This window comes from Chiroxiphia lanceolata, chromosome 9, assembly GCF_009829145.1.
Source record: "Chiroxiphia lanceolata isolate bChiLan1 chromosome 9, bChiLan1.pri, whole genome shotgun sequence".
NCBI lineage: Eukaryota > Metazoa > Chordata > Aves > Passeriformes > Pipridae > Chiroxiphia > Chiroxiphia lanceolata.
The window spans coordinates 5,437,227-5,555,663 of record NC_045645.1 but is presented as its reverse complement, the minus strand read 5'-3'; the positions used below and the strand labels follow the sequence as shown (position 1 = coordinate 5,555,663).

The 118,437-nt window shown below is 48.1% G+C and overlaps 7 protein-coding genes across 9 annotated transcripts; 4 read left to right on the top strand and 3 right to left on the bottom strand.

Moving 5' to 3' along the window:
* The first annotated feature begins 25,546 nt into the window (after positions 1-25,546).
* LOC116791167 (fatty-acid amide hydrolase 1-like) lies at positions 25,547-34,302 on the top strand. The gene is made up of 15 exons (XM_032696910.1): positions 25,547-25,775; positions 26,895-27,008; positions 27,714-27,857; positions 28,187-28,320; positions 29,324-29,530; positions 29,944-29,984; positions 30,556-30,680; positions 30,865-30,990; positions 31,259-31,356; positions 31,736-31,835; positions 32,122-32,162; positions 32,732-32,771; positions 33,298-33,406; positions 33,727-33,872; positions 33,964-34,302. The coding sequence occupies exons 1-15, from the start codon at positions 25,608-25,610 to the stop codon at positions 34,090-34,092; spliced, it is 1,722 nt and encodes a 573-aa protein (XP_032552801.1). The 5' UTR covers positions 25,547-25,607; the 3' UTR covers positions 34,093-34,302.
* A 2,634-nt stretch (positions 34,303-36,936) lies between these two features.
* LOC116790690 (vitamin D3 hydroxylase-associated protein) lies at positions 36,937-47,725 on the top strand. Of its 2 annotated transcripts, XM_032695888.1 has the most exons (15): positions 36,937-37,271; positions 38,259-38,372; positions 38,689-38,832; positions 39,174-39,307; positions 39,627-39,833; positions 40,350-40,390; positions 40,999-41,123; positions 41,489-41,614; positions 42,325-42,422; positions 42,883-42,982; positions 43,212-43,255; positions 43,852-43,891; positions 46,019-46,127; positions 47,023-47,168; positions 47,463-47,725. In XM_032695888.1, exons 1-15 carry the CDS (start codon positions 37,062-37,064, stop codon positions 47,589-47,591), a joined length of 1,767 nt encoding a protein of 588 aa, XP_032551779.1. In that variant the 5' UTR covers positions 36,937-37,061; the 3' UTR covers positions 47,592-47,725. The 2 variants fall into 2 exon arrangements, with proteins under 2 accessions (XP_032551779.1, XP_032551780.1); XM_032695889.1 differs by lacking the exon at positions 47,023-47,168 and having other exon boundaries at positions 37,062-37,271.
* Positions 47,726-50,693: 2,968 nt separating this feature from the next.
* Positions 50,694-62,657, top strand: LOC116791024 (fatty-acid amide hydrolase 1-like). Its single transcript, XM_032696667.1, is given in 9 exon segments — positions 50,694-50,827; positions 51,699-51,848; positions 51,940-53,912; positions 54,776-54,855; positions 55,571-55,696; positions 56,754-56,825; positions 57,300-57,408; positions 57,663-57,808; positions 57,993-62,657. Coding segments are annotated over 7 exon segments (906 nt in total). The 5' UTR covers positions 50,694-50,827; positions 51,699-51,848; positions 51,940-53,665; the 3' UTR covers positions 58,119-62,657.
* On the bottom strand, positions 59,108-62,929 carry NSUN4 (NOP2/Sun RNA methyltransferase 4). Its single transcript, XM_032695890.1, has 6 exons — positions 62,813-62,929; positions 61,674-62,077; positions 61,362-61,525; positions 61,059-61,213; positions 60,306-60,430; positions 59,108-59,534 (listed from the first exon to the last, which is right to left on the bottom strand). Exons 1-6 carry the CDS (start codon positions 62,912-62,914, stop codon positions 59,261-59,263), a joined length of 1,224 nt encoding a protein of 407 aa, XP_032551781.1. The 5' UTR covers positions 62,915-62,929; the 3' UTR covers positions 59,108-59,260.
* A 925-nt stretch (positions 62,930-63,854) lies between these two features.
* On the bottom strand, positions 63,855-65,167 carry LOC116790692 (cytochrome b-c1 complex subunit 6, mitochondrial). Its single transcript, XM_032695891.1, has 4 exons — positions 65,042-65,167; positions 64,928-64,948; positions 64,575-64,736; positions 63,855-64,107 (listed from the first exon to the last, which is right to left on the bottom strand). Exons 1-4 carry the CDS (start codon positions 65,063-65,065, stop codon positions 64,075-64,077), a joined length of 240 nt encoding a protein of 79 aa, XP_032551782.1. The 5' UTR covers positions 65,066-65,167; the 3' UTR covers positions 63,855-64,074.
* Positions 65,135-73,770, top strand: LRRC41 (leucine rich repeat containing 41). Of its 2 annotated transcripts, XM_032695884.1 has the most exons (10): positions 65,135-65,507; positions 65,587-65,673; positions 66,155-66,225; positions 66,996-68,127; positions 68,538-68,783; positions 69,591-69,755; positions 69,972-70,070; positions 70,559-70,681; positions 71,534-71,609; positions 72,813-73,770. In XM_032695884.1, exons 1-10 carry the CDS (start codon positions 65,381-65,383, stop codon positions 73,045-73,047), a joined length of 2,361 nt encoding a protein of 786 aa, XP_032551775.1. In that variant the 5' UTR covers positions 65,135-65,380; the 3' UTR covers positions 73,048-73,770. The 2 variants fall into 2 exon arrangements, with proteins under 2 accessions (XP_032551775.1, XP_032551776.1); XM_032695885.1 differs by lacking the exons at positions 65,135-65,507; positions 65,587-65,673 and adding an exon at positions 65,775-66,082.
* RAD54L (RAD54 like) lies at positions 73,647-93,097 on the bottom strand. Its single transcript, XM_032695886.1, has 18 exons — positions 93,015-93,097; positions 92,810-92,896; positions 91,549-91,668; positions 90,740-90,800; positions 89,016-89,151; positions 88,160-88,229; positions 85,781-86,069; positions 85,200-85,324; positions 83,236-83,386; positions 81,200-81,326; positions 79,114-79,188; positions 78,572-78,702; positions 78,354-78,464; positions 78,087-78,210; positions 77,705-77,783; positions 77,420-77,599; positions 75,833-75,996; positions 73,647-74,647 (listed from the first exon to the last, which is right to left on the bottom strand). The coding sequence occupies exons 1-18, from the start codon at positions 93,015-93,017 to the stop codon at positions 74,446-74,448; spliced, it is 2,235 nt and encodes a 744-aa protein (XP_032551777.1). The 5' UTR covers positions 93,018-93,097; the 3' UTR covers positions 73,647-74,445.
* Between the last annotated feature and the right edge of the window lie 25,340 nt (positions 93,098-118,437).

Sequence of the window (118,437 nt, the reverse complement as noted above, 5' to 3'; positions counted from 1 at the left end):
TCTGTGTTTGTGTGTCAAACCCATCTTGCAAAGGAACAAAGGCTTTTAAAGAACACAAAGGAAATCAAAGTAATATACTGTACAGATCGCTGTAAAATTGAGCTGTAGTGTAAGACCTTGTGCTTTAGAATTCACTACTGAGAAACTCAAATGTGTATCATATTTATTTATTCTGGTAGGTAAAAGAAGAAGAAGAAGGAAAAAAAAAAAAGAGTTTATATCCATTTCTGAAAAGCTGCAGCATGATGCTATGTACCAATTGTGCCCGTCTTGCTTTCTGTAAAATTATTGCCTGTTTTCATACTCCGCTAATAAAAAAGAAAAAAAAAATCAAGGAAAATTTATTTTGCGAATCAGTCATTAAACACCACCTGAGGCTGGGACCTCATGGAAAAGGCTGCATGAAAAGGTGCAGAGTAACAGCTTCTTGCTCCTGGGGTCGATGTCTCCAGCTGCAGTGGCAGCTGAAAAGTCCCCCTTGGCCACAAGACACTAAAGCAGTGGCTGCAGCACCTTGTGCAAGGCAAGCACAGGGGCTCTACTCTCCCATCACCTTCCAGCACAAGCCAGGAAAAAAATTCATGCGTGATGAGGTGATGATGGGAAAGACCTGACCAGAGAGTGCATCTTTAAACAGTGGTGCAGGATAAATTTGACCATTCTCAAATGACTGGGACTTCCCTGTGATTTTGAGGATGTTTCTGTTCTTTAGATGGAAGACTTGTCCCCTTTTTGTAGGTCTAGCCATGGTGGGCTGTGCTGCAGAAGACAGCAGAGAAGCTTCTACAAAACTTGTTCCTCTACCTTGCTGTTTCCTCAGAGTTAGTTTGAACGTCTCCTGGAAGGTGAAACTGCTGCTTGGGCAAGAAGTTTCTAGCAATGTCAAGGGCTTTTCATCTTGGGCCCAATCTGATGCCTGATGAAGCTGATGGAAAAAAAAATTTCTGAGTTTATCAATATTTTCCTGAAGTCATAGGATAATGAAGCTCTTGAAAAAAAAAAGTCAAATTATTCTATTTCAGAATATAATCCCACATCAGTATGATTCCCTAATTTCTTTTCCCAACTGTAGAAACATCATAGAGGAAAAAACAGAAGGGAAAAAAATCATCTGGAAGGAAATGCAAGTGCATTTGTAACAATGATTAATAACTTTTCAGGCATTCTCAATAAAAGTGACTTTTTCCGAAACCAGGCAGAGAACCAGAACAGTGGGAACGTGGGCAGAGACTGGGAACACCCCTGCCTGCAAGAATTTTGGTGCTAATGTGTTTGACCCGGTTCCATCAGTGTCTTTGAAGACTGTTTGATCACATGCACCCAAAATATCATCCAGCCATTTGTCCTAGACTGCAACCACTGCTGTTTTCTTTCCGCAATAAGGGGAATATTAATCATTAGATCTCCTTTTTCACTGCAGCTACAGGTCTGCTTTGAATATAAAAAACCATGTGGGTAAGGAGTGTCTGTGACCTTCAAGGCCACCAAACAGCTCAGTAAATTCCTGCCTTCACAAAGAGGGAAACAAATGGATGAGCTGTGATCATGTCCCTGCATGTGCTCATTTTCAATTAATAAATCAAATTTCCCCTTACACAAGGTTGATGAGGTAAAGTCAGCCACCTGCTAAAACTGGAACCCAAACCTGCAGGAAGTTTAAGGTGGTGTTTTGGCCTCGAAGACCATGTCCTAAAGTTATCAGGAGGTTTGTTCCAGAAAAATACAATGTGAGGGGAAAAATAAGATTTGAAAGAGCTCCAGAGCTCAGTATTAACTGCACATGTGGCATTTTGATCCATTTCCATAAAGCATAACATAATATTTGCTAAAGAAGGAGGAGGAGGAAGGGGAAAAAAAAGGCCACAGTTAATATTCTCCTTCAGATTCCCCATTTGCTGATTACTCTGCAAGCTGTGTAATTGGGTGTCTCTGGCAATATGATGAAATGTGCCACAAACATCAAAAAACGGTGCTATATTAAATCTGCTTTTCATAATCTCTTCTCATTTCCCAGACCTGAGACATTTTATTCAATTTTTCCTGACTAAGTTGATATGTAAAGCCATATAAACATATCAATGCAAATAAATACATATATATTTTTCAAACGCTCATCGAAATGCACTCATTACAAAGATTTGCATCAAGGCTCTCTCACATGACTGGTAGCCAAAGAAACCAATTTTTTCTTAACATTGCATTATTTTTAAGAATAGTTTATGAAGCTACAGGCTACTTCTTTTTATCTCATTAACAAACCGAACTCTATCTATCATGTTTCAGCCTTATCTTACCTGATTAGAAAATCATTTCCCTATTTGCATTAAGGGCAAAAATCTATGCAAAGTCACCATAATGTTATTCAAGCCCCACAGCAGCGGTGAAGATCCTATTATACACTGGGGCTGCCTCTGTTTTCAGGAACTGCAAGTCCAGCAGGGACCATGCTGGTCTTTTATTTTAACCTGCTGCAAGGCACATGTCAAAGAAACCTATCTGTTAATAGTGCCTAAGTGACTTAAATACCTGCAGCTTCTGCCTGTATGTCACTCGTGGCTTTTGCACACATTTTACTTGGTGTCTTCATGATTTGTAGCCCCTTTCATGATTTTGTAGCCAGCTAAAAGCTGGCTTTTAGCTCAGCCCTGGGAAATTCTTCAGCATCCTTCCTCTAGTCTCTCCCACTGCCAGGGACTGTCAGACCAGCATCCCCAGGTGAGTGTGATTCCCAGTGGGATGAATCCCAGCCTCCCCACCGTCAGACTGCAGTCTGTCCTTTGCCTTTTGCAGATGATGAAGGAGAATATTTTCATTCCTGTGGTGGCAGGATAGAAACGGTAGGATTGCATCTCACTTGCACTAGGCTCACCAGATTAGACACAGAGCCTGCAAGGTGTTTGATTGTCTGACTTGTACTGAAATCAACAGATGTCAGGGAAACAGTTTTCTCCAAGCCCTGATTTACCAAAGACTCATCCAGGCAGCTCAGCCAAGACCAGGCAGTGCCAGACTCACATCCATGTTGCAGGACTAGGAGCAGGGTGACTGCATTGCACCTTGCAGCTCTAATCCTGCTTCTCTTTCACAAACCTGCATCCCAGTTGTTTTCCTCCTGGGAGCAGGGCAGTGCTGGGACAAGCCAAGTCCATTTCAGCTGTGCTTTTCTGGAAGCCACGAGGCCAGAGACCATGCTCACTGACTTTGAGCTTCCAGCAGCATCCACTCCCCACGGTTTTCCAAATCACTTTCCTGACAGGTGCCGAGCAGGGAATGCAGTGGCCTAAAGCGAGGTTAGTTCGCTCACACACAGAGGCAAAAAGCATATCCAGTCCACCAGCAAGGTACAGATTTCCTTCAGCTTGGCTTTCTTTCAAACACATTCTCTCTGCATTAGTAAGGCAAAATATCAGCGTTGGACTGCACCGTATCCACAAGAAAACACATGGACAAACTGATACACAGCAGTGAGAGGTTATTTCAACATAACTAAAGCTCCAATAAAAGGTGGTGTTGGTAGGACTTCTCATCTCCCTGGAGATCAAACTTCCTGCTTATGTTTTTTTTAATAGGCTTTGCAGTGGAAAAACATATCTCATAATGACGGGTCCACTGTAGGACTGGACTGAGGAACCTGGGTAGGGTTATAACAGCCAGCCTAAAATGGTGTAAACTGACCTAAAGTGCTCCATGTTGGTGACACTGTCTGTGCAGCACTGTTTTCCACTCCAACACACACTGTGACTGTCCAGCTCCCAGCACTGCCCATATGAGGTTTGCAAAGCCCCCCAAACCACGGGGCTGTTCCTCTTGCAATGGGGAGAACAAGGGCACTGAATGAACAAACCCAAGGTCACATCACCACCTGCAAAACAAACCAGGGAGGTCTCATTTACAGAAGGCATCTTTAGGTGGGAGAACTCCTTGCTACAGGACACTGGGAGGCTGCAAGTTACATAGTATTGGGCATGGGGATGGAATCTGATGGGGATGGAGCTCTTCCATATGGGAAGATGCCCAAGGGGGCACACCACCATCAAGAAACTTGGTTGAGGCACCTGCTATTTCCAGACTGACTTTTTAGCTCTCATTGTTGTACAGTAAACTACACCATCCCTGACTGCAAAGGCAGCTGCAAGCACAGTTTAATCTGATGTGCAATATTTCTGTTAATTTCCTCACTGTTTCTTTCTTATGGAGTCAATTAATAGGTCACGAGCATCACAAAGGCTCTGTGAGTTAAGCCAAGTGTCCATCTCAGTGGTTTGGTGGCCATGGCCGGAGTGGCTGTTGGGGACAGGAGACCATCTCTCCAACGACACCACGAAAAGAAGCAGAGAAACACAAAGCAGTTTCAAAGCCGGCTTAAAATCTCCATGCAGGTCCCCACAGCTGCCCTGGGAAACATATGAGAAAAACTGAAATCCACTGTGTTACCCTGGAAAAACCTTTGCTGATGGATTTTCATGTGTACAGTCTCGTTCTTTAGTTAAAAAATGAACTTTTCTGTAACAAGATAAATCACTCGCCTGGTGGAAGCAGCTCAGCTCCCTTCAGCTTGGGCTTGTTGAAAGGAAAAAAATACTCCAAAGTTGTGCCAGCTTCAGTTTTTCTTCACGTCACCAAAATAAAATCTCATCTGATATCTTAAGAAGTCCAGCCTCCCCTCTTCTCCAGGTAGAACTGGGAACCATCTAGTAAAAACTTCTTGTGGTTGCCCAGTGGAGACCACCAAAGATGAAATTCTGCCCCCAGGAGATTATCTGCAGCAGAGAGACCTGCATGTGGAATTAAGGACATATGTATTGCTGTGTCAAGAGAAGAGAGAAGCATCACAGCCTCCTGAAGATCAGCCCTCCTCCACCCCAGCCCTCCCACCCCAGCTAAGCTATCCAACATATTTCCCTCACCTCCCCACAAGAGGTACCTTAAAGGAGAAAAAAATAGGCCTTCTGATCCAGTCTGAAACATGAGATATCTCTCAAACCCTCAATAACATCTTAATTTCCTCTCCTTGCTCTCTGTGCTGGAGACAATTACTCAGGCAGGAATGTTTCTCAAGTAGGACAAAAAAAAATTACATTAGTGGGGAACAATGGAGGGGAGACCTGATGGAGCAGAAGAAGTGAATTAGTTTTGCCTTTGGAGACACCCACGGAGAAAAGGAAGGTGTCTGAGTTGCCTCAAAGTAATTCCTCTTTGCACAGAGCTCCTCTAAACAGCTTAAACAAAGAGAGATGAGAGATGGGCTTTTGAGTTCAGCCCCGTTTCCCCAATTTTGTTTGTTTGCTTTGCTTCCACCTGCGTTTTTAAGTCCCTCCACCTCCCAGGACGTTTGCAGGGCTGTGTTACCTGCAGGAATGTGTCATGTCTCCCCCAGGTCTCAGCACCAGTCAGGGATGGGAGGGGGCTTCACATCTGCCCGTGTTCCTGAAGCTTTCCACAAGGATAATGGGAAGGGAGGGAAAGGAAAGCATCAACTGAGATGGAACTGTTGTGTTTTCCAAATCAAAAATTTAAGGACAAATTGGCCTGGGGCACCCAAAAGAAGCAGAGGCGGCTGCAGGGTAGAAAACAGGAAAGCAAGGAAAGAAGAGTTTTTCACGTAGGGAGTCTGAAAGGGCTGAAATTCCAAATAGAATTTTATTTAAGTGCTCTTTAGGTCCAAGCAGATGATCACATATTTTTCCTCATTTCACTTCATTTTTAACTGAAAAAGCATATATTTCTTCTTGGCACTAAACAGAATATTGCTAATAGACCAATCTTTTTTCTTTTCATTTCCCACAAATACCTGAAAAAAATCTCTGAGGGAAAAAAAACAACAACAACAAAACAAAAAAAAAAACCCAAAACAAACAAACGAACAAAAAACAAAAACAAAACAAAAAAAAATTGCTTTTCACTCATCTTTACTTGAAAAACTGTTGACGTTAAGACCTCAAAGCTTGAATCAGGACCTCAGCTCGGCCCTTCCAATTGGCCTTTAAAACACCTCTTTTTGGCACATCTCTGGGGGCACGGGGGGCTCCCATGTCTGAACTTACAGACTGTCAGGCCAAACAAAAGTGAGTGGGGCTCTCTTTTTCTTGGGGATGAAGTGGAACACACACCAGCCAGGAGTCCTGGTACATTGAAAAATTCCTGTGCTGTCACGCTTAACTAATAAATCGTTGAGCTATGTAAACAGGGCTGGGGATGCTCTTTATTTATTTATTTGTTTAAAAGGGAGGAAAAAAAAGCAGCTTGTCCATAGGTTGCTTGCCAAATGCGTGTCAAGCGGTGGGGGAAGGAAAAATCAACAACAAAGGAGTTTAAAGACAAAATATTAAGAACCCCAAATTGGATGAAAATTGCTTTCTGACAGATATCACCTATTGCAAATGAGACAGAAATACAAGTAATCTTGTAAAATGAAAGCCAAGGACAGACTTGTACCTGCCTTAGATGAATAAGTATCCCATTATCTTGAAGAATGAGGGCCCCAGGCTGTGATTATGCCACTATTGTATTCTAAACAGCGTGGTTTGTCAAATGGAATAAATCCTAGCAAAATCAAATAAAAAAAAAAAGGGGGATCCAATTTGAAGCCCAGCACACGATTTATTATTTTGTTTAATGTCGCCCTCTCGACGTTACTGATTATCGGGCAGATAGCGCCGTGTTTAAGCATGTGTTTAGAGTCGCCCGTCCCCCCCGTGGGCTCCCAGCTGTCCCCCCGGCTGTCACCCAGTGCCAGTGAGCCATTTGCAGCTGCTGACTGCCACCACCAAGCTCGACAGCCTCAGCGTGGCTTTAGGTGGCCGTGGTACAGGCCGGCGTTGTGGGGAAAGAAGCTCAGTATTTGGGTTTCTGCTTGGAGGAGTCTGGTGGTGACGCTGAGCTGATGTGATGAGGAGCACTTTGCACCGTGCTGGCAGTGGCAAAACAAACAGGGGCTAAGGGCACACAGCTGCATCATAAATTTATGAGGTAGAAGCAAATCGTCCAGCGACTTCCTTTTCTTTTATGGATTTGGGGTAACAGTCCGTTTCCCGGTGATTCCTGTAAATGTTCCTCCCCTTTCAAGGGTGCCATCTCTTGTTTTATGATGTCTTAAGCTTGATTAAACAAAAGACAGGAGATTAGAAGGGCCAAAGAGATGATACAGGTTATTAGATGTTACATGAAATTCTTGATTTTGCTTTATCTGCTCGTGTCACAAGGTAGGACTGGACATGAAGGTGCCTTTGCACGGGGTGGAGGCACTACAGTAAAACTGGAATTATGAGTATTAAGGAGCCAGATCTAGAATCATAGAATCATTTGGGTTGGAAAAGACCCTTTAAGATCATTGAGTCCAACCATTAACCTAATATTATCAAGTCTAGCCCTGGTTTATACTCAGTTGACTTCCAAAAGTTGGAAAAAGTTTCCAAAGTTTGGAAAACTCCTCAGAAAGCTGACCCTGATGTCTCCCACTTGCACTCAGAAGAGGATGTTCAGGAGAAGCTGGTACAACCATAGACAAATGCAAAATGGATGGAAGGAGCGGGCTCGCTGCTCTTGGAATGTGCCTGGGGAGCAGTTTGAGGAAGGAGCATTCCTGGATCACCTCAGTGGAATTACTGCAATTTCTTGACATTTATTTGATGGTGTTCTGAGTTCCTCAGCTGTGAGAAGAAGCTAATAATACTGTTTTTAACTGGCCTAATCTATTCATGGTATAAATCTTTGAGTTACATAAAAAACACTGACCCAGGAGCAGAATGGGAGGAAGAATATGTAAGTGATAAAAATGGACATTGACCACAGAGCACCTTTTTTGCCTCAACAGCCCTTGTGATGGCCCCTCCTCCTCCCATAACCCCATCTCCTTCCATTTGCCATGAATGAGGAGCGGTTGCTCATATTCCGGTACTTTGAATGACTAAAGATTATTGGAAGCATAAGTTTTAAGTGCAAAAACACAGCAGCTTGTCAGGTCCTTGGGGCAGGAGCTCTTACAGCATGCAAGTAGATTGCCCTCACACAACAAGGGCTGATTGTAGCAGCGAGTGAGCTGACAAAGTCTAGGAGTAATAGCAAGGAATGATGGATTTAAAGAGTCAAAAAAAAAAGCGGGTACATTTTATTTAGGCAAAGTTACAATTGAAATCAATAAGAACTACAGAATGTAGCCTTGTAATTTCGCTTGAAAGCATTATTTGTTAAGGACTGTGAAAAACGGAGGAATTTTAAAAATCTAATTTATTTTACATTAATTTTTTTGTGGGCTATTTAACTTTCCTGAACCTCGTTGCTTTTGGACATGGTAACGGCACTCAGTCCCTGTGTCACTCAAGTGTCATAGTATTGCCAACCATTAGCATAAAGAAAGTTTCTCTCGAGTTTCTAAAATAATTAATGAGATTTTGTCATGTAGATAATGGACAACTTGACTTCAGTAGTTGGCTGTCAAAAACCACAAGGGAGAAACTAATTTAAAAGCAGAGATGCTTTCATACTCTCAGATCTCTGGGAGATGGATTTTAACCCCTCTGGCTTTCACCACCCTCAGTCCCAAAACAGTGCAAATTCTGGGCAAACAGTTCCTCTTGCTGCTGGATTTCTGCAGCTTCTGCAAAGTTCTTATTCATCAATGGATCTCTTGACAAAATTTTCCCAGTGCTTTAAATCAGGTAAGGGCTAGAGAAAAATGCAACCCCTCACTACAGAATAGCTACTGGTAGACATTATCCAGAAAAGCTAATTTGTTCCTTTCCCCAGCTATTCTGAGCAGCCCAGAAATGACATTACCTGCAGGACTTCCTTTTCCAACACAAACCAGAAATTATGGCAAGGTTTCTGTTTGCTTTGTGCAGAACAAGTGAAAAACATTCCACACCCACATAGTCAAACGAAACCCAGATTTTCCTAAAGGAATCTGAATATTTTACCAGAAACGCCTCTTTTCTGGTGAAACGTACACATCCAAGAGGTCTCACATGGGTCCATCTGTCGTGTTTCAGGCTGGGAAAGGTGAGGACACTGGCCCCTTCAAAATCTCTCTCATAAGGTGCTAATCTGTAAAAAGACAAAAGCATCTTACAGGTGGAAACATCAAAAGCCTGCATGACCTTAGCTTTCTGAAATGAGCACACAGGGGAATTTAATACTACTTGATTCCACTGCCCAGGCAAGCTCAGTGTGTTTGTGTTTTTGTTTTATATGAAAGTAGCTTCAGAAGTTTCCAAAATTTTTTCTCTTTCGCAACTGTTTTTGCCTCTTGGTTTTCAAAACACACTTTTGGTTTTCAAAATACACTTTCTGTTTATTTCAAAATTCCTTATTTCAAAAGTCTTCTGCTTTTCTGGAACTTCTCTTTCCTATCATCTGGAACGTTCAGAAGCAAGCCCCAAATATTTCCAATTAAATTCCCACCAGGATTCCAATCCCACCTTAAGAAAAGAGAGAGAAAAAGAAAAAACAGCAACTCATATGCCCAGTGAAAGCCATGAAATCCCATGTGAAAAAAAAAAAAAAAAAGAAAAGAAACTGAGCTTGAGACTTTCAAAGGGGAATACTCTTCCCTTAATATAGAGATTTGCACCTAAAAATCTTCCAGCCATTTCAGCACCGCTTTTATTGTAATTATTACTATTTTTCCCAAGCTAACCGTGCTGCCTGCCCGCGACACCCTCAGCAATCCCCTGATCCCCTCTCCTGGCTTCTGAGCCGTGTGGAGAAGCTCTCAAGAGCCCACCTCCCCATTCAGGGCCACGATTATGCTTTCCCCACTGCGCTGAAAGCCCTGTGCAGAGGGGAGGGAAAAGAGGGGAGAAGAATCCAAAGGCATTCTGGCACCCTGGCCCGATAAGAAACTCTAGCCCTATTCAGCGACTGACAACCGCTTGTAGAATATGATCTTAATCCTGTTTCTAACATTCTTTCGCCCTTCGGCCGCCCTATTCCAGGCTGTATTCTTCCAACCGCCGCTTTAGCAAATCCCCCCAAAGAGAATTACTGGGGGGAGATAAACATCAAAGGGAAATTCAAGAAATCTACAGTAGGTTCACACAGTGGGGGAAAGAGGGGCAGGTGGGGGCCGGTGGAGAGGGCTGTCTCTGCCCTTGCCCTGGTTGCATTCCTCAGGGCTGCCTCGCTGGCTTTCTGAAGAGCAGCCCCCCCCAAACCTGCTCAGCAGAGTGCTATTTTTAGGATTTATTTTTTTATCCTGCTTGAGGCTTTTTTTTTTTCCCTTGGGAGTATGAGAGCCCGGCGATGCAAAGCTCCGTACAGAGCCATTGTGTGTAAAAAAACCCCAACCTTTCCCCAGAGAGGTGCATCACCTAAACAGAGAAGATGGAGGTGGGAGAAGAAGAGGATATTTTCCTGGTAGGAGGCAGAAATTGGGAGACACCAAGGGACTTGCCCATCAGCACATGAGAAGGCTGCTGTAGAAAAGAAATGAGTGAACATCATTTGGGAGTTCCCAGCAATTCCCATCAGAAGCAGGAACCTTCAGCGCTCAGAGACACAGTCCCGTAGTCTTTCCATGAGGAGCTTCCAACACAGGTTATCGTCTCCGGCCTGGAAGGAGCCTCCATCTGAGCCCATGAAAAACATTCATGTCTGGCACAAAACTGTGAGTCTCCTCTGAAGTGTAATTAAAGCAGAACCAATAAGCTACCCCTCCAGCACTAAGGAACAGGTGGGATTCTGAGGACAATGCCAGTCTTTTGATCTTGTCTCACCACAGTCTTCTAGAAACCAGTGACTTACTTTCTGCTTAACGTGCAGCTGATGGAGAAGGATGAGCTCCTACCAACCCCAAGTTCACATGCTGTCCAACATGACCAAGGTGACATATGGACCAGAGATCCTCCAAAGGCCCCTTCTAACCCAAATTACTGCTGTAAACACTGTGATTCAAGAGGAACTGACTTACAACAAGGCACAGAAAAATCAGGTCATTAAAGAGAGTGCAGAAAATTGAGAGACCTAAGTTACCCTCAGCACTGCAAAAGCTTCCCCCTACTAATTCTCCCACAATCACCATCTTTCCTGCTTGCCTTAGTTCACAGATGTGTTCACAGTAACTCCATCAGCACTTCTTTCCCAGCCCTTTCTAGCTGGGAAGCTTGAGTAAACATAGCTTGACTTGGTGCTGGCAACAGCCTTGATCCAGACAGGAGGTTGGTCTGAAGAGCTCAGAGGTGCCCTAATACCACCCAAGCATGCTCCTCAGTTCCCAAATGTTTAAAAAGCAGTTTTATTCTGAAAAAAAAAAAAAAAAAAAAAAGAAAAAAAAAAAGCTGTTGCAAGATGAGCACTATGAGCCTGTGTAGCAGCTTCCAGGAGGTAAAAATCTGATCAGCTAAACAAGAATACAGAGACCTAAAAATAGAGCTCCCACCACCCACGCTGAATTATTAACTTTCAGTTGGGAAACAGGACAGCCTTGACCTTGAGCAAGTCAAAGATGCCTGTCTCACTGCCACTGTCTCTGCTGCACCATTACGTGTGGTTTGGAGAAAGAGCTTCACATTCTTGTTTCTGGTTTTCCTGTTTGTCAAAGGAGCCTGAATATCCTCGAGCATTCATTGATGCTCTAGTTTCACAGGTCATCAGATTCACCCCAAATAATACTCCAGGACCCAGCTGAATCAACAAGGATCATCACCTGTTATCAGGGTATAAGCTATGGTGGAGCCCTTCCAGCTCTTTTTTCTTGCAATTATGCATCCAAACTTGTTTTATTTGATGCAGAAAACCTTTGAATATAGCACACTGATGCAGAGGTTAACCTTACAACAGTTATTTTTCTTTCTTTTACCTCATTTTTTAGTTTTAGCATCTAACCCATGCAGAGAAAACTGGGGGGGGATGGGATGGGATGAGACATATTCCACCTTTCCGTCACATTCAACAAGAAAGAAAAATCACAAAAGAGCGTTCCATTTTCAACCTACACAACTGCTGTCACAGATTTTTGGTGTAACCTCTTGATTAAAGCCATGCAACACCCATGAGGTACTTTTACAACCATGGAGAACCCTGATAGAGGCCATAAGATGCAATTTCTCTCTACTCATCTCTGGTTACACCTGAGATAGAAAAACATGTCTGGTTTTGAACCAGTTCAAGAAAGATGTGTATTAGCTGGAGAGAGTCTAGAGAAAAACAATAACTGGAAAACAGCATTCATAAAGAAAAATTAAGACTATTGATGTTTTTTAACCTGAAGAGAGAAAGCAAAAGGAGTTTCAGACACATGTGTGCTGTAATTATGTAAAGGGCTGTTATAGAGCAGGGACTAGTCCTTTCACTATGTCCTCAAAAACAGGGCAAGACCCAGGCTTGGAAATACAATCTTTGAATTTTGCTAATCAGAGTATATTTAGGGCTTTCTGCCCTTTTAGCACTTCCTAGGTCTCATATCTCTTTGGGACTCTCTCTCTCCAACATCATTCGATATGTTGGGAATAGTTATTCACTTCTCACAGTATGTGTGGCCTGAGGACTCAGCTACTGCTAGACTGGTCCCAAAACCTCTCTTTCAGCTTCATAATCTAGTCTGTCACTCCGCACATCACAAGCCAAAGGACTTTGGTGAATTGACTCCCCCTTGAAGCAGGGAATCCATCCTCCAGTCTAAAGCCTGCCAACAAGGAGGTACCCCCCACCTCACCTTCAGCAAATAATTACTGTGGTTAATTACCCTCACAGCCCATGTTAATCTCACTATGAGATCCTGTCTCATCCTAAGGCTCCTACCTCCTTCTCGGGTTGCTTGGGATTTCACCCCTGATTGCTGATGGCATCCTTGGTCCTGATGGTTATGAAAAGCTCAGTGAGATCAGTTGCACAGAGAGGCTTAAGTGTTTCCAAGACCATAATGAAAATTCCTTTCTGTCGAAACTGTGACCCAGACATGAAACCCAACCCTCACTGGGAGACTTCTGGTTTCATAGGAGACAAAGCCAAGCACACTAAAAAAATTGTCACTCTGTTGGAGAATGAGAATTTATCATTCAGGTGCAAAGTGCTCCATCAGCCTCCACTGGTTTATTTAGGGATGTTTTTCTTGGGATTTATTTTAAATCAACAGAATGAGTTTGGGAATACTTTGTGTCTGCCAGGTCGGACAACAGGACAACCAAAACACTGGGAGGTTTTCAGCATCCAAGACACCTTTATTGTATCATCCTGAAAGTGTTTATTTGGACTTGAGGGCTAGTTTGTTGAAGATTTGGAAAATGGAGTGGTGACTACACATCACTCATCTGTATGGTTCCACTAGGCAGAGAAAAAAAAGAGGGGGAAGCTCATCCTATCCATAGGGATGGGGTATTCAGCCACCCCAACCATTAACTCCATGTATTGTTTGTCTGTTGGTAACTGCATTTACCAGAGTCTGCTCTGTATGTCCAAGATGCATGTCCACACCTGGCTTGATGTCAGGATCTATGAGCCCAGAACCAAAACTTCCATCACATGGAAAAAAGTAAAGATATCTGGGCATCCACTGTTATTTGATTTCACTCATGACAATGTTAGCTCTGACTTACATTTAAGTAGGAAAATATTCCCACAAAGCCTGTGCCTAAGATAAAAAGAGCCCATAGAAATCCTCATCTCCACCCCAATGGGTTGCTAGAATTTTGACAGAGAGCAGGAGAAAACAGTGAAGGGGAATGGTGGTGCTGCCCCATATTGATACTGCAGCTTTGAGTTTTAGAGTCCCAATTCACTTCTTTTCCTTGAATTTGCCTAGTGACATCTCTGCTTAAGTGGGGTAAGCAAGAATGTGTCCATGTTCAAAGTGTTGGGTTACAAATTCGGGCTTTCCCGATGTCCAACAAAAGAGATGCTTTTGTATGGCCAAGCTCAGGGCTGATCCTGCATGTTCACACTCAGTATGTTCAGGCCAGATGAGTCCCAGGATTCTACCATATTCCCACTCCCCTTTCCCAGGGTAAACAGTTGAAGAGGAGAGCTGGAGGAGCAGGATTTGTGGGCTGCAAAGCTCCCACGTGCCAAACAATGTGATCACAGCCACAAGGATGTCCTCGTGCCAGGGAGGCTCTCGCTCTTCCTCCATACCAGCTCATTGCAAAATCATCTTCTGGGAGGATTCTACTTCTCATTTATTTCTCCTGGGTCTGTCCATGCTTTCCCCCTTTAGCTTTGCCAAATTTTAGCTCATTCTGAAAACAGTTCCAATTAAATGGCTTTTCAATCAGTTTGATCACAAGTGTTCCTGCCAGAAGTGCGGGACGTCCATGAAATCAGGAATTTCCTGCAGGACAGCTACTTTCTGAAAAAAAAATATTTGGATTTTTTTCTTGGAAAATGATTAGTTCAAAAACTATTTGGCCCTGTAGCCAACATTTTTCTTTTTATTTCTTCCAGAATGTGGAGTATATTCTCCCCCTCCCCCTAAAATTTTGTTCTCAACAAAATATTTCATGGATAAAAAGCAAACCAAAAGTACTCTGTACTGGCTTGGAGTTCAAACAGGCGGGAATTTTCACACAGCCCAGACCTGGGGCTTGGAAATACTCTGGCTTCTTGACAAAGCCCATTTAGTAAAGTAGCTCAGTGCCCATGTTTGTCCAAGGCACACCTCCAACCAGTTTAACACCGGGGAGGCAAACCCAGTTTGAATAATTTCTAATATAGATCTGCTGAGGCTTTCCTTGCCAGCAAATATTTATTTTTGTTAGCAGCAACTATGCGAGAGACATACTTTTGGGGTTGGCTCTCTTCCCCTTTCTCAGCTTCTTGAGGACCAAGTCATGATTTTATGTACATCATGGGTTTTTTTTTTCCCCTCGTTCCACACTCACCAGTCCGGAGGATCACTGTGATTTATTCAAGCAACAAGGGTGCACCCCGTGGTTATTCACCGGACCAGACTGATGCGAGATAGAAGAGCCAGGCTGTGCTCCCCCCTGCTCCTGATGCAGAGAGATTAGATGAGGAAGCCTGATAGCCTGGCTCTGGAAGCGAGCAAATGAGCAACCCTAAATACCTTCCTAGACCCGGTGACCGTAAGTCCTTGGCGGTGACTGGTCCTTGTGGGATAATGCCAGGAATAGGCATATTAAGCACATGAATGTCAAGTCCTAATTCATCTCTCTAATGTTGTACAGTAGCAGGACTGTACCCCCCTGCTGTGGTGTAATTTCACGCTGAGGAGTCTGATGGGGCTTCCTGCAGACTGATCCTTTATGGATCAGAAAACTCACTTTCTCTTTGTGTTAGAGGGTCCGGAGATTATCTTATTAACCACCTCCGTGCCAGAACAGATTAAACACCAGGCTCTGCCTCTTCTGAGGGCTCCTTTCTGTGCAGCTTTTCCCTTCCCGTGGGCTCACATCGCAGAGGTGAAGATCATTAAACACCCAAGCCTCTACCAGCGGGTTTCACACTTGCGTGAGCAGATGGACTGTTTTGCTCAGATTTTCTTGGTTCAGATGTGACACTGACCTGGCTTGAACCCTACATCAGTTTAGGGAGCTTGGTGCATCCACATTAGGGCTCCTCTATCCCCTTTCCAGGTTCTTTTCTCCTCTCCTTTCCTCAAGAGGAGCAATGTTTAAACAACTTCAGGGCGATGCCCTGCAGGCACCACCTCCCCCAGAGCAGGTAGTTTGACTGCAGGAACGGGTCCACCTTGAGTGCTACACTCTGTGGGACCTGGCCACCTGGAGGAAGGACTTCTTTTCCACCATCTCAGTCCACCAGACTGCCACTCCTGTACTGACTCCACAAACATCTCCAGACCACACCATGGGGACAGCAAAGTGTGGCAGTGACCATTTAGGATGTTCTTGGGGCCTCTAAAGGTGTCAGGCACTGCACATGGGTCAGGAAAGGCTGCAGGAGGGAAGGAAGAACGGCATATATTCTCAGACACTCCTCAGGATGTGGGCTTTTCCAATCTGAGGAGACAAAAGCCTTCTACTTTCAACACTAGACCACGGCTGCCTCCCTGAATGATGCCAGAGGGCCACCCTGTAGCCACATCCCAGCGTGTAACAAGGGATGATAGTTTATAATCTCATTTTCTAGGCTGGCTGCCCTTCTGGTGCCCCTCATGCTCCATGTAAATCATCTGGAGTCTGATTTCCTTGGCTCGCAGGGCTGTTCTTTCCTCGTCTGCTTCTAACAGGCTTCTGGCTGGGCAGGGACCTTGTCAGTGAAGAAAATACCAGGACAGCCCCACCAAAACCAACTTCAATTCAGTCTTGATTGAACAAAATACTGCAGTCAGAGCCAGGCTCCCATCTACATGCAGTTTCAGCAGATTGGGAGCATGTTCACATCTCCTGTTCAATGCATATGTACTTCCCAATCCATCAGCACCATCTCTTGAATTAGGGTTATCCTATTCCTTTATTCCTTCACCTGATGCACTTTAAAAAGGCAGTTCAACGCAGCCCTCAGTGGATTTCAGTTATTTTTAGGATATTGCTCCTATCTGCTCATGTTGTGTCTAGCTACAGACCTGGTGGCAGGTTTCACCACCGCCAACAGGCTTTTTGCAGCTAATGAAAAATAACCTGCTTTTTATCTGCAGAAAATAGCATTGCCTGGGTCTTACCATGGCAAATTATTTAATAGCCCTCCAAGCATTAAATAGTCCTCCCCTGTCTATAAGGCTGTGTAAATCTCTTCCCAGCTGTTATCTTGTTGCATTGCTGAGCACCCCAACTTGCTGAGCAGAGCCACAAATTACAGCCATAGCTGTCCTGTCTCCTTCTAGGCATGGTGACAGAGTTCTACGTGTTTGCAGAGGAGGGAAAGACACTGATCCCATCCCAGCACCTTGCACACAGCCACAGCACCCACAGGAGAGCCCAGAGCAGGATCCCAGCCTTCAGCTGCCTTGCCCTCTGCCATGAGCAGTGCTCTGGTGTCATGGTCAGGAAAAAGGGATCTATCAGAGGGAAATTGCGATGTTTTAATAATTTGATCATTAATGGAGTGGTTGGGTTTTCTTTTCTAATGCAGGGAAATTAATGAAGGTTTTGTTGTTTTAATTGTAAATTCTTCTTGTTCTTATTTTATTTTCCCATGAGGGAAGAAACAAACCCCTCTGTTCTACCCCAGCTTCCCTTTATAGCAATATGACAAATGGACAGCAACGAGAAATATCTTCTCAAATTCCTCAGGAGGAACTGAACTATTCCTTTTTTTTGCAAACAACCTACTCAAGAAACACCTTGGAGAAATGTGTTACTTGAATCCTTCCTTTATTTTTGCAGTTAGAATCTGACAACTCTCTCTGCCCACGTGATCTGGGTCAGGTTTGGCTTAGGCTTGGGGCATTTAGGTTCTTTCCAGCCAAGCCTATGAAGGAGATGGCGAAAAACTTGGGAAGGTGATGGGAGAAGGTTTATTAACGTGATAGAGAGAGGTGTTTGAGGCTGTGCATGTCCTGAGATCCCACGGGGTGTGGGAAGCAGCTGGCAGCTAGAAGGAAGGTCTCCAGCCACAGAAGCAGAGCTGAAGCCATGACTGGCAGAGATCACTGTAGGTCACGGGTGAAGCAAGGCAGAAGGCAGCCCCCCAAAGGACATGTCAGAGTGACCCAGTGTAGGCAGAGCTGCTCACTTGCTGTGGGGCTGGAACAAAAGCCATGGAAGAGCTTTTGCCTTCCTGCACGGCAGGAGCAGAGCTGCAGGTCCCTGGGCTGCCTCTGCCCACACAGCTGCGGGCAGAGTTAAGGGGACAAGTGGGGATGGCAGCATCCCTGTGGCACAAACAGAGGACTGCCTTCATCCTGCGAAGGAGAAGATTTTCAGCCTGAATAAATGCAAAGCCCCCTATTCTGCCTGGCACAGTGGGTTTCCCTGAGACTCAGCCCATGCCTTACCGAAGGACCTTTTCCAATCCGCGAGCTGTCAGATCCCAGAGCAGAAGGGAGGACTGTTTGTTTAGACCTATGTGGGTTAGGCAGCTCAGACTTTATTCTTGCACTTTGATAGGTTCCTAAATGAAAATCCAGTAATATTTTAAGCAGAACGAGTTTCCCATGAAAGTCATTTCTAAATCACCCGGCTCATCCTACCTGTCGGTTGGATTCTCCATCCTCACTGGCCTAAGCCCGGTGTAACATCACTGGTCCCAGTGCTGTTACTCCAGGAGCTGAGTCTGGCCCTGCCACAGAGAGCATCGCTGCTGCCTGCCTTTAATGAACATGTAAATAGACAGGAGGCTTCGGAGCAGAGTAACCCTGCAGTCAGGAAGTTCTCCAAAGCGGCTCGGGGGAAATAATACTTTATTCCTGGCGGTGCAAATAACTGATAGGGACTGGCTAAGAAGGGTTCATGCAAATACTCCTGAATTAAGCTCCGTCTGAAGTTAGAAAGGAAAGATGATAAACACACCCGGCTTTAAAACTGCAAAATATGCTTTGCAGGCATGAAACCGGGGGAGTAACAAAACTATCTGACATCATATTAAACAGCAAAGCATTTCTTATTCTCAGGGATGCAGTTACCTAAACCAGAGTCCCATTAAAGAGTCCTAACTATTATTTACATTTCTAAATCTTAAAACCATTAACAAAAGCCACTTAATTCAATTACTTTCCCTGAGCACCGATGTTATTACATTGTTGTCACGAAGCCGAGTTTTGGCTCTGGGTTTCTCTTTTTTTCTTTCTTTAAATTCATTCCTCTTTTCTCCACACCGAGTGCCTCCCTCCCACCTCCCTGTCTTCCTCTCTCCCGATGTCATTGTGTAGAACTAATGGGGTAAACTGAAATGGTATCTGTCCTCATTGACAGGTTTATGAGAATTTAATAAAGCGTGGCGCGGATAAAATGAGATATTACAAGGCCACACAAAGCTGATTGACTTCTCCACGTCAGCATTTTTATTTGGTTATTTATTTATTTATTTATTTTCAACATAGGGGTGATCTCACCAGTCCTTTGGTGGTGCTGGCCCAGGAGGGATGAGAGGGGAAGGCAAGACGTGGGCAGTGGGAGGGACTGATCAATCGATTGATTCGTTTGCTGTGAGCGCGGGCCACAGTGCTTTGTGGCTTTCCAATAACTCTTGGAAGACGACATGGCAGGAGTCAGGAAGGATCTTCCTGCCACTGCCTGTGCATGTCCTTGCCTCTTGAACCTCCACAGTGCCCGGTGATCTCACCAATAACTGTTTGGCATGAGTGTGGGTCCCCACTTTTCCATCATGGAGGTTTGAACCAGGGACCAGCTGCTGGTTGTACAGGACATTGCAGAGACACTCAGCATGGACGGAGCAGGGGGTGCCTCAGTGTTGGGCATGATGTGTCCCTATAGAGGTGACAGCTGTGGTAATGCTGAAATGGATCCCTATAGACCACCTGAGGACCCACCTGAGACACAGGGATGTTTACACAGATTAACACAGACCAATCACAGCCTGCAGCAGGGCCCAGGAGGTCACCAAGAAGAAGGATGTCACCCATCGGATCCCTCAAGGCATGGTCCTGCTCCGTGCCTCAGTTCCCCCTTCTGCCTGACGCCCACCCTGCTTGTGTAAACGTAAATTGAAGGTAACCCGGGGGGCTGCACAGATCAAATCTCCCCCTGGGAAAATCAACATGTATGCCTACACTGTGTTAGCTTCCATCCCACAGCAAACAGGGCTAGCTGGAAATCTGGGCTGTGCAGTAACTGGCTGGCTGTCTCCCTCTCCTGGCCTGTTCAGAAAGCAGAGATCTCAGAAAAAAAAAAGGGGAAGGGGAAGGGAAAGGAGAAAAGGAAGGGGAAGAGGAAGGGGAAGGGAAAGGTGAGACAAGGAAAGGCAAGGAAAGAACTCAGTGTTTGTGTACTTTTTTTTTCCAGGCAAGGAAAACCACAGTGCCAGTGGCCAAGGAGGTTTGGATTCAGCCCGGTCACACTCAGACACGTACAAGGGCTCAGGACCCTGCTATGACTCAGGACCCTGCTTAAATCTTGACCCCACCCTATGGAATAACATCACTTCGGGAGAAGACTGTCAGGATTAAAGTTGGGGCTGCCCCTGTTAGCCTCAAAGCTTGGACTGTGGGGCTCCAAACACAAATAATATTAACTGTTTCCCTTTCTCTGCAATGTGCATCCAGAGAGGGTGGAGATGCCCTGGCCCATTCAGTCTATTCCAATGTCAAGCACTGGAACAGGCTGCCCAGGGAAGTGGCTGAGTCACAAAACCTGGAGGTATTTAAAAGATGTGTAGATGCGGCACTTCAGGACACGGTTCAGTGGTGCACTTGGCAGTGCTGGGTTAAGGCTTGGAGTCAGTGGCATCAGAGGTCCTTTCCAACCCCAATGATTCTATGATTCTACTCGAAGGCTCAGGCAGCCTGCCAGACTTGAGGCACAGTCCTGGTCACGGCAACAAACCCTGGTAGCAGCAGAGCTGCAGGTCTCTTGAGCACTAACAGGTCAGAGGATCAAGCCCTGCTGGGATGTCCTCCTTAGCAAAAACAATCTGGCCCAAATGGACCAACAGCAGAACTCCCAGCATCTTAAGACAGCAAAAAACCCACCTGAAATCAAGGCACTGCTCCCCACAAAAGCTTGGTCCATCACCCAAGGGCCCGAAAAGGGCTATTTACATCGTACAACATTCCTTGTAAGTTCAGAGCTTACAGAGCAGGGGTTTAGGATGCAAAAGCTTTCGAGCAGGAGATTCCTGTAAGGACAGCAGCTCAATCCTGCTCTCTGGTGGCTACAGTCGAAAGGCGGAACGCATCCAGCAGCCTCTCTCCGCGGTGCAGCAAGAAACGCTCACCTGGTGCTCCCTTCGGGCTGAAAAGGCTCTTTGGTCTTTATTTATTGATTTAGCTCAAGGTTCAGCTCAGAAGGCAGCTGTGCACAAGGAGATGGAGATCACAGAAGGTTTTAGGTTCCCCACTTGAGCAGAGCATGGGGCCATCACTGGAGGGGACCCATGGGCTCCATAAAGGGGTTGCAACCCACCACCCTTCCTTTAAAAGCCCCTCCAAATCCTTGGTATCATGGCAAGCATCCTGCTACTCTGTACAGAGCGCTCACAATCCCTGCAACAGCCTTTCCTGCCATGTCTCAGTCTGTAAGCATCCCCCCCAGCGTTATGTGTCCTTTGAAGGGCCACAAGGTGGGGAGCAAGCTGGGGAGCATTTCTTCTACATTTCCTCATCCCTTCCCTGCTGAGATGCACCCATGTTCCCAGCCCCACTGATGAGGCAGCACGACAGGCTCTCCCAAAGCACGTGGCATGAGCAGATGTGCCTTGGGAACACCATCTCTACCACTCCCACCACCACCATCAGTCTCCCAGGTCTGGGCAATGACTGCCTGCAACCCCAGGGTTGGTTTTATCGGTTCACCACACCGTGAGGCAGCATCCTATGAAGACTGGACTCACCCCTTGATATTCTGAGGAGCGTTTAACCATCTTCTCCATGCTGGCTTCGCCCTGTAAAGTTTTAAACACAGAAATCACCCTCGTTCTTCTCTCTGTGATGCACGACAAAGGAAAAGAAGGGGTGAAACTTGTCCCCCCATTCACCTGCTTTGCTGTTCTAGCTCTGCTTCCCCCTGCTCGAGCACCAGAGCTGCTCAGTGTGTATGTAAATCTGTGTCAGTACCCACAACAGCCCCCATCTCCTGCTCTCTTCCTCTGAGCAGACAGAGTAATTACAGTGTAGCAGTGCCAGCACAAGGCGTTTCTGCTGATGAATGCACTCAATCTAAGCACAGTTTTATGTATCATTAATTCCTTTAGCGTTCAAAAAAATAACTTTTTTGATGGCAGATAATACTGTAATCACTCACAATTGCCAATAAAATTATCTTCATTCAGCTGTGTAAAACAACTACATGAGTAATTTTACTCACTTAGAATTTCTTTTTTTTTTAATTTATTTTTTAATGCAAAACTGTTTAGATTCAGATTGTTTTAACACAGACTACTAGAAATAAGTTCCCGCTCCCCCATTTATATAGAAAGGAGGTTTTCAAAAGCTGAAACCAGTTGCTTAAGGTGTCTTGAGCAATCTTAGGGATCTCCCAAAGGGTCCCTTCCATCCTAGGGACCCCACTGCTACGATTTCTTCAGCTTTTCTGTACTCTCCATCAAGCTACCATGCAACAGCTGCCAGGTGCTACAAGTAGCAAGAGAGTTTGTGCAAGTGCAAGTTGCACATGTAAGTCATGGTCCTAGGTCAACTCCTCCTCCACTCTGCTGGAAAACACGTGAGCAATCCCTAATCTGCTTCAGAACAGAGTCCACAAAGCTGGCACAAACCATGTGTTCAAACTGACTGTGGTACCTCAGACACTCCAGCTTGAGGCAGATTTGGAGCTGTCAGCCCTCCCACTGACAGACCTCTGTAGCACAGGCAGCAAGGAGGACAAGAACCTTCCACAGGCAGAAGTGACTACAAAGTGAGCAACAGAAGTGTCAAGGAGTGAACAACTTGGTTGAAACATGCAATTTTCTTGCAGGGGCAAAAGGAATCACTGCCACGTAATGCTACCTCTTGCCCAAGCTGCTGAGCAACCTTCTCACAGGGGTTAAACTCCAGCTCTGAGAGGAGTTGCTTCACCTTTTTGCAGATCATGTTGACTAATCCCACTCCAGAGTCAGGAACCTACTAGGAGAGGAGAAATTAAGGAAGAGGGACTATTGGCTGTTGTAAGTGTAGCTTGGATCTTCTCCCAGAGGGCTAGATCCTGGGAAGTGGGTGACTGGCAGCTGGTGGCAGGAGCAGGTTGTTAATCTCTGGGAAACAGTCCAAAAGCAGTAGGGTGAAATGGAAAAACAGAAGTGTAAAATTCCTGGGTGAACAGTTTCTGATTTCCTCTTTGAAAATAAGGGGAGTAAATGAAATTAGCTGTGGGAGGCCAACAGGAGATGTTACTTCCCTCTAGGACACAGATAAACTGTGGATCTCCCTACTGCAGGAGGCTGTGAGTGTCGGAATTGTGTTGCATCACACAAGAAATATGTGTGTGAGCACACAGCTATTAGTCACTCTAACCTAACCTCTGGCTTGAGAGGCCACAGCATTCCGGACACCAGGAGACAGTGCTAAGGAAAACACCACCGTGTGTTTGCTGTGCTCTTGCCACTGCTCTGGTGTCAGGTGAACAGGAACCAGCTGATCCTTCAGCCTGAGCCGGTCTGGCTGACTGTGTGTGTGATTTGTCACAGATAGAAGATGACGCCTTTCTGCCCCTCCTTTGGTAACTGCAGGGTTACAGCATCTCTGGGGTGTGGTGTCCCAGTCACAGCTCTATGAACGCAGGGGGGTGTGTGGGCAATGGGGAAAGATGTTTTCATGGATCCAGCTGATCCTTTCATCTTCCCTTAGCCACAGGTTGCAGCCCTGCCAGGCAGTGAAGGAGGAGCAGGGGTAGGATCAATCTTCAGTTCCAGCACCCCAATCTTTGGTTTCTTTTTGCAGCAGCATATGGGCAGCCCTGTGGACATAACAGCAGAAAAGTTCACTTGCTTATCTGGCAAGGACACACCAGTGTCCCAGAGGGACATCAGGGTATCACTTTCCCCACAAGCCAGCAGTTGGCCCCCACCCCAGCCCACAAGGAGCAAGATCAGATCCCTTTAACCTCTCTTAGACATTCCCAGGCACATCCTCCTGGACAGAACATTCCCAGCTGCCACCTGCATACGCTGGAGCCCCCCATCCTCTGCTCTGTGTCATCCCCTGGCCCTTCTCTGCTGGCAGCTGGGTCATAGCACAGACCTACTGTGGTTTTTGGATTTCCCATGCTCTGATTTAACTTCCTGGGGCTGGCCAGCCCCAGCAGAGACCCAAGCTTTACCACTGTCCTGCCTGATGCCTCAACCCCACTTATTTACCCCCATACACTTTGCCAGGAAAGGGGAGAAAGAGAGTCTCTGGCAGCAGCTCCTGGTATAACACTCCTGTTTCGTTTTCTTCTCTTTCACAAGATGAACTGCAGAAATTGAAAATTGTTCCTGCATGAAAGGTTTCAAACCGGGTTTAAACTAGGGGGAAGAGGGTTGGAGAAGTAATATTGTCTTCCACGAGAACTAGTTTTAACTTCTGTTTCTCCAAAGTTCCCCACCTTTCTTGTTCTCATGTTAAAACACCTCAGGTGCACATGGCTTTACAGCCTGCAAGGGATCAGCCCTGTTTTGGCACTGTGCTACCACGGGGTGAGATCAGTGCAGCTGAGGGTGAGATCAGTGCAGGAGCCTGAAGCCTCAGGGGCGAGAAAGAAGGAAAGATTGAGATAGGCATGACAGACAACATCTGCTCTCACCAACCTTGAGCTGATTACATGCTCCTGACTCAGTTCAAGGGCACTCCCACCAACCCAATCCCCTCACAGTTCCTTGTGAGTAGTCTGCAAGCATGGGACTGCAGCGTCCTTGGGAGTTTGCATTACTGTGTAACCCTCTGAGTTCCATGGTCTGAAAAGGGAGGGGAAGGGGAAGGAAAAAAAAAAAAAAGAAGAAAAAACCCCAACTCAGCAGGGAAAGCCGCCATTCTTGCATGTAATTTCCTTGACCCAGATAACAGGCAGCTGCTTATCCTCAGAACAAGAAGGCCACAAGTTCAGGGAGGGCTGAGTATTTCTGAGGCTTCCACAGTGTTCAGCAAAGAGCCCCAGGACATGGTGTACATACAGTGCAGCAGTTCCTTCTGAGGCAGCCAGGCGCTGGCACAAGTGGCTCGAGTGCTGCCAGAGCAGCCCTGAGATCCTGAAGACTGAAGTAAAAAAAGCCAGTGGCCTGAGCAATAACGCCAGGAAAATAATCAAGTCTGGATGCATATAACTCCATCATATTTTCTAGCTCAGCATCTGCCTGCAGGTGGGTTGGGAGCAGCTCGTCCTGCTGGGAGGCAGAGAAAGTGAGAAAATATCCCAGATCCTTCCCAACAGGTTTTTCACAACTCTATGGGCAGTATTAAAGCGGATAGCTTGAAATATTTGCTGACTAACTTTTGGGAGTGGTGAAGTTTTTTTTAAGGACAAGACCCCATGTCGGGCTGGTGGCCAAAGAAATTATTCTGGACTTCCCCTCTAAACGAAGCGCAAGGCCGCGGAGAGCAGGGATGCCAGAGTTCTTTTGTTGGAAGCCGCGGTACTCAGCATAGCGCAGGCACACCCATGACTCTGCCCGTGACAAGTAAACTCCGCTGGCCACCTCCTGGGACATTTACTGTTTCTTTTTCCCACAGAGTTGCTTCGCTCTAAGAAATGCAAAGGAGTCAGGTATCTTTGGGACTCCCCTCGCTGCTGCTTTGATGCTCCAAGCCAGGACTGCCCGCAGAGGGACGGAAAAATTACGAGGAGATCAAAGCCTCGCTCCGGGAACGGAAAAGCGAATAAACCTCATCAGATAGAGACCACCCAGCACAGGGAGGGGCGAGCTGTCACCCAGGAACTCTTCCTGCTGCCGAACCTCCCCCTCCCTGCCCGCGCCGCGCCCGCACAGCGGCAAACGGGTGAAATCCCTCTCCGGCTCGGAATCCTGCCCAGGTTTTGCCTCGCTCTCCGCACCGGCGGGCGGGTGCCCTTGGCCGGGCCGTGCGGGCGGCGCCGGGCGCGGGCGGAGCGGGCGGTGGTGCCGAGCGGGGCGGTCCCCGCCGGGCCGGGGGTCCCCGCTGCAGCCCCGCCATGCGGGTCCCGCTGCCCGCCCTGCTCGGCGGCTCGGCCGCCCTCCTGCTGCTGCTGCTGCGATGGCGGCGGCGGCGGGGGCTCTGGAGGAAGGTGGCGGAGGCGCAGCAGCGGCAGGAGCGCAGCCTGGTGCAGATGGAGACGGCAGCGCAGCGCTTTCGGGAGCAGGTGAGCGCCGGGAGCCGCAGTCCTCGCTCCCACACCCAGGCGGGTGGGCGAGCCGAGCCACCTCTGCCCGGCGGGGGCTCCGCACCTGGGCGCTTTTCCCGTCGCACAACCCCCCCTGTGCCGCCTTTCCTGAGAGGCGCGGCTGCTCCCGCAGGGCTGTCCGGGCTGCCAAGCGGTATCCCGGCTCCTTCATATGGACCCGCGGGGATTCGTTGTTGTTATTTTCCTTTTCTGAGCCAACGTGTGCATGTACCCGTCGGCATCGCAGCGATCGCCGCTGTCGTGGGGATGAGGAGGAAGCGCTACCTGGGGCAGCGGGGGATAACGGGATAAACAGTCACTGGCTGCGAGGAAAGGAAAATCCCTGTCTGAAAGCTTTCCGGCACCTTCGCCGTGGTGGGAGGCTCGGGCTGGTTGAGGGGGCAGCTGGAAGAGGCGAGAGGCGATGTGTTATCAGCAGAGGCCAAAGAGCAGCCGCAGCTGCAGGGGGAGATGCGTTTGTGCGCCGCAATCCCGTTAGGCAACCCGGCCTCAGGCTGGAGCAGAGCCATTCGGGTTCAGAGTCCAGCTTGAGGGGAGAGTTTTGACACGTTTTTCATGGTATTTAGTAGATGGTGAGGAAATTTCTGCTGACCCAAAAAAGACCTGACTGCTGCCAGCCAAGGGGCTCCCTGATTTTTGCGCTTCCCTGTAGGATATCTTGGTGGTGCCAGGAGAAGAGCTGGCTCCAGGTCCGGGTTTGTTCCTTGGCGTAACAATGTCTATAATCATGATGCCAGCTCCCACTCTGTAATTCAGCAGAGAGCATTGCACTAAGATGTTCCCCCAGGCCTGTCAGAACAAAGCTGTGTGAAAGGCTGTATTTTAATCAGCACGTGCTTGATGAGGCTGCTCTAGCTAGGAAGCAAGCCTGCGAAAGCCTGGGCTAGTACTGGCCCTGCAGGTTTCACACCATGCTCGCTGGTATCAGGTAGAGCAGGATGTGGTCTTGAGGCAGATTCTACATTTAGCTGCTAAATTGAAGATATTTTTTTGTGTGGGTTACAAAGGGGACCAAGGAGAAAGCAACCCACCAGCTGAAGCAGAGGTGTAACATTGCCTGTTCAACCTTTCCCATAGAATCCTTCTGTGAATGTAGTCTCCATCCTCTCTCTGCCTTTGCCGGAGCTGTCCAAGAAACTCCGTGATGGCTCCCTCCCTCTGGACCACGTCTTCTATGCCTATGTGGGCAAGGTGAGGAGCAGGGGTGGCGGGGCAGCATCTTACCCACAGTGGGACTGGCTTTTTTTTTGAGAAGCCCAGCACAAGGTTCAAACCTGTTTTAAATGCTGCCACTGCTCACTGGTTAGTGAGCCCTTCTGTGCTTTTCTGTGAGTGAGGAGAGAGCTGGGCTTTTGACTGCCATAGTTCTCAGCTTGGTTTGGAACAAAAAGTAGCAGCAAACTCAGCATCTGGAGAGCCCATACCTTCCTAGGTGAGTCCACACCTTCTCTGGGCAGGTATACCTGTAGGGAAGTCACAGAGTGCTGCTGTTGTCTTCCCTCTATCTCCAAATGGGTTGGTAAACCTCAAAAAGTCAGTGTTCATGTTCATTCTCTACTTTTGCCATAATGTCCCGATCACCTCCTAGGTTCTCTCTTTGGGATTATCATTTTTGCCACCCCAGAAGCTCAGTCAAGTCCACGGTATTCATCTGGGCTGAGTGCTTCCCTCATCATGCACCAGCTGGTGCTATGGCCCACCCTGTGTCCAGAAATAATTTTGAAGTTTGGCATGAAAATGTCTTGAAAAGGAGCAGAAAGGGCTGCCCTGATACCGACTGCTCAGATGGGGAGATGGAAAAGGGGGAAGAGGGAGGTATTCCTTTGCAGAACAGAAGGCCACTGTGCAGTGCTGCAGGCTGTGTTTTACCTGTGGGCTTTGCCTGCTTTCCCCAAGGCCCTCCAAATCGCCACAGAAACCAACTGCATCACGGAGTATCTGCAGGAGAGCGAGACCCAGCTCCGGAAGGCGAAGCTGACGGGGAAGCAAGGTTTGCTCTACGGGGTGCCAGTCAGCATCAAAGACTCCATCGACTGCCAGGTACTGCCAACGTGATTTTGTGCGTATCCTGAGATCCACGTGGTTTGAAGTTTGGTGGCAAGGGGAGGTTTGGCCTCAGCATGTGGCTTGACTTTGTCGCAGCTGATGTGGGATGGCCTGCCCTGTCAGGTGAGGGGGTTTGCTGCCTCGTCTCCTGTATAAGCCAACAGGGAAGACTGGTCAGATTTACTGTCAATGCACTAAGAAATGTGTGTGTGGTGGATGGGTTGTTGGAGGTGTGTGTATATGCTTAAATATATAAATAAAAATACAGGGGCAGGGGGAATTGCACTCCTCCATTTGGAAACCTCGTTGTCCTGTGTTCCCAGGGTCACGATTCCACCATGGGTTTTATAAAGAACCTCAATAAACCCGCAGCAGAGGACAGTGTGGTGGTGCAGGTGCTCAGGAGACAGGGGGCAATTCCATTTGTCAAAACCAATGTTCCCCAGTCCCTCATCAGGTAGGTGGGTGCTCCATTCCCTCAGCATAGTGTTGGTACTCCCTTCCTCATCTCAGGGGAGGGTTTCTACCCAGTCTCATTCTCATTTCCCTCCTCTTTTTATATAACACCTGGTCCCCATCCCTTATGTCTTTAAGTTTCACTTAAAAAAAGCAAACACATTTACACTGAGGATGAAAATTAGTTCCAAATGAAATGAAGAAGCAAAAGAGGACAAGGAGAGAAATTGTTGCTCTTCTTTCCTGTCCTGGGTGGTTTTAAATCACTTTTTTCTTTTTTTAAATTAACCTCTCAGAGATGATCCTACAGTGCAAACACATATTCATGGAAGGGGAAGCTAGTTTAGCTAACAACCTCAAATTATCCTGCTCCCAAACATCCTGCTGTATCTGGCAAGACCACTCTTGGTGTCATTGATATGGGGTGAGCTCAGGTGTGCTCTGCTGGACAGTGTCCCTGCATCCTGCCAAGTGAGCTCTGACAAAGCTCCTCTGTGGGTGACTATTGCCCAAGTCCTATGAAATGCCTTCCTTAAGGTGATGTGGCAATGGCTGACCATGTTTCAAAAAAGCCACCCAGACAGGTTGCCTCGGGAATTATCAGATTTTGCACCAGTTCCTGGGGAAGTCCAATGTCAAATATCGCTGCAGTTGGCATTTGGCCTGTTCTCAAGCAGGGGCTCAGCTTTGGGTGTCCTGTGGCACTTGGGACTAGCTGAACAAGGAGACTTTCCAGAAGGCTTACTGTATTTGTGCTGCCAGAGGTTCTCTCTGAGGAAGGCTTAGTGACACTGAAATTAGCTGTCAGTGAATCCAGGTCCTGTGACTACCAGGAAAAGCCTGGTGGTCTTCATGGGATCTTTAAGAAGCTCCGTCAGACTAAGTGATGTCAATGTAACAACTAATGAATTACCTGATTACCTTCTCAGGGTCTTTTTGTAGTGACTGGGCTCCACAGCAGCAGATACCCGCATTCCTCATTTGCAATCTCTCTCTCTGTTTAGCTATGACTGCAAGAACATAATCTTTGGTCAGACGCGCAACCCTCTGCTCTACACCAGAACTCCCGGAGGCTCCTCTGGTGGAGAAGGGGCACTTGTAGGAGGTGGTGGCTCCATCTTGGGCATTGGGACGGATGTAGGAGGGAGCCTACGTTTTCCTGCTGCCTTCTGTGGGGTCTGTGCACTCAAACCCACCGGGAACAGACTCAGGTACTGTGAGAAATGCAGCGATGTCTGTAGGTGGGACCGGCCCTACCAACTGCTGTGCTGGGATGATCCTACTCCTGTGGGCAAGGGGAAACTTGGGAGGAACTGGGAAGGGCTTGTTTATCACTTCTGCCTGGGCATTTTCTGGAGCTATATGGAAGGAAGCATCAGTTCTCCCAGAATGGAGATGGGGAAACTTCTCCATCCAGATGCTAAGGGGGTGGTTGTTCCTGACTGACAGGACACTTGGGCCTAGGCTAGAGTCTCTCTCGGATTTCCCCTTGGCTCTTCCTTGGCTCTTCCTTCTGCCAACCTTTGCATCTGCAATTTTAATTAATACTTGCTACTACTTAAAGCCTTTCCCTTCAACAAAAAATACTCAGCTGCTGTACTGTGTGTGTCTCTTCTCTTTGCAGTAAAAGAGGAGTACTGTCTGGAGTCGTTGGGCAGAAGGCAGGTAGGAATTGACGGCTGTCCCCCAGGGAGGGCAGCAGGGCAGGGAAGAGAAGGACCCTCAGATGGTTATGGGGGACTTTCTCCAAGACCTGTATATACAAGCAGGTTCCCTTTCGGGGACTTTTTTCAGAGAGCCACCTCCACATACCATGATTTCTGAGAAACTGAAATATGCATGAGTCCAGTAGAGCAGTTTGGGTAACACATAAACACATAAACAACACACACAGGTTGCTGCCGTGTCTGCCACTGCTTTGTGGGAGGTGGGATTAGCAGTCAAAGGGGGTGTTTAGTGTTGTCCTTGTGTCATGACTGACAAAGCTTTTTGTTTATTTGTTTTGTAAATCGTGAAATGGAGACGCCAGGGCACATATTGATGGATAACAGCTCTGGGTCCATAATGATGGACCTGGTGGTGGGAAGACACTTGCAGGCATCCCCAGCCCAATTCTTAAAGAGGAACTGTTACCAACATTACACTAAAGACAAAATGATTCCAAAAGGTCCTGCTTTTGCAGAACATGCCCCTGAAAGATGCCCAGCCATGAATGTTCTCTTCTGGTCTCTTCCAGTGGCTGCAGCAGTGGGGCCATTGGCAAAAGACGTGGAGAGCCTGGCGCTGTGCCTGCGGGCGCTGCTGTGCGAGGACATGTTCAGCCTGGACAGCACAGTGCCACCCCTTCCCTTCAATGAAGAGGTACAGGACCTCAGAGGGGCTGGAAGTCTCTGGGAAGAGCTGCCATCACTCAGGGTGAAAACACCTGACCTGTGGGTGGGCACGTGGGCGAGAGAAGTGCTGCTTTCCAGACCTGCCCTGTGTCACAGGTGTACTGCTGGCTGCCCTGGTATCCTTCCAGCTGGCACTCTCCCTTGCTCTGCAGGTGTATTCCAGCACGCAGCCCCTCCGCATAGGGTACTATGAGACCGATTTCTTCACCATGCCGAGCCCTGCCATGAGACGTGCCGTCCGGGAGATGAAGCAGCTCTTGGAGGAGGCCGGCCACACGGTAGGAGCCGTGGGCTGCTTGGACATCAAGGGGCCAAGCCCATTCTGTATCTTTTGAGTCGTCAGTTGTTGCTTAAAGGGAAAACATAATTTTCAGGGAAGGATGGGTGAGGTGGGGAGGACGTGGTGACCTCAGATGCTAGAGGCTTTCCTGAGGGCTTGTCAGAAACTCCTCAACCCAGCTCGGCTCATTTTAAACCCTCGATAGCTTCTCCCACATGATTTCCTTGTGCCTCTGCCACTGATTACTTCCTCTCTTGTCCTTCCAGCTGGTGCCCTTCGAACTCACAAATGTGGACTACATGATCTTTAACTTCTGCGTCAGGGGAATGTTTGCAGATGGAGGCACTTCCTTTATCAAGAAATTGTAAGTAATGCCTGGAGCAGTTTGGTAGGATTGGTGCCTGTCTATAAAAATCCTTCCTAGGGTCTGGCTATCACATGGATGCAGGTAGCAGATCTATCAGATGTAGGTAGCAGCTTATAGGCACTGGGATTTACTGGGGAGCTTAGCATCAAGTAATTCAGCTGAACCTTGGTTCTCTTTTGGATTGTTACTAGCCTTGATAGACAGAAGAAGACTGAGAGCTGACATCCTGTAAATACTGTGAGAATCAGAATTGCCCAGTGGAATGGAGCAAACCTCTGTCACTTAGATATGCTGTTCAGAGGGGTTGGCTTGAGAAAGCTGATCTGCTGTGATTGCTTCCTACCACTGCTCAGCTAAACACTCCTTTCCCTTTCAGCAATGGGGAACTTGAAAAAGTCGGCACAGAGCTGCTCTTCTGGTTGGCAAAGTCACCACGCTGGTTGAAAACTCTCCTCTCCTGGATTGCCAAACCTTTCGTAAGCTCCATTTCTTTCTAGCATAGACAGAATTAAGCAGTATGTGGTGAATAACTTGTATCCCATTGCAATAAGGCTTTCTCAAAGAGAAGTCTCTAGGCATTGCTTCCTGGCTGTGCTCAGACACATCTCCAAACTGGAGTGATGCTATTTCTGTTCCTTCTCTCCCCACTTTGGGGAAAATCCACAAGTCCTGCCTGACCACTGAATAAACACCTTATATTTCTGACTGAGCTGTCTCAGGACACATCAATTATTTGCCTTTTTTTTACTTTCTCCTTCTCAGGTACCTCGATTTTCAAGTATCATAGCAAATATGAGAGCAAAGTGAGTAAATCTGAGCCTAACCAAGGGTGTGAAGATTTGGGTTTCTCTTCTGGGGAGCAGTGTTTGCTACATTAGGGACACTGCCCCAGCTGCACGTGCCTGAGGAAATGCAAGGCAGAAAACACAAGGGTGGGAGCAAACTGAGAGCAGTTTGTGTCAATGCCATAACCCTGCTGGGTTTGGGAAACTGTTCTAGTGTTGAGGTGGGAATGAGAGCAGGGGCTCACAGCCTCTTAGGAAGTGGATGAAGCCTGTGGGAATGAAATACGGTGTTTGCTTCAGCACTGGTTAATGCATCCATCATGCCACAGGGTAGGGACCCCATAAGGCAGAAAAAAGGTGTATGCACAGGGAAGGAGGCTTGCTCTGCAATGTCAGTGTTGGGCAGCTAGAGATAAAAAAGAACTCAAATTGTATAGCAGAGAGGGTATGCTAAAGTTCATTCTTCCTTTGGCTCCAGGGGCAGAGCTAACCTGTGCCCATCTGCTTTTTGCTGCTCTTCCCTACCTCTCAAGATTCTCTTTGCAACACCTTTTGATGCCTTTCATTGGTTTTGCTTCCTTTTTCAGCACAGTGGATGAAGTCTGGAGTCTTCATCACGAAATCGAGGTAAAGTATTGCATTTTGGGGTTAGACAGTTTTTGTTTGATTTCTCTTTGGGAAGAGGCAGATTCAGTGCCCACCAAGGTTAGGAGATGATCAGTGATGTAAGGTAGGAACATGTCACTCCTCAACTGATCTCACTTGGACATGCGAGTCCTCAGCACATTTAAAGATTAGGACAACATGTAGACAAGTTCATGATTCTGAATCAGGCCTGTATTTTTTACACCTACACTTTGAAAACGTAGGTCATCACCTGCAGCAGGTGACCTTGTCCCAGGTCACCATGTGCCCCTGCACTCAGTCATTTCCCACCTCCAGTTTACCAGGGAGAGGGTGCTTTGTATGCTGAGCGGGCTGCTGGCCAGGCAGCAAAAGGTTGCTGGATTTTAGCAGAACCAGGCCTGATGTAGCCTGTTGGCTGGTCCCAGAGAAGAGCTGAGAACGTGGCTGGATGCCCAAGGAGAGCCTCGACCAGCAGCCATGGGATGGCACATCCACCCCACTGACCACCAGCACATTTCCTTCTCAGGACTTTTGTCACCAGTTCATTGCCCAGTGGAAAAAGCTGAATCTGGATGTCATGCTCTGTCCCATGCTGGGCCCAGCCCTCAGCATCGGCTACCCTGGGAAGCTCTCAGGTAGGACTGCCTCCAGCACGGCCCTGCTGTGGCACTCCACCAGTATCCATGAGAAGTGTTCCTCCTCCCCTCACATCCCCAGGGCACTGGCTGGCCAGCACTGGGAAGAGCTCGTCCCTTGGGACAGCTGCAGTCCCAGCCCATGGGGTACTCCTGGGACAACCCCCCTGGTACATGTGGGAGCCCAGGGGCCGGTTTCTGCCCCTCAGCCCTTGAGTTCCCAGTGCAAGTGCCCTGTTTGGTGGAAGCTCACGAACACCAAGGAGGGTGAAGGCTTTCCCTGTGTCAGGCTGGCACTGCAAGCTCACCCTCTCCCCCAGTGGCAGTCAGCTACACCATGCTCTACAATGTCTTGGACTTCCCCGCTGGCGTGGTCCCTGTCACGATGGTGACGGATGAGGATGAGGAGGAGCTGAAGGACTACAAGGGCTACTATCGGGATTGGTGGGACCGGACCCTGGCAAAGGTGAGTGGTGCCAGGTTCCCCAGGGGCACGGGCACCCCCATCCCTTCGCCTGGACATCCTCATGCCCTCTCCCACTCTGTCTGTGCCTCAGGCCTTTGGTGGCAGCGTGGGGATGCCCGTGGCCGTGCAGTGCGTGGCCTTGCCGTGGCAGGAGGAGCTGTGCCTGCGGTTCATGAAGGAGGTGGAGAGACTCGCTCTGAAGAAGAACAGTTTCTTCTGAGACCCACGTGCTCGCCTGGAGCAGGATCCCAGCTCACATCAGCGTGGGTCATCCTTCGGTCTGACCCACAGGACTCATGTTCCCCTCAGTGAGGATGTGGTGATGACTGGGATTGCTGCTGGCTTTGGGGTACAAGGGGAAGGCAAGGTGAGCTCTGCAGTGGTGGAGTTCTCCAGTCATTGTCCTAATACAGTACCTTTTGTTATCTGAGTCTGTTATTTCAGGTCTGTTTGTGTGTGGGGTTGGGGTGGATTTTAATAGCCCTCTCAACACCCCCCAGGGAAACAAAAGAACACAATCTTTCTCATACAAATGGGGAAACTGAGGCATGGGGACTGGTTTTGTCTGAGATGCTTGGGCTCCTACTTGGAGTGCTGTAGGAACAGGGATTTTCCCCTCTGTTCTCAGCTCCCTGAGGATGAAATCTGGTGTTTTCCCTAGCACTCACCAGCAACCTGAAGTGAAAGCAGACTCTGGCAAGCAAGGAGGGAGCTGGCCCACTTCCCACAGCACTGTGCTGCTGGCACCCTGCACACCGTGAAGGAGAAATCAATAGAAACACAGAATGGTTTGGGTTGGAGGGGACCTTAGAGATCATCTAGTTCCACCCCCCCTTCCACAGGCAGGGACACCTTCCACTAGACCAGGTTGCTCAGAGCCCCATCCTACCTTGCCTTGAACACTTCAAGGTATGAGACATTCACAGATCTGGGTGCTCTATTCCAGTGTCTCATAACCCTCACAGTAAAGAATTTCTTCTTACATCTTATCTAAATCCACCCCTTTTCAGTTTGAAACCTGTATTGAGCAGCGTGCCAGGGTTGGATGCATGGCAGAGAGCCTGCCCTGCACACCTTCTCCTCCCCTTTGGCCCATACCAGCTTTTCCAGGAGGGTTTTCCAGCCACTGGCAGCCGCTGGCACTGGGATTGGCAGGACTGGCTGCTCCCAGCAAGTTTCCAAGAGTGTTCCAGAAAGGAATACCAGAATGCAAAAGTGTTTCCTCAATGTGGGAATGTCAAAAGCAGATGGTAACAAAGCTCTGGCAGGATTATTGTTTGGGGTTTTAGTGTATTGTTGTTTAAACCAGAGCTGTGCAAAAGCATGGAGTCTTTTCAAAGGCTGGGAGAGTGTTTATCACAGCCAAGGAGAAAGCAGCCCCCAGGACCCCCATTCTTTATCAGCAGGCTTTGAAAACAGGAGGGAGGGAGCTTCAGGCATTCCATGACTGAACGCTATGTAAAGCAAAGCCTCAAAAGAGTCTGGGTGGGGTTTTCCACCAGTCACAGGTGCTCTCTGCCCACACAGAAGATGCTGGATGGGGTTATCTGTTTGTATTTTAAAATTCAAGCCTGGAGGAGCTCGTGCCAGGAAAGGCAATGCCACCAGCACTCCTGCTCCCAGAGAGCCAAGCACTGTTGGTTTACTGCTCTCTCCCTGGCATGGAGGTGGGCAGGGTGCAGGAGTCCAAACCACGGAGCCACCAGTGAACCTGAGCCTGTAATTATTCCTCACTGGAAACCCTGAGTGAAGACCTCCAGGGAGCCACAACCACGGGACAGTGCACCAGGCAGGGCCAAAGCTGCTGGGAGGCTCTGGGGATTTAAGGCTGCCAAAAGGGCCAGCTGCAGGCTGCTCCCAGCACTCAGCGGGGAGAGGTTGGTGACATACACCCCGAGTTGTTTGCCTCGTTCTTCAGCCTTCCCTGTCCGAACAGGAGTGATCCTCCTCACCTTTCCAGTCAGCAAACAATTTACGAGGTCTCACTTCTCGCCCAAACTCCCTCCCCTGCTGCCACAGGAATAATCCCACCGGGCGCGTCTCTAACAGGCAAGAAGGTAACAGGGTAGCAGCACAATCACTCGCTTCGGTCCCCAAAGCAGACCTCTCCACCAGAGAGCAATGGTTATCCTGGATGCAGTCCCCTAACAAGTTCTGCTACCCTGCTGCCTGGAGCAGGGCCAGCATCTCCTCAGGTACACCTGGGTTGCCTTGCATCTTGGCAATGAGCTCTTGGAGGCATGCCCTATTTCCTTCCCTGTGGGCTTGCAGATACCTGAGGATCAAGAGAAGCTTAATTTTTTCAGCCCCTCCTTTCCACACTAAGCCATGGGACAGTCCTGGGCAGGGGGAGCACCCATGGCAAGGGGCAGTTCCTGGGGTTGGTAAGACTATACGGTCCAGCTCCTTTGCACCCTGCTGGCTGGAGGATTGCTTGGAAACTGGAGAGCAGATAGGACTCTGCATCCCCCAGAGGGGATTTCCCAGAAGTGCTCACCTTCTGATCCAGGTTGCCAAAAGGCTTTTCAAAGGGGCTTGGCTTGAAAATGATACAGAGGAGTCATACTCCTTGAAGGCATGTTCAGATGGCTCCTTCCACGCTGCATTTCCAGAGTCACCTGCATTCTCTTCATTCTCCTGAGCTCCCACCTCTCCACAGGTGCATTTTCACTCCCTGCATGAGGTTCCCCAGAACAAGCAGAGCTAAGTTTTCCCAGGCTCAAAGGGCTGCAGGTGATGCTGCCTGAGGGACAGGGATGATGGCCAAGCACCTCTAGTTAATGAGTGTAAATGTTAATTAATTAATAGATGTGGGTATGGTAGCGATAGCCCAGATCTGGGCTTTGCAGGCACTCAGCTTTGTGTGCAGCCAGGGACAGCAGCAGACAGTGGTTTAGGGAGACATACAGCTGGGGGACACCCCAGCCTTGGGGAAGCTCCCCCAAACTGAGTAAGCTGAGCACATGGCTTTGCAGCCTGACTCACAGCACTGCTCCAGCAGGCAGACCCTTTCAAAGTCCATGGTCTAGAAAGTCCATTCCTGGACTTTGTTAAAGCAACTCTGCTTCAGAGCTGATCCTGCACAGCAGGGCAGTCACAAAGTCTGCATTTATCTGCCCTCCTGAGGAGAAGGTGGGAGACTCAGGTGTCTGCAGCTGGACTCGAACCAAAAGGACGGGGAGAGAAATCATGACCCAAGAGCGACTGTGGCAGGTCCTGGACCCATCGTGGGGGGACCCTCGTGCCCTCTCAGCTCTGCTCTGCAGTTCAGCTGCAGCTGTCGTGCTCCTGAAATGGCTGGGACGCAGGCAGGTCCAGCAGAAGATGCATGAGGCGAGGAGGTCTCGGGATCTGGCCCTGGAAAGGATGGAAAAGGCAGCTCGCAGGTTTAAGCAAGAGGTAAATTTGGGGGAAAGTGTGTGTGGGAGGAAAAAGTTATATTTTGGATAACCAAAGAAATGGGGGAGCTCTGATCAATCCCTCTCTGAATGGTGGTTAGGGTACATGCATGTTTTCCAGCGTCACCAATCCGATGTTTTTTAAGTGTCATGGCCCTCCATTGTCATGAAAACCCCTCCCATAACAGACAGTGTAAAGGAAGTATTTCTTAAAACAGACCTGTTGAGAGAATTCTGAGTATGAATTGGAGCTTGGGACCTTCTCAATCAGATCACCACCCCAGACCTCTCTATGCCCTTTCTCCTCATCAATCCCCACTGCCAAGCCTTTCCTCTCCCATCCTCCTTACCTCTTCCCCTCCGTGGGGACCTGACTGCCCCATCACCCTCAAAGTACAAGGGGGCTTCACATCCTTCCAACATCTGCACATTAGTGACCAAAAGCCATTTCCTCCTGCCCATGCCCAGGTAAAGAAGCACCTGGATTTTAGGAGGTCAGGTACTTGGGATTTGTCTTAGACCCATAATAAACACCTACTGCTGTTCTTCTCTTGGAGGGGAGGTTGCAAACAGCCCACACACTTTTTTTTCCCATGTTAATGATAAATTTTGTAAAACTTTAGCTGGTTGAACTGCTATTCAGTGAGTTAGAGTTAGAAGAGCGGTGAAGGCCTGTAGGAGAGTAAACAGAGACAGGTCAAACCGCTCTTACAGGTTCACACAACTCTCCAGTGTAGGAGCAGTTTTCTCCCTGTTTTGATCCTGGTTTTATGAACTAAGACTCAGCAAATTTCCCCGTCAGCAAATTCCCTGCCCCAGCACATGCAGTGCTCTGTGGGAGGTCTGCATTTCTGCAGGGCATTTCTTCTAAAATTTTCCGTTCAAGGTGATTGCTGGGCAGATGTTAGAACTGGGTATTTGGAGCCTCAACACCAGCCTTTTCTTTTGTTTTTTTTTCCCTCTGCACCCAATTTCCTACTCTTTTTAGAACCCAGGCACCCAGACCACACATATCCTCTCGCTGACAATGATGGAGCTGGCAGAGAAGCTGAAGGAGGGGTCCCTGTCCCCAGAAAGTGTCCTCTACTCCTACATGGACAAAGTGAGTGATGCTTTCAGCATGGAGGACAGTGGGACTTTCAAATTAAAAACCAGCTCATTTTCTGAGAGAAGCAGCAATGCTGGGGATTACAATTTGTCAGTACTGGGATGTCTGAAGAGTGGCTTACAGGCAAGTAAGTAGGACAGAGATCCAGGGCAGAAAATTATCCCAGAAAGAAACACCTGAAGTTTATAGATAAGATCTGAAAAATAAATGCTGAAGGTTTGAGATTGAATTTTCAGCTTGAAAACTAAATATAAGTAATGTCTCCTTCCACCCATTCTTCTGTCTTGCTGCTCCTCTCTGTTCTGGAGAGGCTTTGGAGGTGAATCGGGAGGTGAACTGTGTGACAGACTTCATTCATGGCTGTGAGGATCAGCTCCAGAAACTGAAGAAGCAGAAGGAGAAGGGGCTGCTCTATGGCATTCCCATCAGCATCAAGGACCACATTAACTGCAAGGTACACCCCTGATTCCCCTGCCTCTTGGTTTGGAGCTGGAAACAGGCCAGGATGTCTCATCCTCACCTCAGAACTGGCTAAGAGTTCTCTGAGACAAGAATCTGGATCAAATATTGTGGGACCAGCAAACCTGCCTTTCTTCTGATGAAATCTTGTTTTCTTCAGAAATTTCTAACCCGCTCTGATCGGGTTTTCCCTGAGGTAGTCAGGTCCTGTTCTGCCTCTGAGAAAACTTAGGTGGGAACTTTGGAACTGTAACAATAACAGACATAAATCATGATGCCTCCTGTGGCAAACAGGATTTCTCCTGTACGTAAAGAGCTTTGTTTCCCATCCCCAAGGGCCACATCTCCTCTGGAGGGATGGTGAAGTTTCTGGGCCAAGTGAAGGAAGAAGACAGTGTCATCGTCCATGTTCTAAAGCACCAGGGGGCAATCCCCTTTGTGAAAACCAACATCCCACAGACGATGATAAAGTAATTGCACGTTTGCCTTCATGAAAACACTATGATACATGACTCTTGCTATCACAGAGAGTGTGGGCAAGCTCCCCCCTTGTCCAAGCTAATCATGCACATTGAGTTAATTGCCTCCTTATTTCAACCTGAACTGATTTCTCTCGTACTTGATGCCTCTTTCTCCTTGAATTCAGCTGCGCCAACAAATCTACTTCATGCTGATTCTACCTGCTGGGATTAATTCCACTCTCATCCCTGTACAGATCCTCTGTGCCCTGTATTTATGGTTTGCAGAGACAGAAGTACCTCACTCACCTGGTGATCTTCTTCTCCCCAGCTACGACTGCAGCAACCTCATCTTTGGCCAGACACTGAACCCTCTAAACCACCAGAAGAGCCCCGGGGGCTCCTCGGGAGGGGAGGGAGCTCTGATCGCAGGGGGCGGCTCCATCCTGGGCATAGGCTCAGATGTAGCTGGCAGCATCCGCCTGCCCTCCAGCTTCTGTGGGCTCTGTGGGCTCAAACCCACAGGCAACAGGATCAGGTACATCCCAACTTCTGTCCTCTTCTTCCACCCAGTGTGGAGACTGCAAGGTGTCCCCCAAAGTGCATCAAACTTTGCAATAGTGTCCATGGTTTCCTCCAGGCTTAAGTTAGCAGCTAACCTGCCCTCGTGCCAGCTTGGGCTAAAGGCTCTGTTAATGACACAAGGTGACTTCTACCTGTTAGCACAACAAAGACTTATTCAGTTTTTAATAGCCCTGACCAAGAAGCTGAAAGCAAATGCTACAGGGTCACCTCCTTTTCAGGTATTTTCCAGCCCTTGCTTTGCTTGTAAGAGTTTTCTGTTTACCAGAGGTGATTTGTCCATAGATGAGGAATTAGATGCACCAGGGAAAGGAGATGATTAGCCCCTAGCAGCTTACAGACCATGGAAGTTTTTCTAGCCTAGGAAGTGCAGGACCTTTTGCCCTACTAGATGTTGACTGAGGGCAAATGGGAAGTTTGCAGCTCAGTGTGGTGACCTGCTGCTAATCTGCTTCTCCCATTATGTTCCCAGCAAACAGGGTGTCGTTTCTCCTCTCGTAGGAATGCAATCAGGTAAGTCCATCCTGATGACATGTCACTACTGTCAAACCTTTGCTTCTTACATCTCCTACAACTGAAAGGCCAGCAAGGGTGCTTGCTATGTGTCTCACGGCCAGTCAAACCAGTGACCTATGAGACCTGCCATGTGTTACTACCTTTTTACACCACTTACTCTCTTCTGGATGGTGGCAGGTGTTTGCTGAATCTGAGCAGAAATGAATCAACACCTGTCCAGGCAATGCAACCTGTAGCAGGAGAGGTGTGAGATGCACATCCCAAAGGCCTGGGATATTTCACTGGAGATGTGCCAGGAGACTCTGCCAGCTTCAGCTGCTGCTGGGCAGCATTGCTGTTGGCAAGAAAGCTGCAGCCCTCCCTCCTTGTGCCTGCAGAAGCCTGGCCCAGAAGGTCAGCCTTAGTAGGCTGCCCCTGCTCTGAGACCGACAGGTTATCCCTGCTGGACTTCCTTGTACGCTACACTCATTCCTCATTCCTCTCCCCCGGCCTGACTGAAACTCTTCCCTGCTGGACCCCTACCAGTAACATGGGACAGCACCAGCCCACCTGACTGCAGTGACAGGACCTTTGTCCCTGCAGTGACAGGACCTTTGTCCCTGCAGTGACAGCGATGCTGGGGCCGATGGCGAGGGACGTGGACAGCCTGGCCCTGTGCATGAGGGCGCTGCTCTGCGAGGAGATGTTCCAGCTGGACCCCACCGTGCCCCCCATCCCCTTCGATGAGGAGGTAATCCCATGTCTCTATGTTCCCAGCAACAAAGTGAGACCTCAGGAGGTTCCTATCTGGTTTCATGTCCCAAGATAGCAAAGGATCCAGGGAAATACGTGTTCATATGGACAGAGGACACCCAGCATGAGTGACTGAAAGAAGCAGCCACACGGCAGGGTTGGCAGGCAGGAGGTGGTGTCAGAAAGACCATGCCAAGGACCACTGGTGCAGACCTGTGTTCTGGACAACACTGCTTTTCCCCAGCCCTATTGTTCCTATCATTCCCCCAGCCCAGGAGAGCTCAGCTGGTGCCTCCCTGAGCCCTGGGAATGGTCCAGTCCTGCATGTGTCATGTGTGTAAATCGTGGCTCCTCCTCTCACAGGTTTACACCAGTTCAAATCCTCTTTGCATTGGGTATTATGAAGGAGATGGTTACTTCCAGCCCTCACCCAGCATGAAACGGGCCATCCAGCAGACAAGAAAGCTCCTCCAGGATGCAGGGCACACGGTGGGTTTCCATGCCTGTGGTTGCTTGGAGCTGTTACCCTGCTCCTTACAAAGTTTGGACAAATCACTTTCCATCTCCACTTTTCCTGCCTGTAATAGAGGAAGGCAAATGCAACGGTTTATTTCCCAAACTGAAGTGATCTTGTTTATATTTCTGGCCTAGCAGACATGATAATTATTTTAAGATATCTCCAAGTCACCCCAAGCACTGGTTTTTTTCCATCATGTTTGCTGTTCCCATAAATATCAAAATCACAGCAGTTTCCATGATCCCTCATCTACTAAACACAGCTTACAGACTTCTTGGTGGGTAAGTGGGAAGCGAGGTGGAGCAGTTAAACCCCCAGGGACTTCTTTTAGCCTAAATTATTCTGCAGTTCTACCAGTGGGGATTTCTCTATGGGAGCTGTTCCAATGATGCAAATTAATTTTAAAAAAATTGATGTTTTGAAGGCTCTAATAATTTTTCTCTAACATGTGGAGGAGTGGAGTCTGTGCCAGGTCACAGTAAGTGTTTATGCCTTGGAAAGGACAGCAGGCAGATACTGCTAACCCAGCTCCCTTTGAAAATGGGGTCTTGCTGTCCTACAGCAGCAAGCTTCCCACTACTTTGCTTCCCAGGCATCTCACTGGTGAGGCAGGGAGGCTCACAGAGGGCTCTTTGAATCATTCATCTTTGCTGCCTCTTGGACAGGGATGGTTTCCTTGCAGCTTGTTCCCTTTGCACCGCCCAAGATTGACTACATGGTAGATGAGCTGTTCACCAGAGGGATTTTCTCGGATGGTGCTGCTCACCTGGTGGACTGCTTGTGAGTAAAACCCCTGTTTTGGTGTGAGCTGTGAGACTTGGCAATATATACTATAGCCAGTGGCTGCATCCAGAGTGTTTATATTCTTGTGGGTGCAAACTGATACAGGAGCAGGAGAGGAGCAGTCTCTGGAAGGATGAATTTAGTGTGGCCAGCAGCCAGTTCACATGCATGGATAACATGGTAGATACCCAGCCAGCCACTTGCTCACTTCAGGGTGAAGCAGGCCCCACTGCAAAGCTCTCCAGAACTTTTAGAGCACTGATGATACAGGCAGTGAAGTACTGATTTATCTGTAACATTTGCTGTGAGCATCTATTGTTCAGTGTTTTCCTTAGAAACAGGCAGATTTTGTCTTTTAGCGAGTCCCTTCCAAGACAAACTCTGCCTTGGAAGCAGTACTGCTATTGCTGTAGCTCTGGCACAATGAATTGTCCTTTTTCACTCTCTGCCCTTCCAGCAAAGGAGACATCGTGGATCCCAACCTGAAATCCCAGTTCAATACTTACAGGCTTCCTGCTCTGGTGAAAAGGATCTTGGCTTTCATTTTGAAACCCATAGTAAGTGTGTGGACGTGTCTCATTTGTGTTATAGGAAATCAGCAAGGTGGGAAGGTTTCCATGTGCAGAGAGGTAGGGGAGTAAAACCACTTCACTGGAAACCCTACCAGTTCTTCAGAGCCAATTCTGCTAGGACAAGAAGCGTTCCCAAAATGGAGTCACATGGTAGCCAGCTATTTCAGCCGTGTTGTTGTTGACTAACCCCAAGTTTTTCTCTTCTCTCCAAAAGTACCCACGAATTGCTCGAGATCTCAGTGCTCTCTGTGGAGTGGGGTAAGACACACTGAAGTAGGTCTAGAGAAAGTTGATGTGCTTGGATGTCCCCACCCATACGTGCAGGTAGATGCCAGGGCTGTGTGGCACAGGCTGAGCCAGATGAATATGGGCTTCCTCTGCACCACCTGGTCTCAGCACTGTGTTATCCAGGGCTGTTCAGCCAGGGGTTATTTTAAGAGCTTAAGGATCTTTTTAGTGACAGAAATCAGCACAGGGAGATACGGGAATCCACCATCAGGTGGATTCTGGTGCCCAGAGCATCACGTGCCAAGTTAATGCAGAGGTCCCTGCATGCACATGCACTGTGGTGTGAGCTACCTGCACCTCCAAAAGAAGGAGAGACACACCAAACTGGGAGCAAGCGAATTTAGGAGACTGCCATGATTTCTGTCTAGGTGTCCTGGCATGGTTTAACATAAGCTCTTTTGATGCACCTGTAAGCACATGTGAACCCAGCTGAATCAGCTGGATGATGCCGTAGCTTTTTCCCAGAATGGTCATGCAGTTTTCATAAAAATGGGCTGTCTAAGCATTTTCCTAATTCTTTTCTGTTGCCACAGTCACAAAGCTGATTAATTCTGTCACTTTTCCAGATCTGCCAAAGACCTCTGGGATCAGCACGGAGCAGTGGCGGTAACGTGACTCTTATTTCCCTTTTTCCTTACTGAATGTTGTGAGAGATCTCTAAAGTTTCTAAGCAATTGCTTCACACTCAGCAAAGCATTTGGGGTTGGAAACGAATCATCATCCTTTGCCCTGCATTGTCTAAGCAAAAATAGCATAAGAAAAGTCATTAAAAATGAGACTTCATTTTTTTTTCTTCTTTCTGTCTCTCGGTGCAAATTCCTTATTTCAGACATTAGGTGATACTGTCACGAGCTAAGGCCATGCTTGAACGATCAAGCAGAGACAAAGCAGGAGTTAAAAATTGTGGTTGTGAACTCTGTAGAATCTAGGACAGGAAGCTTTCTCCTGGGCAGCTGTGTCCAGTGCTGCCCACAAACTGATCGGGTTCCTCTTTTAAACCGTTTGAGTTTTATGCTTGCGTTTGATTTTATGGACTGGTTCCTCTCCTCCCTGCTCTGATGGTTGGAAACTTTCATATTTCCCGTGCTCTTTATTCCCTTCCAGTTTATCCTTATTTTATTTCTGTCCTTGAGTGTAAATAGCACCTCTCCTCTCTGGTATTTTCCTCTGCCTCACTCCTATGTCTATTTATAGAGAGCAATTGTATCCTCTCTCAGCTGGTGTTTTACAAGGCTGAAGAGGCTGAGCTGTTTTAGTGTCCACCCTCAGGGCAGGATCTGTTTGCTGGGACACCCTCACAATCCTCCCTGAGGAGAAACATGCCCCCAGCCTGCACCACCCAGCCTCTATCAGTGCCAGTCACTTGATGGATGAGCAGGCTGCTCTGACAAATTAGAGGGCAGAGGAAAAACTCTTACAAAGCTGCCTGGTCACTCCCACACACTGGTGGGAGTGTTTGGAAGGAAATGGATTAGGGGTTTTTTTAAGGTGAAAACAGATTCCTCTCCCACTCCCCCAAAAAAAAACCACAAAAAAACAAAACCAGCACAAAAATACACACAAAAATACACATGGAAAACCCAAAGAAACAAACAAAAAAAAAAACCACCAAACAAACAAACAAAACAAAGGAACACCCTCTCTCCCAAAAAAAAAAAAAAAAAAAAAAAAGAAAACTCTTTAGAAGGTTTGATGGCTTCAAAGATATTTTCAGTTGCTTTTGTTCAGTGAAAAAATATTCACGTGTTTTCATCTAGTGCAAACAAGAGCCAATTCAAAACTTTTGGCTAGTGACCAGCTTTTTTCTCAGAAAAAAAGAAAAAATAGGGTAGCTACACTGCCAGTATTTCTTGGAAACCCATCTCATTTGTTGAACTTTCATCAGGAAGAATCTCAGACTGCAGGTGGAAATTGAGTTCAGGCTGAAAAACAGCCCCAAGGCCAGGGCTTTTGTGAGAGATGTGGAAGGCTCTTGTACAGAAAACTTGGAGTGAGACAGTTGTGCACAACAGGGACAGGACCATGGGACATGTGTCTGTATGTAACCAGATTATGGCTGCAGGAACAACTGTACTGTGGTCCCTCCACGTCTGTTTGCTAAGACAAAGTGGAACAGCTCTTTGAGGATGGATTAATTTGTTGCCTGATGTTCAGCAAAGCTGTAGTAAACCAAACTACAAACCTAGGTCTCTCTTGGATCTGCAGGACAATCCTGAAGCTGTGCCTCCTGCGTTGTGGGGGGATGTCCTGAGGCTTGCCTTGCTGTCTCCTGCTGCCTCTTTTCCTTACCTGTATCCCCTCGCAGCATGAGAGAAGTATTTGTGAAAATATTTTGGATTCATGTCTTTTAGAACCTTCTATCGAAATAACCAAATCTTTTAGGAAATGTGATTTTTAGTCAGCCAGACCTAATTCTTCAAACTGCTGTTGATCTCCATTCAATACAATTCAAAAACAAAACTGTTCATGGGAAGGATTGGGTTAATGCTTGACGAAATCAAGTGAGAAATGCACACCTAGCATTAATGTCTAGGTCTGGGCAGCACATGGTATTCTGACAGGAAACCTAAAGGAGGAAGAACAAAGGCCCTTTCAAAGCACAGCTCAGATTTTATCTTATTTTTTTAGTTGTATCCAGGAAGGTTTTTTCCCCTCCTTTTCCTATGTGTCAGCACTGACCTGCCACTGCTGTCCAACAGACACTTTTGTCATCTCCTCTATCTTTCCTCCCAGGTTTACCGCACGGAATTCATTGCCAAATGGAGGAAGCTGAGGCTGGATGTGATCCTTTGTCCTGCCCTGGGGCCAGCCTTTAACCACGGCTATGCTGGGAAGCTCTTTGGTAAATCTCCACTGAGGTGTCTCTGGGTGCATCCCTGGCCGTGTTTGTGGGCAGAGCTGGAGCAAGATATTTTGGTCTCTTGGACATTCCCCAAACCCTGTACATTGCTCAGTTTCCCTCTGTGGAAGAAAGCAAGGGAGAGGTCACCTCAGTGGGTCTTCTCATTCCCCCACCTCATCTGAGCTGCTGGTGTTGGATTATTATGGGGCAGCCATTAGTGACACATCTGTCCCCAGTTGTACATCAGTGAGTTTCCCCTCGTTGTCTGTCCTGTAGAAAGCCCAAGAGCTACTCTTGCAGCAGAGAGTGGCAGTGAGGAGTGGCTGTCAGAGGGGTGATAGACTTTGGTACAGGGCCAGGCTCTTCTGAATGCAGCTGTCTCACATTTCCCAAGACTTCGCAAAAAGCAGAAAGGCCCATTGCATGTGACTGGCAGAAAAAAGGCATTTTTCTGTAGCTTCCAGCAAACAGTCAGGGTCCTCCATCTCCCTAGCAATGACCTTTTGGGATCCAAAATCCCCAAGACGATGTTAATATAACTGGACAACAGGAATATCTTGAAAAGATAGCTGAGACTTTTCCCCAGGGAGTAGGAGATATAGATGCAGACTGTGAATCGGATCAAATACCCATGTCTGTCCCTCCCAGAGCAGATCTGATCTCCACATGACTGACAGGTGAAGGTGTGCGTCTCTCTCTGGTCTCAGCAGCCATGTGGCCCTCAAACCTCTCCATCAAAAAAGTCCCTTTGAGGCAGCATGTTTTCAGGGTCTCTTCAGGTCCAGCCACTCCAGATTACAATTCCTGCAGCCCAAATTATCATCTGAAAGTCACTGCTGGCCCCGCACACTGAATTTTGCCATTTTGCATTGCTCTCATGTGTGATCTTTTCCAGCTGCGACCTCCTACACCAATTTATACAACGTGCTGAACTTCCCTGCTGGGGTGGTGCCGGTCAGCACGGTCACGAGAGCCGACGAAGAGGAACTGAAGCATTACCAAGGGCACTACAGAGACCCTTGGGATAAGAGGCTGAAAGAGGTCAGAGGGGAAAAGGCTTAAATCATAGAAGAAGGTTATGACTGGCACAGTGACACCTCTGGGACATTGTCCCGATGCTCGTCTACATCTCCTGATGAGAGTGGGAGCTGGTTTAGCCATGCAGTTGGCATTCTCTGTGTTACTACCCTGTGTGTGGCGCTGCTGCAAGGCTGGTGTACGTCAGCCTGACAGCTGTCCCCTTGCTTGTCTTCCTCTGCCTTCTCTTCCCATAATGTCTTGTGCCTCCCCGGGTCCTCTGGTGCTCTGACTCAGCACTGCCCTTAACTTTTGCAGGCTGTGGCAGGAGCTGTGGGGTTGCCAGTGGCTGTCCAGTGCGTGGCTCTGCCGTGGCAGGAGGAGCTGTGCCTTCGCTTCATGAAGGAGGTGGAGATGCTTGCCCACAACACAAAGAGAAATGTGTGATTTCTGGGAGCCAGCCTTCACTGTGATGACTTTTCATTGCCTGCCCTTCACTCCAGCCACCTGATACAAAAGTAGATAGCAAGGCTCTGAACTAATATTTCAATAAACTGGCACAAAATGCTGTTTAAAAATAGAAAAAATCTCACCCCTGTCTAAGTTGTCCTTCATTGTTAAACTGAATCAAAAAAGCAAAAGGAAGCAATGAGAGTTAATGCTGTAACAAAGGAACCCCATGACAATAGAGAAAAAATATCTGTTGTATGATGTGAGACCAAACAGCTGTTTATTGCAATATTTTACTTCCAGCAGTGGAAAGGAGCAGATGATTGTGGGAGAATATAACCTGGTAAGTGCAGAATTCCCTCTCTGGCTGTGCCATTGGTTGGCTAAGAGACTTTTTGGCAAAGACTTGCAGTCAGCCCATCGGTTTAAATAGCTGCCAGGAGAGCTCTCCTCCACAAACTTGTTGGTCCCCTTCCTGAACTCATTTGCTCCCTTGATCTCCACATCATCCAGCAGTTTAATTGTTCAGGGAGTAGTGGAAAGCTTAATATTCTGTGAGAAATGGTAACTGATCTGTCTTCACTCCTATTCCTCATCATTTCTTCCAGTTAAACAACGGGAAAAGATGCGGTTTTATTGCCTATAAACACTTCAGGGAAAACTGAGAAAGCATTTCTGTGTCTACACTTAGGCCACTCACACTGTTTGGTGTTTCCAAAAACACCGTGACAACTGTGTGCTGTTTCTTGACCCATCTTTTGCTCTCAAGGTGAATGAAGACACTGGAGGGAAAGGCGGGAGTGATGAAGCAGATGCCTGGAATAAGCAAGTGTGTGTTGAAACAAGGCGTGTGTTGAAGCAACGCATGATCATTAGCAATGATCATTAGCAATGATTCCTTCTCCAAGCCTTCATATTTCTCCAGGCACCAGGGCTGGAGGCAGTATTTTCCCAACAGGAGGACAGAGCCAAGGGGTGACAGTGCCCTTGTTATTCACCTGCCTCCCTGGGGCAGCGCAGGGATGCTGCAGTCATCCAGCCACCTCCCATGGCCACAGGGAGGTCTGAGTCACACAGTGAGCGTGACACAGTCACGCAGCCTGACTCACCATCCTCTGATCCCCACACAGCCAGGAGAAGATCCATGGCACAGCCCTGCTCCAAGGAGATGCCCTGACTCTGCAGGACTGCTGCTGGGGGCACCACCCATGGAGATCCTGCTGCATGACCTATCTCAGGCCAGGAGCAAAGGTTTTTAGCTACCCTCTCATAGGGAGGATGGGACCTCACCATTAAACAGGTAACCTGCCCAGGTAGTATTCCTGGATAGATCTGAGCATGCACAGACCTTGTTTTTCAAGGAAAGGATAATGTCCTTTGCTTGTCTATCCCTCTGTACCTGTGCAAGGCTGAAAGAGTCCTATTTCTAAAAGGAATTTCCCCATGCATCCTTGCACTCTACATTCCAGCCGCTCCTTGTGGATGGCTCTAGAAGGGATTTACTGTTCCTCCCACTTTCCTTTCTCCTGCCTCCAGCCAGTCACTAGATCTCAGGATCCCAGAGCACTAGATCCGAGGACCCAGCACCCAAAGGGAATTTCTCACTGTGATCCAGCAGATGACTGAAGCAGAGTGCCTGGATGCTCTCAGCCCTGGTCTCAGCTCAGCTAAAGCTCTCCTGGCACTGAAGTGAATGAGGTGGAGAAGACGTGTCCAGAAGAAGATGGACAAGGTGTGAGGGAAACAAGTTTGGACCTGATTTAGGGGTCTGGTCAGGAACTTAAAGGGCAGGTAAGTGCCTCAGCTGGACAGAGAGCAAAGCACATTCCTGAGTAAAACTCGGGGCCCTTCTCAAGTCAGGTGGTCCACGATATCAGTTGTCACTGCTGCATAAATGTGGGGGGAAAGTAGGGAGGGTGATGCTGAGAGCAGTCTGGTGAGCTCAGGTGTTGAAACACAAGGAGAGAGAGGCCTGTAGTAGGGCAAAAAGTCAGGTTTTCAGGACAGTTCTTCTTCCAGACCTCCTCCGCTCTGGAGTAGGAATGTCAGCCCCTTCCCACACCTACCAGCAAAGTGTTATTGTGTTTCCAAGCCTTCTGCAGCTCCTCACCATGAGCTGTTGGCTCAGGCTGTGCAGCCCTCCCAGACCTGCACTGTGTGTTTGCAGAGTGCTTGTTCAGCTGCCTGGCACTGACCAAAGTCCATGCTTTGGTCTGTCTCAGAGAATTATGTACAAATGCTGCTTGGGCCAAAAGAGCTTTGTTTTTACTAGTTTCTTTCATCTCCAGCACAACAGTCTGGCTGTGGTCTTTGCTTTGATTATTTTTCCTCCTCCCTCTTGATTTTGATAAAAATTTAGATCTGCCTTCCTCAACCCATATTTCATTCTATGACTAGATAAATAAACAAGCAAGGTTGAGAGATTGAATCATCAGGCAATCCAACTTTTTTATTTAGTTTTACTTTACTTTGCAGGATTTTTTCTTTATTTAGCATATCACAATGTTACATAGTCACAGCATCAGGAGCAAATAAGACTCTCTAGAAAACTGATACCAGCAGAGCATGAGTTGTTAGAACAGGTCAGTTGTCCCCTTACAGTATCTGAAGCACACAGAGAGCTCTGTGATGTAGCAGGCAGTGACACAGGACATTAGGGACACAAACATTTTCAGGATCCCAGACATTCACTTCAAACAAGTTTCAAGGTGGTAGTTGAAGTAGCTAAAAGGACATGTTTAAAAGGGAGGTGAAGTGAAACATCTGAACATAGGAAAGCTCACCCTTGAAACACAAAAAAAAAAAAAAAAAAGAAAAAAAAAAATTGGGATTGGTACGTCCTTCAGTCTGAAACAGCTGTTTGCTGCACAAATCCTCATCTCACCAAGCACAGTCAGTCTCATTTTGTTTGTTTGTTTGTTTGTTTTTTCCTGCCACTGTTCTCCTTTTCACTCAAATCACCCAGCTTCCCTGCTGCCCTGCTTGCCCATAGGAGACCAGTGAAAAGCCCAGCTTCCTGCTGTCAGCTTTGTGCCCAGTCATGGAGCAGCTGGGAACATCCCAGTCCCTCATCATCAGAGTGCTGAAGGCTCTGCTGTCACTCAGTGGGAACAGACCCGTGCAAGACACCAGACATGATGGAAGAAGTAGGAATGCTCCTGGACTTCTGATGAAGAGCTAACAGCTCTCTACAGCATCGTTGCTGATCACGTCTCTACCTTGCTGGAGAAGTTGTAAGTAGGATCCATACAACCCACTTGGCTATGGAAAGGCTCAAGGAAAATAGTGCAATACTCACAAAAGTGGGAAAGATGTAGAGATGATTAGGAGAGAGAGCAGACCCTGCTGTCAGAGGTGTCATGGTTGGTATGGGAGGCCTCTCTTCCCATCCTATTGCAGTTTATTCAGGGAAAGCCAACAGGGTCCTGGCTGAGCAACATGGAAGAGCATTGATAGAGACAAACCCTCACCTCTCAACTGATGTTCTTGATTGTTGGAAAGGTGAAGATTTGGTAGTGGCAAGTTTCTTACCAGCTGTTATGTTCTGTGAGTGCTGGTGGAGTTGGACTGAAATTGAGGAGAGTCTTATGCTCCAAATAGATATTCCAGGCTGAAATGAGTCAGAAACTGGAGAGTCCCCAGAAAACATTTATTCAGCCCTCTGAGCCAACTGCAACAAGTTCTCCAGAGGGGACCAGCCCAAATCACTATGATTTCAGTATTTTGTGAAATGTCTTTAATATTCTTTCAGAGCAGCATAGTTAACATGCCTCATTTTGTAAATCATTTTGAAAAAGAGCACCAGAGTGTTTGGTTACAAATACATGAACACAAGATGCAGCTGTAAGGATTTATTCTTCATAATTTTAATCAAAATGGAGTCAAAGCTGACTTAAAAATATTTATTACCAATTTAGAGGGAAGACAGCTTAGTTATAAATAATTTCTGTCAAAACCCATTCTGATTAAGACCTGAAGGTGTTAATGGAGCGTGATGACAGTAAGTCAGTGTAGTTTTTGCTCTTGCAAGCAAAGATGGTGCAGCCTTTCCTGGGCACAGGAATAGTCTGTCTGACTTTGTCTGACTGCCTTTTTCTGGGATAGTCCACAGTGAAGATGTCATGGGTGCCACAATGAAATCCCAGCTGCTATGAGTTGACTCTTCTTGTGAAAAGTGTCGTGCATGGCTTTCATCTAAACACCACTGATGGGTTTGACCTGGATCAATTCAAATGACAAAAACACTGTGGACAAGTGAGTGTTGACCTGTAAGCCAGGTAGGTCTATCTCCCCTGCTATGGACTTGAGATTTAACTTTGGATATCCCTTTGCTTCCTTGCTTTAGGTTCCCTTGGATGTGTGGCCTTGTGGTGGCAGGAAGAGCCCTGGTTCACAAAGGATGCAGAGATGCTCACACATTGATGGGAAAAGGGGTTTCCTCAGCAGCATCCGGCCATCTGGAAATGCAGCTCTGCCTGCTGAAAATCTGCCCTTTGAAATGCCAAGTCAGTCTGGACACAGCTGTCCCTGCCTCTGTTAAACATTTGCTAAGTGTCTAAAGGGCAGGATCAGAGCACAGGTACCAATGTGCAAGTGGATGTGGGAGGCCAATGCCCTGACACTTCCCAGCACAGGGAAAAACCCCTCCCACATCTGCTCAGTCCATCACAGAGGTTCTGGTGCTGTCACACAGGCAAAGAGCCCACCTCTGTCTCAGGAAGCGCTTGCGTGGGTTCCTGGAGGCTGGAGAGGGCTCGGTACTGTCGCAGTGCTGACTCTGTTCACGTGTGCCTTCCAGAGGCACCTGCTGCAGCCAGCACCGTGGAGCAGGAGCTGGAGGGGCTGCAGGCATGTCCCCGTGCAGTGCCACAGCTGAGGAGGCATCCTCCAAGGAAGGTGCCACTGGAAGGGACACAGTAAAAGGCCGGCTTAATTTGTTACCACGCCGCTAACTCCCGTCAGCTCCAGACTGTTTCTGCAAGGACGCCAAAGACAATTTTGTTCAGAGTCCATAAATTTCCCTAGTTAAGAACTAAGCTAAGAACATTCCCTACTGACACAAATTGTGACAGAAAACAACAGTGAACTCTTATAACTGCTAAGAATGAACATGACAATGAAAAATTGAGCACTAGAGGACTACCTAGCCCTGAAGGGAGAGGCTCTTCAGCTTCCATTCCGTATCCAGTTCCACACTCCACTAGAATCTTGCAAAGTTTTGTAATGCACAATCCATAGCTGCCTAAATACTTTTTCAAAGGGAGAACCTGTAGGGAGCACCCACCATCCAAAACCAACAGAGAAGACTGCAGACAGACCATGGCTGATGTTGGCTGGGTTGTTGCCTTCAGCTAAGTGTGTGGCTCTTAGTGCTTGTAGTGAGAGTCATCTCTGCTGGAAAGATGTCAGACACCAGCTATTCCAATGTCTGGTGGAAATAGTTTGCTTCTGGCCTGCAAGCCTGTGGAATTTTCCACTCCTGAAGCAATACCAGCGTCATGGAGTGGAACGGCCTCTCCCGGTGCATGCAGACATCACGGCAATGCTGAGCACGGACCTCCTGCAGCAACCTCTGGCCACCATGGGAGCAGCATAAGGGATTTGGTGAGCTGAGGGTACCCCACAGCTGTGCATCCCCTCGGCATACATTCCCCATCCCTGTGCAAGGAAGTCTTGCAAGTTCAAGCTGTTTTTTCCCCTTTTCCCATTGTCCTCTCAGGCTACACAGGAAACAGGAGAACGGCTATTTCCTTGTTTCTTTTGTTCAGTTGATCCCTTATCCATTCCCAGTGGAGAGCTTCCCACAGCCCAGAAAGCCCCTATAAACCTAACACCCCAAGATTCACTGACCAAACGTCACCTTTTCCCTTTCCTGGTTAATCATTCTCCCTTGCACGCTCCACAGATGGCAGCTTTGCAGGGGTCAGCTTCAGACTGAACTATTTGAACTATTTGCTGACCCAAGACAGTGGTGCTGAGAGGAGGGACGGGTCTGGGGAGGCAGGAAAGGTCTTCCGCTCCTGCCTTGCTTTTCTTTCTCACTCCATCCCTGGAGACCCGAAGGCCACATCATGATCCAGCAGCAGCTGAGGCAGCTCCTGCCAGAGAGGAAGGTGGATACTTCTGCTGCCCTCACGCTGCTTGGCAGGTCAGTGGCAGCTGTGGTGGTCTGGAAATGGCTGGGCAAAAAGATGATCCAGAAGAAAATGGAAGAAGCTCGGAAAACCCGGGATGAGGGTCTGAAGAAAATGGCAAAGGCTGTCCAGCAGTTCAGGGAGCAGGTAACCCGTCCTTCTGCGGGATCTGAGTCCCACTGGGGTGTCTGCTGACGTTGGCCTTCAGCTCCTCCTTCCAGCTCATGCCCCCATAGCTTTTACAACAAGGAGATGTGCCAGCAGCCCCCAACAAGAGGAAAGTCTGCCTTGAGAGAAGGGGAGATCACAGCTCTCCTCGGGCTGGAGGAGATGAGGCGGGAGTCTAAAGCCAGGGGGATGTGAATTACTCACTAGGAAGAGGTTTTGGAGAACACAGATGATGAAGCACTGGACCTTCATTGATCCAAAATTCAGTTCTTTCAAAATCTGGAAATGTCTCTTGCCTCTAAGAAGTAAGAAAGCTTTTGCTTCTTCTTAACTCTAAGCTTACAGATCTGTCCATACCCCTACGTCTTTGCCCCTAAAACCTGGCTTCTGGATGGCTTTTGAATAATCTTCAAAAGAGCTTTCACTAGCATTCCCAGCAAGTGGGACCTCCCAACCCATCCAGCTGCCAAGAAGATGTCTGCTCTAACTTAACACTAATGAAGATAGGGCATTCACTGTCCCCTGGGAGCAACCAGGACATGACATGGGGATGAATGAGGTAGCTAGGCATCCAACCAGCATGGAAGTGGCCCTGAATTCCTACTGCAACACTCATTTCTCAACACCTTTTCTTTCTGCTCCACTTGCTTTGAATATGTACCGGATAAACCAGCTCATATTTTCACAGGTAACATACCTGGAGATAAAGCATACCCAAAGCAAGCCCCTAATACCAAGGCTAACTGAAGAAGGCTCTCACACTGTGTTTATCTGGGATGAATATTCCCTCCCTGAATATCCACTGATGGCTTCACTTGGACAGCAGGAGACTGGGTTTGATCCTGAGCTAGTGCACCTATGGAGTTGCATTTGTGTCAGGGAAGAGAAGGAGCATCCGCCTGCCCTCCAGCTTCTGTGGGCTGTGTGGGCTCAAACCCACGGCAGAAAGGCTCAGGTGGGTGCTGGGGTCTGCCCTTCCAACCCTGCTAATTGCCAGACTCAGCCAAAGGGGAAGGTACTTGGCAAGTACTTGGAAGAAACAGAGAGGATGGTTCTTAAGGGGTGGCTTGCTTTGCTCAAAACCTCTCCCAGCAGACAGCATGGTTAGATTTTGTGGGAAATGGACAGGTTTTCCCCTGGAGATAGAAGTACAAGGGGGTTAAAGTGGTTGAATAATGCCAAAATGGGACATTTTTGGTTAAAACAAAACTAAGATTTGTTGGGATTTCAGTTTGAGGGGTTTTTTCCTTTTAGTCAAAATTTCTCGTTTCAGATAAATCAAATACTTGAAGTAATTTCCTCCTGGTTCTGGTCCTGAACTGAAGGCCCCGCTGTGCTATTCAAGTGTATTGGGAATATCTCCCAATTACTGAAATGACAATATACTTCTTTCTTTTTTTCCAAAAGCCTGTCTGGAGTGACTGGCCCTGTCAATGGGATCCTGGCAGGTACAAGAATTTTTAATTGCTTTTCTCTATATCCTGTGAAAAGCCCTATGTCCTCCTCTAGGCCAGAGGAAAACCTGAGACAACCAAGACCTATCTGGAGTCCATCTGAAACATCCCACCTCATTGCCTGCCCACCCCTTGCAGCAGCGTGGCTGTGCAGAGGGGTGGATCAGTGTTTGGCACATCCATCTGCTTGATGTGAGTATTTGCTCTTCTCCCATTCCAGTTCCTTGTGCTCTGGGGGCCGATGGCGAGGGACGTGGACAGCCTGGCCCTGTGCATGAGGGCACTGCTCTGCGAGGAGATGTTCCAGATGGACCCCACTGTGCCCCCCATCCCCTTCAACGGGAAGGTAAGTCCTTAACTCAGCAAGCCCTGGTTCCTTCCAGGGTGCTGCACAGCTTCTTTAAGGGTCCAGTTGTCTTTACGGTACCGGTTTCCAATAACAGCTTTCTTTGAGGGCACAATTCATAATTATTAGGGGGGAAAAATGGGCTAATCAGTAGTTATCCTGTCTGCCTCCTCAGTGGGCATGTAGCTTATCAGATTGAGAGAACACAGAGAAGAGTGGAGGAGGAAGGCAAACAGCTGAAGGAGGAAACAGCTGAAGATTTTTAGGGGAAGATGAGACAGGATCAGAAACTGCTGCAGCAAATAATTGAGGGCATTTCCTTTCCCTCTGCTGCAGACCAACTTCAGAAGGTTTTTTCACCTCTGTCCTTTGTAGCAGTGATTGAATCTACTGGTGTAGAGAGGCTGTGTTCTCTCTGAAGAGTGAGATGAAGGAGTCTGGAGAGAAAGGCAAGGGTAGACATTTGGGAAGGGGAATGTATGGAAACTGTAAGCAGCAAACTAGAAAATTAGTTACTCCCTAACACCTGGAGCTTTTGCCCCTTCTGCAGTGGGTGTCAGCATGGGGGCAGATCTACCCCCAGCTGGGTGGGTGTCACAAATGAGTGGTTTAGGTCACTTAAAGAATCACTGTCAAAGGCATTGGAAAAGGGGGCAATACCTTCTCCTCTAAGTGTCCATATTTGGGGTGGACTGGATTTACAACAGGCTCTGACCTGCTCTCTGCAGGGGTTGTCCTTCTATCCGGGACATGGCTTCAGCCTTTAGGCACACAGCTCCCTAGTGCTGCACTGCCCTTAGTGATATCCTGGCAGGACTGAGGGATTTGGATAGATAAGGTCATACAGGAAGCCTGTGGAAGAGAACGAGTACTAAATCCAGAGTACTCATCAAAGAAACCTTCTCTCCAGCACTTCCAGACATTTGCTGCTAATTGCTTGGCCAGATGCCAAAGGAAACTTTAGATTGTGAAAGCTGTATTGTTTTAAGTAACTGCTAAAATCACCAGGGCTTATCAACCCAGAGGCCTATTTAAGCAATTCCTCCTCCTCTTAAAGCTTAAAGATGTTGCTATGATTTCCACTTGCAGGTCAGTGAAGGAGATGTGGAATCATAACCATCAAATTCAGGTATGTTTTGAAGACTTTCCTCTCTGGCATCTTGCTACAAGTTGAGGCTTTATGGCAAGTGCCAGGTTGGAAAGTCATCGGTTTGGAATGGGGTTGTGCAGGAGAGGAGGTGCTGGGGAGGAGACAGGACAGAGGGAAAGGCACAAAAGAGAGACAGGAATGGGTAGATGGGCTTTTGGGTCAGCCCAGACAGGACTTCATCGGTTGCCCACAAGGCTCATGCACAAACATCCATGTTCAACAGTCCCAGCACAACAAAGGCTGTCCTGGGAGAGGGAATGGCTACAGAGGGACCTTTCCAATTCCTAGCCACATGCTGTAGAGGCAAACACGCATTCCTCTGCCTCTTCCCTCGAGCACTGCTGACTGCTGCTGCCTCCTCAGTTGTGCCAGAGCCTGGTGCACGCCCTGAAAAAGCTGAGATGCCCCAGGCATGGGCATGGGCTCCGTGTCATCTCCCTTCTCCTCCCCAAGGTGTACCGCTCCGAGTTCATCACCCAGTGGAAGGAACTCCATCTGGACGTTGTGCTGTGCCCTGTCCTGGGGCCTGCCTTCACCACAGGATACCCCGGGAAACTCCTCAGTAAGTGAGTCTGGGACCTTCCCAGGAGGGACCACAGTGGTTGAGACTGGAGAGAAACGACCGGTACCAGGGAGCTTCACCACCCACCTAAGCATTTTATGGGAATTAGGAAGGAAAAGTAACGACCATAAAGCTATCTGAGCAGGTGGAGACAGACACACACTTCTCAGGGGCCTCAGTGAACATGGAATGTGTAAGCTTGAAACAAGACAGGAGGCTGTGAATGGCTGGATTCTCTCTTCGGCTGCTCTCAGCTGCCATCTCCTCCACGATGCTGTACAACATCTTGAACTTCCCTGCTGGGGTTGTACCTGTCAGCACAGTGACAGAAGCAGATGAGGAAGAGCTGGAGCTTTACCAAGGATGCTGAGATGACCCCTGGGACAGGAAGCTGAAACAGGTACAGAAAGTGGTGGAGCACACTGATGACTGACATTCAAGAAATAGTTTCACTCGAAGAGCAGGGCTCAAACCACAACCTCCCCACTCTCTGGGATGAGCCACGTGCCTACACCAGGTTTCCAGAAGTTGCTGGAAGTCTGAGCCCCCGGGGTAACCCCTCACTGCTTGTGTGCCCACTGCAGGCTGTGTCAGGAGCCGTGGGGATGCCCGTGGCAGTGCAGTGCCTGGCCTTGCCATGGCAGGAGGAGCTGTGCCTGCGGTTCATGAAGGAGGTGGAGACCCTCAGCCGTGAGAAGAGAGGGGCATAGCCCCCATGGTCCCCTCAGGACCAAAGGGACAGCACTGCATGACTGCCAGTGGCAGTGCAGAGACTACAAAGAGGAGGGAAGGAGGAAGGAAACACCATTTCCTGACCTCTCTCCTTGCCAATAAGCACGGATCCTGTAAGGAACCAGGATGCCATGCAGAGAGCAGGACTGGCTTTAAGCTGGGTTCAAATGATGATAAATTTATGCACTGCACCTTCCTGCAAGGATGGACATGGGTGAGTTTTCACGCCTTCACCCCCATTTCCATCGATGCTGCCCCTTGCAGAAGCAGGGTGGTGCTGAGAGAAAACGGTTACAAAATCTCTAATACTTTCTTGTTGACACTGGAGTAACTTCATATGGGCTGCCCTGTGAGGGATACAGCCATGCCCACCCTGTCCATCACTGTATTTTCCTCACAGAAATAAAAATGTAGCTATTAAGCAACTCTTATCATAAACTCAGTAATCATTCACTGATGGCTATGGTTCTATAACTAGTTACTATTCAGAATCATACAAACACCTGCCCCCCAAACATTAAATGGCATCTTGCATAGGAGCATTCACACTTTCCCACAGCCTTCCTGTCTGTGAGGGATAGCAGCAGTCACTGGCCTTTCCACAGCACCAAATCTCCAGCATCACAAACATATTTTCAGCCTCACAGGAGGGGCATTCTTAGGAACCTCTGATTTCAGGACCTCAGGCTGCTCTTTCTGAAGGCAGGAGATAAGCAGAGACAGATGCAACTCATTTATGCAGATGGTGAGATCTGGGACAAAGACTGAGATCCCCAGATGGTGTTTGTTAACCCAAACCTGCTCATGTAGGATCAAAGCAGTCAGACAGGAGGGAGAAAGCAGCACCCACACAGGGCCATTTATCCTGCCCCACACAGATGGATAAATCGCTCCCTCTGATAAGACCTCTCTTTCCTAGATTAAACACCTCAGTCTCAAACACATAAAATATTCAGGAGACTTCACAGCAGGTCTTTCTCATTTATTTTCTATGTCTGCAGTAAAAAAGCGGACTTCCTTTGGGACATTTTAAAAGGAAAAATAAATACAAAGCAGTTGTACTTTCCCTGGAAATTTGGGATATTTCCTGACAGCAAACAGACATAGCCTGTTGCCCCTTCTACATCCGACGTAATTTGCAGAAATACATAGGTCCAAAGTTGGCTGTGAGGTGAGGCAGAACAAGCTCCCCCAGCCGGCAACCTGAGAAGAAGGAAAACGTGTCCTGGAAGAGCGTCCGAAAGTGGCTCAAGTCCTCAACGTGGACACTGATGTTAAACTGGGTTTCTGCAATTTCTACCGCTCTCTCGACCACACACTCGTTCTGCAGCGGGGAGAGGGAGCACGTGGAGTACACCACATCTCCTCCTGGCTTGGCAGAGAGGATCCCAGCCCTGCAGGCAAGATGAACACATGCATTGTCACAGGAAGAAGAGGAGTGTGGGGCACAGGCACTACCACCCACCAAAACTGGGAAGCCAGCAGGTGACTCATAGGAAGAGACAGACAAATCTTGAACTCCACAGACTCAGCAGTCTGTGCCACTGCAGCGTGAGGACTGTTTTAGGCCAAGGCAATGAGTCAAATGGATGCTTAGACTGATAATGAATTTAACATGGGAGAGATGCTACTGGAGAGCAGCTGGAAGGTATAACCCTGCAGTCATGTCCAAGGGAATGGGATAAGAGCATGTAGAGGGGAGGAGATTCTTGCAGTACAAGCACTGCTATGGGACTCTCTGTTTCCTTATTGTCACAGCACGGTGAGTCGATCCAGCCTTCCCAGCAAAATGGGGTGATGAAGCACCCCATGTGCTGGGAGATGTGGGCACTCAGGGATCCTCCAGGGCTGATCAGTGGGATCTGGGAGACCATCACCCAAAAGGACAACACAATATCTATCATGTTCCTTAGACCCTTCTCCCTAGCTCCTACAGCTACTGCTGGGGACAGGCAGGACCTGTGATCTGACCAAGAATATTTGCACCTTCTTACACTTATATTATGCTTTGATGCATTCCAACTATTGCTCTTCCAGAAAACTACGCACGCTTCCCACATTTCCCAGTTGGGGACAGACAAAGTAAAAAGAGGTTTCAGTGCTGGCCATGGAGAGCTACGACTGTAACACAAACAGCACGAGCACACAGCATCGAGCTCACTCACATCAGCAGCTGCAGCTGCAGCATGGGCAGCATCTGACGCTCCTTGGTTCGCCTCTTGTGGAAGATGTTGTTGTCCTCCTCCATGGCAGAGTGCCTGTCCGTCGTGCAGGGCACATCCACCAGCACCTGCAGCAGCAGAGATCCCTGTCAGTCCCATGCCCAGGTCGAGCTCAGTGAGTCCCCCTGTGCAGCTTCCCCGTGCCCACCTCCTCCACCCTCACCACGCACAAGCAGCTCCCGGTGCCTGAGCACGGGTGTGCACCACACCGAACTGTAATCATCTGGCTGCTCTGGCATTTTGGGAATGTGCAAACAGTCCCAGAGATGGTGGAAAACATCTCACACTTGCGCATGTCCTCGTTTAATGTTCCTCCTCTGGGTGTCTGCCTGGAAGATGTCACAGAAGCACACATGGCCAGTGCTCCTACAGCAACACCTCCCAGAGCATCAAACCCAGCCCCTGAGGCTGGACATGGCTGAGAAAACAGAATTATGTAATCTTCACACCTAACCCCTTCCAGGTGATGGACAAGAACATGGTATTACACAAGCAAATAAAAGTACCACTCTGAATGCACATATGCACCGGATCCTGAAGGAAGGGATAGCAGGAGGAAATATTATTCCCTATGTGTCTTAGTCCTCTCTCTTTCTCTGCATTTCAGATTGTGGAAAACTACACAGTTATACTGTAGGATAAGCTGCTGCCTTCCTCAAAAAGAGGGTTTATCTTCACCGGTTCCCAATAACCTACCTTATGGAAAGTGTCACCTTCCACATCCTGCCAGTCCCTTCCGTCGTAGGACGTGACACTCACAGTTTCCCTGACTTCTTTGGGAACATACTTATGAAAGATCTGGTGCAGCCTCTTTGTCCGGGAAATGGAGACATCGTTGGCTGCCAGATGCCCTGCAGGGACACAACAGGAACACTGGGAATTGCAAAAACACACCTGATTCCCAACTCTTATACTCAGAAATTATTTACAGTCAGACATTAATGAGCACAGCACGCTCTTCCAGCTCTGTTTAAGGATGGAGAACAAGGGAACACCCACCTCCATTTACACAAAGCCCAGTCTGCAGCAGAGCCAGAGTCTTGCCACCTGGAGCCGCACAAAGGTCAAGGACAAGGTCATCCTGCTGCACATCGAGTGCAAGGACGGGCAGGAGAGATGCTGCATCCATGAGATAATAACCAAGGAGCCCCAGAATGTCTGGCCTGGAAATCACCAGTTTGTGTAACACAAGCAAATGTGCAAGGGGAAAAGAAAAGAAAAGAGCAGTTGGAAGTGAGGACTGGGATGTAGGGAAGCAGCAACCCCCAAGGCTGGCAACGAGAGTGGGTGGTCTGTCCAGGGATGTCTCACCGTGCAGGGCAAAAGCGTGTGATGTCACCCCTGGGGAAGGTGTAACACTTGATTTTGGGGCTGATGGAGGCACGAAACGGTGGCGATGTCTCTGCCTGTATCACAGTCCTGCCCTGAACACAGCCCTCCTGGGAGCCTCTCACTGCTTCCCTCGCAGCCACACCCCGCTGTGATTGCTGTGCCTTTTGGAGGGCTTCGGAAACGAAATCGGTGGCATTCAGCAGCTCCAGCTCTTGGGTGACGTGGTCGACAGCAGAGAAGTTGTTGAGGAGGGCGCCGTACTTCTGCTCACAGAGCAGGCCAGCACGGACAGAGGGCCACAGCTCCCCCAGGTGCAGGCTGTAGCTCGTGTCGAAGTGGTGCAGGGCCAGCCGTGTGGACGGGATGCGGGGGGCCGTGGTAGCCTTGGGGGGAAAAAATACCAGAGACATTAAAAGAAAAATAGCTCGGCATCCCAGTACCTCCACCCAGCCTCCATGTTTTTCTGGGAGAATCCAGCGCTGGATTCTGTGCTGCCAGAAGTCGACGAGGCCTTTCCACTGCCCCTGAAAGTGGCAGGGACAGGTGAACCCCTACATCCACAGGCTGGTGGTGGCCCGGAGAGGGTTCAGGAGTACAAATGTGACAGGACTCGAGGAAAAAGCATGAAGCTGATTCGGGAGAGGTTTAGGTTAGATATCAGGAGGAGGTTTTTCACCCAGAGGGTGACTGAGCACTGGCACAGGCTCCTCAGGGAAGTGGCCAAGCCTGTCTGAGTTCAAGAAGCGTTTGGACAATGCTTCAGGAACATGGTGTGATTCTTGGGGAGTCCTGCACCGGGCCGGGAGTTGGACTGGACGATCCTGATGGGTCCCTTCCAACTCGGCATATTCCATGATCCCACGAATGGCCGAACGATTCCACGATTCCATGCATGGCCGAAAGGGGCTGGGTGCACGGGGTGGGCTCGCGGGGAGAGAGAACGGCCGCGCACTGAGCAGCGGAACGAGGGTGCAGCGAGAGGGGCCAAGTGGGGAGGTCAGAGGGGGGAATGGGGTGCAAAAGGGTGAGAGGGGAGAGACGCGGGTGCGAAGCAGCGCGGTGGGGGTGCGGATGCGCCGGCAGCCTCGTCGGGAAGGGACCTCCCCGACCCCGCTCACCCACTTCTCCTTGTGCCGGTGCCGGCGCTGCCCCGCTCCCAGCACCGCTCCCGCTCCCCGCCGCAGCAGCGCGGCCGCCGCCCCCCCGAGCAGCGCCGCCATCGCTCCCCGACAGCGCCTTCCGGGGCGGGACCCGGGAAGTGCTCCCGGCCAGGAGGGATGGGGCTCTGGGAATCCGGGTCTGGTGGCAGCGGGCTGTACCTAAATGGCCTTTGAAGTGCCTTCCAACCCAACCGTTCTGTGGTTCCGTGATTACTCGCCTGGGTTGGGGCTGGGAAGGATCCAGCAACAGACGGGCTTTGCAGCAGCAACAAACGCGCGCGCAGCTGGACCTCGCACAACAAAAACTCCTGAAAGTAACGTTACCCTTACCCCAATAAAAATCTGTTTCAGTCCTCTAGGGATTAAGATTGAAATCCACCAGCAAAAAGACTATGGACTACTACATGGGTAGAGAACAGCCAAGTTAAAAAGGTGGCAGGTTTAATTCCTCTTGGAAGAACAGCTGAGAATTTTTCTCAGCCCTGTGACGTGCTAGTTTTTCTGCTACTGAACATCCTGCTCACAAAAGGAAGAGGAAGAGCACAGACAGGACAGTCCCAGGTGCCCAGAAGAGGCTGGTGACTCACAGAGAAAGGCTTTATGTCCCCCAGGTGACCCGGTCAGGGTTTGAGAAGGTGAACCAACACCATACACCTCCACAGCCACGTTGTTGGTTTCCTGGGCAAGGAGGTAAAGCTGGCTGCTGCCAGGAGGCAGCAGCAGGAGACAGTGAGGGACAGGTGACAGCTTTCCCCCAGGGGTGGGGAAGGAAGTTTTCTCTCCTAGAAAAGGGTCTTGAAAATAATCTTTGTGGCTCCAACAGATAAATTCTTCCCCATGGGACTGGGCTGCAGCTGCTGCATATCATGGCTGGAAAAAAAAGGACATTCCCACAAGCGAGGATGACTCTCTCTGCTAAACTGGGCTCTGACACCCACTGATTTCACCTTAACCCCATGCAAATCAGAAGCACAAGAACCTGGAAATAAACAGAAAGCACTTCCATGGGAACTCTGAACATTTTAATACAGAAAATTACGGAACATCAACATGTTTTTTTTGCACAGCTTCACATCTTCCAGGAGCAAAGAGGCAGTGACACGCTGCCAGGAAGCCGTTTTGGTGATGCTCAGCATGGAGGATGGACGGCAGGAAGCAGAACTGTGATCCAGGAACCGCTGACACTGGCTGTGGAAGCAGGTGGGCGTTCATGCCCACCTTCACTTCAGTTTACTAAAAAGTTTGTGAGCAACCTGGAAAAGAGAGAGAGAGATCTCAGTAATTCGTGGTTTAGGGATGGAAACCAGCAGAGTGTTACCACCTGCCTCTTGGTTTTCTGGACCACCAATGCACATGGCCCTGCAGCCTCCCCTCAGTTCCTCTCATGGTTCTGCAACAAGTCACTCAAGAAAACGAACAAGATGTCTTACAAAGCTTCAGCTCAGGTTAAAAAGGCTAAACTTTAAAATGTCAAATACAAGACTGAAAGAGCCAAGTGCCATCTACAGGCCACAAACCATGGGTGTGACTTATTTAACTGTTTAATAAGCTACTGAATCCTAGCTAGATCTAATGTAACAGCATTTAATAAGAAAACACAGTTTTTCAGAGCTCCCTCTGACTGAAGAGCTACCACATGTCACACTCGACCTGCCAGCACTGCCAGCAGCGTGGCTGAAGGCAGCTCTGCCCCCAGCCCCAGCAGGGACGCCGCACTCACACAGTGGTCCCTGGCGTGCAGGAAGTCGAAGAGCTCCTCCGTGCACTGCTCCTCCGTCTCGGACCGGGAGGACACCCTCGCGTCACACAGCTCCAGCCGCTCCCGCGCCTTCACGCATTTCTCCGTCTGCTCGCAGTGCTCCCGCACCGTGGTTAAGGGATCCTGCGGACACGGGGCCGCGCTGAGCACCCGGACACCCCCACACGCCGCTTCCCCCCGAGCCCCACGGCTTCAAGGGGGAGCCACGTCGCGGCCCGGGCTCAACCCCCCTCCCCACCGGGTTCTGGGCCTCCAGCACAGCCCGGCCCGAGCCCCCCGAGCCTGGGAGTCCCCGGCGCGGCTCCCCGTCTTACCACCAGCTCTTCCTCTTCCTCCTGGGGAAAGAAAAGAGAGCACAGCGTTACGGTCGCCCAAACGCACCGTGTGCGCCGTCCCCCGGGCGGATGGGAGGAGGATCCCCCGCTCACCTCGGGCTCCCCGCCGCGTCCCATCGCGCTGCCGCCGCACAGAAGGACTCCGCAGGGTCACCCGCCGGAACTGCCCCTGCCCGCGCCGGCAGCGGAAGCGCCGCCTCGCCAGGGCGAGGCTTCCCCCCGCGGCGCGGCCCTTCCCAGCATGGCCGCCGCCGGCTGCCGCGCCCCTGACAGCGCCAGCACGGCCATTGCTGCGCTCCCTGCCCGCTTTATCCTTTCTCCCCGGGGCCCGCTGCTTTGGAGCCGGCTCGACCTGGCCGCCGCCCGCCCGTCTGGCCCCGCCACCCGGCGCGACCTTCCCAACATGGCCGCCCGCTGCCGCCGCCTCCCAAGATGGCGGCGCGGGGTGGGCGGGTGGTGCCCGAGGCGGCGATGGCGGCGGAGGGGCCGCGCAGCCTGTTTGCGCTGAGCGCGGCCGCCGTGAGCCGCAGCATGGGCGCCCTGGAGCGGGACGTCTGGGGTAAGGCGCGGGCGGCGCGGGGCGGCGGGGCGCGGGGCCCGGGCCTGCCCGCACCCTGCCGCCCTCTCCCTCTCCGCAGCGCTGCCCGGGCACCTCCTGCGGGGGCTCCTGCCGCTCCTCACCATCTTCCGCCTCGAGCGGGCCGAGGGCGCCGCGCGGAGAGCAGGTGACACCGCCGGGGACGGCGGCGACCGCGGGGGGGACCCCCGGGCGGGAAGGATGGGGCCCCCAAAGTGATGGGGTGGGAGGCTGCGGAGGTGCCCCCAAACCTGGAGGGACGAGTCCCACACTAGAGGGATCCTGCGCTGGAGAGGGGAGCCCCGACCCAGGGGCTGAACCCTCTATGCAGGAAAGATATCCCCAGAGCACCGTCCCTGCCACCGGGGCTGGGACAATCCCTTGCATCCAAACCCTCGTGCTCTGTCCCACACCCCGGCAGGGTTCCCACTGTAACTTCGCTCCTTTTGAGGACGAATAAAACCTGACATTTTTAACTCGTGCCCCGTCAAAGGCGACAGTTTTTCCCCTGCCTGTCCTTGTGTCTCAGGGTCTGGGTCTGTGCTCCCGGCACCCTGGTGAGCCCCAGGGCAGAGCACTGGGATGGGGAGAGGGGTGAAAGCACCCCGTTGATGGTTTTTCCCCCCCAGGCCTCTCGACACAGCCCATCTGGCGCCAGCTGTGGGATGATGTGATGAAAACCAGGCCGCCCAACTCAGAGGTGAGGAAACACTAAGGTGGGAGAAGGGGCACGACACAGGTGCCATTTTCCATGAGGTTTTGTTTCTGGCCACTTCTAAGCGATTGCTGGCACTTGTTTATAAGCGTTCATAGAGCTCCAGACCAAGGTGTGACTCCGGTAGCACAAACATTTTGGGAAGCAGGGTTCATAAAAGGAACGGAAGTGTGCAGCCACACCCTTCATCTCCCAGCAGCGAGTTTGCCAAAAGAATAAATTCTGTCTTCAGAGATTCTCAGGGAAACAAAGGATAAAAACAGTATCTTATGTCGCGCTTACACCTATGCTGGTAAAAACATGTGCTGATGTCTTAGAAAGGATGAGAAAAATAGTTACAGAAGACAGTGAGTTTGCAGAATGGTTTTATGTAGGAAAACTGAAGCAGCTTCATTGAGTCATCATCATAAAAGAATCATTAGCAGGCAACTTAATGACAGCCTGTAAATAGATGCTCAGGAAGAAAATTGCCGATGACGTGGTTTTCAATAGGCAAAAAACATGGCTCAGCTTCAAACCACTGAATATGTTTAAACTGGGCCAAAAGCAGAATGAAGAGAGCCGTGGGAGTAAACTCAGGTTTTCAAGGAATACACTGAGGAAGGACGTTGAGAAGTAGAAAGGTGGTCTCAGTGGAGGTAGCAGGAGGGGTTTTTGGACACTGCATTTACCAGGTTAGCAGACAGCAATAATTTATCTTAAAAAGAACGAGAAAAACGCTGAATTTTTTGTTCCTATGCCCTGTTCAATTGCAGAATATCACCTGTTGGAGGAAGAAGTTCCTTGAAACGTTCTTCTCCAATGTTCTCCACGGTGTCTTGGACGTTTCCTCCGACTGGCGCCTCAACGACCATCACTTTTCACCACTTCTCCACAGCTCCCCGCACGTGTCCCAGCTCACCCTCTGCAACATGCTGCAGGGCGCCGTGGAGCTCGCTGCTGAGCACAACCACAAAGTGCTGGAAAACCTGGCTGGCTCCCTGCGCATCCTGAAGTTCCAGCACCTCCTCTCCTCCGACCAGTCCATCAGGCGTTCGCTGGTTTTGCTCCTCCACCGGCTGATTCACCACGGCTCTGTCAGCCAGGTGTCCATGTATTCCTGGCCTGTTCCCGACACGGTTCTTCTCGTTCTCATTTTGAGCATGAGCGCTGGGTTTTGGCGCTCAGGAAATGCCCTCGCTTATCAGTGTGGCCTTTGCAGAGAGGACAAAGCCCCAAGCCAGGAGTTGGTGCAGGATCGAGCAGAGAGGGGCTGTGATGCTGAGAGGGAGGGGAGCAATGGTGAGAACCAGAAGGGATTCCCTGAGGCCTCAGTGGAGGCTGATGCTCACCTGAACTCTGTCCTCTCTGTCCCAAGAAGTTCTCCCCTGCGAAACCAACCGTGTGAGGAGGCCATCAGCGAGGGGCCCTGTGACCACACCAGCATTCAGGGGGGATCTTCCCCTCGCTGTGGCTCAGGGCAGCTGTCCTGTCACCCTGTTCTTCGAAAGACACGAAGCAGACGGCTGAAACCCGCAGTGGGGAGGAAACGTCGCTGCCTCAGACGGAGCAGGGGACCCTATGCTGACCCAGAAGACCTGTATGATTTTGTTTTTACTGTTGCTAGAGAGGGTAATTCAGGGCTACTTGACAAAACCAGCACCACGGAGGACGAAAACGCAGAGAACTGGACTAGTTCCTCCCCTGGATCTCCGTGCACTGGCCGTGCTGGCTGTAAGAAAAGAGGAGGACCTGCTGGGATCTTTTCTCTGAAAGCTGCTCACCGCTTCCGAAGCGTGTCCACTCTGGAATTGTTCTCCATTCCTTTGACTGGGGAGACCTGTCGGACTCTGAGTAACCTGCTGAGCTCCTGGGTGTCTTTAGAAAACTTGGTTCTGTCTTACAACGGTCAGTGCTGTGAACAGAGCCTTCCTTCCAGCCCTGCCCTAATGGTCTGAGTTACTGCTCGGGTGTTACCCTGGTTTTGTTTTTACTGGGAGGGGCATTGTAAGAGTATTGGTGCCTCATCCTGGGTGTCAGGAGAGATGTTTAATCAGTGTGAGGACTTGTTTGAGGGAGAGGATGGGGCCCTTCTGCTCTAGAACCCCCTCAGCTTTGTGCTTAAACGCCCTTCAGAGAGGGCGAAGGGAAGAGCTGGACCTCCATCTCCCACGTGCACAGTGTAGCTTTAGAACACACGGATGCAGCAGTCAGTGAGTTTAGCCTTTGACTCGGGTTGCGCGGCTGTTGGTGCAGCTCCAGCTGCCTCGGTGTCTGTAGGACACAGCTAACACCTCTCTGTACCAATGCTGTTCCAGGCCTGGATGCCAACATCTGCTGCATCCTCTCTGGGCTCCGGGCCCTCTCCCGCCACCCGGGCTGCCGCCTCCGTGTGCTGCGCGTGAGCGACATCTTCTCCCACATGCCTTGCATGGAGCTCGTTCGCTGCATCCTGAGCGCCTTCCCACAGCTCCACACGCTCTCGGTCAGCTTCGACCTCAAAAACCAGCCGGAGGGGAACAGGCCAGAGGGAGATCCAAGTTGCAGTGAGGTAGAAATCCCAGGTAGGAATCATCCTCCTGAGTGATGACCAGGACTTGGCAGGCAGATACGGCTGTAAAAGGTTGGCACACGCTTCAGTCCACACTATTATGGTGGTGTGTTATTAGGCAATTACAGCCTTTCTGATTTAGATGTTGCAGTTTGTCACTTCCGATCTGTGAGGTGCTCTGTGGAGCCTGAGTCTTGGAGAAAGCTGTATGCCAGCCTGCTGCAACATCAGCTTTGTACAGGGCCAGTCATGACCTGCTGGCTGTGACTGCCCATGGGGAGCGTATCCCACCAGATCTGTAAATTAATTGGGAGCTTCCCTTTTGTCCATGCCATTGACTGTGAGGTTCTAAGCCTTAGACAGATCCTTAAGCAGAGGGAAGGCATCCCTTGATCATCTCAGTACCACAGAAGGTAGCAAAGCAGTGGCCAAGCCTTTGGGTTACAGCCTGGGAGCTGTAGCAGCATGTGCTCAGCTCACAGGTCCCCGTCACCCTTATTGGCCCTTGAATGGCCAGAAAAGCAGTGAGCAAAGTGTGAGCGAGTCTGCAGTGGGCTCAGCAAAGAGCTGTGCTCCGGAGAGACACTGACTGGTTTGTGCCTAAAGAGTGACCTTTTCTCAAGCTTTATTTCACTGCCAGAGCCCTGTAGAAATTAGCAGCCCTTTGGTCTGGCAGGAGTCCTGGAATGAGCTGTAAGTGACTGACATTACCATAGGTCTGAGTTGCCACGGAGCTCTGTGGGGCAGGGCACGTTGCACAGGCAATTTCTACCGACCTAAATGATAGTGGTGTCATTGTTGCTTGTTTTTCTTCCCTTAGAAAGCTGCCTGGAGCAGCTGGAGATCCGATTCCCCAGGGAACCTCTGCACACCATGTTCCTGCTGCCAGTGCTCCAGGCATCGAAGTCCCTCCAGCAGTTGTCCCTGGACAGTGCCACACTGCCCTGCTCTCAGGAGCTCGGGCTCCTTTTGGAGGCACTCAAAGGTACCCCTTGGGCAGCGTCACTGGGGCACACACAGTGCAGCTTTCTTCAGTCCTTGAAGTCTCCTGAGAAAAGGAAATGGGTGTCAGCCATGGTTCCTTTTTAATTACTCAAAATCCAGCACAAATTACCTACAGTCCAGCTCAGTTTCTGGGTGTTAGCTGGTAGCTGGGTCAAGGGTGTACAGTGCTTTACCTGAGAATTTGTTTTGCTTTTAGAGTGTACCCCAAATTTGAAGAAACTGAGCTTTCATGATGTGAACCTGGCTGAGCACCAGAAAGAAGTTCTGCTTTTGCTTCAGGATCCCGTCCTGCAAGGTACAGCAAACTCCTGGGTGCTGTTGCTTGGAAAGATGCTGCCAGTGGCTGCTTTCAGCTGGCTGACATTTAAGAGGCGATCTTTGGACGTGTAAGGTTTAGCCAAATGTCAGCAGTCCCTGGAGCAGATCTGTAGCTGCTGGCAGAGTGGGAACATGCCTGGTTCTTTGTGCCAGCAGGGCAGAGAAGAGCAGCTGCAAGGCTGATGTATGGTGCAGAGAAGAGTCTGTAGTCTCAGCTATAAAACAAAGATTTTTAACCTACAGAGCACATCAGCCTTTAACTGGGTCAGCTGGCAAAGCCACTTCCCTGGGTGTGATCTCAGCTGTCTTCCTGACAGAGCAGAAGTGCTGTTATATGCAATCCACACCTGGAGTAGCTTTGTTATTCCATATGGATTAGGGACTGGAGCTGTCTGCAGAATGTAATCATGGAATAATGAGGCACAGGAAGTACTCACATGTACTGTCAATCCATTTCTTCCGCAGAAATCACGTTTTCCTTCTGCCGGCTGTTTGAAAGCTCCACTGCTGAGTTTTTGTCAGAAATAATCAATACAGTGAAAAGAAATTCATCCCTGAAGAGCCTCAAACTGCCCGGGAATCGCCTTGGTGCGTACAGTGAACACTGCCGTGGGGCCTTAGACCAGCTCTCTTGGAGGTAACTTCAGGGCTGGAGTCACTGACAGCTGGGACACCGCAGTGCTGAACTTATCCATGAACAGAGTCCATTTAGCTCACAGAGTAAGAAGCACTGGGTTCATTTCTTAAAGGCAAAATTTCAGTTGTGATCAGCAACGTACCAAGGGCCCAAGTGCCGTGCGGGCATTACAGTTGGTTTTCTCTGCAGCAAAAGCAAGTATCAGCAGGTCTCCAGATTTGACTGAACACTGATCTTCCTCAGGCTCTTGAACAGGAACAGATCCAGCAGCACATGTTCTGCCTCTCATTCAAAGGCGCAGATTTTGCCCAAGTTTGGGCATTTTGTGTCTTAACAGCTGTTGGCAGCCACTGGAGGGATGGGAACAAGTAAAGTTTGTGACTAAGTGGAACTGAATTTTGAGAAATGACCAAGTAGAAATGTTTGAGAAATTAATTTCAGGTGAATCCAGAATATTCTTTTTTGTTCTTTTAATGAAATAAAACAGAAAAGCTTGGCATAACCTGAATACACTTAATTTCTAAAACAAAGCTGCATATGGACTTCTCAAACAAAACCAGAATTCTTCTAGTGAAACAACTGCCCTATGAGCAGATGTCTTCATTGCCTTGAACACTGTGCTCAGGGGGACGAATTCACTTTAGGCCACTTAGGGGGACAAACTGAGGGTGCAGAGATGGGCCCTTTGTGCTGTGTTCACATCATTACAGCCTCCTTTCTGCACTGTTATCCCAGCCCTGTGGCCATTTAAAATTTCAAGACAGTTCCCAGTTTGCATCTAAGTGACATTTCTCCCCTTTTAGGGAATCACAGGCTGGTTGCCCTTGCAGACATTTTCTCTGAAGATTCCTGCTCTTCTCTTTGCCAGCTGGATGTCAGGTATTCTGCTGCACTAAACACTGAATTTCTTGTCTGGGGAGGGACAGAGCTGAACTGGGCTCTGGCACCATGAGAACCTGAGCATGGTTTTGTTCCTTCCCTGAAGGAATGTGTGCCCAGGAAAAGCTGAGAGTACTGCAATGGGCACATACAGCCTCAGGAACCTCCAGCATCTCTGAGGCATGTCACTGTTCCCTTTATAAATGAGTTAAGTTCCATCTTAAAAGCAGCTTTGGTTTGCTGCTCCCTTGGGAGGCTGCTGCAGGCCCTCCCCAAGCTGTAGGTAAGAAGTAACATCTCTGTGTTTATTCTTAGCCATCAGTATGAACAGCTCTGTTTCCGCTGCCCCTGTGGAGGGAATGTTGTCATTACCTGTCAGATCCTGTGGAGGCCTCTACATTCCTTTCCTCATCTTTGGTCTTTCATCTGAAGTGCTGCTCTCTTCTTGAGCCTGAGTGGCCATAAGGAGAGGCAGTAACCTTCATGAAGTATGTGGGGGGTGGCACTTCTGCAGTATTAACAACTGCATTGCATGATTCTGCCCCCACCCTTTCCTTACATCCTGATGGCTCAGGTTGCAGACACACAGGCTTGACAATTTATTTAACCATGGCTACTCCTCCAGCAGCCTTGAATCCTCATTGTTACTGTACCTCTGTACTGACAGATTCAAGCCCAGCATGCAACTTGATATTTATTTACGCATCTGTGCAAGGGAAGTGACCTTTGAATCTCCTAGAAACACCAGGACCTGACATGTGCTCTTCAGATTTTCTCAGAAGGAAGACATAAATGATCACTTACTGCTGAGGCTGCTGCTGGGACTTGTAGGTTGGGGCAAGCCCCTTGGTCCAGGCAGTTGACAGCTGCTGTGAGACTGAAGTGCTCCTGGCACTGCTTAGCCAGCAGCTTGGGTCCAGCAACATTCTAAGGCCACATCTAGATCTACTTAAGTCAGTGGTTAAGGAGGATAATGAGTTTAACTTGTCAGTGGTTACCACCTTAGTTTTAAGATGTTTCCAGCCCTTCATATTACTGTGCTTCGGTTTTGTTTTTCACACTTTGTACTGCTCAAGGTGCACTTAGCCTTGAAACATCCCCATGTACCTGCACTGGCAGTTACTAGAGGGAACAGTAATTTAAACTGCTCAAATTACAGCCTAGGCTCTTAATGACATTTTTTATCTTTCTTTCCCTGGAAAGCTCAAATTGCATCAAACCTGATGGGCTCCTGGAGTTCACAAAGAAGCTGGAAGGCCACATCCAGCAGAGAGGGGGACAGATTCAGTTCACACACCTCCGCCTCTTCCAAAATTGGCTGGACCAGGACACAGAAACAGCTCAAGAAGCGCTTCGGCGTCTCAAAGCTGTGTGCAGTGTGGTCAACGACTCGTGGGACTCCTCCCAGGCCTTTGCTGACTACATCAGTGTCATGTGATGGACAGAGGAGCAGAGAAAACCCATCAGCTTGAACTAAGCAGTTTGGTCCCAGGCCAGGACAATTGATTTCACAGCACAGGTGGGGGCTTCTTCCCCTGCTTCAAGCAGTACAGAGTTGTTCTTGTCACTTTTCTGTTCATTTGAAGGGGTATGACAGTGAAGTGACCTCATGTGGGTCAACAGCTGTACTTCCAGGTGATCTAAACTCTGCCATCTTCCTTTGAGTACTTTAAGTGGGACATATATCAAAGGGGCTTCTGTGACTTCCTCCAGATTTCTGAGCAAGCAGTTATTTATTTCACTGGGTGTTGTGACAAATTTCATGTTGTTTCAGCCAATGTCTCATCCATAACCATCTCTGTTGTGGGAGAGACTAAAAAGCCATCTGGTTGTGGTCCTTGGCAACCAGCTCTAGGTGACCCTGCTTTTCAGGAGGGCTATTGCACAGTATCACCTGAGGTCCCTTCCAACTTCAGCCATTCTGTGAAATAAGAACTCCTTCCTCCACTTAAAGGGAGTAGAAAATAATCTTAAACAAAGCCCCCAGGCCTTTCCATTTGGAAAATTTTACTTTATACCAAAAAAAAATGCTTTATGTACCAAGTAGCTTGCTGTTTATTTGCAATCCTGTTGCCCCTTTCCAATGTCTGCAGTCATTTTACAGAGGTTTTAAATAGTTTGGTCTTTTGTAACATTTTTACAATAAAAATATATTTAAGACCCATAATGTACTAAAGTGTGAATTTTATTTCTGGCTGGTAAGGTGATCTCAATTAAAACACTCTGCTAGATCAGGGGATCCTGCCCATAACAAAGCAAGTGGTTTTAGAAATTAGTTACCATAATAGAGCCTGATTTTCTACTGCCTGCATGATCCTTCCAGTCAGATGTTCAACATAAAAGCTAAAATTTTTTTCCCTTGTACACATCCTGTTGTTCCCAAGTAATAAGCCAGGTTCACATTTCACAGCAGAAATGGATCCTGCAAGTTTTGATCAGCAGCTTTAAGCCATAGCTGTCAAGGAAAAAAAAAAACCAAACACATGACTGCACATCAAGCACTCTAAAACTCCAGGCCTAACTTAAACCTGGCTGAGTCAAAGGCACAGACACCAACAGCAGGAGAACCAGTGCTAAGTCAGATCAAGCACGCAAGGTCCTGTTATTCCCAGTTCCCAAGGGGATGTTTTTCAGGCACACAATACAACAGCAGAGAAAAAGCCACGGGCTCCTTGCTGTTGCAGTAGACTGAACACTGCCAAGGGCCCTTCCAGCCGCTCTGAAGCCACACTGTTCTGCTATTCCACAGCCACACAACAGTCCAGCAGGCACAGCTCCCCACTGCCCCTTTCCTTGAAAGGGATTAAACTTGCCCCCACAGGGGACAGTAACCTGGTTAGGGAATCCCTCGCTGCTCCTCATGGGAGTGATGATGGAAAGTGAAGGTGACAGCGGCGTCCCAGGCAGCCCTCAGCACGGAGTCCTGCAGCCCCCGCTTATCCGCACAGTGGTGCCACTGGGACAGGTCCGAGGTGCAGTCGGAGCCTTCGGGAGGGGGCCGTACCTGGTGCCCGTTCACACAGCGACGGCACTTGATCCTGGAACACAGTCGGTGGCAAGATCAATGCAAGGCTCCTCTGCTGCTTCAGGGTGTGGGTTGTTTAAAAATGCAGCCCCGGAACATTTGGATTAACTCCCCTTCATCTGTGACACCAACAACTGGATTTCCAGTTTCTGAATTGCTACCGTGTTTCATTTAAACACACAATTACCTTCTGGTGCACGTGACAAATACAGAGTGACTCACACATTCTGGAAACCCAGAGGTTCTGTTTCTAATGGCACTCCCTCTCCACATTTAACCATGTGGGAATAGTCCAGCAGGACCCAAAGGAAGTTGAGGTGGAGTTTCCCCTGAAAGGTGTGGGATGTTGCTTAGAGCAGCTCTGGAGTGACTGCTGCTAACTCCTTCTTAGTATTGCATCAGGATGTTAGAATTCAAAAGAGCACACTGTGCTTCAAAATGCTCCATCCTGACTCCCACGACAGCCACCTGGTTGTGCTTGGGCTGTTTTGGAGATGCCCTACTGAGCTGTCACATAAGGAGACAAAGAGCAGCAGCAGCCCTGCCAGCAAGGGCTGTTGCCATGCAGACTGGATACCTACACTGAGCTAAGCTCTGAGTCAGCTTAAAACTAATCCTCTTCACTTCTTGGCTGAACTAAGAATCTTAACCTTCACAGTGAAGCATTTTTCCTGCACTGCCTGTTGTCTTTCTGGTGGCTACAATATCACAAGTCTCAGGAGTGGGGGAGAAGGGCAGACAACGGAGGATTGTTTTAGTCCCCAGAAGAGCACTTGGGTTGGCTTCATGAATTCTTAGCAGATAGAGAAGCCCTAGCAGTGGGAAGCAGTTCAGCATTTGGAAATCACAGACCAACAGGAAGAGAGCAACAAGGAAGGACCAGGTTGGGCTCCACCAATCTGAGCAGCTCTGATCCATTTCTCTCTTTTCACTAACTGCAGTATTTTACAGTTTCCAACCACAGGTAGCAAGAAGATAGTTTGCTCACTTGTCCACCAGCACAGCTCTTCTAAGACAACAAAAAGGGGGGACAGCAAGGAAGTGCTCATCCCCAGACAGTTAACAGCTTCAGAAGCAGAGATGCTTGGGGCCCCCTCTCTGAGTTTCCTCCTGCGGCCTGAGGAATCCCTGAATCACAAGACCAAACTGTGGAGTGGTTCTTTTGCTATCCCAGCCACTCATCATTCAGACTACTCACTTGTCATGGGTGTCACTGGTGGTGGTCTCATTCAGTGTGAAGAGCTCCTTCAGCTCCCCAAGGGAGAAGTGCCTTTCTACATCCTGCTCTTCATCCACCACACAGCTGCTGAGGGCCTTCTTGTGGGTCTGGCGCTGGAATATCTTCTCCTCTATGGTCCCTGTCTACACGAGAGAGAGTCAGAGATGAAGCACAATTGGGACAGCAGTATTATAGGAGCCCTACATCGGGGAAGTGTCACAGATCAAACAGCACTAAGCTGTCAGGAACCCCCAGGGCCTTGCCAAGCCAGTACAGATGACAGGCAAGTTTTACTGTGCTGCACTCCAACCATGTCTATTTGGTTCCCGATCCAACCCCACTCTGCTTGTCTTTCACTGTGGCTACAGGAGTGGATCCAGTGGACATATGGATGAGGAAGAGGTGGAGCTGCCACTCGTAGCTAAAGCTCAGACACTGTGCCACAGGTTGTGCTGACAGGAAAGAAGGGAAAAGAGCTGAGCAGCTACAGCTGCTCCCTGACAAAAAATTCCAAGCACAACCTCGCCAAAACACAGCAACAAGGGCTAGCCCTGGGTGACACAAGCATCAGAAGTATTTGCTGGCTCACCCACACACAGATCAATCACACCCTGTCTGGAGGGAGATGACTGCTTGTAAAACAGATGTGCAGAAAGCTCAGTGTGCTACATTCTGAAGGTAAAAATCTAAGAGCAAAACGTCTGTTTTGCAAACAAACACAATACCAAGGAGGGGGGTGATTAGTCATGATTTGCAGACTGGTTTCCTAATTCCACAAGCAGTGCTTCCAAGTGCAGCCAGGTCAGAGAAGCAGTGTAACTCCATTAGGAAGAGATGGGCAAAGAATGTCTGTTTTGTTAAAGTAAAAATAATTATTGGTCAAGGAACCCAAGCTTACACTCAAGAAAAACTCCAAAACCCCCAAAACAACCTCAAAATACACACTATAAAAAAAACAAAAAAGAAGAAACCAGAGTCTGAACTAATGGGAGGTGAATGTGAACAAGGGCAGAGAAGGGACATTTCTGAGCAGTAATCACTACTGGCATTGCTGGACAAAGTGTTACAGTAGCCTGAAAATACTAGTCTCCTTCATGGTTTTCCACTACAGAGCAGCTACCCCACCTGCTAACTGGCAGCCCCATCCCAAATGCTGCTGCAATTCCAGGAATGTGCCTGCTGTTTCTTAAGCACACGTACACCCAACTAAAACAGGCTGCAGCCTGAAAAACAGCAACTTTGGCATCAGACATCCCACGAAATTAAAGAAGTCAGATGCCTAAACGACTTCAAAGGAGCATCTCTTATCTGCAAAGCCACAGTTGTTTCTGTTTCTCAGAAGCCAGACACTGTTAGAAACCAGGGGCTGCAGTAATGACCCTCCAAGCTAGAGCCTTCATGGTTTTCCATGGCAACACATCTAAGGGTAGGAAGCAATTAAGTTCCGATCAATTCTGGTCACCAACACAAAAAGAGTTCTTTCCCTCCTGGCCCAAATCACAGCAGCTGCAGCCTGGGCTGGCACCCAGAGCTCCATGTTGGGGAGGTGAGAGGAGTCTGACTCACCGAAAGCAGTCGGTAGATGTAGCACATCTTCTTCTGGCCGTCCCGCCACACGCGAGCCATGGCCTGCTCATCGTTGGCCGGATTCCAGTCGGGGTCGAACATCACCAGCCTGTTGGCCCCAATCAGGTTCAAACCACAGCCACCCGCTTTGCTGCTTAACATGAAGATGAACTCGGGGCTCTGGAAAAAGGCAGGCTTGGATTAGACCACAGGGGCAGCCACACTTTTACTCGCAGCCCTCAGAACTGGCAGGAGACCTGCTCGCATCTGGCAGGTTCCACTCACCGAGGGGCTGTTGAATCGCTCCACAATCTTTGCTCTCTTTTTAATGGACATGGTGCCGTCCAGCCGGACATATAAATACCTAGAACAGCATTTACTACAATCAGACTGCTGCCATCTTTAGAGCATCCTACTTATAAGAGAAAAATCTGTCAAAACCAGCCCTGTAATGGGCTTTAGGAACTTTTGCAGAGGGCCAGAGATTTTCTGCTGAGTGACCCCAGCAGACAAAGCTCAAGCCACAGTAGTTCCAATTCAGGAATACTCAAGGTAAAAGAGATCATGAGCTCCTGCTGATAGAAAGTGTAGAAATAGACAGTTCTTTTACAGTGTAGGCTGCAAGTACAGTCTCACAGGATTAAAGAAGTAAAGCCCAAAGACAAACCTTCTGCTCCTGCAGAGCTTTTCAAATAGATCCAGTGTCTGAGTGTAGTTAGACACTAAAACCACCTTGTCACTACTGGTGCTTTTGGTGACAGCAAGGATGTAATCCAGAACCAGCATCTTTCCTGGATAAAAATGAAAGAAAGAAAAAGCTAGAGCAGAAGCTCCCAAATTCCAGACCTTGGAAGGGCACTTGATAAGATGCTAAATACAGTCTCATGGCTGCCTGTGCTAGTCAGCACATCTGTACTGTTGAGTTCCACAGTACCTGAAAGCTGGGGCTCCACAGATTTGGTGCTGTAGCCAGCAGGGAACAAGTCCAGGGCTCCCATAAATCCTTCTTCCTCTTCCACACACTTATCATGGATAAGAGCAGGGTCTGGAGAATAAACAGAGCTCAGAAACTGTGGAGTGCACAAGGGAGACCCAGAAAAACCCCACCAACAGTGCAAAACCCAAAGCCACTACATGACTGGAACAACTCACGATTACAGAGCTTCTTCAAGGAAGTGATGGAAGAGAGAGATGACACACTGATTTTGCCCTCCTTCAGCTCCTCCACTGGCTTGGCTTGCTTCAGGAAGTTCTTGTACAGCTCAGCCTGCAGAGGTGTCAGTCTGAAACAGAACAAGAGCTCTGCAGTCTCAGCTTGCACCCAAACCAAAGCTCATCCTGCTCCACCTGCACAGAGTGTTCCTTTCAGCTTAATTTTTTTTAGCTACATTAAGGACAGATTAGAACAACCCCCAAAGCTGCTGGTAGAGCATTGCTATCCCAGCCCAGAGCTGGAAGAGAAGCTTGCAGATGCTCTGCAGGGCCCAGGGCTCTGCTGCACACCACCAGAACACCAGAATCGCCAGTTGTGGGTTGTCCATCCTGGCTTCAGGAGGAAAAGCAACATATTGCCAATGGCTACAACTTCATTCCTAGAGGGAAGCAGCCATAAGAACTGAAGGGTTCTTGGCAACATTTTAGTCCTTCCTGTTGCTCATCCCATTTCCCAGGCACAGTCCATGCTTTTTTGGTACCTGCAGCAGACCACCTGCTCAATCTTCACTGGCAGGTATTTGGACAGGATGTCTGAAGTTCTTCGAATTAAACATCTGCAGGGAGAGAAATTAAGATCAGATGCTTGGATGACATCAAACCCCTGTTTCATCACTAGTTTTCTTCATGTGGTCAAAACACGGTCCCTTTAACATCTTATCTCCAAAAGTCCGTGACAGTCTAACACGTGGAAAAGGCCAGACACCCACCATCCACATGAAACCATGTTACAGAGCTCAGGATAACCCACTGTCTTTGACAGACTTCCAAATGTGGTTCATGAAACTTGGAGGGCTCAGGTTTGATTCCACCTAACAGAGCTCAGTCACTTAAAAGAGAAACTCTGCTCTTCCTCAAAATACCAGCAGCACTCACAGTTCAAGCTACAAAGACCAGTAGCATGGACAGCAAATGAGGACAGGAATTAACCATCACACACTGTGGGCATAACCCAAATTACAAGCAGGCAGCTCCCCACTTAGTAACTTAGAAGCCATCCTCAGCCAAGATGGGCTTATTGCCTGGCCCAAGGTTTCAGCAAAGGGCAAAATCCTTTGGGGCTCTGGAAATGCCCCATGGAGCAGTTCTACTACACTTAAAAAAAGATGGGATGAATTAGAAAAAGTGCTGAACTGAGCAACCAGAATAAGAGGCGCAGAAACCCAGTTCTGCCAGGAAACATCAAAAATATGTTACAAAACCTATAGAAGAAAGCAGGGATGTATGACAGCCCCAAAATCTGTCAAAGGCTGGTAAATAAAGGAATAATCTGATCTCCAAACCCATAAGCAGTAGGATGAAAAATAATAGGCTTAAACTGCAGTAAGGGAGATTTATGTTACACATTAAGAGCATTTTCTAACTGCAAAGACAGTGATGCCCTGGAAAAGGTGTCCTAGGGAATTGCAAGGTCTTCAGTGCTGGGTGGGGGTTAAGTAAGAGATGGTTTAGGCCTAACATCTTCTACCTTAGGACAGCAAAACGGATTAGATGCCTTCTCTGGGGCCCTTCCAGCCTTACATCTGTGATTCCACGTCTTTGCATCACCATCCCATTTGCAATTCCTACCAAGTCTATCAGATTCATCTGTTACTACTTGTGTGCTCCATCTTCCCTATTTGTGTATTATGACTGTTGCACAATAAAGGAAGGGACACAGACCTCAGCAGAGCCAGCCACAAGCATTCCTGAACACACTTTTACACCCCTTTTCCATCAGCTATAAAGAGAAATTAATGCACCTAAGGAATAAAAGCTCTTCTCCTTCCAACCTTTCCTTTTTCTTACACTTCTGTAGCTGATCTGAGTCAAGGTCAGGACTGTCTCTACAGAGAGAGACTGCACTCAGTGTGAAATTCAATTTATCATGACTATGCACTATGGTATTTGTGATGGTTGCAAAGGATTGGTTTAAAAACAAAACAAAAGAAACAAACAAAAAAAAAATTTTAAGAAAATGAAGACACCAGCAATGCTGAGAATTCAAGAGCCTTTTCTATAAAAAGCTCTTAAAGGCAAGCAACTGCCAGCAGATGTGAATAAACTGGCTGTATTCACGAAAATAGGTTTAAACAAATACAAAAATTCAACCAAAGGTAAGTAAGACAGCATTTTACATCACGGAGGTGCTTCTTGGGGAACAGAAGTCCCATCTCTAACAACAGTAGTCTGTCCTCTTAGCCCAAGAGAGCCAACATCTGGGCTGGATGGGTCTCAAGTCTGACCCAGTCTACACTTGTAGTTATCTTAACACAAATAAAAGGATGCTGGCTGATTATTCAGATCCCAGGAGAAAACAGAAACATAAGAGTCAAATAACGATTCAGTACCTGAGGGTACTGCTTGGGGGTGACTGCAGCTGACTGTACCATGCCAGTACTGTTTTCCAGACTAAAGCTACATGCTATATAGATCTCTTATGCAATAAATACTTGCACAATCACTTGCTGAATAGACGTAAACGGCAAGAGAATTCATTGCAGCTACAAATGTAATTTGGAAAGATAGCAGGGCTTATGCAAAGGGCTTATGCAAAAGCCCTGCAAAGAGAAGAGGGATGAAGTTCACCTGTTCACAATACTGATCAGCTCTTTAAGCCTCTCTTCTCCCTTGTGTCTCTCAGCTTCACTTGCATCCGCATCTCTGCCTTTCAAGATGGGCATTTCAAAATGTCTTTTAAATTCCTGTGCAGTACCTGTACAAAACAGAAGTGAGAAGGTGAGAACTACTACCAAATAACCTTTGATCAGTATCCCACAGCACCAGTTATCACACCCTAAGCATGGAGTCCAGCAGATAAAGCAAACCCTCATCCCCATCCATATGACTTGTTTTTTTTCTAGCCAGGAAAAAAGATTCAAACAAGGCAGGCAAATGAGTACAACAGAAAATCATTTTGTACTCCAACAACAATGCACAGCCAAAGGTCACACAGTTTCATTTAAACCATCAGGCACATACTGTTTTTGTTCACATTCCAGCTATACTTTTACTCCCAGATTTTGTCCTTGCAAACAAACAGCACAGGCATTATGTGTGCCTACTCCAAAATTATCTGTAATCAGTTGCTTATTACTGGTCACAGTAATAAGCTGAAAGTGGGAAAAATGACTACTGCATGCATGCAGCTTTGCTGCAGTAGTTCCACTATGAAACTCATCTCAGGAAGAATGAACTGGAAGTACAGGGAGACTAATCTTGCCCAGAGTACAGGTCAAGGGGGAGGTGGGTGAAATCACATCAGCTCCCTGTAATAACTACCCAAAATTGAAGCACATGGAACAAGCAGGTGTAGAACATCTACCATCCCGTTCCATCCTTTCCTTGAGAACTCCTGGGGGCAGAACAGCTGAACAGAAAAAGATACAGCCCAAATATTGCTTGTAAGACTAATAATTCAATGAACTGTGTTTAATCCAAGTTGTGCATGCACTAGAATTAATGAGAAGCCTCTTGGACTGGTTCAACAACCTGAGACAATCATGTGTGAGGAGTTATAGCAACAAATAAATGATTTACACAGTTGTTTATTTTAATTCCTTGGCAGAAAGAAAATGACCTCTCAACAAAGACAAGCTGTTCCACACTGAAAAGGAGCAGACCTGCTCCCAGTGATACAGGAGAGGATGCAAAAACTACTTTGCTTTTGAAACGAAAACAGAGCTTGCAGACATAAGCAGAGCACAGAAGCCAGAGACAGAAGATTTCAGTCTGCTACCAGCAGTTGTAGAAGGTGTTTGACCCTGAAAATTCACACTAATCAGTATCTCTCCTCCAGACTCTTTTGTATCTCAGATGAAGTTAGCCCCACATTCATAGGCCTCCCTTGCCTTAAAAAACAAAAGCAGTCTTAACTCCAACTGCTAGACATCACCCTCAGCTTTCTCTGAGAGTATCTGAAAATGGGATGACAGACTGCCAGAAATTTGGGCTTTGTTGCCTAACTCTCCCATAAGATACATCATTCCACCTTGCACCAATCACTTCATCCCCCTGATGGGGATGAGAGCAGGGAAAAGCTGTCTCCCAGGCTGCCTCTACACTCAATGCAGACAGAATGTCACATCAAACCCTCCTCACCATGGAGCCTCTCTCCTACAAAGACATCATTCCTGGCTTAGGTTTCTGAATTTGCTATAACCTGGGAGTGTTGTGGCAAGTACCATTATGGGCTGGACCTTCCTGTCCAGCAATTCTTGTGGTATCTCCAAGGTCTTACTGTCAGAGAATCTCCTGGCCTATGTGGACATTTTAGCTGACCATTATAGCTACTCAAGATCAGCCACGTAGTACTCATATTCATTTCACCTTAATTGATTTCCCTTCCAAAGTACCTGTTACACCTGGTGTACTTTAAATTACAACCTTCTTGAAACAGAGCTCTGATGATATACAGCCTCTAGAACAGAGGACCTTGATCTAGACTTTCTGGATACAAACTGAGAATAAGTCTCATTGAATCACAGAATGGTTTGGGTTGGAAGGGACCTTGGAGATCATCTAGTTCCAAGCCCCCTGCCATGGTCTTTCCTCCCACTAATGTCTCAGTTGTTGCTGGCCAGCAACTCCCCCTCCCTCACATCTCTCACACATTCACCTCTTACCAAGGATGCCCGAATTGACAAAGTGCACCAGGCTGAAATACTCAAGCAGGTCATTCTGAATGGGGGTGCCCGAGATCAGGACTCGTCGAGGTGTGTTTAAGTTGTTGAGAGCTTGGTAAGTTTGGTTTTCAGAGTTCTTCAGTCTATGGCCCTTTAAAAAACAGAAAAAAAAAGGAATCAAGCTGATAAATCCAGTGGCCCTGCTGGGAAGCAGCTTGGAGAGCCTCATCAACACTGATATGCTTTATCTCCCACAAGACATCTCACCATTTTTCCTATTCCCGGTAGTGGAGTAAGTGTTGCAACAGACTTTTTTCAAAGGCAAGAATCTGGTGGAAAACCTGAAGCCATTATGTGAGGAAACACGACATTACAAGCTTCCCAGACCAGGAATATATGAGTCACACCCAGGCAAGAAGGCCTACCATGAAAAGAACAAGCACCACGTGGTATAAGAACTGTTTCCTGTTCAAGGACAGGGATGTTTTCAGCTACCTATACCAGGCACTGAACTCTGGACCAGTAAAACTGCTTCACCCAAAAAATCAAGATCACAAGCAATTCAGTCCACCTATATATCCAGGACTGCCAGACCTTTGCACACTAATAAAAAGAGGTTCTGCATCTCTCACAGGGTAATCTGAATACAGGCCCCATTTCTCATGCCTGATAAAAGCAACTTTATTAGCATCTGACTGCTACACAGGACAAAGCACAAGTGATAAGATGCTCTTTCCAAGTGCCAAACCACATCGGAGATGAGTATTTATTGAAAGCATACAGAAGACACAAGGCCAAGGACATGCATTCCCAGCCTCCCTATCTGCTGGCCCCATCCCAGGGACACTGAGAAGTACAGGCAGTCACGGACTGAGCAGATAAAAGGTGTATGGGAAGTACACTCATGAGGCCGTTTGTTCTTTATAAGCTCCTCTCAGCACTGTTCTAGCAAGTACAAAGCCACACCACTGGGTGGCACCACTATTTAACAAATCCCCTCTATGAGGCAGTTGTGGACACCTCAACAGCCACCGAGGCCCCAGATGGATCATTTCAAGGAGGCAGAGGACGTTTGTTTTATTCTGTCCTTCAAAGCATCTCTGGCTCTCACTACCTATAAATAGGGAACTATAAACGAAAAAACAACTCGATTTCAGCCAAGTGAAAGCAGAGCTTGACAACACAAGGCTTGGCAAAGCTTGATCCAGCAGTTGGTGAGCTGGGAGTCATGCCAGCTCTGTTTCCTCTTGAACAAACAGCATGAGGTGACTCCTTACCTAGCTCTCGTACCTCTGCCCCAAACATGAGACGACAGAGAAGGGAAAGAGGGTCCTGCCATGGGGGTGCTCTTCAAACTTCCCCCACAGGCACAGAATAAGATGGCCAGATAAGATGGCTGACAGCAGCCAACACTACACACAAGAGACGAATCCCAGAATTATTTAGGCTGGGAGAGACCTTAGGGGTCTCCAGTCCAACTCCTTGCTCCCAATAGAGCCAAGTTAAAAATTACTGGGCAGAACATGAGGCCAGGCCAAACAGAAAGTATTTCTCACCTGAGTACAGACAAAACCAAATGAAAGCCAGATCAATGAGCCAGGGCCAGGATCTCTGACTATGATCCCAACAGTCAGGCAGGCAGTGGACCTCCTTTCTGCTATGCATTTCACACTGAGAGGGTCTTAGCAGGTGCCCCCACCCTGCCCAGGACCTACAAAGCAGCCACAGTTGCCACCAACTGGATTTTCCTCATATCTGGGCTCACAGAGACACCCTCTCTTGTTCAGGCTCACAGAGTCTGGTTGATCTGGTTACTCAGAGCCTCTCAAACACCAGAATGGGTGTTGTCCACAGCTAAGCCTTGTTTCCCACTGTGCACTTCCCTTTTAAGAAAGCAGGATCAGGTTTCACCCAGATCTTGAGAAAATGCCAGGAATGGATGCTCCTTAAAGATGCCCCAGTACCTCATCACATATGACCAGCCCAACACTGCCCTTCTGCAACACCTCGGCGTGGAGTCGGAAGGTTTCATAGGAGATGATCAGGATGGGTGAAGGCACTCGCAGGCCACGCTGGTTCATAAAGCCAACTGCAGATGGAAAGGGGGGGAAGGAAAAAGAAGAAGGATGATGAAAACTAATAGAAAAAGAGTCAAATAGTCAAAACTTCTGCCTTAAAAATCTAGGAAAACCTGCCTATGCTGCTCTGCAGCATCTCTTCCACACGTGTATATCCATGCTCCTTTCCCCACACTGTCCCCATTTCCATTACCCTCCCACCTCCTCTCCTGCCTTGTGGCTGGAGCAAAGTAAGAAGCACTGGGACTGCCCTAACTTTACACAGCTGGATCTGGATTATTCCAAAAGATCAACTGTTACTAAACATGTAAGGGTCTGATCTAAACATGTCAGTGGAAAGACTTTAATCAGTCTCCAGAGCTCTAGTGGCAGCTCAGAGATGTTCACATCAGCTGCCATGGGCTTCTCCCAGCGCAAGATTTTGACCTAAACCAGCCAAAACGCACAGTTTGCAAACATTTCTGTACCTAGCTTACGGTCAATCTCTTCTTTGGAGCCTCCATCAATGGCCAGTGGCTGGATCCTTCCTCCCAGCCATTTCTCCACCTCGTTGTACCAGTTTCTCACCAGGCTGGAGGGAGACACCACCACGGCTTTCTCGATTTCAGGCTTGCAGTCCGGGCTCTGCCGGAGGAGCGTCCACATGAGCGTGATGCACTGCAGAGTTTTGCCCAGCCCCATTTCGTCTGCCATGATACAGCCATGACTCCCGGGGATCCGCCGGCTCGTCACACAGTCCCACAGGAACTTCACTCCCTGCCAAAAAATTGTTCTCTCAGAGCAGGATGGGGACACCAGCAGCAGAATGACAACTTCATTACCACAATGCACAGGAGTGATACTGCAACAACCAGCACACACACATCCCTGGGGACATGCGGTGTTCTAATGAGACGGAGGGAAATCACCCGAGACACAACTGAAATGCAGCCACATCTGGTTTGGAACAACATTGCTGGTCCCAACATGTACCTCATAACACGCAGGAAATCATACTACATTTTAATTGTACAGTTATAACTAGCTTCCTGACATGAAATCCCAGAAATTTCTACCCTTGACTGCATTAGGCAGGCCCAGGCCATAAATTAACATGCATTGATCACTTCAAAGAGGTTAATCATCTTAACGACACCCAATTAGGTAATTTTAAAAGCACAGAATTATAGAGCGAGCAGAATTGTTTCTGCTGCCCGATTAATTCCCACAATACTCTTAGCAGCCTTCATCACTTCTGCCTAGAAGCACAATGACTCACCTGGGGGCTCAAGGTCCAAAGCAGATTTAGCTTTAGAGAAGGCACAGGGCTGAGGTTATAACCCACGTCACATGGTGGGAGAAGAGCTCAGCCCTGCATTAGGCTCTGACACATCACTGAGACAGATAAAAGGGGGGGGGGGGGGGAAAAAAAGAGAAACATTCTGCAAAATGTTCCTCTACCATGTGATGATAAGAAAGTCAGAGAAAACCAGGGCATTGTGCTGAGAAAGTACAAGCTCCCTGCATTGTGTCAACAGAGCAGGGAGCAAGGAATACAACCTAAACACACCTGCACAGATTCACCCCTCTGTACTCCACTATTTAGGACTGGAAGATGGAACACCTTCACTTGCATTCCCAAGTCTTTTTCTTTCTTTCTTAGGCCTTTAGCAACAGGCTAATGGAATGTATTTAAGCCAGTTGAACAACTATGACTTATATTACTATCCACAAGCCTGCATTTGGCTGTGGATCCAGCACCTGGACAGAAGTCACAACAAAGCTGGAGCAGAGCTGTACAACTCTCTAGGAGAAACACCTGCATAAAACAGCACAGGAATCTTAGCAGGCAGAGACTTACTCGTCAGACTAGAACAGGAAGTGTTGTATCAGAAATATCTACCTGCCAAAAAACAGCAGAGACATCAACATAACTTCGAGTACTTGACAAAAGCACCAGCAGGAAGTAGCTCACACAAAACCAGAGTGCCTCCAGCTATGTAGCCAGGGACGAGCACTACACCGGGTCACAGGTTCAGGACCAGCTCAGAGATAAAAGTACAAGCTATGAGCAGCCTACAGCACCCCCAGAGCCATGTGAAGATCTGCCAGGCAGGGACATATCCAGCTTGACCTGCTTAGCCTGCAAGATCAGCAATCACAGCTTCCATCTGTGCTGCCTCCAGGCTCAAATGATAATATACTGCATCTGAGATGAACTTCTAACTGTCCAGATACCTGTAGTAGGTATTTGGAGGTTTGTACCCACTGCTGCCATATTGTGATGTTGCACACATTTACAACATATTTACATATTTTTTGGCACTGTCCACTGTCATGTGTAGGTCAGAGACAGCTCACACCTGTAAAGGGTAGCCTCCAAATAAAGCATACTGAAGTAGGAACCTACTCCACACTTTGTTCAGAAACATGGTACCAGAAAGAGGAACTTCAGTGTTTCCTGGCTCAGGAAGTGCAGATCCACTCAATTCTGCTGACCAGTAAAACAGTGGTGGACAGACTGCCCTGCTTGACTCAAGACTGAGTTGCAACAGAGTTTATTGCACCTATATCCAATCAGCAGATCTCCATCTCCAGACATCAAGGTAAGTAAAGGCAGGACTTTCAGCCCCCACTCTTTGCTTAAAAAAGGGACAAAGAATATTGGCAGCATTCAGGCATCTAAGAGGATGGTTAAAACCAATGTTCAGCTCACATCTGCAACAGACCAGAGTCCCTTAGACTGTCACAGACTGTCAGTCTGTGAGGTCTATGCAGACCTGTAACAATTCCAGCAGAGGAACTGCAGCTTTTTGAAGTGCACCAAGCCCTTCCACCACACCCTCAGGTCCCGACGGAAAACTTACTTCTCTCTGATGGGGTCGTAGAACACGGCTGAGGACAGGATCCACCACAACATGGACAGGTGCTTTGTCCCTGCAGGAGGCAGTCGAGGAAGAAGACTGTGATTAATGAACCCAGCACAGCATATGTTTAGGTTTTGTTAAATCTCACTGTTATCCTGAGGACTTCCCTCTGGTACAGGGGAAGTAACTGCCAACAAGAAAGTGAAAAATGGATTAATTCAGTTCTGAGAATGAAGTCACAGAGGCCTGATCCACAGTCTAAACCATCAGTGAAACCATGTATGTGGGCTGTGGTTAAAACAAGGGCAGAATACGGTTCAGAGACACAGTTAAAAAGTCATTATTGTTTTTCTTGTTTCGATAACAATATTGTAATTGCATTACCAGAGAGAGAAACCCCCTCCTCTGCCCATGAAGATCTAGCTGACAGCCCTTTTAAGTTATAACAGCGGCTTAAAAGAAACTACTTCAAAATTAAAACCATTAGGCAGCCTAACATTGACTGTCAGTCATCTCCCTCTGCTTGTCCTTAGATGCTGATGTTTCCTGACTGACAGCTAAGCCATAGGATTTTCTAAACAGCTTCTCCATGCGTGCAGGCTCATTCCCTGCAACAGATTTAAATTTTTGATGTGCGGGAGATGAAACAGTCTATGGAAGAACACAAACAATCCTGCATGGGTACATTCCTTCTTTGATTGTTACCATACCTGAACCAATTCAGAGGCAGAACACTTGGAAACAAACTTCCCTTGATGTTCAGACCCCAGCTCAAGCACGTTTGGGAGAAAAGCACATAAACCTGCACCCAGGAGGAGGTCAGAGCTGCAGCCATTTCTGCCAGGTGATGACTCACTTGTCTATTTTCAGCTGGTCGTGGGCACTCAGCACCGGGGGCTCGTACAGAACCAGAGCTCCTTCCTCAAAGGGGTCATGGAGAGGACTCCTCACTCCCGCCCGTTTGATCCCCAGCGCGCGCAAGCCCAGGGGCCCTGAAAGCGAAAAAAAGGCACAACTCAAAGAACAGCATCTTCCTGGAAGAGAGCTGAGCCTTGCAGGAGAGTTGGATTACGCTTAGGAACAGTGAATTAATTGGGTGCTGGAGTGGAGGTGCACGCACAGCTGGTGCAGACAGCAAACTAAGCAGGGCCATTGTTTGGCAGCGCTCTGCGGGCGCACAGCGGGAAGCTCTGCAGCAGGGAAGAACAGAACGAAGGAACAGAGGCAAAGATGGAGCAGTGGCACTGCTGCCCGAAGATGGCTGTTCTGGCTTTTTGAAAGCCAAGTAGGGCTCCAGAATGTGCACCTCAGCAGCTCAATAAATACACTCCCACATACAGTACATACTGGATCAAATCCTCTTTTGGGATCACCTAGCCCAGACTTAGCCAGAGATGCATCTCTGATGCAAGGTCAGGAATTGATCTTTAACAGTGATGAAGTTCTACAGTATCATAGTTAGCATCATACTGCCACTACTTACTTGCTAGAGTAGAATAATATTCTAATATTATTTTCTCTCTGATGACCAATTCAATTTCTTTGAATAACAGAAACCAAGCTTGAGTCCCTTTTCCTAGTACTGTATTTTGATGTCACAGTTTTGGAACAGAGATGAACACAAAAAGAGCATAAGAACAAAAAGAAATCCCTTTTCCCACCAAAACTGGGGCAACTGTGCTCCCAGGATTGATTTTGCTTGGAAAAGATTCAATCAGGGTCTATTTGTCTACTGCTTGCTAAGGTTCCTTGCAAAACAGGAGTGTATCACAAACTGAGGCAGCAGCACACACACACACCAAGAAAAGAGCACGCTGAACAGCCACACTTCTCAATAAAGAGAGGAAAATAACAGCCAGAGAAAGCAGCTCTCAGTTATAGCTCTGTTTCTGCCTCCTGACAAATCCGCTTTTCCACAAAGCTAACTCTGCCAAACTCTTCTGGGGCTTGTCATTCCATATTCAGTGTCTGCTTACAGGCGTATTTTTATAACTAAAGTTTGAGTGAAACTGGTTGATCTGCATTGGAGTTTTTCAGCTGGAGGGTGAAGGGGAAACAGGGGACACGAACAGGCCCATTTGTTTCTGAGATCTTGTGTTTCACTGATTCAAACCAGCTGAGGCTTTGAACTTCAAAACTATCTTGTTTTGAAGATCACCTTGAGGCTCAACACACCAAGCCAAGCAGAAATAAAACTGGCACATACAATCTCTTTCACCTCAGCCTTCTGTCTGTTAGTATCATTATTTAAATGGTAAACCTTCGTGGCTTGGAATTCATCTTGCTTTTGTATTCGCGATACAGTGTAAAATCTCCTGGCACTACATCAAATGCATAGCAGTAAGACTACAAAATCCAATTCTGAAATGTAGGATTATCCAAACTAAATACTAGTAAGAAATATGAAGACTTTGCTAATATGCCAGTATTTTTCTTTCAAAATTAAGTCAGGATTTCTGGAACACATGCATCAGTGCAAAAAAAAATAATAATCCCCACAGATGTATTTGACAGGCCTAAGCATCATCTGTTTTACCCGAGTCAGCCAACACAGACAATCCTTAAACCTCCTCATCTTACCTTTATAATTTGGAATGGGGACTTTGAAGGGTTTGGACAAAATGCTGCGGATAAAAGCCTCCTAGGAATTCAGAAAGAAAACACATTTAAGAAGCCTGAAATCAGAGATTGCTCAAGTAGGCAAGTCCAGGACATTTTTCAAAAACTCAATTTTGCCAAGTGCTCAGAGTTCCTCTATTTAATCTATTCAAGCTTCAACTCCAACTATTTTCAAGAAAATCCAAAAGGATGAAAGTCACAAATCAGCACTATTCCCTCCACCAACTCCACTTTTCAAAATGATTTTCCTTTGGGTTTTCTAATGCATGAAATTGAACTCCCATCTTCCTAAATCCACCAGCTTTATTCATTTCTTTAAAAGCTATAGCTTCCCCCTGCCTTGGTAATTCAGTCAGGCAACTCATTTCCTGTAAAGGATCTGGGTTACCATTGCAGGAACATCCATGCTGGATCAGCAAGCACCCAGCCAGTCCAGCATCTGGTCTCCAGCAGTGGAAGCCTGGGGAGAACCAGGCAAGCAGCCAGCACTTGACCCACCTGGGGGGAAAGTGACCCATGTCCCTGGGCACTGTCCTTCAGCTGGGCCCCACAAAACTCTCTCATTCAGGATTTCCACTACAGGAAGCTCCCCCCCCACACCTCCTTCAATATTAAATGGCTGGAGCTGGCAAAAGACCTCTCCTAAGACTCTGTGTGTGTGTGGTGTGTCGCTTCCATAATACCTCTGATTAAATGGGGCCACAGAAGCACTTGGACTTCCCCGATGGATGAGCACATGCTATGGTGTGCCAGCAGCAACACCCACTCACATGCTGAGCACTGTCCAGGCAGTGGGGTCTGTTGGTCAGAGCAGCCAAGGGTTTCCGGAAAGGCGACCTGTAACATTCCCCGCTCTCCGTCTCACCGCTGGCCTTCTGCCTCTTCCGAGCCTGGAAAATGGAAACAGCAACAGGGGGCATCTGGCGAGACCAGAAAGATGCATCGCTGTCACACTCAGTGAGCACCAAACCACACAGACCATCAGCCAGGCAGCTGAGCAGCTCTGAGCAGACACAACCACCACTCACCCCCACTGCCGAATAACGGAGCCAGCAGCACCACCAAGGTCACTGTGCCCTAAAGTTTAACCTCTACCCGAAGCTTAAAATATTCTCCTAGCTAAGAAAACAAGAACCACCTGCTAACCTGTAAAAGGGCAGGCTCGTCCACACTAAGATTAGACCTGTCCCCCCAAAAAAGCAGAATGAAGAAAAGGAAGGGTCAGTAGCAGAAAACAAACTACATGCACATCTCCCCGGAGGCTCCCATGGCACCTGTTGTTGTGCAGGTGAAAGGCCTCACACTGAAACCTGCATTTCAAACACTTAGAAAGGCATGAAAATAAACAAGTCACTGATCTGTTTCTGGACTCAACACAGTTAAGTCAGCTTCTTCAGCCTCTTCACCCTGAGGCATGGTTTCAACCACCTGCTGGCATAGAAAAATGGATTTGACACAGAAAACACTAGGTGAGACTCTCTGACCCGTCTGACATAGAACATAATTGTAAATTAGGATTAGAGCTGGGACTAGTGTCATTATGAATGGGTAAACGAGGTCTTAACTGTGTCTTACAGATAATCGGTGAAACTGATGCTCCTGTGACCTGTTACAAAAGGCCTAACCTTCTGTTTTGTCTTAAACACTGACCTATTTCCAGTTACCCAGTCACCCACTCCTTCACAAAGCACTGGGAAGCTCTCCCGGGGACCAGTTTTTCGATAACCACGAGCATCGTCGGTACGCAACGAAACTCTTCTGCCAGCCCCGTGCCTAGACACAAACTTTTAGCGCAGGTGGCGAAAACAGCATAAATGAGGGGGGTGATGCCCAGACACAAACTTTTAGCGCAGGTGGCGGAAACAGCATAAACGTGGGGGGTGATGCCCAGAAGGAGGGGGAGGATCCGGCACCGGGGCGGGACTTGGATGCGCCGCCGCCGCCCCGCATCCCCCTGCCCACGGCTGAGGGGGCAGGGGAAACACACACACCCCCTGCACACCCCAAACCCCGCCGGGGCCCCTCGCTCACCGCCGGGGGGTGCCAGTCCTCCTCCTCTTCCTCCTCTTCATCGCCCGCCTTCCTCTTGGCCAGCTGGCTGGGGGCCAGGCTCCTCCTCTGGGACAGAGGCACAACACACACGTTCACACAGAGCGAAGGGCCAGGGGACTCCGGCGCAGCCCCCCCGGCCCGGTGCCCCCACACACATACCCCCCACCACCCCCCTTTTACCCACCATCGCCTCACGGATCCCGCTCCCAGCCCCGTTCCCGGCCCGCGCGCGCCGCGCCGGTGGCGGGAAAACCGCCGGGCCGGCCCCGCCCCACGGCAACAGGCGTGGCTAAGCGAGCGCCGATCCGCATCGACCCGCTCGGCGCTCTGCGCAGGGAGACGGGGAAGGGAAGGGGGAAAGGAAAGTGAAAGGGGGAAAGGGGAAGGGAAAGGGAAAGGGAAAGGGAAAGGGAAAGGGAAAGGGAAAGGAAAGGAGAAGGAAAGGGGAAAGGAGAAGGAAAGGGGAAAGGAGAAGGAAAGGGGAAAGGGGAAGGAAAGGGGAAAGGGGAAGGAAAGGGGAAGGAAAGGAAAGGGGAAAGGGGAAAGGAAAGGGGAATGGGGAAAGGAAAGGGAGGAAAGGAAAGTGGAAAAGGAAAGGGAGGAGGAAAAGGGAAAGGAGGAAGGCATGTTGGCTCAGGCGCTGTCAGGGAGTTGGGCGCCATCTCCCCACAGAGGTGTGAAGACAGACGGGCTGTAAAATGAAGCAAGCTGGACACTGGATCTGAAGGCAGACCCCCATGGCTGCAGTGATTCCTGGCAGCAGGAATTACAGCTCTGGGTGTTGTGACAGGAACAGGCAGGTGACCCTTGGCACTGAGGAAAGAGGAGAGGGAGGTGCCGTCCCTTCACAGTTGTATCTCAATTTGGCACAATCTTAGGTTATTTTGCAAGCTTACCTGTTCTGACAGGTTTGACATTATATATTCTCTATGACATTATGGCTGATGCAAAATCTCTGATGACGGGCCAGCATCGTTTTCTGCACTCATGGAACAAAAAGAAAATCCCTTTGGTACACCCTAAAGGGTATTTGTGGGGGTTCAGGGTGAAAAGCAAGCTCAGGGCAGCAGCTATTTCAGCGTAGATTTGTTTTGCATCGAAGAGAAGGGCAGGCTAGTCCTCAGGAAAGATCAAGGCTGTTGCTGTTCCATGGCTCTCAGCTGACATGATAAATGAGGACTGGCGCTCACCAAGCAATTTAAAGGACAGACATTTTACAGGGTGCAAACCCACAGCATTTTGAAAACACACAGCTGAATTACCCTTCTGGCTACCCAGGGAAAACCCCAAACAACTCCATGAAATAAGCCATGTCCTCTGACACATGCAGTTAACCCTTCTGTTGTCAGGCAGGGAGGACATCCTCAAGATGAGATTCCCACGCATCCTGTGATGCTAAGATGTGCTGCTCAAAGGCCTTGGAGCACATCCTCTGGAGCCTATGGATTGCTGGAGGCCTCAGCAGCTGACAGTGTTAATAGATCCTGGGAAATATGGCAGATCTCCAGGCACTGTCTGTGGAGCACCTGGAGACAGGCAGGGAGTGAAAGGTGGCCTTCAGTGCAGTCCAGCAGAGCAAACATATGCAAAGCCCTCCAGCTCTTGAAAGGACTTCGTTTTTCCTTTCATCATTCCAAAGGGAATGATGGATTTTCCTTTTGTTGGTTGTTTCACTGGTAAACCTAGGGAATAAATTAAATGCAAAAACTTACTTTGGTCACCTGCAGTTGCACAGCTGACCTTCTTAAACATCAAGAAAACCCCTTTGGCAGTATCCCCACCTCAGTTACATCCTGTTTTACTATTCAGTTTATTAAACATCTACATTAATACAGTTATACACCTTTAAAACATAAAATAGGGTGGATATAAGACAAAGTCAAATCCTTGTCTTCGTAGGACTTGAGGTGTAAGTGGGCCTGGATCCCCTGCAGCCATTTTTACACCCCCTGAATATCTAGTACCTTAACTTTACTTTTTTCCCCCATCTTTTTCAAGTCTAACCATTTGCCAGCATTTTATTCCTGAAGTGCTTTCAGAGCTCCGTGATGAATGTTAGATGTTGCAATTACTGGCTCACTGGGCAGAGAGTGGTTCTATAGGAAAGTAATTGGCTATTTTTCCTGTCATGAATAATATTCACATTAATAGCCTCCCTCACCATGGCTTTGAGAGCAGTTCTGCTCTGTGCTTTTTTTCCCTGGGATGGGAACAGACACATTTCCTGGCCCAGGCCAGGCTGGGTCAATAATGAGGGGAAGGGGAGGAAAAATTCCTGCTCTGTGTAGAGCAGCAGGAAAGATCTTAGTCATCTTACACCCAACACAGGTGTTGCTGAGGACTCAGCTGAGGTGTTGCTGAGGGCTCTGTCCTGCAACAGCTTTTCCTCTCAAGTCCCGGAGGGAAATTTGGGGTGATGCCAATGTCTAAGTGCAGCCAGCCCACTCAAGACTCAACCAAACTACAAGCCTGGGGCAAGGTGGACATGCATGAGGGACACCGCCTTTCTTCCCAAAGAAATTTGCTAAGAGTTAGAGCAGAAAGAAATATTTTGTTCTTTTTCCTGAAGGGAAGACCACAGGGGTTGCCCAAAGCTTCAGGAGCAGCCAGGGACCAGGTCAGCCCTTTACAGTGCTGTGGGTCCCAGCGCAGATGCTGCTCAGTGTTCTCTTTTCCACTCTTCTCTCCAAACTAGCACCATCAGGCAGAGGTTAAGTCCTCCCTCTCCCCTCTCTCTAATTACACAATTTACTCCTTTTCTACTGTAATCAGCTCCCATTTATACAGCCCTGAGAGATCGCAGGATAATCACTATGGGGAATAATCCTGTCATTTCCCTTGCTGTCTCTGCAGGATATTGAGTTCCTCCAGTACAAGAAAGGAGAGGGGAGGATGCGAAACATCTTCCTCAGGGACTCTATAGGATTAGCTGAATAAAAACAGTCAAAAAATATTTTAAAATTATCAAACAGAGCCTGTCTTCCAGTCACTACCATGGTCTGAGCTCATGGCACTCCCTCAGTGACAACCACCACCACATCTCAGTGGGACCACAGCAGCTCTTCACTGACCTCCCTGAGCTGTGGGTTCTCCCTTCTTTTACACCTTCCTCACCTCCTTTCTTTTTTTCTTTTTGAGGCTCCTTCCTTTTCTGTGGAGCACAGACCCTCTCCAGTTCCCCATGAAAACTCTGAAGAAACATGTTGGAGGAACTGCGGCCTCTTACCCTGCTCTTCACAGGCAGGAATAAGGACAGGTCCTAGGCAAGAGAACTTCTGACCTTCACAGCAGGCAGAAAACAGCATGAGGGAGAGATAATACAAGAAAATATCTCCTAATGGAAGGACACCTCAGACCTTGTCTAACAGCTTCAGCCATTATGCAGTGAAAAGAGGAGGTGAACATCTGTAATTATGATCAGAAGGGCAGAGCTACAGCTTTAGCAAACTCTGGCAGTGCCACCTGCATCTTCTCTGGTGAAGCTCTGAAGAGAGCAGGACTGCAGGATGAAGATCCCGGTGCACCAGCGTAGTTTGACCATATTCAGCTGAGAAAGTAATTAAATATCCTTCCAGTTAATTCCTTTGCAAACCACGAGAGGGAAACTGAGTATGATCATAACAAGTTGCTGTCAGCTGGAGTTGTGATCCCGTTTCATCACCACCAGAGACAGCTCATCTGCCCTTCCAACAAAGCCACTTACTGAGAGAGGAAAGATTAAGTGCTTTAAAAATATTAACTCCAGGGAGAAAAATCTTTTTCCTTTCTGGAGGTCAGACGCCATTCCACCCGCGGCCAGGCCACGCGCTGGAAGGAGGCAGAAGTTCAGCAGCGAAGATCCCAGCGCTGCTGCTGCTGCTGCTGCTTTTGGCATGTTTGCATGATTATCACCCAAAAGAAAACTGAGTCATGAGCCCAGAGTGATGCGAGTCAGGCGGCTGAGACACATCCCACCCCCGGCCGTCTGGCTGCTGAGCTGCCACACTTAGAGCTGTGCCTGGAGGCGAAGGGCTGCGGCTGCGGGGCTGACCCACATCCCACCCAGCCATCCCTGCAGGACTCTCTGGTGCACCCTGGGCCCCCTGTAGGCTGAACCCCAGGTGAGCACCCCTGGACATGCACAACAGCTCTCGTGTCCCACAGCAGAGTGGCACAGCTGGGTAACCACTGCCCGTGTTGGCCATGGAGCCCTCCGCCACCACGCATTACATACCAGATTTCACAGTTTTCTTTTGATTCGTTTATGACTGCTGTCCCTTTGGCTCCAGTGGTACCTAATCCTTATTACTGTTAGAAGAGAGAAAAATAAATCTTTGCTAATCTTGTTTATTTACAAAAAAAAAAAAAAAAAAGACCCACAAAATCCTATTTCCTTAAAGTAGCAAAGGCAGAAGAAGCAGGGGAAAAAAAATCTGCACAGCCGCTGCTCCAGTGAGCTCTGAGCCCCAGAAATGCTGCACACTCACTTTCTTCCTCATGGGTTTGGTGCATCCCTCTCCAAATACCTCCTCGTCCCTGTGCTGGAAATCAAGCTGCCCTCGATGGCAGAGACCTCCACCCTGTGCTGAGCCACAGGCCATGGCCTGAAAGCCATGAGGTGGAGAAGAGACCTGTGGCAAAGGGGCAGAAGGAGGATGCAAGAAGAGGGGTGGCCTCCAGGTAATGCAGCAACATCCTCCAGAGGCAAAGCCCTGGGCTTTCTCCTACGTTGTTGCTGCATCCAGCACTAATCACAGTCTCTGTCACTAATTTTATATTAATCAGCTGATTCCTCCACAGGCTCATGGTGCTGACTGAAGAGCACCTGTAAATGGAGGCTCACCCACCAACCTGAGTTTAGCATCACTCACCTACAAAGCAATTTCCCCCCATTCTGAGAAAAACCTGCAAAAGCAGCTTGAGTGCTTCAGGCATTTCCCACTCCTTGGGACTGCTGACTGCTTTCAGGAGCCAGCCCTTCATTCCAGAGGAAGGCTGTCCCCCACAGGGTATTTTCCTCTGCACCACCTTTGCATCTAATTTAATTTTTTTGCCAAAATGTTTTTAAACATGCATAAGTCTGAGTCAGCAACCCAAAAGATTTCATTTGACGCAAAGCGAAATGTTCTATTTTGTTTATAAGCTAATTAGCCAGTCTTATCTCGTGTACCTTTATAAGCACATGCAAGCCAACAACACAACCTGCAAACACGAAAAAGCCTGGATTTAGGAAATGTCAGTCGAGCTATACTGGCACTTACAAAAAACACTCCCTCATTTCTTAAGGCGAGGAGGGGAGGCTGAAATGACTTCCCAAATTCAGCTTGATTTTGCAAATTATTTAAGCCCTGCTGAAGGTCCATTTTTTGCAAGACATTTACAATCAGTTGCAATTTTCCTTCCCAAGCTCAGACACAGAGCACTCAGAGAGCTGCAGAACAAATCCAAGGGCAGATTTCAGCCCTATGGACCGTGATCCAGCTGGGTCCTCACCACTCACCCAGCACCACCACCAGGATCTTTCGGGGCTGCGTTCAGTGGTGCTGCCCATGGGTACAAATACTCCTTTAATGCAAATCAAGTTGCAGGACCAGGACTGAAATAAATAGGATTGCAACCATCTTCCCATAAGAGCTATCTCCATTACATCACTTTCGTGATCTACAGAAACACCCACCATATTCAGCCTGGGTGTGAAAGCTGAATGAATATATATGAATATGTAATACATACACACACACCCCACTTACTTTCTAAGCACTTAATCTACCAAGCACCCTTCACCACATTTAAAAATATTTGCTTATCAGCTTGAATGACCAAGAAGGACTTTCCTGCAAAAGTGTTTTTCTCCAGGGCAGGAGTATTGACTTCCCTCCCTGCTACCTGTACCCTGCAGAGACCAAGTGCTGGCTCCCTTTGGGGAACAGTTTGGGCCAGGACCTTCCCATGATGGCACCAAGTTGCCCCGTATGGCTCCAGCGAGCTGTAGGGCCATCCTGGGAACTCACAGCATGGACCATACAACCTTAAATGCACCTGGCCCTGCTGGCTGGGCAGACCATCATATTGCTCAGCTAATAAGGGATGTGTTACCTCTAACCATGTGTGACTGCTCTCCCTCACCCCTTTGTCTTTGCTTAGAGAAGTCCTTCCTCCTCATCCCTTTGTCTTTGCTTAGAGAAGTCCTTCCTCCTTTGCAGGAGGCAAAATATTATTCTCTCTGCTCCTGATTAAATCTCAATATATATAAAAAAAATCTGGCTTCTATAAGTAATGGCTCAGGACAGAGAAAACATCATTTCATTGGGGCAATTAGAGCGGCCTAATTAAACCTAAGTCTTCTGATCAGGCTCTGCTGATTAAGTGGGTTACAGACACTCTGGATAATATTAACAAAATGAATCAGTTAATTACATGACAATCAATAAGAAGCAAAAAGTAGGACAAGCAATTTGCCTTTAAATGACCATCTAAATTCATCAACATGATACATGTTTGTAAGTGTTAAGGGAAGGGATAGACAAGACAGATCTCTTAGGCACTAAGATAATTTCTGATAGTTGCAATTCCTGAAAAGCAAAGAATTTACAGCATCTCCCTGAAAAAAAAACAATTACTTTTTTATGTAATAGCTTGCAAAACAAACAGAGCACCAGTGAACACAGCTCCTGGAGAAAAAAAAAAGACACCCTCAAACTTAGGGCTTTAATAAAAGTCTTAGTTTGGAGTTGTGACCTCAAATGGTCAGCACTGCTTTGAACAAGAGACATTGTGGTCTTGAATGATTATCTGACTTAGAGCTCCCATCCAAATTGAAAATCTTGGTGAAGTGGGAGCTGGAAAATGACATTGTTAAAGAGGCAATTTTTTGCCCTGAAAAGCTCACAGCCTGAATGGAAAGACTTAAAAAAAAAAAATAAAGGGGAAAAACTATCTTGTGAAAAAGAAAGAACTATCTGTTGTTTTCTTTTTGCTGAGTTCAAAACAGGCAGACTGTGAGGGACTTACAGCATTTGTAATGAGTGCTTTTAATCGTTTGGGTTTTTCTAAAAAACAACAACAGAAAGCGTTATCAAGATGGCTATTGAGAACTTCTCCTCTCTGAAAGCAGGCTTTTCAGTCAAGCTAAAAAGCAATAACATTTTCAGGAAAAAAAATTCAGTGAGAATGTCATAAAAAATGAAATGTCTGACAAGCACAACAATCTTCCCAGCCTCGAAAAAAGGGATTGGGTATTTTATTTTTGACTTTCTGCTTTATGATTTCAGCTGGATGGATAATGCAGAATCAGGAAGGTGACTTTTCCTTCTTCCAGAGGTGGAGACCTGAGGACCAGACAGATAAGTCTTAGCCCAAACCACACCTTCAATCACAGACTCATTTAGGTGAGGAGGGGCCCCTGGAGGTTTCTGGTCCAATCACCTGTTCCAACTTCCAAGGACCAACTTCAAAGATTGAATCAGTTTGCTCTTGGCTTTTTCTGGTTGAGCTTTGAAGGTCACCGAGGATGGACACTCCAGCACTTTCATCACGGTCACACTGATTCAAGTTTTCAGCCTTCCAGTTCGGTGCCCTGATGAAAAGATGTCCCAGTGTCCCTCAGTGCCCTGGGATTGTCATGGAAGAAATCCCAAGAGGGCTGGGATATGCAGAGGCATCTACAGTCACAGGGGAAGTAGCCTTAAAAAGAAAGATGTGTGAGCAAGAGCTTTTTGAAGCCTTCAGGCTTTATCCGCATCCTTCAGTAGGGCTGGGAGTAATCGAGTGTGGGTGCTCTCCCAACCAGCCTCATCCAAACCAGCCATGCTGTAGACACTGAGCCCCACCACAAGCCAGCCTTCAAGCTGGCTACCACAGCTTACAAGGCTGTGGTACCTTGTTTGTCACCCTTGTTTGTTTGTTTTCTCCACCTGTGTGAGACTGTTTATGAGCCTCTGCAGCAATAAATTAAAAAGGAAGAAGCTCAGTGCCACAACCCGGACTCAGGCAAGGAATTGGCTTGCCATTCATGAGCAACCATTTGCTATCTTGCACAGGAAGTGGATCAAGCTACTGAGGGACTTTCAGCTCCAAAAAACGCCACTATAAAAAACCTGAAACGGCCAGGAAGTGGAGGAAAGCGGATTGCAGTGAAATGGGTTGGCTGTCCCAGCAGCAGGTTTTATTGATGCTAAGAGCTCCAGGCTCCTGGAATTGCTTTCCCAAAGTCTCTCCAGCTGGCTGCTAAGTTAGAGAGTCAAGGCAAATACCTTTCATCTTTTTTAAGCTTTATTTTTGAAGGAAGCAGAATTATGCTGCTGTTTTCTCTCTCTCTTTTTTTTTTCCCCCCTAATAACTTTTAAATCCTTTGGCTGCTTGCACCAAATTTTTCACAGAGAGAACAGACATGCAGTTCTGACAGGTCTGGGGAAAACAGGCAACTGAGGAGAGGAGAGAGAAACTCTGCTAGTGCAAAATGCCTCTCATCAACAGCCACTGCAGAGCATGGAGCATCTCATTTACTGAACACCGTAGAGTCCAAGCAGAACTCGGCCCCCAGGAATAACTCCATGGGAAACGGGCTGTGCTTGGTTCAGCCCATCTGTCTCCCAGGTAAGTTGTCCTGCTTTACAGCAGGGTTTTGCAGTTTCCCCCGAGCAATGCTTTTGTGCAAGCAGCAATAGAGAGGTGATTTCCAGCATGGAAGGGGGTTGTGCTCAGGGCTTCTTTAGTCCTAAGCTGCTGGAGCACCATGTGTGCAGCTGTTAAAGAGTTCTGCTGCATCCTGGAGTATTTCATCAGGCATAAGCCACAAGATGCAACACGGCATCCTTTCTCTCAACACAGCTGCAACACCGTGCCAGGTTTTGGGTACCCGGTCTCTGTGTGTCAGGAGGTGAGAAGAATGACCAGCAGTATCAGAGCCCTTGAAAAATAAGAAGGGCAGGAGGAGACTGAAAAGGCTGTGATTGTTTTAGTCTCAGAAAAGGGAAATACAAAAACAATTTGCAAATTTACAAGAAGTTCTTGTGAAGTAGGGAGTCTTCTCTGTGACGACAGCAAGTAGGAAAGGAAGTGGTAGGCTTCAGTTGCAGCTCAAGAGGATATGGGTTAGAAATTAAGGAAAACCTTATCTGGACAGGGATGGCATTCTACCTTTGTACTTTTCAAGAGCAAGCAATACACCCTTCAGCTGGGTTTATGCTTTGTGTGGAGGTGACCCCTAGACCTCCCTCCTGACTTAATTTCTAGTTTTCCGTAAGAAAGCCATTGTCACTCAGGAGACCACAAGCAACTTAATGTTCTGCCTGAAATAGATGGGCAGGATACAAACCTTAGAAGAGAGGATGCTGGTTTGTCAGCTTGCCTGGTGTGCTCAGTGCTGCACGAAGCCCAAGGACAACTCCTGCCCCATTGCTCTGGACAATAAGGATGCCACAAATTCCGGATTATCATTCATGCCTAAAAGTCCTGTCTGTATTCAGGAAAACCTTAGGGCTTTCCTCCATGCCACAACTAAACTACAGTGAATTAGCATTTTAGAAGCTCTGCCAAATCTGTATTTGGTAAGAAGAATGCGATTGTTCCTGATTTAAACTCAGTCAAACCACTATCCCACTATATAGTGGAGAATTTTGGTCTGGGTCTGGACTTTGCCATTTCTATCCAGAATATTTGACTGTCTGTACATTTTGCACATTGAGTTGCAAAACTTCATTCACACAGGAAGTACTTATAACTTAAACCCAAAATCTCCCTGCTTGCCAGATCAAAGAGGCCCATGCCCATGCCCAGAATATATGTGCAGTGTGTATGGAGGCTCATGCTGGACACTACTGATGCCCCTCTGAACATTAAGAAAAAGGCTTTTCCCCTTCAAAGGCAACCTACTAACTTGTTCTTCTTGGAGGGTCTCTTTTGAAGGCACAAGGACTCTAAAGCAGCTGATTGTGCCACACAGAGTCTCATCAGCAAACCTGGCACGTCTGTGTGCAGGAAAGGAAAAAAAACCACCTTGATCACTACTTCCCATTTACCTTAACCAAGCCTGCCTTGATCTCACAAAACCCAGGGTGCTTGGAGTACAGAGGCACAAGTTCAAAGAGACAGCAAGAAGTTAATCTGAAAGCAAAAGGTGCTCTTCAGGCAGGTCGGAAGAAGTAATTAGAAAGCACAGCTATTCCAAAGGTTTAATAAATGACATTAAGGCAGCCATTATACACTCACTAAAGCATGAGGGTCCTCCACTCTTGTCAATCAAGGAAAAAAAACCCACAAGACTGTAGACACAGGGACCAGACTGCAAAGGCAGGAGCTCTAGGGCCCCTTATCACCTTGCTCAAGGAGGTGAAGGCAGAGACTCTGCAGGAGAGGCAGGAAACAAGCAGCTTCAGGAGGCCCACATCTGTCAAGGCTTTTTTTTGTTTGTTTACTTTTGCTTCTCCTACCCCCTCCACCATCAACATTTGCTGTGTTCCGTGAGCTCTGTGGAGCTCCATGAGCTTCCCCTTTCCATAGGCAATGTCCCATTTTGGTGTTACATATCCAAAATACACTGATTTTTTAGTTCAGCATTTTAGTTATTATTTCATTCACCTTCAGAAACCATAGCCTGTCCCACTCCAGTCCTGTGAGGCCAAGCGACAAATCAAAGGGCACTTAACGCTTTTGAGTCTCCCAGCCCCAGGCAAATGTAGCCCTGGATTCAGGATCCTGTTGCTTCAAAACTGCAGATGCAGAAGATCTCCTTCTGCATAACTCTTCCATCTCTAGCTTCTTGTCTGCAAAACACAGCTAATCATTGTGCAGGTTTTGTCCACGTAGCTCTTAGGGGCTATCCAAGGACACGGTGTGTGAGGAGCCCCTCTGTCAGACAACACAAGACCTGCATGAGCTGAATCGCAGGCGAGGTTGGCAGTGAGAGATTGCATCTTTTATCAGGAAAATTGATTAGCAAAAGCCACGAGGAGCAGCTTTCTCTCTGCAGGCAACATCAATACACACACATGGATCCAGAGCTAGTGTTTTTCCCGCAGCATTTCACCACCCCCTTTCAAACCACCCCTCTCTATCCCCGTCCCTCAGCAGTGTGACACTCAGACAACTGCTTCCCGACTCAGGCTTTTCACACCCCACAGCCAGGCCTGAATCCCACAAGGCAGAGATGCAGATCCAAACCCTCTCTTCTGCACCAGATGTGTGCCAGCTGAGCAGCACGAGCTGAGATCCCCTTCTCAGCTGCCTCTGGCTGAGGGAGCAGGCAGAGGTTGTGGCACCCGGCTGCTGCCAAGGGGCAGGAAGGGAAGGGGTGCCACTGGGCAGCACAGCACATCCCTTCTGCAGAGCAGCAGCTTCTCCCTCTTTCTCCCCTTTCTCCCCCAAGCCCAGGAGGCACCAGCTATGTTATAGAGCCGTGATGCTTCTTCTGATGCTCGAGGGCTCAGAGAATCACTGACAGGCTCCTGCTGGAGTTCGCAAGGTGCCCGTGTGAGTGTGTGATCCCTGATGCCACTCTCTGCTGTCAGCTCTGCTCACAGGCAGATCACTGTAAGCCTCCCAAGCCACTGTGGAGCTGGGACTGCTGGCAACAGTAGGAGCCCTTTCCCGTGCTGTAAGCACTGATCCCTCCTAAAACCTGAAGCGATCGCACTAATCAGTTTGCTTCGAAGTAGGCCATGCGAAATGTGTTTGAGCCCGGCTGATAAAATGGGGGGAGGAAGAAGTGCAAGGAGATTAGAAAGGAATCGTGCTTAATTTGGGAACATCTCTGAAGATTTATTCCAAAGCATGAAAGCCATGGAGAACGCTCCCGCCCAGAGATTAAAGATGCTGTGACTCACATCTCTGAGGCCTGACAATAGCTTATTCAGGAGAGCTGCCTGTAGCCATGAGACAGAGGATACAGTTTTCCCAAAGCATTTCAATTTTCAAGAGGAAAAAAAAAGACTAGACTTCATTAATTTCACCAAATAACATGAGGTGCCTTCATCCCCATCTCTCCTAGACTGGCTATAGATCTCTGAGCTTTTGTTGGCCTGATAAAAAGCCACACCCAGCAGTTGAGGTCAACTTCTGAATCACCACTCTCTGGCATTGCCAATTGCATTTGACCTCCAAAAAAAGCAGAGAGAAAAAGCCAGTGGAAGGCCCTTTCCAATCAGGGAGGAATGAAGCAACCATCACCCCTTGCTTGCTGTGCCCCTGCATGTTTCCTTCTTCACAGAAGTGAATTCCAAGGGCTTCAGCTGTTTTATCGTGTTCTCCCTGCTGCACATCCAACTCTGTGAGCATCACATGACCCTTGAGCACGTGTGCCCATTCTATGATCCCACTGAGCACTGGGTGGGTGAGTGGATGGCACCAGGATCTCAGCATCTCTTTCCCTGTGAGCTCACAATGGCCCCACTGTCCATGCCAGCTCCAGCTGAATCTCCAAAGGAAAGAAGGTGAGGGCACAAGAGGGTGAATGTAGGAATTGGTCCTGTGTTTTCTGCTTTACTTCTCTCATCAGGTGCAGAAGGGAAGGGGATGGTGAGTTTGGGAGAGATGGGATGGCAGGTATAGGGAACAGTGGGATTGCTGCCAACAGACTGCCTATGCTGGAAATCCCTTTGGGAGTGCTGGTGTGATCAAGCCTTAGGGATGAGCAGCAAGACACGTCCAGGACATCACGAAGAAGGAATTAGATTCAATGCTTGACTGATGTGGGCACAACTTTGACATCATTTCTTACAACAGTGTAAACACAGCCCTGCGTTTTTACTGACAAGGACCTTTTCTCAGCTCACCCAGTGAGGCATTTGTGGCTGATGTTATTGACACTCAGGTTGAGGCTGACATGGGGTGCAGCATTTGGGAGGTGTCAGCTTTGACCTAGGGAGCTCAGGCTGCTGCTGCAGAGAATGCTACCAGCTGTGTCCCTCCACAGGACCCTGTATGGGACAGCACACCAGCAGCCTGGGGAGCAGAGGGCAGGACAGCAACCTGCTGTGCTGCTGATGCATGAGAGGTTCCCCTGCATCACTGTGCAACAGATCACCTTTGATACAACATTACAGATGGTCTTTCTGAGTAGCTGCCACTGCTGCTCCTTGTTCTGTTCTCCAAGAGAGCTGGAGCAGAGGCAGGCCCAACCCCATAAGAGGCTCTGCAGAGTTTGTTTTGATCATCCTGCTGATGGGGAAGGACAGCCAGAGCCTGCTGAACCTAAAAAGGCTGTGTACCAGCTTTAGGCATCCAGATAATTGTACTCATCTCCCATCCATCATCCCAAGAATGTCAGCATCTGTTGCCAGAGCTAATACCCTTTATACCATTTCTTTCATGGAACCAGCTTGAAATGGATTTTGAAACATAAGCAAGAGGCTGTATCAGTTTTCCCCTTGAGGTGTGACAGTGTATCTGCTTTCTGCCAGGTTATGTTATTTCTGTTCTCTGCTGCATGTGTGTGTGTTCCCTTGGCTCTGTTCACTGAGACAGGTAGAAAGGATCCCATCTTTCCAAAGTCAGGCTGATGGGGAGAGGAGGTGACTGATAACATCATGTAGCAGAATGACAGCCCTCACACACACTTCACACGGTGTCCATCACCTGCACTGTTTGCCAGGGGAAGGGTTCAAGGAAGAGATCTGAGGCACATCCCTTCTCTACAGCTCAGTCAGCCCTTTCCAAATCAAGAAATCCATCTGCCAAGCTGTGGAAGAAAATTGAGTTTAAAGGCTAGTGCACAAGGTTGCCTCACCTTTGGCAAGAGGACCCCATCAAAAGGCATCCCCAGATTTCTAAGCAGTGCAAGGTCATAGGATTGTTTTTTGATGTCTTTTTTTGATATTTCTGCTTTAGAATTTGTCTCTCTAACTAGAAGCTGTAGCATTAAGAACATGCAAAGAAGTGACAGCCATGCCCACAGGTGCCCCTGCTCTTCTGTAGCTATGCAGCAAGATTACAATCTTCTGACTGGAGATGGAGTTGCAAAGGGAACCAAAAACCAGAAAGAGTGCAGTATTCTTTTTTTTCACATTGCTTGAAGTTTAAATATTAACAAAGCAATCAAGATTTCTCCCATACTTAAGCAGAAATCTTTTAGCACGAGCACAGTGTCATTCAGCAAACACAGCTGCCAGATCTGGTGCAGTGGCAGTCTGAGACTGGTGTAGACCTGCTGTGAAGACAGTTCTCTCAGCCCCAGCCAGGATCCAGGTGGGACTGGAGGAGCCTTCACAGGAGGCTGAAGATATATTTGTTCAACCTGCCCTTTAAACCCTCCACAGAATCACAGAGTGTTTGAGGCTGACAGGGACCTCTGAAGGTCATCTGGCCTGGGTGGCTCAAGCAGGGCCACCTGGAGCTGGTTGCCCAGGACCATGTCCAGTCAGCTTTTGAATATCTCCAAGGGTGGAGACTCTGAAACCTTTTGGGTCAACCTGTTCCTGTGCTCAGTCACCACAGTGGTGGTACCTGGGGTAATTCCTCAGGTACAGGGCTTTTCCTTTCTGAACATCACAGAGTTCCTCTCAGCCCATTTCTCCAGCATGTCAACGTCCCTCTGGATGGCAGCATGACCTTCTGATGTATCAGCCACTCCTCCCCATTTTGTATCATCAGCAAACTTGCTGAGGGCACACTCTTGCCCCATCATCCAGGTCACTAATAAAGGTGTTGAACAAGATTGGGCCCAATATTGACCCCCGGGGTACACTCTTACCTGCTGGACTCCAACTAGACCTCATGCTGCTGATCACCACCCTCTGGACGTTGGCCTCCAGACACTTTTCAATGCTTTTCACTCTCTGTTCAACAAAGAAGTCTTGCTTTTGTCTGCAAATCTGTTGTCATGCTTCACTATCCTCCCTCTCGGGATTTTTTTCCTTCCCCACTGTCTTTTGGAGCTGACTTTTAAACAGTCTCTCCTTGCACCTGGCTAAACCTTGGTACCACATACAGAGGAAAGTGGGGAGAGATGCTGCTTTTCACAACGTGCTCTGTCACTGAAGGGAATAGGCCTGGTTTGTAGCACAGGCTAGTTCAGCAGTGTTTCATGTCTATGCATCTGAGCCTCTTGTTTTCAGATTACTCCAGGGTTGGTTTTATTATTGGTTGATTGAGTGGTCTCAGCATGGCTCTTGTGGAATACCCGCATCTTCTGCTCACCATGGAGCAGATGGAAATGTTCTCAGTGAGACACTCATGCATGTGCAATATCTACAGAGGAAATATCCACATCTCAGCTCTTATTGCTGCTGCCAACAATGCCACCTGTCAGCTTCTGGGGGAACTCAACTGATATTTATTTGGGCAGTATCAGAATGGAGCACTGGCAGAAAATTCCCCAAGTCATGTAAAAATGCCATTGATGCTCCTGCTAGAAAATCTTCAAATGCTGTAAATACCCTATTGAAATTGCTTTTTTTGTCACTGAGTGTTGAAATCTTGACAAAACGCCTGGAAAAAACTAATTCCTTTTGAATGCTTTGACCACCTTTTCAAAAAGACTGTGATTAATAAATACAATGGGGTTTTTTCCACTTGAGCAGCCCTTTATACCTGCTGGAGTCTTCTGGGTGGACAAGATTAAGGTATGAAATACTTTAGGAAGCAAAACTACCAACATATTTGGAAAGGACAGAACATAAAAAAGGATGCCAGACACCTGCATTTAGGGATATTCTGGAACTGCCATTAAGCCATTTTTGTGCTGCCCAGGGGTTATATGGCTAAAAAAGGACATACAAAGCAGTCTTATGATTGGAGTTGTAATTTTGGCACCCTAATGTTAGGAGGAACAAGGGAGTGAGGAAACAAGTGGAACTGCACTCTCAGCAGCTGGAAATGAATGCAGGTTGATGCACATAAGCACATATAGATTTACACGTATGACTGAGTGAATTACAACCCTGCATATTCCTGTTTGTCTGTAATACAATAAACCGGCTCTCCTCTCCCACCTACCATTTTTAATTATTGTTGGTTTGGGGTTTGTTAACATTAAAAAAAGTCATGTTTTCCATCAGACATGTCCACTCTCTAACCATCATCCTAGATCCAGCTTGTCCCTCCACTGACCACAAATATCCTACAGTCAAAACTCGGTGTTCTCAAAAGACGTAAATGTTTCATATTAGCAGAAACTGATTTTTTTTTCCTCATCTTTCACATGTAGACACAAGTTTCTGTAAATCCTGTTCTGCAGCATGTGAAATGCTGAGTGGCCAAACAGTGAGGCACCAGGCTCAGGCAGTGCTTGCACTGATTAGCTGAGCCCCGACTGATGTGTGGATGCTTTATGCTTTGTTCGCTAATGTACTTCCAGCAGCACTAATAAAATTTCCTTTGAACAAGCGGGAACAGGTGATCACACAATTATGTGTCTTGTCTGTCTGGATGATTCAGCCTCATGTTGTTGTCATAGCAGCATGTCCCCCTCGTGGGCTCGCAGGTTGAGGTAGGGCTGGTTTGCAATTTCCAAATAATAAACAAAACCTGGTGCCCTGATTTGATAGAAGAGAATTTGTTGTGTTGCTGGAGTTGTAACTGTGGGAGGAAAAATGGAGCTGATTGTCAACACCCTTAGGACACCCTTAGAAAGACTTTCAAGGATGCAAACACAGCCTAGATTTGAGTTTGGCAGTCAAAGAATAGAGCTGTTAAATTTGTCTGGAGTGAGAGTCTGGTTCCCTCCCCTTCCAAAGGGAGCACATGCTTTGGCAGTGCTGTGCCAACATGTCACACACTGACAGAGTGTTGTGTGTCCCAAGGAGCAGCACTTGGATTATTTAACCAGTCCTGGCAGGTGGTACTCTCCAGCTCCTGAGCCTCAAGTTCCACACCTTGCTCTGAGTTTGTGCTGACCCCCAGTTATCCTGGCACTCTGCACTGGGACCACTAGCTGGATACTAAGCGGGATGCAAGGCCGTGGAGTGTGATGTTATGTCATACAATGTCATGAATTGCAAATTGTCAGTGGGGCATTAACTATCTGGAGATGTTCAGGCATGAAAAAAGCCCACATCTGGTGCCATAGCTGCAACCCTTGCAGAAGTGACCAACCAGTATCAATTAGGAAGTTCCCCCAGTGACAGAAGTGTTGTGCCAGTCCCAACTGGGACACAGCACCAGGCTGTGACAGGGCACGTGAGGGACTTAAGTAAGTATGATACACACACCCTGAGAGCCAGCAGCTCTTTGGGGGACACAGAGGGAGCACCTCTGCTGGGCAAGTCTCCTGTTAATGCTTTTGAAGAGGCAGCTCTCCTTGCAGCTGATTGATCCCTGCAAGCTCAAAGTGACATCCATGAAGGAAGATTCTCAGACTGGATCACCATCTGACTAATTCAACTTGTTCCATACAGAGAGGGCTTGGGCAGCTGCAAGTCCATTTGAGGTTGATTTCAACCAGTTGTTTCTTTGAGGGATGTGTTAAAACAACACGAAGAGCCAAGGCACATACACACAGGATGGGTAAGGAAGAGGAGAACAGAGATCCTGAAAAAACCCTACATGTAGGATCAATCTGAGTGCCATTAATTTTCCTCCTTCTTTTTCTCTGGCAGACAGAGCCCAGTGTGATTCAAGAGTCTAAGGAAATTTTCAATCATATTGAGAGAGAGAGGAAACTAGAAAATGGAATGGGATTGCACTGTGAGGCTGTGACCTGTCTGTGCCCAGAGCTCTGCCTTAAATTGGAAGAAAAGTGCCAATTAATCTGACACTGAGGAAGGCATAGGCAATGAAACCATTTCATGTCTGCTCATTTCCCCCCATGACATGTAGTCCTCTCCACCTTGCTAATTGGAGAAAGCTTGCTAACAGCTCTCTGATGTGGGTTTAATTAAATACCTTTTGAATGCCTCTGAGCGGTGGGAGAAGCTGGTGGAGTCATTCCAAGTCTGACACGCTCAGGAAGGGCTTCAAATCTGGGGCTCCTTGCTTCATCGACAAAAAAACACAGAGGCTGTGGGAGCAGTGGAGGATCTTTAATAAAAACGGAGCTGGAAACTAAAGGCTGACAACATCTGGCTGTGAAAAGGAGGATCTTCCACATCCTCCTGCAGTTCTTACAACACCGCAGAGAAGATGCTTGGTCATCCTGCGGCAAAGGAAGGGCTCTGAGGGAGGGAGACACCTCTGCAGGGGACATATGCAGGGCGAGGATGTTGTGTCCCAAGAAGGGCTGCAGGCCCATGAAGGGGGTGAAGCAGTGAAGGGTGGAGGAGGTGAGAGGAGGAAGATGTGCTCTGGGAGGGGACAGCCGAAGAGAGGAGCAGCAAGCACCGGGTGTGTTGGGGCACAGCTCTGCCCCAAGTCCACAGGAGACACTTCAGCAGGTCACTTCTCTTTGGTGGGTGTTAAGTGCTCCAGGTGCATTGCCTGAAGAGAAAGATTCCTTCCTGGGAATCAGGGCTGTGTGCTGAGTCCAGTTGTGCCCTAAATAGGAGGGCAAAGAATGATTGATTTCATGAAGGGTGAGTTTTGGCATGTGTAGATAAAAGGGGAGCACACCACAGGTACCAGGTAGGCTGTGGACAGGTAGATGCCCTTGCAGCAAAGCCAGACCCTAAGCCAAAGCCTCAGCTATGCCACAACTTCTCCCATTTCTTTAAAACACCCATTTGCCCTCTCCTCATCCCAGAGAGTACAGCATACAGGCTGAGTGCTGCAGGAGGGAGCTTGCAAATAATCTGAGAGCAACAGAAAAAATTTCAACAAGACCTTGAAAGAGTCTATTTAGCTTATCAGAAAGGGGGTCAAGAGGTGATTTGATTACAGTGCACAAGTGCCGTCAGCAGAAGAAAACACCAGTTTCTAAAGAGCTTTTTAATCTATCAGAGAAAGCCAGAACAAGAGCCAGTGGCTGAGAGATGAAGGCAGACAAACGCAAATAAGACATAGGGAGTGTATCTTTAGCAGAGGGGAGATAAAGGGGAAGAGCAAACTCAAGGAGACCGGCCTTGGTATCTCAGGGTGCCTTCAAGTGGGAGCTGGATAATGTGCTTAAGCCAGAGAGGAGCCGGGTTGGTTCCAAGGTGGCATTTAGGACCCAATGGTACATGGGTATATGTATAAAGTGTCCTGGCACTTCTTTGTCTCCTAATAATAAGAAAATCCAAGTTCCTTGGTCTTGTGGGGACAGAAAAATGTTTGAGTGCAGGCTCTGGGCAAAACCTGGTTCAGTCACCAGGAAGAATTCAGCTCAGTGTTCATGATTTCTAACTCAAAACTGAATCCTGGGGGCCTGGGCTTCCAAAGGCCTGGTGGTCTGAGACTGTTTGGTGTTCTTCTTGGCAATGGACCGGCCACATGGCTGGTGAGAAATTCCAGACTAGTGGAAGGAAAAGCTGGCATGGGTAGGAATTAAGGCATTGCCAGTGAAGAGCATAAAACAAAAAGGATTTACCAGAAGTCCATCTCATCCTGCACCCGTGTTTGGCACTGATAGGGAACTCTAGCAGGGGTTTCTCTGAAATAAAAAAAACTGTCTGGAGCGAGTCTTCCTTGCAATTTCTTCCTTGTTTCAAACAATTTGTGGCTGATGGACTCCTGAAGTGGAGGTTGATACACAGCTATTAACAGGCCCCGATACTTCTCCCATGAAATTTTCAGGCTACTTTTGGATCTATTACACTTTCCCTGGAGCAACAATATTCATCATTTAATAACACAATGCGGGGAAAAGTATAGCTTCTTGCTTGTTTCAAATCCTCTGATCCTCTCACTGGTACCCCTTATTTTTTTTGGTGGGAGGAGCACAATATACTTACTAATTGCCATTTCTTTGTGCTATGCAAGATTGTTGAGGTTTCTCTCCCACCATTTTGTACATACAAACAGAATGAGAGAAAATACGACTTATCTTGGATTGACCAGGAAACTTATTACCTTTTAATTTTAATTTGACCTATTTCTAACTCAAACATCTCTGGGCATCTCTGGAGAATGGACACTAAGCTCAAGCATAAGAACTTCTAAGCACTAATTTCTGTGTTTCTCATCTGAATCCCTCCTGTTTGGTGATAAGAGAAGGTTTCTAAGCCTGGATCCTCCTGGGATTTCTGGGCAGCTACCTCTTTAGTATTGCTGATTTTTCTCCTTTTTTTCTTTATTCAGCTGTGTTCAAGAAAGAAAAACTTTTAACAAATAAACCAAGCAAGGCCTTTTTGGCCCAGGGGCTATTTACTGGTGAAAACAGTATTTAAATATTTACCACTCGAATGTGTAGGAATTTCCTGGGTTGTGCTGTCTGGCAAATAAGATAGCTTATTCACTATACAGTTAAAGTTGTGGTTAAGTCTAGGAAATAATTCCCTATCAATAATGAATGTTTACTAGTGAGTAGGTGAATCATACTGTGACATCCTCATTCTCCTTAACTCTATGAGCTGTTGCAATGAGGGTCCATATGCAGGTGGGAAAAGTGGATCACACTGCCAAATGTTTGCCAAAGCCTGATAAAGGTGGCTATTTATTCTGAAACATCAAAACAAAACAACAACAGAAACAACAGTAAAACTCCCCGAAACCCCCACAACAAACCAAACCAAACCAAATGAAAAAAATCAAACCAAATCAAACCAAACCAAACCAAACACCTAACCACAAAAAAAAAAAAAAAGAAACCCACTTTGATTCAGTCCACATTTTTTTTTCCATATGGCTACAAAAAAAAAAATTCAGACATCAGCATTTTTAAAAATTATTAATCTTTTCAATTTAATTAATTTAATTTATCAAATAAAAGTTCAAATAAAGTTTAACCAGCTAAAAAGAAAATAAAAGATATCAGAGTATCTCAAAGAAACGTATTACTTGACCCATTCTGAGGGTTAAGTAGTTTGGTAGTGCAACAAAAGTCAACATTGAGGTTTCCAAACCATCCCATGCTTGGAAAGTTTTTTCAGCTCTTGAAAGGTATGTCAGTTTTGACAGCTGTTTCCTCTGTTTGTTTGGGTGGGAAACCTGGGTGATTAATCCTGCCTATTCAAGTCATTAGGGACATATTGGAATTTACTTTACTGTTTGTTACAAAACAGCATGTGCCGAGTTTCCATCTGAAAATTAGACCACCAATTCCCAGCTGGATAAGCTGGGAAGTAGTCTTGACGTGGAAGAGTTTGCAGTGCAAATACAAAGACCACAGACCATTAGTTGTGTTTTACCAAGTCCATAATAAAGCCCAGAGCCTTAAAAACTGGAATTTGATCATTCCGGTAAGGGCTAGAGAGTCTGCACAGAACTTTCCTTTGGTTCTCTGAATCTGTATCTTTCTTTGAGTAGATCATTCTTCCTCCAAGAGGGAAAAACATGCCCAAAAACATCCCTTAACATCATTAACTTTTTTCCTCAATTACCTACTTAAGGGTGAGCAAAACACACTGTGAAATGGGGCTTTTCCACAGGTTGAGTTTAATCACTCTTATTCCTCGGAAGCCATGTGGGGATCCAAGCGTGTGACAGCAGCCATCTGGAGAGCATTCTGGTCCAGCCAGACTGTCCCCATTGCCACTCACGCTCACAGCTGTGCCACCCATCCCAAGTGTGTGGCAGGGATGGCATGAGGTCCTGAGCACACGCTGGAGTTGTGCCTGTTGGGATGCACATCGGGCTGTTTGCTCAGCGCCGCCAGCGCCGCTTCTCTGGAAAGCAGGAGTGACAATTTTTTTTTTTCCTCCGAGCCTTTTGGGGCCATCCAACGACATTTCCCAGTTTGAGACTTCGTCCCATCACTGTGGGGCTCTAAAACCCAAAGCAGAAAGGAAAGGTGGGATCCTCAGCTCACCCCGTGGCTCCTCAAGACTTTACCCCAGGCACTGGTTCTCATGAGGCTTGTGCTGCAGCTCTCAGGGAAGACAGTGCCAGCAGCCACGGCATGACAGCATCCAAATGTCATTCATTAAGATAGCATGGTTTGCTTTCAGCTGCTTTTAATCTTTCCCAGTCTCTCAGAGGGAACAGCTTGGATCCTCCTGTGAATTGGAGAGTTCAGTCTCCCTCAGCAGACCCCAGACACGGGCACTTAACAGCGACAGGCTTTTCAGCAGCCACAAAATAAAGGGCTGGATTTTTTTTTTTTTTTAAATGGATGCTATTAGCGTTCTGGGAAGAGCCTGGACTCATGCTCATTAAGTCTGCAGTTTCCAAAGTATTTCTAGAGAGGAAGAGAGCATAACTGGTTGAAATTCTTATTGTGGTAGTAAATGATCAATGCACTTATTCACAGGGCCATAGTGGCTGTGATTAATTCATAGCCAGAAATAATAGTGGAGCACCTGCTGCGATGGTATTACCTTATCTCTGCCTCACTGGTTGATTTCAGGTACAAGCAAAAACAACCCTTAATTACTTGGTTAAAAATCTGTCAGCTGCCGGGGAAACAAATGGAATGATACAGCCACCTCTGCTGCTATACTTTAAAGCTCCCAGAGATAACTGAATGGAAAGAAATGCACTTCAAAGTCCTCCAAGAGCCAGCACTGAGAGGAAAAACCTGGATGTGCTTTGAGGAATTGTCAGCGACCCAGGAACGGCCAGCCACGGGGATGACCTCCACTGACAGCAAACTTCCCACAGCTGTAGGGCTGGGTTATTCCTATTGTTCTTTCAGGAGGACCTTCACCATCCCATTCAGATGCCTCTCACCAGTTTTACAGTCATCTGTGCTGTTCTCTTTTTTTCAGAGAGAAGTTGATGCCCTCAGGCACTCCTGCCATGTCTGCCCTGAGGCAGGAGCACCACTGTTTTGAGGCATTTGTCCCTGTAACCTTCCCTGGTGCTGCGGCACAACCTGCTCCCCCTCCAGACAAGAGAGCAGGCAGTGTTGCCCACAGCCCAGGCAGCAAAGCTCAAAGGCAGCCAGCCAGCACTCATCACCTTTCTGGTAGTGGCTAGGGAAAGCTTCATCCAGTCAAATCTTTAATATCCCTAAGGGCTGGGATTCCCCACCTCCCTGGGCCCCTGTGCCAATGTCTGACCATCCCAAGGGTAAATTTCTTTCTGAACATCTATTTGGAATTTCACTGGCCACAACTCGCATCCATTGCCCTCTTCATTTCTCTTGGCATCTCCAAGAAGAGATTGGATCCATCTTCTCAGGACCTTCCCACCCCAGGACAGTGGCCCTGTCCTCATAATTAATTTTCATCCTCCTTCCCTTGCTGCCTTGCTGGCTACGCCAACAGCAGATCAGCCATCTCATATGGAGACATGCCTGCACAGTGGGTCTCCAGCTGGATTAGGGGGTCCTCTTGGAGCCCAGGTTTTCAGGGCTGTGTTACTGTGGAGGAGACATTCAGATGCCCTTGACAGTGGCAAGCAGCTGGGCTTGTTCCTGCTGCAGTAGGACACTGCTGCGGGATGGATGTGATTGCTTCTGAGCCACTCTCTTTAAGGACACAGGCAAATAAAAATGCAGGAGAAAATCAGCCACTTTACATGGTGATGCTTTTAATTGCCTTGGCTAAATGGGAAATTAAAAGCTGGAAACTTCAAGTCCTGTTTGATGTTTAGCATCCGTGCTCCAAAAGGACGGGTTCTCCGGGCACGGCTTTGGTTCGCCCAGGAAGCGTGAAATCTCTCCCAAATTGCTCGACGTGTAAGGAAATTGGCTCCATTGCCTGAAACGCTCTGGCTGCAGACTCAGGGAGCAGGCACCATCTCCCAAGTGGAACAAACTCAGAGATACCTCAAAGGCTGTGCACGTGGCACCCGTGTGCCTGGCATTGAGAGCTCTTGTCCGACTTGTGCAGAGACCGTCCACTGCTTCTCTGGAGGTTGCTCAGTGCCTGGCAAGCTTGGGGAAACAAGTCACATAAGATACAGAGCAAGAGAGAGCTGTCCTATCATCAGCCCTGTGCTATGAATTTTCCATTTTCTCATTGTTATGCTCAATCAAGGCATATTTAATTTTATATTAGGAGCATCTGGAAAAAGATCCTGTGTTGAAGGCCACATGTATTAAAGCATTATCTGCTGACAGAGAAGCACATGCTCACAAAGGCTGCCACGGTCAGAGCTATTTTCCCCCCAAGCTGGAATTTTTGTTCTCTGTAATAGGATCTATGATCACATCTCACCTGTCAGTTTTGTTTGCCTGGTGGCCATTTCTGCTCTCTTCAGTGATGACAATCTTCTTCTGTTTGTGTCCAGTGACAACACCATGGGCTCTGCACATCTGCTGACTCCGGTGGTCACAGGGTCAGCCAAGGTGTAACCACTGTCTGCAGCAAAGATGCTCCAAGACCAAACAGTCCTGTCCCCCTTGTCCTTTGTACAGACACCTCAAACACTGGTGGCCATCCTTGCTGCCTCTCTCCCAGTCCTGCCATGCCTTTGGAGTTGAGGACTTTGGGTGTGGGGATGAAACACAGCCTTCAAGATTCATCTTCATGGTGAAGCCATACAGTGGCTCAGAGACATTCCCTGCTCTCATCTTTTGTCCTTTCCTAATAACTCCTTGCAGCAACAGGAGAGGTCATAAGAGTGCTTTGCAAACGTGTGCAAACTCCATGTATTTGCTTAGATGTTAGGACCAGAGGATCAGAAGACAGCCTGCAAGGTCTCTGTACAGCTGTGAGTCTTTCAGCAGGGAAAGGTGCCAACTGAAAGTGGCCAACTGAAAGAAAGAGAAAAAGCGGTATTTGCAACCTTGGTTCTTTTTTTTAAGTCTTTTTTTTTCCCCACTCCGTATAAAAAAGGCTAGACTGGTGTAAACGGCTGAAGCTACATTAAAACCTATTTATAGCTGTTGAGAAAATTCATGTCATCAGATTATTGTTTTTAATCACTGGTCATTAGGAAAACAGGGGAAGGATCTTTGTATCAGTCCACTGAAGAAAGAAAGAGGGGGAAGACATCCTGAGAGATCACATAACCACCCTTCCCTGGAATGCTTTTCCGGCATGTCCTCAGTGCATAAATCCAGTTGCTTGAGGCACCAGGATTCATTTTCCTGCATCCTCTAGTCCCCTTGCTGACTCTTCACAGCCCTGCTCCTTGGGATGCATTCTCTCAGCAGCCTTTCTCAAAGGGGAAGCACCTTACTGCTGAGGAGAAGGAGGGGAAGCCTGCATCCACCTCCTGCTCCAGAGGTCTCCAGGCAGGGCCCTCTGGGCAGGCAGAACTGTGCCCCAGCCTGGAGTGCCATTCCTTTTCTCATGACCCCTGGTGGAAAGAGTTAAGAGTCAGGGTGACTTGCTTTCTGGTTTTCCAAGTTCTGTCAGGGCCACATTGTCACGAAATTATAAAAACTAGGGACTTCCAATTGACACCTACGACATCTCCTGCCCTTTGGAATGACTCTGCTCCACCCTGTGCACAAACAGTGGCAGTGTGACTGATACCCCTTCTCCAAAACTTTCAGAGAAGGCACTTCCACCTCTTCCCCCGAGGAGGTAAGAGGCATCAGTAATCACCACGCTGGTGGGAAAATACAGGTTAACAGGCAAAAATAAAACCCTGCTGCCAAGGGAGAGGCACAGCCGCCGGCAGCAGGAGGGAGATATCGGGAGCAGGGATGCTCCTCCGGACACTGCGCACTCGATGCATAAATTGCTTTTGCTGGCCAGCAGGAGAGTCGGGAGGGAGGCAGCAGGGATTGCCCAATTTTTCTAGTCCACGGGGGATAGCCCCAGCTGATTTCAGCAGCGATAAAGATC

Coding starts and splice junctions, on each gene's coding strand:
- LOC116791167 (XM_032696910.1), top strand. CDS start 25,608: ATGCGGGTCCCGCTGCCCGCCCTGCTCGGCGGCTCGGCCGCCCTCCTG. Junction 28,321..29,323: donor GTTCCCCAGTCCCTCATCAG/GTAGGTGGGTGC, acceptor CTCTCTGTTTAG/CTATGACTGCAAGAACATAA. Junction 30,681..30,864: donor CCCTTCCCTTCAATGAAGAG/GTACAGGACCTC, acceptor CTTGCTCTGCAG/GTGTATTCCAGCACGCAGCC.
- RAD54L (XM_032695886.1), bottom strand. Junction 81,327..83,235: donor TGTCAATTCGGGCATCCTTG/GTAAGAGGTGAA, acceptor TGTTTTGTACAG/GTACTGCACAGGAATTTAAA. Junction 75,997..77,419: donor ACATCTACCGACTGCTTTCG/GTGAGTCAGACT, acceptor TCTCTCGTGTAG/ACAGGGACCATAGAGGAGAA.
- LRRC41 (XM_032695884.1), top strand. CDS start 65,381: ATGGCGGCGCGGGGTGGGCGGGTGGTGCCCGAGGCGGCGATGGCGGCG. Junction 65,674..66,154: donor GGGCGCCGCGCGGAGAGCAG/GTGACACCGCCG, acceptor TTTCCCCCCCAG/GCCTCTCGACACAGCCCATC. Junction 70,071..70,558: donor TCAGGATCCCGTCCTGCAAG/GTACAGCAAACT, acceptor TTTCTTCCGCAG/AAATCACGTTTTCCTTCTGC.
- LOC116790692 (XM_032695891.1), bottom strand. CDS start 65,065: ATGGGACGCGGCGGGGAGCCCGAG. Junction 64,737..64,927: donor AGGAAGAGGAAGAGCTGGTG/GTAAGACGGGGA, acceptor CCGTGTCCGCAG/GATCCCTTAACCACGGTGCG. Junction 64,108..64,574: donor TGCACGCCAGGGACCACTGT/GTGAGTGCGGCG, acceptor TCTCTTTTCCAG/GTTGCTCACAAACTTTTTAG.
- NSUN4 (XM_032695890.1), bottom strand. CDS start 62,914: ATGGCGGCGCTGCTCGGGGGGGCGGCGGCCGCGCTGCTGCGGCGGGGA. Junction 61,526..61,673: donor ACACGCTTTTGCCCTGCACG/GTGAGACATCCC, acceptor GGTGATTTCCAG/GCCAGACATTCTGGGGCTCC. Junction 60,431..61,058: donor AAGGTGACACTTTCCATAAG/GTAGGTTATTGG, acceptor CTGCTGCTGCAG/GTGCTGGTGGATGTGCCCTG.
- LOC116790690 (XM_032695888.1), top strand. CDS start 37,062: ATGACCCAAGAGCGACTGTGGCAGGTCCTGGACCCATCGTGGGGGGAC. Junction 41,124..41,488: donor CCATCCCCTTCGATGAGGAG/GTAATCCCATGT, acceptor CTCCTCTCACAG/GTTTACACCAGTTCAAATCC. Junction 47,169..47,462: donor GGGATAAGAGGCTGAAAGAG/GTCAGAGGGGAA, acceptor TAACTTTTGCAG/GCTGTGGCAGGAGCTGTGGG.